We start from the raw sequence: 121,896 nt of genomic DNA, 5'->3' as shown, positions 1-121,896 counted from the left end.
TTATTAGACAAATGGTCCCTCTTGCCTTTGACATTGATTAGTCATATAGCACTCCAAAAAATGTCAATTCTTCCATTATCAATATTTTTGTTTGTCAATGTACCTTTAAAAATTAATGCTAAATATATTAAGGAAATCGACTCTATGTTTAGGGAATTTGCTTGGAACAAAATAGCGTCTAGGGTTAAACTGCCCATACTACAATTAGAGACAAATCAGGGGGGCTTAGCCCTACCAAAAATCTGCATACTATGAGGCTGCGTTATTAGATCTTACGGCATGCCTAGTGGAACCTAATGACCAGCTGGACACATATTTTTTCAAAAAAAATGATTATCGAGGCCGATGCACAAATCCCGGTATTCCTAAAAACATCTAAACTACTGAAAAAGTCCTGCTATAAGACTGTTCGTGACTATTCCAACCGACTCCAGTTGTTTAAACAGGCAAACGTCTCCGGGTTTGCCTTTTTGAAATTGGATGAAATTTAGGGGGTTTGGCCATGTTAGGAGATGGAAAGATATTGCCTTTGAGAATCTGGGCCAGTTTCTCATTGGTAATACAGTGATTCCCTGGGAAGGAGTACTATGTAGGGTAGGGAACCTAATTAAACCTATTTAAGCCAGGGTTCTTGGAATATATGCAGATTACAAACTTTATTAAAAATATATATATTCCCGTTAAGCAGGGCTCCAACTTCCCTGGCTAATGCTTTATTTAAAGTAAAATTGAAGGAAGAAGGAAATTGGTATTACTTACTTATGAAGCACAAGGCACTTCCCTTGGTTGAAGAATTTGTGGGGAAAATAACTAGGGAGACAAATTGTTCCTTAGGAAGCAAGGCCCTGAGAGCGGCTAATTTTAAAAGGATGGCCTTCTTATCATGTTGGCTGGCCTATTATACTCCGAAAAAGCTAAACAAATGTCATCCGGAAGTAGACAATAAATGCTTTCGATGTTTCTCCCAAAGCGAGGGATATTGGCTTCACATATTTTTTACATGCCCGAAGCTTGAGACCTTTTGGAAAGACATTTTTGTAGCAATGAGCCAGTCAATTAAAAAAAAGATCAATTCTGAGACAGAAGTGGCTCTCTTTGGACTCTCTAAAGTTAGGTCGGATCTGACAAAAGCTGAAGAGACGTATATATCAATCTGCTCTACAGTAGCACGCTCACTAATTCTTCAAAATTGGAGGTCAGAAAAGACTTCATCTCACCAAAAGTGGGTAAATAAAATGGCAAGAATAAGGAGATTTGAAGAAGCATATGCTAAACGGGATGGTGCAACAAAAAGGTTTGCAGTGGTTTGGAAGTTCTTTGACAATTTGGCTGTATTACAGGAATTCTAGCACTTCAGCACATTTGCACTTTAGAAAATTAAGCACTTTAATGCATTGCACTTTAAACCCCAAAGAAGGGGGGGGGGAGAAAAAATTGTTTGTACTGTAGTAAGAATGCCAACATTTTGTAAATGAAAAAAGCTACTGATGACCCAACTGATTTACTCGTATTCTTTATGATTACCCGGCAATAGTCAGTTTAGGGTAGTTTTAGATGTGGAGGGTGTAATTCATTGCTTTCTTGATGTTTATGAACATTGGGTGTTCCAGACTCTCTGTTTTATTTTTCATTCGAGGATGTGTATATCTTGGTGTGAAGGGTTCCAGTTCTTAACTGTATATATGATGTAGGTGTAAATGTATATATGATATATGTGCATCAGAATTTGGAAATATGAGTGCTGTTGCTCCCTGACGACCAATGTTATGTTATATTTTGGTTCTCTGCTCTGCTCAATAAAAACATTTTAAAAAAAGAATTGTGCAATTCGCTCTCAAAAATATATCTAGATAGGGTTTGGGCCTAATATGAAAGGATTCGTGATAACATATTTAGGCCTGAACTACTTTACAAGAGTCCGATTTAAGGTCCTCCAAGTGTAATGAATATGTAGAATACTTGGAGGAGCCTCTTTGGCATCACCTTAATGCATGGCTGTTCTTTACTGTGGGATACTCCACACCTTCCTAGCTTATGTAAAGACTATATAATACAACTATGGGCTCAATTTGGACTCATTACAGTTGAGCAATTATATGGAAATTATGTCTTCTGATACTTTTCTTCCAACAATATTTTCAGTTGCGTAATTGTTTCTTTAGAATAAAGCAGTGAACATTCAAGACTATTACAATATTTGTATTTGTAAAAATTATGTGGACTATATTAACTACAAATGGACCATGAAAATTGGTCAGGAGGCTTGCAAAGCAAAAATAATGAAAGCACTAGCGACTGGTTTTGACATACTCATCTCAGCAGCCTTATGTGAACAAAATTTTAAAATAGTATAAAATTGTTCAAATGGAAGTGTTGAATGACTTTAAATGTCTAAGAAGCAACAGGTATGATGCCGATGAATTACAGATGTTTGCGCAATGCACCAAGCCAATGGGTTCAACAAGACATAGCTGTATAACAAAATAAGGAGTACCACCAAAGACAAGGCTTGGAAACCAATATCGGTGGGATGAGACTCTAATGTAAAAAAAGAAGAAGTCCTTCTTTGTTTTTAAGGAACCCCTCACATACCGACCTGGTCGGTGACATGCTTCATCATCGGGGCCACCCTGACAGCCGAGTGCCGTCAAGGTGTGCTGCAACACCTGAGATACAGTGGAGCGGGTATGTGAGTGATGAATGTAATGAAAAAAAGTCAGTGAATTAAAAATTGTCCTGGTATGACTTATCCAAAGATTATTTATTCTAAGACTACTGGACAATGTTAAAAAAAGGTGTATGTCGATACAGTGAAGGCTTAATTAGGACCAAATGTATCTCTGGTATGTGTTAGGTCTACATGTTTCAAACCAACAAGGGGAATTTACCGGTTTTTCTTCAGGACCAAAAAATTAAATGGAGTTGGGTGGTCAGGGTACACTAACACCCTGCCATACCTGCAATCCTTTTTAGACCCAAACTAGCAATTTGCCAAGTGGGTAGAGAAAAAAGTAGCCCAGAAGTGGTTACATTTAAAATGCAAAAAACCTGTGAAGAAAGAGAGGATCATAAGTCATAAAAACTGGTTACATGCCTGCAACGTAGTGAAGTGACGTAGTCCGCTCTATCTGTGAATCATCCCACATTCAATTAATGCAAATTATCCATAGTGCAGTGTATCAGCATTGCTTCTGAGTGGAAGTTTTTTAGATTCTACCAGAACACACATATCAATATAAGTGTGAAGGTGAACACGCATAGATATATTTTTTAGCCAGTTTGTTACAAGCTAGATAGTGCGTGACTAAGTCATAACTATATATTAATAGTGCCAGGGATTACCGACGTGATAATAGTACAACTTGATCCAAAGTTACATACAATACAAGACAGACGACACATTAGACACACATTGCCAAATAATGAAAGAAGTGCTCACTCCTCAATGGGGGAATGTTGGCTGCACGGGGATTGAGGGGAGAGATCACAAAGCTCGAAACGTATTCTGTGAATTCAAAGAGAGAGGGGAGCAAATCAGTTCGCAATCCGGCAGAGAATACCGCATTGTACTCCTTCTGTTCGAAAGAAAAGGCAAGGAAACGAACGCGTTTCCTACTGTTACAATCTCTACTTACAGTTTCTGATGTTCAACATCGACCATCAACCTATGCCGCCCCTCCGCGCACCCGTGAGGAAACGAAGGCAGCGCCAAAGGTAAAGGCGGCCGCCATTGGGGGCGTGGTGGGCGTGGTTAGCGATGCGTGCTGTCGTCACGTAGTCACGTGATAGTACGGGAGCCCGTTTGGAAAAAAGGGAGGGTTGCCAAAGGAACGCAGGTAAACAAACCTCCGTTCCGCGTGAAACTACGGGCAAATCCAAATAAATATTTCACAAGACCATGCAAGGAGTATTCTACAAAAGATCTTGCAAGGAGTATTTCACAGAAGGGAAAAGGGGCCCCATTAATATAAATGACTGCTCAACCGGTATAGATCGGGGCAAGCAGTAAGAATCATGGCTAAGAACTGGAGTTGGGGTGTTTATTTAAGAGAATGGGGCGAACCCGTAAAAATAGAGGAATTCTCTATAAATCCGGGCCTTGGCAACAGACTGGAATAGGTCTAAGTGAAGAGGTGTATTAAAACTAGTGGACAAAGGGGCTGTGTCCAGAGCAGAACCCAGTGGATTCTGTACAGCATTGTAATATCATGAAGGGACTGTTTATCATTATCTAGCTGGGCAAACACAGACCATGAGGGTTGGGTGGGATGTTCAAGAAAGCACAGTTGCCCAGGGTATATTGTCATTCAGACCATGTTTGTGGGTAGATAGTCTGTATACCCATCTCTGCTCCTTCTCATATAGGCGTTTCTGTATGTTTGGTCCCGGAGTTACTTGCTCAATGATAGTCCAAAACATATCATTAGGTGTGTGGCCTTTCTCAAGAAAATGGTCAGTCAATCGGGTTCCATTTTTCTTGCAGCGTATGGTGCTGCGATGTTCACATATCCTCTGTTTGACCTTTCGAGTTGTCATCCCGATGTACCGTTTCTTACAAGTGCATTCGATCAAGTATACTACATTTTCACTGTTGCAGTTAGTATGTGAAATTTGCCTCCAGGTCTTCCCAATTTCTAAGTCCAGGGTTTTTGTATTCCTAGTTAAATGGCACACACTGCAATCTCCGCAGCGATAATGACCGGTTACATCAGGTTGACCCCAAATTTTGGGAATGGATTGTGTGGTAGGAGCCATCTTTATTTTTGGTCTGGTGTTGACAAGAGTGTCTTTTAAGCTCTGTGATTTCTTGAAAGAAAACAAAGGTTTTTCCCAGTGTAGATTGCCAGTGTTTATGATATTCCAATGTTTGTTTATACTTCTGGTCACCTGGTTTGATATTGAGTTGAACGTTGTCACACATGTTAGAGGTATTTCCTCATCGGTTCTGGTCTTTTCTTCAAGGAGTGCATCTCTGGGCTGGTTCCTGGCCCTCTTTTGGCATTTTTTCACTATCTTATTAGGATATCCACGGTTCCCTAATTTCAAAGATAGGTCCTCCGCCTGTCTTTTGTATTCAGACAGTTTGCTGCAGTTTCTGCACAGTCTTAAAAATTGCCCATATGGTAGATTCTCCCTTAGTGGTCGAGGGTGGAAACTTTCGAACCTTAAGAGATTGTTTTTTGAGGTCGGTTTGTAATGAGTTCTTGTCTCCAGATGATTGCCTTCTTTGCTTATTACTACGTCGAGAAAAACAATTTCCTCTTTGTCGTAGCAATTAGTGAACCTGAGGTTGTTGTCACAGGTGTTAATCCAAGCGATGAATTGCTCAAGGAGTTCAGTCGGTCCTTGCCAGATGGCAAGGACGTCATCAATGTAACGTCTCCAAAAAGTCAAATTTTCGCGATATGGATTTGTGTTGTTCAGAACAAATTTGCTTTCGAAGTCATACACGTACATACCAGCTATGCTGGGGGCAAAAACGCTGCCCATTGAAGTGCCCCCGGTCTGTAGAAACAGTGTTCCCTCAAATTCGAAGTAATTGCGTTTCAGGGCCAAAGTGGCACATTCCAAAATAAAGGCCCTAGGAGTGTGAAAAGGCCAGTCTGCATTCTCTAGGGTGTTGCCCAGGACTCGGATGGTATCGTCCTGGGGTATGCTTGTGTATAAGCTCTCAATATCAAAACTTAGTAACACAGTATTTTCATCAACCTCCACATTCTGTAATAGATTTAGTAAGCTCTTTGTATCTTGCAAATAGGTGGTTGATTTTTGTACAATAGTCTTAAGGAAAAAATCACAGAACCTAGAGAGAGGTTCTAACAAGGAGCCAATACCAGAAACAATAGGACGTCCGGGGGGGGGGTAATCTACCCTTATGCATCTTAGGTAAGATGTAAAAATAGGGGATTTTTCCTTCAGTAGTACATAGATATCAAACCAGGTGACCAGAAGTATAAACAAACATTGGAATATCATAAACACTGGCAATCTACACTCGGAAAAACCTTTGTTTTCTTTCAAGAAGTCACAGAGCTTAAAAGACACTCTTGTCAACACCAGACCAAAAATAAAGATGGCTCCTACCACACAATCTATTACCAAAATTTGGGGTCTACCTGATGTAACCGGTCATTATCGCTGCGGAGATTGCAGTGTGTGCCATTTAACTAGGAATACAAAAACTCTGGACTTAGAAATTGGGAAGACCTGGAGGCAAATTTCACATACTAACTGCAACAGTGAAAATGTAGTATACTTGATCGAATGCACTTGTAAGAAACGGTACATCGGGATGACAACTCGAAAGGTCAAACAGAGGATATGTGAACATCGCAGCACCATACGCTGCAAGAAAAATGCAACCCGATTGACTGACCATTTTCTTGAGAAAGGCCACACACCTAATGATATGTTTTGGACTATCATTGAGCAAGTAACTCCGGGACCAAACATACAGAAACGCCTATATGAGAAGGAGCAGAGATGGGTATACAGACTATCTACCCACAAACATGGTCTGAATGACAATATACCCTGGGCAACTGTGCTTTCTTGAACATCCCACCCAACCCTCATGGTCTGTGTTTGCCCAGCTAGATAATGATAAACAGTCCCTTCATGATATTACAATGCTGTACAGAATCCACTGGGTTCTGCTCTGGACACAGCCCCTTTGTCCACTAGTTTTAATACACCTCTTCACTTAGACCTATTCCAGTCTGTTGCCAAGGCCCGGATTATATATAGAGAATTCCTCTATTTTTACGGGTTCGCCCCATTCTCTTAAATAAACACCCCAACTCCAGTTCTTAGCCATGATTCTTACTGCTTGCCCCGATCTATACCGGTTGAGCAGTCATTTATATTAATGGGGCCCCTTTTCCCTTCTGTGAAATACTTCTTGCAAGATCTTTTGTAGAATACTCCTTGCATGGTCTTGTGAAATATTTATTTGGATTTGCCCGTAGTTTCACGCGGAACGGAGGTTTGTTTACCTGCGTTCCTTTGGCAACCCTCCCTTTTTTCCAAACGGGCTCCCGTACTACTATCACGTGACTACGTGACGACAGCACGCATCGCTAACCACGCCCACCACGCCCCCAATGGCGGCCGCCTTTACCTTTGGCGCTGCCTTCGCTTCCTCACGGGTGCGCGGAGGGGCGGCATAGGTTGATGGTTGATGTTGAACATCAGAAACTGTAAGTAGAGATTGTAACAGTAGGAAACGCGTTCGTTTCCTTGCCTTTTCTTTCGAACAGAAGGAGTACAATGTGGTATTCTCTGCCGGATTGCGAACTGATTTGCTCCCCTCTCTCTTTGAATTCACAGAATACGTTTCGAGCTTTGTGATCTCTCCCCTCAATCCCCGTGCAGCCAACATTCCCCCATTGAGGAGTGAGCACTTCTTTCATTATTTGGCAATGTGTGTCTAATGTGTCGTCTGTCTTGTATTGTATGTAACTTTGGATCAAGTTGTACTATTATCACGTCGGTAATCCCTGGCACTATTAATATATAGTTATGACTTAGTCACGCACTATCTAGCTTGTAACAAACTGGCTACAAAATATATCTATGCGTGTTCACCTTCACACTTATATTGATATGTGTGTTCTGGTAGAATCTAAAAAACTTCCACTCAGAAGCAATGCTGATACACCGCACTATGGATAATTCGCATTAATTGAATGTGGGATGATTCACAGATAGAGCGGACTACGTCACTTCACTACGTTGCAGGCATGTAACCAGTTTTTATGACTTATGATCCTCTCTTTCTTCACAGGTTTTTTGCATTTTAAATGTAACCACTTCTGGGTTACTTTTTTCTCTACCCACTTGGCAAATTGCTAGTTTGGGTCTAAAAAGGATTGCAGGTATGGCAAGGTGTTAGTGTACCCTGACCACCCAACTCCTTTTAATTTTTTGGTCCTGAAGAAAAACCGGTAAATTCCCCTTGTTGGTTTGAAACATGTAGACCTAACACATACCACAGATACATTTGGTCCTAATTAAGCCTTCACTGTATCGACATACACCTTTTTTTAACATTGTCCAGTAGTCTTAGAATAAATAATCTTTGGATAAATCATACCAGGACAATTTTTAATTCACTGACTTTTTTTCATTACATTCATCACTCACATACCCGCTCCACTGTATCTCAGGTGTTGCAGCACACCTTGACGGCACTCGGCTGTCAGGGTGGCCCCGATGATGAAGCATGTCACCGACCAGGTCGGTGAGTGAGGGGTTCCTTAAAAACAAAGAAGGACTTCTTCTTTTTTTACATTAGAGTCTCATCCCACCGATATTGGTTTCCAAGCCTTGTCTTTGGTGGTACTCCTTATTTTGTTATACAGCTACCTAACCAGGGGATCGGGAGTACCCTTCCGTCCACCTAGGTGGATAAAAATCCCTTTGCTCTCTAATTTTGTTTAGTACATTCAACAAGACATAACCATAAGCCCTAAGAAAATTATGTTTGTTATACATGATGTCATACCTCATTCAAACGTAGGTTTCCTCTTTAAAGCTGTGTCAGTGGCTAGTTTATGCAGTGCATTAGACTGGATTAATCCAAATCTCCCAAGCACAGAGAAGTGGTGGAACCTGCTATATCACACATATGAATTACATAACAACTTTCAAGGGCTGATCAAGGCAGTAGACGCTATATAAACAAATGTGGGTCACTCCCTACTTCTACTTAAGATTATTCAGGGGTGTTTTAGAAAGTGCTTTTAATTATAATGTATTGTTAATTATTATCTATACACCCTGACTGCTGGTATATGGCTCGATTACAATTGCTACATATGTATCCTCTTTTTCTTATATCCCTCTACACACAAACATACACACACGCACAAAATTGTATATATATATATATATATTTTTTTTTATATATGGTTACGAACTAAGGCACCGAGGGGCCTTAATAATGACGAAGAGATGTACACTCACTTCTGAATACAGGTTGAAAAAAAGAGAAAATATGGAGAAATCAAAAACAACACCTGAAAGGCCTTTCCAATCACTGGATACCCTGAAGAACTCTGCACATGGCACAGACTAAAAGACAAGGATACTAATCCAAGAATAAGCAGAGATAAGGACACTAATCCGATACCAGGAATAAGAAAATGAGGAGAAAATGAGGACTGATAAAAATCGGGTACTATACACATGAGTGACAACAAGTAGGATTTGCCAAAATGGGACACATAAGGATGAATACTAAATTGTATTCCTGGTGAACTCCATAGGAGCAATCAAATACCACAATGTAAATTTGATACTAATCAAAATACTTGCGGTGAACCAATTACATCACGGTATATGTTTGTAACCCATCAGCCCATTTTCACGCATACCAAGAAAATGATATGCCTGTAAAAACATGCAATGCAAAGCCGCATAGGCATTATATGTAATAATAATGTGTTGTCTGTCATTTGGAGAATGCTGTTAACAACTACAACTCCCATAATGCAATGGGGTTGTCTTTTAACAGGAAGTACTTAAATGGATGTTGAAAGTAGTGTCTCCCTACCGTGACAAAGGCCGCAAGGCCGAAACGCGTTGGTTGACAGACTGGCTCTGTTTGGTAAATAAATCTTTGAATGAAGAAGGATTGCTGTGTGCGGCTAAATTTTGTTAAAAAATGTACTTTTTGGCCCAGGGTCCGGCCCATAGCCTGCACCCGCTGCTGAGCGCTCCGGCATCTTTGACCCCATTGACTTTGCATATATATATATATATATATATATATATATATATATATATACACTAGCTTACCCGTCGCGCGTTGCTGCGATCTCCGAAGAAAGGAAATTCAAGGAAACTCGTTATGATAACATTCAATTTACATTGTGTCATCTTTATTGAAACGTATTCATTTTAATAAGGAAAACATTTCAAAGTGTCGTTTTAATTCTATTCCTTTATTCGAGTGTTTGTGGAAACACGATTTTTTGTTTTTCCGTATGGTGCATACATCAGTATTCGAAAGATTATGAGGGCCCTGGGGGCCGATATTTAAAAAATGTTTATACCAGAAACCTTCGTCGGAGTATACTCAACAACTTCCCAAAGTTTCCTGGCGATCGGATGAATGCTGTTTTAATTCTATTTATTTATTCGAGTGCTGTGGATACACGATGTTTTGTTTTTCCGTCCTGTGTGTACATCAGTATTCGAAAGATTATGAGGACCCTGGGGGGCCAATATTTAAAAAACATTTATGCCAGAAACCTTGGCGGGAGTGTACTCAACAACTTCCCAAAGTTTCATGGCGATCGAATTAATGGTGTTTTAATTCTATTTATTTATTCGAGTGCTTGTGGATACTCGATTTGTTGTTTTTCCATCTGGTGCTTATATCAGTATTCGAAAGATTATAAGGGCCCTGGGGGGCCAAAATTTAAAACAATTTTATGCCAGAAACCTTTGCGGGAGTGTACTCAACAACGCCCCAAGTTTCATGGCAATCAGATGAATGGTGTAGTAATGCATAAAGGACAAACAGACAGACAGAGAGACAGACAGACATACATTTGTTTTTATATATATAGATATATATCACGCTACCATTATACACCAGAACACCGGGTCACTCACAGGCAGGTGCTTCCACAAAGTTTTTCTCAAAACAGAAAACAGCACTTACGGGAAAGTTCATTTGTTATTTATTCAACAGAAGCGTTTCGGAAATTCCTTCGTCAGTGTCCGTGATTTGACAGGCTAAGCCAGCTGATGTTTTAGGTATGAATGGCACAGGTTTAACCAAAAAGATGTTCTAAATAGAATTGTGTAATCCATGCCAACTAATGTTCAAGGTAGGAATGGTACAGAATAGTGCAATTGCTGTCCTGGTCCCGGTAGGAATGTAATAGCCTAGGTCAACTGGTGCTGCGGGTATGAAGGCACCAATTAAGCCAACTGGTGATCTATATTGAGATGGTGCAGTCAATGCAAACTGGCATTCTAGATTAGGATGAAATTGGCTTTGCGAACTGATGTTCTAGGTAGCGAGGGTGCGGGTCAAACCAACTCATGTTCTAAGTAAGACCAATTTTAGCTTTTCACATACTCAGGATCACTTTATTTTACCAGATGGGCGTTTGTGAGGGATTCTGCAAGTGCAATTTTCTGTTTTAACGATTTCATTCTCTATTAAATTGTATATTATATTCAATAGACAGTACCATATATCTTTCCGAACATACAAATATCAGTAAATAAGTCTGTGCTCTATTTTACAACCCTTATCTATAACATTATTTAACTCAGCACATGCTATTCTACGTAGAACATCTGTTTGCTTAGATTGCACCATTCGATCTAGAATAACAGTTGACTTAATCTTTGTCATCCATACATAGAATCAGCCGCGATCCGTGCAGGTAATAGCTTTGGGGCAGTGGGGCCGGGTTAGGGGGGATTTCAAGGGACGATGATGAGGGAAAATTAAATAAATATTTAATTTTCCTTGAGCATCATCCTTCGCAATCCCCCCTAACCTGGCCCCACCACTGTTACCTGCACAGACCGCGGCTGCATAGAATATCTTTTGGCTTAGCCTGTGCCATCCTGGCATAGAACATCAATTGGCATAGCATATACCTTCACTACCTATATCATTAGTAGGATTGGCCAAAGCTACGCTTACCTAGGCTGCATCTAATTTAATAATGTATAGCAGCAATGTAAGCCAATTGATATTCGAATTAGTGATTTGCAAACAAAGCCAATGGCGTTTCAGGTAGGGATGACACAGGGTAAACGTTTTGATGGGGTGACGAGGGCTAAACCAGGTGATTTCCAGTGTAAGCAGGGCAAGTCTAAGTCCGCTGATGTTCTGAAGTAGTGAAGGTGCAGACAATACTATCTTTTGTTTTATGCAGGGATGGCACAAGCAAAATCTACTGATGTTCTAGGTACGGATGACATAGGCTAAGTCAACTGAAGCTGGAAGTGAGGATGGCACAGGCTCAGCAGACTGACTATAAGTAAATATGGTACTGATTAGGCTAACTGATGCTGTTGTTAGGGATGCAACAGGTTAAGCACCCTCATGTTCTAAGAAGGAATGGTGCTGGCTAAGTTAACTGATATTCTCTGTAGGGACAGTTTAAGCAAAGCTAACTGAGTTTCTAAAGGGATGCCACTGGATAAGCCACAAAGTGTTCTATGTAAGGATGCCACTATTTAAGGTAACTTATGTTCTAAATAAATTGAATTAAGGCAATTGGTATTCTAGGTAGGTATAGTACAAGGCGGTGGCGGATCGCATATGGTGTGCTGCAGGGTGGTGGACCGGGGGAGGGGCAGGGTGGTGGGTAGTAAACTCAGACATACGATGGAACGGAGGAGCGCAATAATTACTTTCCTCCGTTCCGTCGTATGTCCGAGTTTACTACCCCCCATCCTGCACCTCCCAGCCCCGCAGCACGCCCTATGTGAGCGGCCACTGGTACAAGGTAAGCCAAACGATTTTTGAAGTAGGGGTGGCTCTGAATAAGCCAGCTGCTGTTCTATATAGAGAGTGTAGATTCTAAGTGTATTGATATTCTAATTAAATCAAACATTTTTCCTGTAGGCAAACATAGGCCAGACTAATAAAACCAATGCTGTTAGTAGATGTTAGTAGATAATCCAACTGTAGTTATACATAATGATAGTTTGGACTAAGTCAACTGCTGTTCTAGAAATGGTGAACTCTAAGTCCTGATATGTTCTAAGAAGAATTGGTGCAACCGATGTTATTGGCAAGAATGTTGCAGACAAAATCAACTAGTGTTGTATGCAGAAATACTACAGGCTAAGCTAAATGGTGTGCTATGCATTAGTGGCACATACTAACACAACTGATGTTCAAGTAGCGTTGACACAAGCTAAAAAACTATAGTTCTATGTAGAGATGCTATAGGTTTTGTCTAAGCCTTTGACTTTTCTTCGGATATATACCCTTTTCTTAACTGGATATGGACGGTGTGGTGGCTGAGTCAGTTTCTCTCTTCTTCTGTCCTTGAGTGCTTGAGGTTTGTTTTGCAACACATGGTTTCTTTTAGAGTGCATGTCAAGGGCTGCATTATGGGCAATCGGTGGCAAAGCTTTGCCAGCTGCATCCAGCCGATCATTCAGCTCTACCAGCCTTTTCTTCAGGGCAAGCATCTCCTTTAGCAGATCATCAAGAGCTTCTGATAGCGACCCGACTCTGTAGGAAAGGAACATATCTCTGGTTTAGTAATGTTCAGTCATTGCCAGTTATACATATAGAGGTTATAAATCTCATATAGGGTGATGCGACATTGAACTGTCTCAGTCCTCAGCCCTCTCTACCTAACAAGGATGGCCGCAAGCATCCTTACCAGTTGCCAGGCCATTGGGGTGAAAATTCCAACCTTGGGTTAGTCTGGACCAGAAAACTATAGCAATGCTCTCCACTGGATGTGCCCACCTGCCCCACACTTTGGTGTGTTGACAGTGATGTAGTGATCAGACAGTACTTCTCTCAGAGGAATTAATACAATTAGCTCTGCAATTGTTTTTAATCCATTCATTTTTTAAACTCTAAAAAATTTGAAGTTTGGAATTTCTATGACAGAAATGAGGCCATTAGTTAGATGATGTTCCAGCACCAACAAACATACAATTACAATTCTGCAACTTTGGTTCTGCAGTTACACAAGCCAAACATATACCTTGCTATTGTGTGCACCCGGATTGTAAATTACCAATTCCAGTTCTTCATTTCCCCCAAGGAAATTTTGAAAAAAATGGTTCACTCTACAACACATTTCTCATTTTATATCCAATTGTGTTAGCTTTAAAGCATAGTAAATGATGCTGCAACAGTGCAGCAGAGTACCCAGTCAGACCGACAGATTTTCTTATGGCGAACACAAAAAATAAGATTTCAAGCATGAAACATTTATTTAAATATAACATACGCACGCACATTCACTGTTTAGCACAGCCAAGAGCTGAGGACACAACGAAAGACCATTAGAGGATGTTAAAATGCTCCACCCCAATTAGTGGCAGGGCAGAGCCTGCTTTAGTGCTAGTGGTTCCGGGTGTGACAATAGTTTCGGGCTCTCTCGCATGATCTCCTCCACAGATTCCTTCACTATCCCTCTCCAACAGTGCCCCTCATCTCTCCATAGCCCCTATGTCACATGTGTTTCAATTGTTTTATAGCACCACTCATACCAGCGTAAATTGTGAGAGGACTTTACATCACACACACATACAGGAGCAATGAATCACACATGTGTAAATTAGTGTCTAAAAAATGTTACATAAGACAACTGTGACAGGATTTAAATGTCATCCATACTGGTATGCAAGAGCCTTCGATCTGGAGAATCACAAACTCAGGTTTCGAATGTGTCACAGTGATTAGTGTTGGATATGGGTTGGCTTAACTAAAGATAATTTATTTCTACCCAAACAAACCCTTTTTAGCAACATTATGATAATAAATGACTGGGAAAAAACATAACTTTCCAACCTGTGTCATGCAGTTTGCATGCAGCTCTTCGATGGCAGTTCATAGGTCCCTGTGCTATGTTACAATTGTAACTTATGAACTGCACAGTAACAAGGGATCTCTGTGACAAAAGAAGTAAGCCACAGAACTATGCACATGAGATGCAGTTCTGTTATCTGTATGGGACACGTTCTTTGCAGCAGGCATGTTAACCCTCTGCGCTGCCTTAGATGAGTCAAAACTACTGCTAGACAAAACTCTGATCCTTCTCCAGCAAGAACATTAATCAGTAGTTATCGTGACATTTTTATTGTTGCCTGAAAACTGCTCAATATAAAAGCAATTCTGCAGTTGGTGCTTTTAAACCCATACCAATTTGCAAAACAGAGTGCCCAGCTCAGTGATTGGTGGGGTGGCATGTTGGGTCCATTGCCATCAACAACCTACTTTAACAATTTTAAATAATGTCAGAGGCATGCACTCAATCAGCACTTACCACAACTGGTAGTAGATGAGCTGCCTGTCGAGGGCACTAAGAAATAATGATACCAGACCAGGGCTGTTACTTAACACTAGCAGCTTCTGCCAATTGTCTCAGGTGGTAGATGGGTCCAGACTTAGCTGAGAGCCTCTGGGCCTGACTATGTGCACCAACTCTGAGCACCATGAGGTCTGAAGAGTAGAGGCTGTGTAAGAAATTGAGGGAGGGAAGAAAGGGCGCAGTCTACGGGGGCCCAACAAAATTACAAAATTACATGTACCAAGGCCTTCATGGGTAGTTCTTTTTCGTGCTACTACAGATGGCCATGTCAGAAAACACGATTTTGGAAAAGGGGGTGGTGATGGACAGAGTTTCTGAATGATGCAGAATACTCCTACCAAGTCAAGAGATCATGGTTTTAATCCATCACCGTTTTTTAGCTCACTGCACCATCCCAGCTCAGAACCTGGCTATATGCAAATTAGTTTGTTCCTGTCCCAGTGCATGATGGGAACATGGCAAACCAAACTACCAAGCCAATTCTTATACTGGGAAGGAAACAAGCTTCCGGGGACCAGGTTTCTGGCATCACAGCCTTCGTCGGCCCGGCTTGCTTGAATCCTGAATGGTGCAATGAGCAAGGGACTCACGTCTGAGTATACCCTCCCACACATAGTGTGGATAAAATCGATTTTGGAAAAGGGGGTGGTGATGGACAGAGTTTCTGAATGATGCAGAATACTCCTACCAAGTCAAGAGATCATGGTTTTAATCCATCACCGTTTTTTAGCTCACTGCACCATTCCAGCTCAGAACCTGGCTATATGCAAATTAGTCTGTTCCTGTCCCAGTGCATGATGGGAACAGGGCAAACCAAACTACCAAGCCAATTCTTATACTGGGAAGGAAACAAGCTTCCGGGGACCGGTTTCTGGCATCACAGCCTTCGTCGGCCCGGCTTGCTTGAATCCTGAATGGTGCAATGAGCAAGGGACTCACGTCTGAGTATACCCTCCCACACATAGTGAGGATAAAATCGATTTTGGAAAAGGGGGTGGTGATGGACAGAGTTTCTGAATGATGCAGAATACTCCTACCAAGTCAAGAGATCATGGTTTTAATCCATCACCGTTTTTTAGCTCACTGCACCATCCCAGCTCAGAACCTGGCTATATGCAAATTAGTCTGTTCCTTTCCCAGTGCATGATGGGAACAGGGCAAACCAAACTACCAAGCCAATTCTTATTCTGGGAAGGAAACAAGCTTCCGGGGACCGGTTTCTGGCATCACAGCCTTCGTCGGCCCGGCTTGCTTGAATCCTGAATGGTGCAATGAGCAAGGGACTCACGTCTGAGTATACCCTCCCACACATAGTGTGGATAAAATCGATTTTGGAAAAGGGGGTGGTGATGGACAGAGTTTCTGAATGATGCAGAATACTCCTACCAAGTCAAGAGATCATGGTTTTAATCCATCACCATTTTTTGTCAGAAAACACACCATTATCAGTGGTGGCTCACAGTGGGAGTGCTGCGGGTAGTGGGGCAGGGTGGGACGGGGGGAGGGGCAGGGTGGGGGGTAGTGGGCTCTGACATAGGATGGACAGGAGTAAAGTAAGTAATTAAATGAATAAAACTATTTACCTTGTGCTCGCTGCATCGCCAACCCGCTCCCTCGGCGACCGGCCACTGACCATTACGAATGGACAGTGGTCGCATGATGCACACTCAAGTGCATGTGTGGAGTGCTGGCTGACCCCCGGGAGGCTGGAAAAGAAAGTGAGTGGATTTGCTTGCTGGACGATTTTGTTACTGAGGGCCAATATTGCATCAGTGCAACAAAGCTGTCCCTTATTAACAACACCTTCCCCCACCCTTCCAGCCTCCCCGGTAAACTCCTGATGCCTGGTAGGGCGAGTCCAGCCTAGTTCTTAAATGATCATTTGAAAGATAACATGCACTCACTCCTATGTCCTCAGTAACCTTTCTTTCAAAAGAAAGAAGCCATTTTGGTGAGAAATAGCTATGTTGATTCAGAATACTCAGTGAATAATAATTCAAAATGCGGTTTCTCTGTTCTCTGTAAAGTGAGTAATGCTGAACTATGCATAAGTATAAATGCTGAGCAATTTGATGTTTTTTCTGACTAGCACTGCGCCGCTATCCACAAAAAAGTCGATCTTGTATGCTTATGTGCCAGTAGGAGCCAAATAAACAAAATTGGATTGGATGAATGGGTGACCTCACCACACTGGCAGCACTTTTACCTGCACAGTTAACAGTGAAAAATATTGGCCTTTCTAGAACATTTGTTGTCTCATTATGGGTTTTGTTTACAGCTTGCATTCGTTTTGCTGTGTTTTATACAGGGTTGTGATATGAACTTTTGTATGATCTTGATGAGTCCACATCACAAGCGGATGGATTGAGAGCAGGGATGTTGAAGTGGTAAAATTAAGGCTGGTTAAGGGTTCCAGAAGTGGCCTAGGGAAATACTCCCATTATATGGCATCAAATAATATTGCATTCACTATATCGACCTAATGATTATATTGCAAAGTAAATAGAGATACGTATAATAGATTAGTGTAATAGTTGCTTGGGATAGATAGATGATGTGGAGATAATACAAATATATACTTACCTTAACGATGTACAGACATGATTTGAATGCGCTATAATTGTAGATGTATATTATTGACTTTGATACAGTGGGCTAACGCTGAAGAAGGGAATGATGAGCACTATTATCATCACAAGGAATCGTACAAATCGACAAAATGTGGCACAATGAAGAATATGACGTAAGATAGTATTCAGCAGCAGCATGGCTAGAGGTTCAACTCATGCCAACCCCAGAAAAGGCGCACTGGAAGAAGAAAAAGTGAAGACTGCAGTTACCTGGAGTATTCCGGCAGAAGCATCTGGGGACGGTTCATCAGGATGTTCTTACACTGGAAGAAGATGTTGTTACCCCAGTTCTCCAGTGTTTGGGTGATGCTGTGCTTCCCTTGGAGGTCCACCCTTCCAGCTGGTACAGAGTAAAAAAGAAATTTAGACAAATATTTAGACACAGACCTTTCTCTGCATCAATGGGACCTGGCTCTTAAATTAATTGCTTAATATGTGGCAGTGGTTGTAGGTGGTGGGCACCGCTATTCATTTTTAGGTCTTGCCTACCTACAGCTTTTGTTGAATAATATATAGTGTTAAGTTTTGTCCAGTCCTATGCTCATGATTGGATAACTCTATTTCTTATCTGAGTTCGATGCTCCTGATTCATTGGGTTCTCTCTCTTCGTCCTGCTCCATGAGCATAGATAATTTACCAACATTTTGACTGGATGAGTAGTCTCCTTCCACTGCTGACATCACTGAACTATTTTTTCATTTGTCTCTTAGCACTCAATGGAAAGGCATGGCATTCCTCCATGTCCTTTCCATTCACCCACTGCTAGCCTGCTACCCCCCTCCCAATCCCCTCCCCCTGCTTTATTTTTTTTTAATCATCATTTTTAACAAAATGATAGCAAATGCACAGTAGCTGCAAACGGCGACAAACCCGCTTGCTTCCCTGCGTGTCCATTGCTTCCTGCCTCTTCCCGTCTGGGGTTTTCTCTTTTTTGATTTACCATCCAGAAATGTCTGTCTACCATCTTATAACATCTCAGAACAATAAATTAAACTTTCTCCAAAATGGCAGCGGAGCATCACACCACGTGTGCACATTTTCAATGCTTTTTCTTGATTATGAGAGTTATTCAAAGTTTGCAGCCCATGAATGTTCGTGCACTGTTATACAATGCCCAGCTTAGAATGGTTTTGCTCATTAAGAAAAAATATTTACAAAATGGCTGCCTGTCATCATGACACATAAGCAAGCATGTGTATGCTTCGACAGCCATCTTCGAATGTTTTTACTTTATTTGAAAAGAAACACTCCAAAATGGTCAACTATGCATGGGAATACTTTTTTACTCATGCCGTTAGATTAGCACTTGCGTTTTGAAGACGAGATCTATTAGCTTTGCCAATGATTGTTGGAGACCGGGACTCATTTTCATCATTAGATTATGACCCAGAGCATGGCAAAAAAAAGCAGAAAAGGGAAAAAAAGGGGAAAGGGAAGAAGAAGGGGAAAGGAAAGGTAGGGAAAAATTAACAAGGGAAGAAGCATTGATGAAAAAGAATCTGCAAAAGTGAGATAAAAAGACAGGAAGAGTAGGATGGTTGATGAAACAGATCTAGAAAAGGCAGATTGATGTCTGAAATCTTTGCCAGTTCAGCAATACACATAGGGGCACATGCATGAAAAATGCATTTCGCGATGACCAAATAGCGATTTTTAAGAAATCACAATTTGGTAAGCAAGCAGCAAATAGCGATTCTCTAATTGCGATTCCTTAATCCCTTTGCTGCTAGGCCTCCCCCATGCCCCCTGTGCTAAGCCTTTTTTTGGCTATTTGGGGGAGTTCGCGCTTAGGCCCCTGTAACGTTTTGACTACATAAGGTATCCACGCCAAATTTGCGTCCTTCTCTTCCAACATCATGGAGATTCTAAAGGTACCCATTGTTTGTGGATTCCCCTGGAGTGGACCCAGACATTCGCCAAAATACAGCTACATTTTTTTTTGGGGGGGGGGGGGGGGGTATCGGAAAAAAGTGTTACAAATTAAAGCGTCTGGGTTTTTCCCTGCAAATGGTATAAAAAAGGGGTTGTGTGGCTGGAATCACCATATTCCCAACTTTTAGGAAATGACACACTTTTGTCAGAAAACCAAAACATTTTCCACAGTTTTGGCATTTTTCTGGGACATAGCCTATTTTTGCTATTTTTGTGCTTTCAACCTCCTTCCAGTTAATGGTAGAAATGGGTATCAAAGCAATAATGAATTCCGGATAGCTATATATTTGTGACAAGTAGACAAAATTCTGAATTCAGCAAGGGGTCATTTGTGTAGATCCTTCAAGGTTTCCTTATAGAAACAAACAGTTAAATATATGAACAATTGAAAATTTATTTAAAAGAACAGCCATTTGTGTCAAAGTTTTCACCTGTATCTTCTAATTATGACAGCTATTTGAAAGCAATATAATGTTACATCAGCTGGGCCTTTCTGGTTGTGGCGATATATAGTACTTGTATATATATAGTAGACTTGTGTGGGTAGGCCTAGTGCCCGCGGCAGGAAATGGCGCAAAACGCAACGTGGACTCACCACATTTTCACAGTGAAAAATGACCCTTTTTTTTGTAAAGTACCTAGCTGTAGTTTTAGAACCATAGCTCTGTTGGCACCTAGGGAAACCTAGCAAACCTACACATTTGTGAAAACTAGAAACCCAGGGGAATTCAGCATGGGGTGACTTGACTGACTCTCACCAGGTTCTGTTACCCAGAATCCCTTACAAACCTAAACAACTGTCAAAAACAACACATATTCCTCACATTTGTGTGGTAAGAATTTCTGGAATCCTCGTGGATCCACACAATTCCACCTACCCCTCGTTCCCCAAAGTCTTCTGAGAAAAATGGTACCTCACTTGCGTGGATGGGTCAAGTACCCGCGACAGGCAAGGGCCCAAAACGTATTGAGGAGACATCAAAATGACCTATCACAAACCAACCTGGTTTTGCAAGGGGGGTCACCTGAGTTTTTGGCCCCGGGCTTGGCGGCCACCTTGGTAAATACCAAACCCACACATTTAAGAAAACTAGACACCCGGGGGAATCCAGCGAGGTATGGCTTGCGTGGATCCTACAACGTTTTCCTACCCAGAATGCCCTGTAAATCTCAAATATAGGTGACAAAAACACATTTTCCACATATGTCCGGGTGGAATGTCCTACCCCACAGTGTTCCCCTCAGTCTCCCGAGTAAAATGATACCTCACTTGTGTGGATGGGGCAAGGGCCTGTGACTGGGAAAAGCCCAAAACATAGGGAATAAGTGTATTGCACTGAGAATTCTAAGCGCTACATTTTTTATAAAATACGTTTTTAGCCAATTCTCCATTGGACACCCACACAAGTGAGATATCATTTTACTCGGGACACTAAGGAGAATGCTGTGGGGTAGGACATTTGTGCTGGCATGGTAATTCCAAAATGTGGAAAAATTAGATTTTTTTCCAGCTAAATTTGAGGTTTGCAGAGGATTCTGGGTAGGGAAATGTTGGGGGATTCACGCAAGCTATACCTCATTTGACTCCCCAGGGTGACTTGTTTTCAGAAATGTGTAGGTTTGATAGGCTTCCCTAGATGGTGGCGAGCCCAGTGCCAATGGACCAGATGCCCTCCCCCAAAACCAGTTAGTTTTGTTATAGGTCATTTTGAAGTCTCCACAGTACAATTGGGCCATTTCCTGTTGCAGCAACTATGCCTACCCACACAAGTGAGGTACCATTTTTATCAGGAGACCTGGGGGATTGCTGGGTGATAGGAAATTTGTGTCAGCCCGGTGATCCTACAACTTCCCCACACAGGAATGTGGGGAAAAAATATTTTGTTCAACAACATTTGAGGTTTGCAGGGGATTCTGGGAAGCCATACCTTGCTGGACTCCCCTGGGTGTCTAGTTTTCAGAAATGTGTGGGTTTGGTAGGTTTACCTAGATGGCCGCAGAGTCCGGGGCCAACAACCCAGGTGACCCCCCTTGCAAAACCAGGTTGTTTTGTGATGAGTCATTTTGATGTCTTCTCAATACGTTCTGGGCCCTTGCCTGTCGCGGGTACTTGACCCAAAAACACAAGTGAGGTACCATTTTTATCGGGAGACCTGGGTAAATGCTGTGTAGAAGGAAATTTGTGGATCCACGCAGATTCCAGAAATTTAACACACAGAAATTTGAGAAAAAAGTGATTTGTTCAGCTAAATGTGAGGTTTGCAGGGGATTCTGGGTAGGGAAATGTTGGGGACCCACGCAAGCCATACCTTGCTCGACTCCCCCGGGTGTCTAGTTTTCAGAAATGTGTGGGTTTGGTAGGTTTCCCTAGATGGCCGCCGAGCCCGGGGCCAAAATCTCATGGGACCCCTCTTGCAAAACCAGGTTGTTTTGTGATAGGTCATTTTGATGTCACCTCAATAGGTTTTGGGCCCTTGCCTGACGCCGGTACTTGATCCACCCCCACATGTGAGGTACCATTTTTCTCTGAAGAATTTGGGGAATGCGGGGTGGGTGGAATTTTGTGTGAAATCACACACATTCAAGAAATTTTCACCACAGAAATGTGATGAAAATGTGGTTTTTGGACAATTTTTGAGGTTTGCAAGAGATTCTGGGTAACAGAACCTGGTGAGAGCCAGGCAAGTCTCACCATCCTGGATTCCCCTGGGTGTCTAGTTTTTAAAAATGTATAGATTTTCTAGTTTTCCCGAAGTACCGGCAGAGCTAGGGTTCAAAATGTACAGCTAGGCATTTTTTCAAAAGAAGGGTCAGTTTTCACTGTAAAATGTGGTGTGTCCACGTTGCGTTTTGGGCCGTTTCCTGTCGCAGGCACTAGGCCTACCCACACAAGTGAGGTACCATTTGTCTCGGAAAACTTTGGGGAATGGGGGGTAGGTGGAATTTGTGGATCCATACAGATTCCAGAACTTTCGAGCACAGAAATATGAGGAAAATGTGTTTTTTTGACAATTTTTAAGTTTTGCAAGGGATTCTGGGTAACAGAACCTAGTGAAAGCCAGTCAAGTCACCCCATTCTGGATTCCCGTTGGTGTCTAGTTTAAAAAAATGTATGGGTTTGCTAGGATTCCCTAGGTGCTGGCAGATCTAGGGTTCAAAATCGACAGCTAGGCGCTTTGCCAAAAAAGGGTCAGTTTTCACTGTGAAAATGTGGAGTGTTCACGTTGCGTTTTAGGCCGTTTCCTGTCGCGGGCACTAGGCTTACCCACACATGTGAGGAACCATTTTTCTCGGAAGACTTTGGGGAACGTTAGGTGGGTGGAATTTTGTAGATCCACGCAGATTACAGAACTTTCCACCACAGATTTGGGAGTAAAATGTGTTTTTTATTTACACATTTTTAGGTTTGCATGGGATTATGGGTGACAGAACCTAGTGCGAGCCACACAAGTTACCCAATCCTGGATTTCCCTCAGTGTCTAGTTTTAAAAAATATATAGGTTTGCTATGTTTCCCTAGGTGCTGGCTGCGCTATGACCCAAAATCCACAGGTAGGCACATTCCGAAACAAATGTCAGTGCCTAGTGGTCTTTCTGCCGCCCTGGGGAGGGGGGAATTCAGGGGCTATTGCCCCGATATGCTCCAGAAGGGGGCAGAAAGACTGTGGCTATTCTTTTGGGGGGTTGGGTGTATTGGGATGCCCATTCTTGTATTGGGATGCCCATTCTGGTCAGCCCCCACCCCTGCGTATAAATAAGCCAGCATATTCACTGGCGCATAGTGGGCTATCTGCCACCTCTGGGGGGCAGATGGGGGCTAATGCCCCCATCTGCCTCCTGTGAGGGGCAGAAAGACTGGGGCATCTTTTTTGGGGTGGGTGGGGGCATTGGCATGTTCATTCTTGGCAGCGCCCACCCCGAAATTTGGAGAAAAAAATCCCTGGTGGCTAGTAGTGGGGTGCAGAAAGACCCTAGAATGTTTTATTTGGGTGGGGGTATTGACATGCCCATTCTGGGCAGCCCCCACCCCTACCTAGATAAAAAAAATCCCTGGTGCTTAGTGGGCTTTCTGCACCCGGGGGGGTCAGATCAGGGGCTATTGCCCCCATATGCCTTCTGGGAGGCATAAAGTATTTTGTTTTCTTTGGTTGATAGGGTTGGGGCATTTGCATGCCCATTCTGGGCAGCCCCCACCCCGGGCCTGTAAAAAAGAATAATCCCTGGCATCTAGGGTGCTTTCTGTCCCCCCGGGTGGGGCAGATTGGGGGCTACTGCCCCATCTGTCCCCGGGGGCAGAAAGACTGGAATGTTATGGGGGGAGGGGTGAGGGCATTGGCATGCCCATCTTGGGCAACCCCCACCCCTAAATTCATCGAAAAAAAAAACTAGTGTTTAGTGAGCTTTCCGCCCTCCCGTGGGGCAGATTGGGGGCTAATGTCCCAATCTGCCCCCAGTGGGGGCAGAAAGACTACCTTTGCAGCGGGTGGGTGGGGGCATTAGCATGCCCATATTGGGCAGCCCCCACCCCTAATTATATATTTTTTTAAATCCCTGGCATCTAGTGGGCTTTCTGCCCTCCCGGGGGGGGGGGCAGATTGGGGGTTACTGCTCCATCTGCCCCCCAGGGGGAGCAGAAAGACCGTACCTTTGCGGTGGGAGGGGTGGGGGCATTGGCATGCCCATATTGGGAAGCCCCTACCCCTAATTATAATTTACAAATAAATCCCTGGTATGTTGTGGGGGCAGATTGGGGGTTACTGCCCACATCTGCCCCCTAGCAGGTGGCAGAAAGACTGTAAATTTATGACCGGGGGTGGGGGCATTGACCCCTTGGGGGGCAGATTGGGGCTACTGCCCCATCTGCCCCCCAGGGGGGACAGAAAGATTACATTTGCCCAAATCCTTATGGGGGGAGCAAAGGCCCTTCTCCAAGGGGCCACTCCCTCCTCCCTAGTGTCTAGTGGGTAGATCCCTGCTTGGGGATCGCCAAAAAGGGAGATTCTCCCCTTTCGAATGATACCTCTCCTGTCTTTCTACATGATCAGGGGGCTGAGATAGCCCCCTGAGCACGTAGAAAGTGAAACTGAAATAAGCCTAAAGGCATTTTCGTTTCGGTTTCTGTGAAATGATGACAGTGCAATGTGCGCGCTGATCGTCATTTCACAGAAACCAGGGAGGGGGCCTCGGGAGCTGGGGAAGCTCTTCCCAAGCTTCTGAGGCTTTGGCGTAGAAAAGGAAATCCCTCTGCTGTCTGCAGCAGAGGGATTTGGTGACCCTGTCCTCATGGCAGAATAGTTCCGTCAAAAGCACAGGAGCACTGATGCTCATGGCGGAACCATTCCGTCATGAGCATCGAAGGGGTTACGAATCGCAAATGCAATTAGGGAATGGCTATTTGCAACTACGACTCCATTCTTTCTTATGGGCCTCAAGGCCATTAGGTTAGAATTGTCTTGCACTTCCTAAATTGCGATTACCTAATTGGTAATCGCCAATTAGGTAATGCAAAGGCAAGGGTGCCCGGGGGCCTAACGCCCTCCTTAGGCGCACCTAAAAAAATAAGGTGCACATGTAAGGCACACACATGCCCTAGGGGCATGTGTGCGCCACATTGTACTTTGGAAAAAATGCAGTTTTGTGCATTTTTCAAAGTATGCACATGGTTAACATCAACTTGAAGTTGATGGTAATTAGCGTTTGCTAAATGCACGGTTCGCATTTAGGAAAGGCTTCTTGCATACACATTAGGGAATCGCAAATTGCCCATCCGCCAACCTCTACATCAGAGATCTTCAAACTTTTGTAGGTTGAGCCCCCCCAGCTGAATTTTTTAAAATGTTGGGCCCCCCTCACCTGACAGACATTTCTAGAATCTGGTACACTACATAATCGACCACCACGCGCATGTCACGGGCCATATCCGGCAAATAATGTTCAACACAATATGAGTGTTTAGTAAACTGCAGGTTTGTGAGTGGTCGTGGTGAAATGACAGAGGCTTATTACACAGCTCAAAACACAATTTTCCATGATAAAATGTGCATAAATTGTTTTTACTAGGATGCTTTGTTTTACACATGACATAGATTAATAATAACACAACCAAAGTAAATTTGACGGGTGTACCGGTTTTTAGCCACAGAGACTGTCAATCTGTGGATGGATTTTTGCTACTGCCATCCTCAGATTGTGCTCCACATCCAGTCTAGAACGGTACTTAGTCTTTAATACCGCAAGTGCTGAGAACCCAATCTCACATAAATAGGACGAGCTGAAAGGCAAGGGAGTTTTGATGGCAGTTTCTCTCAAAGCTGAATAGTCTGCAGATATTTTCAGCCAAAACAGTGACCGGAAAGGAGACTGTGTAATCAAATTTTTCGAATACTCTCTAGCTCAGAGTTGGCACACGAGAAACAATTCTTCTATAGAAACCATTAACAAATGTTTTAGGCAGCATTATAATGGGATAATTGCCCACCAACCAGTTACGAATCCGAAGACAAAGGTAAAAGTCCACAGAGAGGGGCGCTGAGGGAACACCTAATTGAGAATTCCTTATTGATAAGTTGCTTATCTGAAGCAGTGGGGGTTTAGGACACGTCGGGTTTATGTTTAAAAAAAAATAGAACTGATAATAAATTAATGATGTTGTCTATTTTACTTCAGAGGAAGGTTATCTGACAGACTTTGTGGTGGCAGGGACATGTTAAGTATTTTAGTTGTCTTGGGCCAACACTATTTTGGGGGACCCCGTTCAGAACAGCTTTGAGATTAAATGATTTATTTTCAGCTCTGCCATAACCTCTTTAGCCAGGCTACTAACAGTGCACAGGTGCTATGGTCGAAATGCTAAAAGTGTTTACATCTAATATTCAGAGATAGCGATGTCTGTTTTCACTGTTGTAACAAAGCAGCAGCCCACTAATTGTACAGCGAATGATATATGTGATATCGTCCATTTTCTCATATGTGAGGACCCGTTTTGATCTAAAAAAACTTTTTTATGGTTGTTGCATGAAACAAAAACATTTCTCAGCAAATAATAATAGGCTCTCTCACATCAATCTCATTAAAAAGAAATTAAATAAAACAGTATTTTCAGGAATATGTTTAGGAATTATTCCAGGCCATCAGGGCAAAAACAGAGCTGCCTCTATCAGGCACGACATGCATGTACTTGTGTACAGGGGCGCAACTAAACCCAAACTTCGGGTGGGGGCTAACACTCCCAGCCAGGGCTGGCCCTAGCACTGGTCGCACAAAGTGCAAAGGGATGTTTTGGTACCCCCTCCCTCATTTCCTCCTCCTCTATGAATTTCCTCACTACCCCTCACCAACAATGCACCTCATCTCTCTATAGCACCTTTCGGGCAAACATTTAGTTTTTTTATAGCACTACTCATTGTTTACTCACACTCAGTTCTTTGATCTGCATGGTACACGTTCTTTGTAGCAGGCACATTAAACCTCTGCGCTGTGTGGGTGGCAAAAGTGTCCATATGAGTGCCCGGTGAGCCATGCAACAGTTTGAGAGTAGGGTAAGAGGAGTGACTGCAGGGCGCGTGAGGTGACCATATGAATTTTTGTGCGGATGTAAGTGCAGAGTGGGACGAAGGAATGTATGGTTAGTGATGCTCTTATTTGAGGGAGATTGCAGATTGAGCAGTAAGGGGGACAGGTGAGTGAAGTGTCACAAGTGCAGGGTGAGTAGTGTGCTTGTGTGACTGCATGGTGAGGTACAGGGTGAACAGTGCAAGTGCATTGTGAGTGCAGAGTGATCACTGTGAGTACAGGGTAAGCGGGTGAATGGTATGAGTGCATCCGGATCAGTGTGAGGGCATTGTGATTGCTGTGAGTGCAGGATGAGCTTCAAACTGAAGGGCGAGATTGAGGAGCGAGTTGTCTGAATGCAAGGTACATTCCCAGACAGTGAAGTAACTCAGCAGGGTATTGATGGCAACGTAGGGTTTCAGATATAAGTTAAACTATTGCTGTTATGGCATTAACCAGGGATCAGGGTGGAGGAAATAAATGTGCTGATCTTGCAACAAACTTACAGTCTTGTGATTAGGGTTGCCAGCTCATTATTTTGGTGCCCCAGGCAGTACAAAAATACAAAATAAACAGTCACATAAAGCTGTATGGTCTGTGCATACTTTGTACAGCAAATATAAATAGAGGCACTTTTAAATATGTTGTAGGGCTGCCTGAATGATCCATGACTGATAATAAAATGTAACAAAGACAGAAAAGTCACATTACAAATGTAATACATACTTCTTTATTTATAAGCATATTTAGTGTCAAGACAAGCAATTCCAGGCTGTTTAAGTAACACATGCCTGGCTGGCATTTTTCTTTTGGCAACTTGAAGCCCTGTGGGCGTTGCCTGCCTGCCTGTGTGAATTTCAAAGACACTTTGCCTCCCTTCTGCTAAAATCTAACCCTCCCAGGATGGGGTTAAACTCATAGAGCTGAAATACTTCAGCTGCAGTGGGAGGCAGGATGTCGCTGCTAAAACTGAAAGCAAGAAACAGGCAAGGAGTCTCCTCTGCTTTGAAATCGAAGTCTGTTCCTTTGCTTTCAGTTTAAGCAGGAGACTCCCTGCCTCCCACTGCAGGTGAAGCATTTCAGCTCTAAGAATTAACCCCCTCCTGTGACAGTTAACTCAGCTCTTTGCAAGACAAAAGCATGGGCACTTCATGCCTTATCTAGTTCCCCTCCCTCCACCCTCGAGCCCTATGTTACCGGAGCTCGCCAATAAAAAAATCCCAATTGAAATGGGGGAAAACTTGCTACGCGGGACAGTTAAAGACTAACAAAGGTAAGATCCTCATATGGAGAGCGCGCCCCCCCTAAGTTGGTGTCGCGCCCCCCTGGGGGGGCGCACCCCACAGATTGAAGAACTCTGATCTTCATCAGGCCAACATCTCTTATCCTGTCATACAGCAGAGGTATCACATGAAATGAGATCATGAAATTTGTCTATATAGGTAAAGAAGTAGTTATAACTGCCAGAGCACCAAGAACATTCCTTGTAGCAACAGTGCATTTTGCCATAAAATCATCAGTAAACATCCCCGTGTCAACATGGATTATTCAATTGAATATCAGTGTTTATGATTTAGAAAACGCCTTACGTTTCGTCCCAAATGCCAGCGCCCATTCAAGCAAATGAACTAGTTTAAATTCTTGGTAGCACTTCTATTTCCTTGCTGATGGCACAACCTGTTAATCCTGTACTTGATTCTACACGCCACTCTGCCAATGTGCCTACATCCTGGTCGCCAAGCCCTGGATCTTCCAGTACCAAACAGCTGCACTAATGTCCCTCAACATTACCTCCTCATTCTCCGTCCTCCTTGTACCAGGTCTAACAACATGAGGCAGCCCCGTCTCTGACGGGAAATAACATGCACACACAATAATACACCTCCACACTTCCACTTTCTGTACATAACAAGTACAATTGGAGGTAAAAGGAAAGGGTGGGAGGGTAGTGGCCTTAGACATGGAGGACTAAGAAATGGGGTAATGAAGATTACTGTAAGTAAATGAACCACTAACCAGCATCAAGCAGTTCTTTTCCTGATCCAAGAACTCCTCGCAGCTCTACCAGTGCACCTCAATCTCGACTTCTGCTTCACCACCTTTTCTAGTGCTGAAGCCTCCACAAAGCTCTGCCAGAGCACCTTATTCAAAGTGGTGATGAAACATGTTTTAGATTAGGGTTCTGGCTAACAGGGAGGATCATTCTGTCTAATAGCACAGCCACGATATTTCCAGTGGCCCACTACAATGAGTTGAGGTTTTGGTGCTGTAGGTGAATACTTTTTTTAGGTTGGGCTTACTCAGTTTGCTTATTAGGCGCAATATGATGTTGATGTGGCTTCTCTCATGAGAGTTATTGAAGGATCTATGGAGAAACCAACTGTGCGTTTTATAAACTTTTCTACTGCAGGAAGATATGCACACATGAGAATCTAAGTAAAACTAGGCCCCATTAAAGAAAAAGAAAAAACAATGCCAAATGGGGCTGAGAACAAGGTATCTATTTTGGGAATGGTCAAGAAAGAGGTTTGCATATAAAAACATAGCTAGATGGCAGGTCTCACACAGGGAACGCAATACACATATGATGAAAGAAAAGTAGATGAAGCGTGTTGCTTCAACTGTGACCAGGAATGTTTGACCCTCAGAACAAAGGGTTACCACCCAGTATGTGTGAGGCAGTTATGTACAGCATAGTGTCTGTTAGAAATGGGGTTTCTGGTTGGTTAGGGCAGGCACCTAAGTCATTTAGAATCCACCACTCTCATTCAGGGTAAGTAAGTTACACACCAAAGATAACCTGTGCTCACCCTCTGGTAGCTTGGCCCTTCTGAAACTCTACAGGGAGAGGGCCAATCCACTCATTCCTGGGGCACTGAAGAGCATGATAGCAGAGATCAGGCAGCAGGCCAGCACATAAAGGTAATTTGCAAAGTGGCAGTCTTTTCAGCTGCCTAACAGGCGGGCAGGTCAGCACAACAAAGCAAGTAGTCCCAATGATGGTTCCTCTTGGTCGCACAGCAGATCTCTGGCAATGTGCAGTTTGTAGAGCCAGTGGGGTTTGGTTATGAGTCCCATGTAGTGTCTAAAATCATGGGATCAGAGCCCCTGTACTTAAATTCCAAAACGTCTTTGTTCAAGGGGGAACTTTAAAAAAAGCTTTGAAAGTGTGCAACAATACCTTTCAACCCAGCCCTGGCTCCAGACATCAGTAGGGGAAAAAACAGCCCTTTGTTTGAGGGCAAGACACAGCCTACAATATTATTAAGTGTGAACACTCTCTTCCTCTTGTGTGTTTTGCTGTTCGCCCTATGTTGGAAGGGTATGCCCAGATGTGGGTCCCGTGCTCACTACGCCACTGGAGTCAAGCTATCCTGGCTTTTGACGGCTGATAGCCAGAAACCGGTCCTAGGATGCTTGATTCCGGTCCAGGGAAGACATGGCTTGGCAGTTCGGGTTGGACTGTTCCCATGAGGCACAGGGTCAAGACTTATTTGCATATGGCCATTTCTGAACTGGGGTGGCATGGTGAGCAAAATAGCAATGGATTAAACCCAGATCTGTGACTGGGGGGGAATGTTTTGCCAATGTGCAACATTCCATCCATCATCTTGTGTGTTTTGCTGTACTCCCTAAGTGGGAGGGGTATGCCCAGACGCGGGTCCCGTGCTCACTACGCCACTGGAGTCAAGCTATCCTGGCTGATGACGGCTGATAGCCAGAAACCGGTCCTAGGATGCTTGATTTTGGTCCAGGGAAGACATGGCTTGGCAGTTCGGCTGGACTGTTCCAATGAGGCACAGGGTCAAGACTGATTTGCATATTGCCATGTCTGAACTGGTGTGGCGTGGTGAGCAACATAACTATGGATTAAACCCAGATCTGTGACTGGGGGTGAATGTTTTGCCAATGTGCAACATTCCGTCCATCATCTTGTGTGGTTTGCTGTTCGCCCTATGTGGGAAGGGTATGCCCAGACGTGGGTCCCATACTAAATATGCCACTGGAATCAAGCTATCCTGGCTGATGATGGCTGATAGCCAGAAACCGCTCCTAGGATGCTTTATTCCGGTCCAAGGAAGACATGGCTTGGCAGTTCGGGCTGGTCTGTTCCCATGAGGCACAGGGTCAAGACCGATTTGCATATGGCCATGTCTGACCTAGGGTGGCGTGGTGAGCAAAATAACGATGGATTAAACCCAGATCTGTGACTGGGGGTGAATGTTTTGCCAATGTGCAATATTCCATCCATCATCTTGTGTGTTTCACTCTCTTCCTCTCCCAGCCCAGGAAGACCATCAGTATGCAGATGTAACCTCTGTCACACCCATCCCTTCCCGTGTTGAGTCTGTCTGAAAAGTATGTAAGTAGTATAGCTGTCAACCAGCCCTAGACGGGGATTGGAATCAGGCTACAAAGCACAAAGAGTCATAAACACAGAGAAATGCTCACTTTTTAAAAGTTGTCAGGTAAAGTGCCTACAAGGGATTTTATTTCAAAATATTTAAATCAACTTTATAGATATCATTTATGAGTATCAAAACTAATGACCTTCAACATGTGAATTTTATACATCAATTAATGACATAAAAAATAAATGAATAAATCATTTGCGGGTGTATACTTTTTTGTAGAAATGTATACTTAATTTAAAGGGGACAAAGGAAAATTCAAATATATATAAGAGTGATAGAGATTAACAAAAAAATTGAAATATCTACTGGTCGCTCACATAAATCAACCATTTCAAAGACCTATTTACAAATAGAAATTTTCATCTGTTATACAATAAAAAAGAATTCATATTTAACAATTCATTTAATAGAGAACGGGTTGAACTTGTCGATGTTACCGTCTTATTATATATAGATGATAAATGATAAATGATATCTATAAAGTTGATTAAAATATTTTGAAATAAAATACCTTGTAGGCACCTTTACCTGACAATATTTAGTTACTCAAGCCCGAAAGGGTATATTGGGTTACCCAACTAGCATAACACTTTCTAAAATGGGCATCTCTAAAATAGTAATGTAAAATCAAACTACATCAGTAAGCAGGATTTATCACTACCATTCTAAACATACCAAACATTGCAATACTACTCCTTTCAGATCAGGAATGATCAATTAAGAGTATATAAAGGAATTCCCAATACTAGTCTATGAGAGTAGTAGGCCTCACAGTAGTGAGAAACAAAGAGATTGTTTGTCATTACCAGGCCTTGCCACACAATAAAAGCACATGTCTTACCTTTCACTTACACAGCACCCTGCCCATAGGTCTACCTAGGAACTAACATAGGGATGACCTAGGTGTAATAAAAAGGGGAATAGAAGGCTTTGCAAGTAGTTTTGAATGCCATGTAAAAGTGACAGTAACTGCGCATGCAGACTCTGTAGTGGCAGACCTGTGACAGGTTTGAAAGGCTACATCTGTGGGAGGCACAAGCAGTGCTGCAGGACCAATAGTAACATTTATTTTACAGGTCATGGGTATATGGGATACCACTTTACAAGGGATTTACAAGTAAATTAAATACGGCCAACAGGTGTAAACCAATCATACAATGTTTAGAAGAAAGAGCCCATGCACTTTAGCTCTGGTTAGCAGTGGTAAAGTGCCCAGAATCCTAAAGCCAACAAAAAGTAGGTCTGAAAAATAGGCGAAGGAAGGCAAAAAGTTTGGGGATAACCCAGCAAAAAGGTCCAGGTCCAACAGTGTCTGCACTTTACGTCATACAGTGGACAAATAAAAGTGTTATTCCGTTAACAAATTTGTAAGTGACATTGGGATAATGTGTGTCTGAGCAGTACTCAAGATCCTTGAAAAATAATATTTGTATTGGAGGGAGAATCTGTGTTTTTCTGTGGAAAATGTAAGCTGTGAGGAAACTGAGGCTGGTGACTCTGAGCTATTGTAAATCTCTGGACATTATTCAAAGCAACTGAGGAACTGGAAGCCTCTGGGGGCAATCAAGGCTACTGAGGGATTGGAATGCGGGCAATTGGAATATTCTGGGGGTGATTTGAGGCTACAGTGATACTCGAACATGGGCTTTGGAAGCATCTCAGGATGCTTCAAGGCCATCAAGTTACTGGAATTAGGACTATTGGAAACGTCCGATGATGACACAAGACTGGAATGTGGGCTCCTGGAAACCTCTAGATATGATTCAAAAGTTACCAACCATCCTTATGTTGTATATGCCTGTAGCTGGCTCCATATTGCAGAACAGTGGAAGGAAGGGACCCAACCATACGAATTTCAATCTTGCACTAGACACAGTAGTGCCTCCCTTTCTGTCTCCATCTCACTGACTCTTGCAAGGGATGTTGCCTGTCTTGCAAAGCAGGGCCCTTTAAGTCCCTGAATGGAACCCCTCACAAAAGTTCTATCTGAACAAGGGCATCGCAAACATTGGAGAAAATATAAAAAAACTATAAATTTGTAGACACTCACCAGTCACTGTCACACACTTATTTATGCACACACAAACTCACTCAGACACTTACACACCCATTCAGATATCCACTCACACACTTATACATCCAGTCACCTACCCACTCAGATACTCATGAACTCACTCACATACTCATTCAGGTACTTATGCACCCAATTCAGACTTACTTGGTGAGTGACGCACCCATGTACAGACCGACTCAGAGACTCATGCACCCACTTACAGACCCACTCACATACTCACATATGTTCTCATAGTCCCAATGAGATTTCAGACACCCACTCACAGATTTACTGAGACACTCATAAAGGCACTCACACACACATACAGTTGCTCCCACACTCTGTCACAGACCGTCTCAGAGACTTATGGACTCAGTCAGTCACTCATAAACTCAGAAACTCACACACCCACTCAGAAACTCACTCAGATATACATGAACCCACTCACTAAATGAGTCAAGGCTGATGCATCCATTCACAGGCCTACCCAGACACTTGCCTTCCCATTCACAGACCCACTCAGACACTCATGCATGCACACATTCACTCACCCACTCAGAGACTTATGCTCTCACACACAGACTCCTTGAGGCACTCACATATACATACAGTCACTCACACAGCCCCAGGCAGCCACAGACAAAACCACCCAGACACTCATGCTGCCAGTCATAGACCCACTGAGAGACTCATGCACTCACTCACAGATCCACTCAGATACTCATGCACCCACTAACCCATCCATTCAGACACCCGCTTAGACACTCATATACTTACTTAAAAATTTACAAAGGCCCTACTCACAGAATGTGTAAGAGACTTATGCAATCAATCAGAGACCCATTGTGTCACTGATGCACTCACTCATAGATGTACTGAGGCAGTCACGCATTTTGTACAGAAGTATTGATAGACTGATGCATAATCTCACAGATCCCCTCAAATACGTTACAGTAAATGAGAGACTTAGTGATACAGTGATGCATGCAGTCACAGATTACACTGAAAAGGTTATTCACTGTGTTATAGAGATATTAAGGGAGTTCTACATGCTATTATATAGTTGTGTAGAATGTAATGTGTTTAGTGTGTGTGTTATAATTCATTTTGCAGTTTTAAGTTTTAAATGTGGTGGTGGCTCTTGCATGTCTGCTTTTGTTTTGTCATTCCGCAAATTATTTGTGGTGATCGTGGCTACTGATATCATTGTGGCGCCTGGCGTCTGTGCAAAAACAGAAAATCAGTTTAAATGGTTGTTTTTATGCAAAGTCCCTACAAAATATGACTTTCAACAGTGCAATGATAAACCCCTAGTGCCTAAAATACTGTAAAATGTGCATATATATGTTTTGCACCCCTTTGAAAAAGGTGTGATCTTAACGGTTACCGGAGTCATCTTGGCTCTGTGTAATCGCGAAAATGGGAAGTAAGATTCAAACACAGTTTTTTTAAAGTTACTACAAATAAATGTCAAAAAATATGTTTTTAAAGCAGTGATCTGGTTAGTCATGTGGATATTGTATTAGTTACAATGATTTTTTTAGGTTAAAGTTTTTGATTGAGGTGGTGGTCGTTAAATGTCTGCTTTTGTTTTATGATTTAGCAACATGTTCGCGATCATTGCGACATTGTCGTGGATGTAAGAAATTTTATAAAAAATAAACAGAATTTTGGCCTCTTGGGCGACTCTGATTTAAAAAAAAGTCTTTATGTGTATTTTATAGTGTGTGAAATACATCACAGATTCACCACAGTAAATGCGACAATGTTGTGCAGACTTAAAAAATTCGTAAAAATAAAACCAGTTATTAATGTACCTTCTGATAAACACATACCAAATCAAAAATTGAGTGGTATACATTATAAATATAATATACAATAAACCGATATAAAAGGGGATGATGGACGGAGCGTTTGAGCAAATCAAACACTCACCCCCAGTCAACTGATCTGGGTTTAATCCATCCCCATTCTTTAGCCCACTCAGCCACCCCAGTTCAGACATGGCCATATGCAAATCAGTCTGACCCTGTGCCTCGTGGGAACAGTCCAGCCCGAACTGCCAAGCCAATCAATCAATCAATCAGGTCATTTGTAGAGCGCACTACTCACCCGTAGGGTCTCAAGGCGCTGGGTGGGGGGGGGGTGCCATTACTGCTCGAACAGCCAGGTCTTGAGCTTCTTCCTGAAGGAGAGGTGGTCTTGGGTCAGGCGCAGATAGGTCGGAAGTGAGTTCCAGGTCTTGGCGGCCAGGTAGGAGAAGGATCTTCCTCCTGTTGTCGCTCTTCGGATGCGGGGGACGGCGGCGAGGGCGTGGTTGGTTGATCTGAGGAGGCGCTTGGGAGTGTAGAAGTTGATCCGGTTGTTGAGGTAGCTCGGGCCTTGGTCGTGTAGGGCTTTGTGCGCGTGGGTGAGGAGACGGAAGGTGATTCTCTTGTTGACCGGGAGCCAGTGCAGATCTCTCAGGTGTCCGGAGATGTGGCTGCGTCGGGGGATGTCGAGGATGAGTCTCGCCGAGGCGTTCTGGATCCGCTGGAGTCTCTTCTGGAGTTTGGCAGTGGTTCCGGCGTAGAGGGCGTTGCCGTAGTCCAGTCGGCTGGTGACGAGGGCTTGGGTGACCGTCTTCCTCGTCTCGGTGGGGATCCACCGGAAGATCTTACGTAGCATGTGCAGGATGTTGAAGCATGACGAGGAGACGGCGTTGACTTGTCTGGTCATGGAGAGGGAGGAGTCCAGGATGAAGCCCAGGTTGCGTGCGTGGTCCGTCGGTTTGGGTGCGGTGCCCAGGGCGGGGGGCCACCAGGAGTCGTCCCAGGCGGAGGGCGAGGAGCCCAGGATGAGGACCTCCGTCTTGTCCGAGTTCAGTTTCAGGCGGCTGGTCGTCATCCATTCGGCTACGTCTCTCATCCCTTCGTGCAGGTTGGCTCTGGCGGTGGCGGGGTCGTTGGTCAGGGAGTGGATCAGCTGGGTGTCGTCAGCGTAGGAGATTATGTTGAGGTTGTGTTGGCGTGCGATGGTCGCGAGGGGGCTCATGTAGACGTTGAAGAGGGTGGGGCTCAGTGAGGATCCTTGAGGGACGCCGCAGATGACTTTGGTGGCCTCTGACTTGTACGGTGGTAGGCGGACTCTCTGTGTTCTTCCGTCGAGGAAGGAGGTGATCCATTCCAGTGCCTTCTCCTGGATTCCGATGTTGCTGAGGCGCTGTACTAGGGTGCGGTGGCAGACAGTGTCGAAAGCCGCGGAGAGGTCCAGGAGGATGAGGGCCGCTGTTTCTCCGTTGTCCATCAGAGTTCGAAGGTCGTCGGTGGCGGCGATGAGGGCGGTCTCGGTGCTGTGGTTCGCTCGGAAGCCCGACTGTGAGGGGTCGAGGGATCCATTCGTCTCGAGGAAGGCGGCCAGCTGTTTGTTGACGGTCTTCTCGATGACTTTGGCCGGGAACGGGAGGAGCGAGATGGGACGGTAGTTCTTGAGGTCGGTGGGGTCTGCTGTGGGTTTCTTGAGGAGAGCGCTGAGTTCGGCGTGCTTCCAGCTCTCAGGGAAGGTGGCGGTGTCGAAGGAGGTGTTGATGATGTCCCGCAGGTGGGGTGCGAGGACAGCGTCGGCTTTGTTGAAGACGTGGTGAGGGCAGGGGTCAGTCGGAGATCCGGAATGGATGGAGTTCATGGTGCGGATGGTGTCTTCGGTGCTGATCGGGGTCCAGGTGCGGAGGGTGGTGGTGGGTGGCGTCGTTGCGGTTGTGGCTTGCGTTGGTTGGTTGTTGAAGCTGTTGTGTATGTCCGTGATCTTGTTGTGGAAGTAGGACGCGAGGGAGTTGCAGAGTTCTTGCGACGGGGTGATGTCATTGTTTCCGGCGTTGGGGTTGGATAGCTCTTTCACGATGTTGAAGAGTTCCTTGCAGTTGTGTGCGTTGTTGTCCAGCCGGTCCTTGTATGTATTTTTCTTGGTGGCGCGGATCAGTTGGTGGTGTTTCCGGGTGGCGAGCTTGAGGGTGGTCATGTTGTCCGTCGTTGGTTCCCTTCTCCAGGCTTTCTCGAGGGCTCGACAGTTCTTCTTGGAGCTCTTGAGTTCGTCGGTGAACCATGTTGTTTTTCTGCTGCAGGATCTGCTGGGTGGGGTTCTCAGAGGGGCGAGTTCGTCCGCGCAGTCGTTGATCCACTTCGTGAGGTTGTCGGCGGCCTGGCTGGGGTTCGCTGAGTTGGCGGGAGGGTGCTGGCTCAGGGAAGCGGTGAGCTGGTCGGCTGTGATCTTGTTCCAGCTTCTTCGGGCAACCTGTTGCTGGTGGTGGTGGATCGTCGTTCTTCTGAAGGAGAAGTGGACGCAGCTGTGGTCCGTCCAGTGGAGTCCTGTTGCGTGGCTGAAGGTGACGTCTTTGCTGGATGAGAAGACGGCGTCGAGTGTGTGTCCGGCGAGGTGGGTGGGGGTGGTCACCAGTTGCTTGAGTCCGAGGTTGTCGAGGTTGTCGAGCAGGCTGATGGTGTTGCGGTCGTTGTTGTTCTCCAGGTGGAAGTTGAGGTCCCCCAGGAGGATGTAGTCGGCGGAGGGGAGAGCGTGCGGGCTGACGAAGTCGGCGATGTCCTCGCTGAATCGTGTGCGTGGTCCCGGGGGTCGGTAGATCAGGGTGCCTCTGAGGGTGGTCTTCGGGTTGGTGTGGATCTGGAAGTGCAGGTGTTCAGCGGTGGTAAGGGTGTCATCGGTGTTGGTCGTGATGCGGATGGTGTCTCTGTGGATGATGGCGATGCCTCCTCCAGTCTGGTTGTCGCGGTCCCTCCGGATGATCTTGTAGCCCTCCGGGATGGCGATGGCGATGTCTGGGGCTGAGGAGGCGTTCATCCAGGTCTCGGTGAGGAAGGCAACGTCGGGGGCGGTGGTGTCGAGCAGGTTCCAGAGTTCTACGGCGTGTCTGTGGACGGAGCGGGTGTTGAGCAGGATACACTTGAGGTGGTTGCTGCTGGAGTTCGGCTTGGCGGGTGCAGGGAAGGTCCGGATGCAGGTGAACTTGCAGGCGTGGCAGCTGAAGGGTCCGTGGGTGTGCTTCGGGGCGGCTCGGTGACATCCTGGGATGTGGCCGGTGTTGAGTGCGATGAGGTCGGCGGCGCTGTAGGTTCGTCGGGTCGGCTTCCGTCGGTGGGAGCCAGGGGTCCTGGCGCTGGTCGCGATCCGGTCGCGGACGGGCGCAGACGGGCTTACCTTTGGCGCGCCTTCGGCGCACAATCGGCGCGCCCGCTGCGCGTCAACGCTGCGCGTTCGCACGGTCGCCATTTAAGGCGAAGTGCGCGGGTGGGCGGGTCAGCTGGGAGGCGGGAGCGGGGAGGGAACACAAGGAAAAAAGGGGCGGGGTCGGAAGTGGTGGCGGGAAGCGGGGGCGGCGAGGGAGGCGGGAAACAGGACAGGGGACGGCGAAATAAGCACAATTTCCAGATAAAGACGCTAAACACGGGCAAAAGACTAGGGGAGACAAAAATACAAGCACAATTTACAGGTAAAACGCTAAACACGGGCAAAAGACTAGGGGAGACAAAAATACAAGCACAATTTACAGGTAAAACGCTAAACACGGGCAAAGATAAGAGAAACCAAAGCAAGCACAAATGAAAGTCAAAACAGGCAGCGAGGCAGGGCACAGCGGAGGGGCACACGCAGCAGCTGGTGGCCGTGCGGCGCGGGGGTGTCCCACAAGTGGGTCACACTTACCTGTGTCGCACGGTCGCCATTTAAGCCATGTCTTCCCTGGACCAGAAACAAGCATCCTGGGACCAGTTTCGGATTCATAATCCTCTTCAGCCAGGCTATCTTGAATCCAGTGGCCAAGTGAGCAAGGGACTCACGTCTGAGCATACCCTGCCAACTTAGGGTGAACAAAGCGATACAAAAGGGGATGATGGACGGAGCATTTGAGCAAATCAAACACTCACCCCCAGTCAACTGATCTGTGTTTAATCCATCACCATTCTTTAGCCCACTCAGCCACCCCAGTTCAGACATGGCCATATGCAAATCAGTCTGACCCTGTGCCTCATGGGAACAGTCCAACAAAATAAGTACAATGATGCCTCTGGTATTTCTTTTAAGGAACTTTCTAGTTGAAAAACAGATACTACAAATTATCTGTCCATGGTTATTAATTTCCACAGAGGATAAGTCTATCACCTATTATTCTTTGTTCATCTAATCGCTATCAGAAATTATTATACCCACAAAATTATACACAAACACAAGAAATTGGTTTAGATTACTCGTTTTAGTCAACCAAATTTTCTTTACACTGAATTTTTTGATTTTGTTCCATTCTATACACATAAATATCCAGACGTCATATATCTATACACATTACATACACTGTGCAACAAAACATAAACATAAACGCACGGAAACCAAACCTTTATACCCTTATTCTCCCAGGTTTAACTGAAGCCCAATTTTTTACATAAGGAAATTCATGGCATAATCTTTTTAAGTCTTAATTCCTTTTTCACAATCACCATATAGTCATAGAGCTTAGGAAGCTGAAATAACGTTATGCTTCTTTTTGTCGAAAAGTTCTTGTAGGATTTTTCACAATCAATTCCACATTTGTATGGTGTCGGATTATGGTAACTGTCGACGCGTTTCGGCCTATCAAAACAGTTTAAGGCCTCCTCAGGACTTTGGGCAACAAGTACAAAATTACCTACAAAAGAAATACAAATAATAATAATAAATACATATCTATATACATATACGACTATTGCAGTCACGGACACAGGCGCCCAAAGGTGCCCCTAAAGCTCAAAGAGAGGAAAAATTCTCGAGGTCTTGGCAACATTTTTTTTTGAAAGAATGAAAAAGAAAAAGAAATGGAATAACACCACCTAAAGTGCACAAGTCCATATCATGCTAGACCCATAATCCACTACACCACAAAGTGCGAATGGTACCTACTACATAATGGTGCATCCGCAACCAAATTAAATTAAAAAATACCACAATTCAAAACAAACATACCAGCAATAAGCTGTGTTCCACCTCTTAGTACCAAAGGTACCAGTATCGTCCTCCACCTCACAAAATCGAGGTAAATCGATCTCTTGCACCTACCACTTCGGGTAGTGCTACGTTATTGCTTGACAACACTCTGCTATCCAATTTTCTAAATGCAAGAATCAAAAAAAATATATATATGAACTAAATTATTATAACTACAAACACATATATGCATTGCTTCCGCTCGGAAATGGCACAAGGAACTGTAGCGTGCCCCATTACTTACATGTCAAGATTTCTAGTTGAAGAAAAGAGATGGCGTCAGTTATTCAACTACTGTGGAGTCGCTCCAAAACCAAATACCGCCCCTTTCACTTGCCGTAATCAACTCCGTTTGTCCATCCGTTACAATGCGCCTTTCGTTTACGCTACCGGAAGAAAAGTATAACTCCGGCTATCTATATCCTGCCCTACATAGTGCGTGGAAACAAACAACAGACTATTCAACCGACTCCTATTTTTTTACTGGAAAGAGTAAACGGACTCAGTGCTTAAGATCTAAATCAGTGCCTGATCCAAGATGGTGACGAACAATCGTGTCTAAACAACTTTCAACCATCATTATCATTATTCTAAAACGTGGTGATATAAAAGTATATATTGCAATCATACACAAAAGGGATAACTAAACAATTTAAAAAAACAAAACAAACTAATTATAATATCTATCACAAATGAGTATTAAAGAAACCTTATATCCCAGTTAGTTGCCAGCGCCTCTTACAATCTAAGGTAGTTTCATATACATTACAAAATGTACCATAAGAGAATTCAATATACAAACACACAGTCACATTATCAACAGGTACAGATCAAACAATGTTATATATATTGAGAGAAACAGGGCCTCTCTACATATTACGGTCAAATTATTTACATACACGTGATCGCATACACTATTCAACTAAGTAATGACCAAACCTCATCTTTATCATTTAACCCTGTTTTAGATGTTTGGTATTTTTCAATCAGTCTCGCTTCGAGATGGTTAAGCTTAACCTCTGTTTCTCCTTTACTCAGATTCGTCACACAACACAGTACTGACCAGTACATGTCTTTAAATGAATGGTTGTGTGTGAAATAATGATTGACCAAAGGAGCCCCTATGGTCTGACACTTGATCCTGGATTTATGTTGTAAAATCCGGGTTTTCACTGCCTGAATAGTTTGTCCAATATACAATTTTTCGCATGGACACTTGATACAGTAAATCAAATTTTTCGAATTACAGTTTGAGAATGTTTTTTGAATGTGTGTATTGCCATTGATAATAATTTCTTTAGAGTCCCTCGTCTGGTCACATGCCACACAATTATGGCATTTGAAATGACCAATCACCGGAGGCAAGCCAAGAAGATCTCTAGTATCTCTCGGCATTACCTTTCCAGTGTTACTTTTGGCTCTCACTAGCTGACTTCGGATATTTTGCCCTTTCTTAAACGCAAACAGGGGTTTGGGTATATCTAGGTCACCCAACAGTTTCCAATTTTTTTTAATCACTTTTTTTACCTTGTTAACTCTTGGATCAAACGTTAGTACACACGTTAGTGGAGTATTGGTATTATCCTTATCCTTCGGTACCAACAGGGTGTCTCTTGGGGTGTACCAAGCTCTTTTGAGCGCAACTTTAATTAATCTTTTCGGGTAACCTCGTGTAATCAATTTCTCTTTCAAAATATTGGCATGAAAAAAATATTGTTGTTTATTACTGCAATTCCTCCTTATACGGAGAAATTGGCAATATGGCAGATTTTCTTTTAGGGTACGGGGATGATTACTGCTGAAGTGCAGCAGGGTATTGTGGTCTGTGGGTTTAGTGTATAAACTGACACACAATTTCCCGTCCTCATGTTCAATGTAAACATCCAAGAAATTGATTTTATGGGGGTCACTCGACACCGTAAAGTTAAATTCTTGTGTTTGGTGATTCAACCAATTGTGAAACTCAGTAAGTTCTATCACATCTCCGTTCCAGATCATAAAAATGTCATCTATATAGCGACACCAAAACTCAACCTGATGTTTAAATGGGTTGGTGTCGCTATATATCCATCTAAGCTCAAATTGGCCCATCACCAAATTGGCAATTTCCGGAGAAAAACTACAACCCATTGCCACCCCGGAGATTTGAAGGTATAATTTTTCTTTAAAGTTGAAAAGTTGGTGCCTGCCATGTTGTGCATGGAACTGCAGGGGGGTACCATAGGTAACCCCCATGTGCACCCCCCCACCCCCCAGGGCCCCCACAGTCTATTCCCACTTGCCTTTCCGCATGTTACCGCACCCGTGGTAAAATGGCTGTCGGTGTCTAACAGACACCGCCACCATATTAAACCCTTTTGCGGCAGACTGTCTTTCCATCCACCGTGGCCCCCCCGCCATAGTAATATGGCGGGGGGAAATGGGTGGTGGGGGGGGTCGGATCACGGGCGGAGCGCCACCGCCATTCGGGCGGTGGCGATCCGCCAGTGATCCTAATTGGCCCCTAAGTGTGTGAAATACAGTTCTATATCACAGGAAATGGTGCAAATCCTCAGTAGTGTTCAAGGCAGCAGGCGCCTTAGTAATAAATTGCAGGATATACTTGCTCTCCAGTTGTCTCACAAGTCTCTCCCTATTTCCCCCACGTCTAAGTGGTGGAACGCAGTCAATGACTGAGTATTGGAGGTGCTCTAGATTGTTGCCAGGCATTTGGGCTGACTTTCTCTTTTTCTCTTTTCCATCTTCCCCCTCGTCCTCTCCCTTCTCGCTCCACCTCTCCCCTTTCCCTCTCTATTTGTCTCTCTGGACATTGGACATAGTTCTTCCTTGTCTCTCTGCTATGGCTCCTTCCTCCCCTCCTTTCCTATAAATTCTCTCAACCTCGTTGTTTATTTACTGTACCTTACTACGCTATTGTAACTGATGTAATTTGTAATGCAACATTCCTCTGTTATAGTGCTCTGATACCTACGGGTCAAGCAAGTGCTTTATAATCCTTTTGATGTACCTTCTAATGCAACGTTCCCCTGGTTATGCGCTCTGATACCTCCGGGTCTAGATAGCGCTATATAACCTTCGCAAATAAAATAAACTAAAAAGTGTTTTTTTTACCTGAATGCTGAGACCTGTGCAACATGGCTGATGACTGGTGGAGCTGCTTGACAGCTAATGAGGAGATTGGCCTTGGTTTCCCACTTGACCGTCACCTACCCAGCCGGATATTGGGCATTGTTCCTCCTCGTCTCCCCGCTATTACTCCTTCCTCCCCTCCCTCCTACGAAATATTGAAACATTGTTTATGTGTAGTGTACCTCACTATGCTCTTGTATCTGATGTAACTTGTAACGCAAACATCCTAAATGTAAAGCACTCTGATACCCAAGTTCGCGCTATATAAAACTTTATAAATAAATAAATACAATGTTAAATCCATTTAGCTTTCCTAAAGATTTCCTGCAATTCCTCCTTCAAGAGATGAGTCTCCTGCAGAATAATGACTTGAGCAGGGGAATCTTTCAAATATTGTATGATCTTTGCCCTTTTAGATTTGACTCTCAGGCCATTTACATTCCAGGATAAGAATTGTGTATTATTCATGGTGGTTTATAGGGTAGGGGCTTTAGGATGCTACATCTCCTACCACTCTGTTCCCAGGATAAACACAACCAATCTGTCCTACATGATAAATATAATTTATTCGGACCACAAGACAAATGAGGATTCTTTTTTTCTTTTTTTTCCCTGAGGAGCGGGGCCACACTGCCCCCTTCAAATAAATTATAATAAAAAAAGAAGGCTGGCCAGGGTCCCCAGGCTGGTGTCCCCGGGGCCATAATTGGCCTTTGGAGGGGGACCGCGCGGCCCCCCTCCCTGAAAATGTTTTAAAAATCAAAAAGGGCTGCCAGGTCCCGGGGATGGGGTCGCCAGAACCAAAAGCGGCAGCATGCAGCCCTCCCAGAAAATAAAACAATTTGAAAAAAGAAAAAAGAAACAGGCAACTCGCCGGAGGCTCTGCTCCCTCCCTGCATGACTCTGGAAACGCACCCCGGTGCGTTTTAAGTTGGGGAATTAAGTCCCCTTGAATACTGAGGGTCCCTGGGGGCCAAGTAGCCCACCAGGTACCTCCAGTAAGTGCCACATAGCTGGATTGGAAGAGATGGTCCAAGGCACACCCCTTTTTACACCACTCTGGTAACACACATCTTGGTGCACTGCTGGTGGGATGATGAGGTCCTCTTGCATCCTGAGGACCTCAGGACACAAGTGGACTTCATCCCCCAAGCAGCAGTGTGCCAGGAGCCGCGTTTGCAGAGTGATGTAATAGGGGGGCATGGCCTCGGACCACTCTCAGCAATCCAGGTGTGTGGCACTTATTGGAGGTACCTGGTGGGCTAGTTGGCACCCAGGGACCCTCAGGAATGAAGGGGGCTTAATACCCCAACTTAGAACGTGTCAGGATGCACGTTTGCAGAGTGGTGGAGAAAGGGGGCATGGCCTGTGACCACTCTCAGCAATCCAGGTGTGTGGCGTTTATTGGCAGTACCTGGTGGGCTAGTTGGGCCCCAGGGACCCTCAGGATTGAAGGGGGCTTAATACCCCAACTTAGAACATGTCAGGAGGCACGTTTGCAGAGTGGTGGAGAAAGGGGGCATGACCTGTGTCCACCTCTCAGCAATCCCACTGTGTGGGGCTTACTGGAGGTAAGAGATAGGCTTGTTGGCCCCTAAGGACCCTTAGCAGTGAAGGGGACTTCAATCCCCATCCAAGAGCATGCCAGGGAGTGCATTTACAGAGTCGTGGGTAAAGGGGGCACGGCCTGCTATGAGAACTTAGCAATCCTGCTGTGTGGGACTTACTGGAGGTAACAGGAGGGGTAGTTGGCCCCAAGGTTGTCCTTGGGGGCCTACTACCCCTCCTATTACCTCCAGTAAGTCCCACACAGTGGGATTGCTCAGATGTCTTTGGAAGCCACGCCCTCCTTTTTCCACCACTCTGCAAATGCATCTTCTAGCAGACTACGGGATGGGGATGAAGTCCACTTTACTCCTGAGGGACTTTGAGGGCCAAGAAGCCCTCTGGGTACCTCTTGTAAGTCCTATGCAGCAGAATTCCTGAGCGCTGGGAGGAGGCCCAGCACCCTTTTCCCACTAGTCTGCAAAAGTGTCTAATAGTTAAAGAAGTGTTTGCAATGCAATAGTTTTCACATTTGCGAGAGTTAAAGCTATTGGCACTGTAAATGTAAACGTTTTTACTAATGTTTTTTGGAGCGGAGTGGATGTACGTTGTGAGTAGAGGAATTATGTGGTAAATTGTGCAGTGAAATGATATGGATAGATGGTATGTGGTAATTAGTGTGTGGAAATTATGTAGAGTGGGGTTATGTGTTATGGAGAGTAATTATGTGATATGGTAGTCTTTGTTGTGGAGTGGTAACTTCAGGTTTAGTCTTCCTCATTTCCATAGAAGCTCAACTATAAACTCAGCGAGACAAAAAAAGAAGGAATCGCTGAGGAGCACTTGTGGACCTAGTCAGAGGCATGAGCAGGGCCACTGAAATTATGAGACTGTTTGGCTGCACCGACTTTCGCACAATTATAACATTTACCGCATTAGCCACATAATCCATCAACTGTTCCCTAATCCGCAGATTTGAACAAAAAAAGCCAAACGTTACCAAAAACTGCAGTGACAAGTGTTACAATGTGGTGGAAGCCCCTTTGCAAACCTAGAACTTATTGCTAAATGTGGGTGTTAAATTGGTACTAATGGTATGCAAGCTACTCTTGCTTCCTTCTGTGCCTCTCTTGCCTCTTTCTGCATTTCTGTTGCTTCTTTCTGCACATTTCTTTCTTTTTCTGCACTTCTCTTTCCTCTTTCTGCAAATCTCTTTGACTTTCTGCACCTCTCTTGACTCTTTCTGCACCTCTGTGGCCTCTTTCTGCACCTCACGTGCTTCTTTCTGTCCCCTCTTGCCTCTTTCTGCACCATTCTTCCGTATTTCAGTACCCTTCTTGTCTCTTTCAGCATCTCTATTGCTTCTTTCAGCACTTCTCTCCCTTCTTTCTGCACCCCTCGTGCCACTTTCTGTACCCCTCTTGCCTCTTTGTGCACCTCTCCTACCTCTTTCTGCACACATCTTGCCTCTTTCTGCACCTCTGACGGTTCTTTCTGCACTGCTCTTGCTTCTTTCTGCACCTCTTTTACAAATTTCTGTATCCCTCTTGCCTCTTTTTGCACCCTTGTTCACTCTTTCTGCACCTTTCCTGCCTTTTTCTGCAACTCTCTTGCCTCTTTCTGTACCTCTGTTGCTTCTTTCTGCACTTCTGTTGCTTCTTTCTGCACTTCTGTTGCTTCCTTCTGCATCCCTCTTACCTCTTTCTGTACCCCTCTTGCCTCTTTGTGCACCTCTCGTTGCTCTGTCTGTACCTCTTTTGCTTCTTTCTGCACTTCTCTTGCCTCTTTCTGCACCTCTTTTGGTTCTTTCTGCAGTGCTCTTGCTTCTTTCTGCACCTTGTTTGCAAATTTCTTGATCCCTCTTGCCTCTTTCTGCACCCCTCTTTTTGCACCTTTCCTGCCTGTTTCTGCACTTTTTTTGCCTCTTTCTGCACCTCTGTTGCTTCTTTCAGCAATTCACTTGCCTCTTTCTGCACTTCTCTTGCTTGTTGTTGCACCTCTATTGCATTGTTTTGCACTTCAAGTCTCTCTTTCTGCACTTCTCTTGCCTCTTTCTACACTTATCTTGCCTCTTTCTATACCTCTCTTGCCTCTTTCTGTACCCAACTTGCCACTCTGCTCTTCTCTTGCCTCTTCATGAGCCTTACTCTCGTCTTTCTTCACCTCTCTTGTCTCTTTCTGTACCTCTATTGTCTCTTTTTTACAACTCTGTTGCTTCTTTCTGTACTCCACTTGCCTCATTCTGCACCCTTCTTGTCTCTTTTAGCACCTCTGTTGCTTCTTTTGGCACTTCTTTTCCTTCTTTCTGCACCCCTCTTGCCTCTTTCGGGGCCCCTCTTATCTTTTTGTGCACATCTCCTACCTCATTCTGCACCCCTCTTGCCGCTTTTTGCACCTATATTGGTTCTTTCTGCACTGCTCTTGCTTCTTTCTGCACCTCACTTGCCTCTTTCTGTACTTCTCTTGCTTCTTTCTGCCCCTCCGTTGCTTCTTTCAGCAATTCTCTTGCCTCTTTCTGTACTTCTCTTGCTTGTTTCTGCACCCCTGTTGCGTCTTTCTGCACCTCTGTTGCGTCTTCCTGCACTTCACTAGCTTCTTTCTGCACCTCGCTTGCCTCTTTTGGTACCATTGTTGCTTTTTTTTGTACTTCTCTTGCCTCTTTCTGCACCTCTGACTTAGAGATAGTCAGAGATGTCCTACCTATGTAGGCATAGTTGGAAATTAGCATTTAAAAAAACCTTTGAAATTCACTGAAAAAAACACAGGTTTCAGGGACTTTGTAGTGAGAAATTAGCAATTAAAAACCCTTAGATCTTCACTGAAAAACTACAGGTTTTAAGGACGTTATAGTTAGTTAGACATTTCACGCATACAAAGCCAGAGAAATGTGTCCGTTATATTTAGTTGAGCTAACTTTAACTCATGCCCCCACAATGCACTGCTGATGATGTCACATATTACATCATTCATGACATGGTCAGTGACATCACTGATGACATTTCAAATGACATCACTGATTACATCATCCACGTGATAATCTGTTGCACCTCCTCACACCCTAATATAACCTTTGATACACCCACTCCAGAATACAGACTACCATTTTCAAAATCATACACATACCAATACCAGTTACTACATACCCACTCACTGATTTCTAGGTGTAAACGCACATGCACTCATTCACCCATACCGTCACTCATACATGCAGTCACTCCTCAATACAGCACTATCATATGCACTCATACACCTATACAGACACTCACACACCACCACTCATCCATAAAATTACTCACACACCTAGTCAGTCATGCAAAGAATCAATCACACTCCTATTTACTCATCTATACAGTTATACACACACCACCTCACTTATTCATGCAGATACTAACACATACTTACTCTCTTATACAATCACTGATACAAGCACACACTCATCCATACAGCCAGTCTCACAATCACTCACTCTCACTTATAGTGGTTTAAATACTCCAGCACTCACATATACTGCCTTTCACATATGTAGTTACTCACAAATGTACCACTGAGACATCCATTCACTCACCAACACACCAATACACACACTCACCCACCCATACAGCCCTTCACAGATGTACTCTTGAACCCATACACCCAGTGAATCACCCACTCACACATCTATGCACAGAGTCAAACACTCCCCACCCACACAGACACTCAAGGACCAATAGAGATACTCAGACAACCAATCAATAACCCATATAGACACTCATGTAGCTCGTTACCAACCCATGGAGCCGCTTACACACCAACTGACAGACTGATATAGACATTTACACAGTTTACTCACTAACCCATGCATTCAGTGAGACACGTTTAATCACTCACTTCTACAGTCAGTCACGCACCTACTAAATCATCCATTCAGACACTTACATACCCACTCATTCTTTAACCACTTGGCTGCTATGGCTTTTCCCCTCCTGTGCTGAAAAGCTTTGAAACCCATTGTTCATGACGAGCTCACCTTGTCATGAGCACAGCTCCAGTGTGCCTCATGACGAGCTGAGCTCGTCATGAGCCTTGAAGAGGTTAATACACCTTGGCATAAATATCATATTTAAACTTCACAGAAACAGTCAATCACTGGTTGATGTCATCAGTGATGTCATTTGAGATGTCATCAGTGATGTCACTGACCATGTCATGAATCATGTAATATGTGACCCCATCAGCAGTGCATTGCGGGGGCGCGAGTTATAGTTAGCCCAACTAACTAAAAAGGCTGAATTTCTCTGGTTTTGTATGAGTGAAATGTCCAACTAACTATAACGTCCCTGAATCCTGTTTTTTTCAGTGAATATATACATATATATATATTATATATACATATATATATATTACCTACTGGCGCTCGCCAGTAGGTAGTTATAGTTAGGACCTAGTTTCCATAGGAAATCCTCAACATTCTATTTGGAATAACTTTGGCGCCGGTGAATGAATCTTCGCGAATTTCTCTAAGAAAATGGCCTGCTCCACTCTGCTCCTTCCCTGAAAGCTTGGGGGTGATTCGTCAAGTGGGGGCCGAGAAAAAAGGGGGGTCCTAAAACGTGTTTTCCCCATGCAATATTCCATAGGGACCTTTAGCCAAGGCTACAGCCCGAACGGCTGAACAGAATTACACCAAATTTGGCAGAGAGGTAGAGTTTGGTTCGCAGATTGTGCTTTTTGTTAAATGGTGTAAATCCATTCAGTAGTTCCTGAGAAAATCAAAAGTGAAATCATAGTGCTATCTAGAGACGAAGTACCGTACTCTGTACCTTCCCGAGCACGAGCTGCATGGTCATTGGCTGTCAACTGTCTGTCAACACTCCAAACCAGGAAGTGTTGACAGCCATCTTGTGCCTCTGTAGAACCGAGACTCAAGAAAGCAGTGAAACAAACGTGCAAAACATGCAAAGGGGGCAGGGTAGAAACACCCTGATCCCCTAGGCCTGCTCAGGATTGAAGAGGAATTATTTCCCCAATCTAAAACGCACCACAGGGCGTGTTTGCACACATGTTACCTCAGGCCCCACTCCCTTCCTTCACTATTGAGCAAAATATTCCTTTATAATCAGCCGAACTACGAATTCCGATTTACTCACCTGTTATCAGAAGAAACGTCAGTGCTGCATCTTTGAGCGCACTACTGATCCTGAAAAGTAATTCTAACCATACTTACAGTAACTTGAATTTCCTTCCATAGGCTAACATTAACTGGTTTCAATTGGAAATTTTTCTAAGTGTGGAGTTTTGGAACTTAAAGAAATTCCTCAAAAATCAGTCGAACTACGAATTCCAATTTACTCACCTGTTATCAGAAGAGACCTCAGTGCTGCATCTTTCAGCCCACTACTGATCCTGAAAAGTAATTCTAATCGTAGTTACAGTAACTTGAATTTCCTTCCATAGGCTAACATTGACTGGTTTCACTTGGAAATTTTTCTAAGTGTGGAGTTTTGGAACTTAAAAAAATTCCTCAAAAATCAGTCGAACTACGAATTCCAATTTACTCACCTGTTATCAGGAGATACCTCAGTGCTGCATCTTTCAGCTCACTACTATTCCTGAAAAGTTTAACTGTACTTACCAGTAACTTGAATTTCCTTCTATAGAATATCATTGCCTGCTATATAAAATATATATAAATTAAAAAAATATGAAATAAAAAAAATATTACAATTTCAATATTTTTTCAAACATTTTTTTTATTTATATTAAAAATATGTAATGTAATTTAAAAAATAAAATATCTAAAAATAAATACTTTCAAACAATGTAGTAAATTAGTATAAAAAATATAACAATTAATACATTTAAAAATTATCATTTACAAAACCTTTGAAAATCACTGAAAAAGACATAGGTTTCAGCCATGTTATAGTTAGGAATTAGCATTTAAAAAACCTTTGAAATTCACTGAAAAAATCATAGCTTTCAGCCACGTTATAGTTAGGAATTAGCATTTAAAAAACCTCGCAAATTCATTGAAAAAACCATAGGTTTCACACATGTTATAGTTAGCTGGACATTTCACTCATACAAAACCATTGAAATTCCCCCGTTATAGTTTGTTCAGCTAACTATAACTCGCGCGCCCGCAATGCACTGCTGATGATGTCACATATTACATCACTCATGACATGGTCAGTGACATCACTCAGGACATCACTCATGACATCTCAAATGACATCACTGATGACATCATCCTTGTGAAAGAGTGGCAGACCTCCTCTCACCCAAAATATAACCTTTGATACACACATTAAAAAATAGAACCTAAAATGTTCAAAAGAATTGAGATACCAATACCAGTTAGAACAACCTATTCAGTAATTCCAAAATCTACATACACATCCACTCATTCACCAATAGTTCTATATAGTCACTCATACAGGTACTCACTCATCATATGTACTCATACACCTATACATCCTTACACACCTACACGTATACATAGAGTTATTCACACATATACTCACACATGCAAATAAACTATCAAACATCCATTTACTTGCATATACTGCTCTACACACACCACTACACTTATTTCTACAGAAACGTGCACATACTTACTCTGTTAAACAATGAGTTATACAAACACATACTTATTTATACAGGATATCTTCCAATGTGTCACTGTCATATATCCTTACTTATATACATCAATACTCACATATACTAGTTTAAAACATATGTACTTACTCATAAAGACACTATTGAGGCAGTCATGCACTCACTAACACACCCATACACACACTCATCTACCCATACAGTCCTGCACACATATTGTCTTCAAAACACATACAAACAGTGAGTCAGCCATTCATGCATCTGTGCGCTAAGTAATACCCCCACCAAACCATACAGACACTCATTCTGATACTCAAAAAACAACTAATAACCCATATAGACACTCAGGTAGCTACTCACTAACCCATGCAGCCACTTACACACAAAGCGAGACACTGCTACAGATATTTACATATTTAAACATTACTCACTAATACATGTATTCACAAGTCAGTTATCCAATCAATTTTACACTAAAAAACATTTAGACACTTATTGACCGATTTATTCTTCCATCAACCTTTAGATATACATATATAAAAAATATTTATTTTTCAGAAAGACATACATTCACTGGATGATGTCATCAGTGATGTCATCAGTGATGTCATTTGAGATGGCATCAGAGATGTCATGAGTGATGTCACTGACCATGTCATGAGTGATGTAATATGTGACGTCATCAGCAGTGCATTGCGGGCGTGCGAGTTATAGTTAGCTGAACTACCTATAACGGGTGAATTTCAATGGTTTTATACGAGTGAAATGTCCCACTAACTATAACATGTGTGAAACCTATGTTTTTTCAGTGAATATGTATATATATATATATAAATATATATATATATAATATATATATATATATATATTACCTACTGGCGGTCGCCAGTAGGTATATATAGTTAGGATTTTTTCTCTATGGGATTTTTGAAAATTCTATGTCTAATAACTTTGGCGTTTGTGGACGGAATTGGCTGAAATTTTCAGGAAAATGGAACATTTTATTTCTGAGCAGCCACTGAAAATTTGGGGGGGTTCGTCAAGGGGGGGCCGAGAAAAAAGGGGGGTCCCAAAACGCGTTTTTCCCATGTTAATTTCCATAGGGCGGTTGGCCTCACTTTTAGCCCGAACGGCTGAATGGATTTGCACGAAACTTGGCAAAATTGTAGGGACTGTTAGCCCGATGTGCCTTTGCTAGGTCTCAATATATGTGCTCCAGTGGATTTTGAGAAATTAACGTTCAAAAAAAGATATATATCTGTAACAGCGCTCCGGGTAGCGCTCCGGTTCGCGTACTTGACGCGTAATGGAACTTCGCGAAGCGAAGCTGATTGGGTCTCCGGTGTCTGTCAACATTCTAAACAGTCCGGAGCGGCCGCCATCTTGTCTCTCGGTAGGATCGAGAGACAAGAGGAGGTCAAAACAAAGGGGGAAATGACCATAAGGGGGCATAGTAGATCCTCCCTGACCCCTAGGTTTGATGTGGAGGCTTTAAAAGGGCCCCGCGGGGCAAAAAAAAAAAATCGTTTTTTTTCGTGGGGTGCGCCCGGTACGCGTAACGGAAAGCGGACTGGGGAGCGTACTACAAGGAAACAAGAATGATTGACTTTTAACTTATTGTATGTTTATAGACTTTTTTTTTTTTCTGCTGAGTGACGTCTCGGAATGCAGTCCCTACCATCTCGGCGTTTAAGCCCAGGGGGACCGGTAGTGTGGGAGAGATAACGTCTGTTAACGTTCGATTCGAAGGAAATCAGGAAGTGTTGAAAAACATTGTCTGCGCCACCTTGCCTTTTTTCAAATGCCACACTTTTGTCGTGCACGGCAGCCATTTTAGATGCCTTGACCAGACCCACTCTCTGCACGCTGTCGATCCTTAGCATGGCTCCCCACCCTCGCAAGCATCTCCCCCAGGCACTGGTCACCCCGCTCTCTGTCTTATGCATGGGCAATAAACCTCCCCCCATCTGCGCTGCTCTTCCTTGAGAATCACACCCTGTGCCCGCCCGACACCTCCCTTTCGCCCTATTCACTACCGCACCCTCTGACACTCCTCTTCCTCTGTGTCCGATTGTCCAGGCCGGTCCCAGGCTATCACCTAGCCCTGCAGATGTAGTTTATGGCCCCAGCTGTAAAGAATCACCCCTCTTCAAAGGTGTTACAGTAGATCAAGGCCCCCACCCGATGAGATCCGTCACACCACACGCGTTCCTACTATCTGAAAACCATCCTGTATTGTGATTGGGGAGGGGACCGAGCCTGAAGCGGAAGATTCCAGGGATGCCTCTTTGTACATCAAAGTTTTTACAATTATGTGTCACATTAAAAATATATAGCACTCCAACAAAGTAGTAGGATTATAAAACTTTAATAACTTATAAATATATACAACGCAACAAAAACAGTAAATACATTTAAACATTTTTTTTGAAAAAAGAAGCAACAATGGTCAGTAGCTGTGTTTTGTGCGAATAGTCCCAGGGCAGCACAACGTGCTGAGTTCTGGACGGCACCCAGGTGATGTTACCTGGGTGCCGCACTGGTTTTTGGTATCCTACAATGCAGCTCCGAAAAACGGCGTGGGGCGTCCCGGGGGGTGCGGGGGGGGGGCCTCGTCAGTAGCGGTCTGTTGTGCGAATAGTCCCAAGGCAGTAGAACGCGCTGAGATGTGGATGGCACCCAGGTGATGTCCAGTAAGTTGCCGCACTGGTTTTGGTATCCTACAATGCTGCTCCGAATAACGGCGTGGGGCGCCCCGGGGGGGGGGGGTGAGGCGGCGTGAACGGGCCTCCCCAGGTGGAGGCTCGTCTGATGTAGTGGGGCGCCCCTTTACCGTTTCAGTTGCCATTCCGCCCGCTTTTGGTACACTGTGCCAAAATCCGCCATTCAGCTGAGTTGCGCCCACTCTTGCGGTGCAGCGATAGGCGGCTGCCACAGGACTCTCAAAATGGCGGCAGGCTCTTTCCTTTTTGGGCCTGGTCCACTGAAATGGCCCTGGGACACCTTGGAACTCGGACGCTTGTCTGCTAGGTCTTGGACCCCATTCTCGAAAGCGTCCCCTCAGCCTTGAAGATTCTACAAAAGTCTTGGGGGCCCCCGACTCCTGCAGGCTTCCGGTGGGGAGCGGCTGCCATGATTGCTCGCGGAATGACCACGACGGAGCCACGAGATGGTGGTGCTTTCATGCTGACGCCAGCTTCAGTCTGAAACATCCAGAAACAAGGTGGGGCTTTCATCGTTTGGGAAAAAAAAATGTTTTAATCCAATGAAAAGTGTTATTTTTAGGTCATATGATCAAGCCTTCCATCATTAGGAAACCAAAAGTAAAATGAACCAATGAAAAGTTTTATAAACAAGTCACATGACCTGTTATGCGGCATAGGACTATAAAAAGCGTAGAAAATCCGTTGGCACGTGAGGCGGCGTCAGTAGCGGACCGATGTGCGAATAGGCCGAAGGCAGCACAACGCGCCAAGCACCGAGGTGGTGTCCAGCAAGTTGCCGCACTGGTGTGGCCATCCTACAATGCTGCGCCGAAAGTCGGCGTGGGGCGCCCCGTTGGCCTGTGAGTTCGCGTCAGTCAGTGGGGGCTGTATGAGGATCTGACTGCATTGGAAAGCAATGTGATGCTGTGCGTCGCCCCCAAGATGGAGGTTCCTCGGCTGCAGTGGGGCGCCCCTTGGTGTTTCACTCGCTATGCAGCTGAGTTGCGTGTGCACTTGCGGCGAATAGGCCGAAGGCAGCACAACGCGCCGAGATCTGGATGGCACCGAGGTGGTGTCCAGCAAGTTGCCGCACTGGTGTGGCCATCCTACAATGCTGCGCCGAAAGTCGGCGTGGGGTGCCCCGTTGTCCTGTGAGGTGGCGTCAGTAGCGGACCGATGTGCGAATAGGCCGAAGGCAGCACAACGCGCCAAGATCCGGATGGCACCGAGGTGGTGTCCAGCAAGTTGCCGCACTGGTGTGGCCATCCTACAATGCTGCGCCGAAAGTCGGCGTGGGGCGCCCCGTTGGCCTGTGAGTTCGCGTCAGTCAGTGGGGGCTGTTTGAGGATCTGACTGCATTGGAAAGCAATGTGATGCTGTGCGTCGCCCCCAAGATGGAGGTTCCTCGGCTGCAGTGGGGCGCCCCTTGGTGTTTCACTCGCTATGCAGCTGAGTTGCGTGCGCACTTGCGGCGAATAGGTCGAAGGCAGCACAACGCGCCGAGATCTGGATGGCACCGAGGTGGTGTCCAGCAAGTTGCCGCACTGGTGTGGCCATCCTACAATGCTGCGCCGAAAGTCGGCGTGGGGTGCCCCGTTGGCCTGTGAGGTGGCGTCAGTAGCGGACCGATGTGTGAATAGGCCGGAACCAGCACAAGGCGCCAAGATCCGGATGGCACCGAGGTGGTGTCATAGTTGAGAGTTCTGAGCAGCGCTTGTAACACTGTCTGAAGCTTATTTGCACCTGCTGCAGCTTCACTATTGCCCTGGTGTGGCCTAAGATCGCCCATGACATAGGCGGCCGCCTCCCGGGGTCCGGCGGAACTTTTTTCCTTTTCCTTTGTGCATCTTGTCCCACAATCCGTTTGACCTGAAGACACGACCAGGTCCCTGAATGTGTGCAGGGGGACGCTATTGATTGAATCAAAATGGCGGCTTCACACAAAGCTGACTCAAGCGTTGCTGCTGATGCTATACAGACAAAAACTGGTTTTCAGTTTGTACATTCTTCAGGATTTTTCCATCCAAGGCTGGTTGAGAGTTTGTAGAACAATGGCTTCAGATTTTCAACATACTACTCTTCAACATTCTTCCTAAATGTAACAATGTGAGACTCACTAGGAGAACGGTGTAGTGAGGGCCACAAACGGCTGTTTATCTTTCCTTTCAAAATGCTGCCAACAATATTTTCGGAATGGAAGACACCACAAGGCGCTGAGATTCGGTTGGCACCGAGGTGGTGTCCAGCAAGTTGCCGCACGGGTGTGGCCGTCCTACAATGCTGCGCCGAAAGTCGGCGTGGGGTGCCCGAAGGGGGGCGGGGGGGAGGCGGCGCAAACGAGCCTCTCCCGCTTCTCCATGTGGAGGCACTTCATCTGCAGTGGGGCGCCGAGATCCGGATGGCACCGAGGTGGTGTCTAGCAAGTTGCCGCACTGGTGTGGCCATCCTACAATGCTGCGCCGAAAGACGGCGTGGGGTGCCCGAAGGGGGAGGGGGGGAGGCGGCGCAAACGAGCCTCTCCCGCCTCTCCAGGTTGAGGCACTTCATCTGCAGTGGAGCGCCGTCTAGCTGAGTTTCGCCCGCTCTTGCTGCTACAGCGACAGGCGGCTGCAACAGGACTCTCAAAATGGCGGCCTGTTCTTTGGATTTGGGCCTGGTCCACTAAAATGGCCCTGGGACACCTTAGAACTCGGACGCTCGAATTTTTTTTCCTTTCCTCTACATGCAAAAAAGGTAAATGCCCGGTACGTTACCTGCCTCATCTGCCACGATGTACTCTCCAGAGGAACCGAAAAAAAATATAGTTATGGTAATTATACCATGCATCGTCATATGGAGAGGTGGCACCGATTAATTATAGTGCTGCACAAAAGAGAGATTTGGAGGACAACCCCCGACCTGCCAGTACATTCACCAAAGAAGTGGCACTGACAGCATCAGAGGCAAGGGAAACGGTCCCAAATATTCAGAAGAACTTTGGAAAGATTAAAATGACATGTTTAGATTGTGGCAAATTAATTTCATGTGGACAGATGAGTGTTACTCTAATAAATACAGCATATGAACATCATCATAGTCGATGGTTGGTGGAGACATTTTGACTATATCCTGGACCTGCCCGTCCTCGCCCAAAATGGCGCCGGAATAAATGGGACTCGTAACTCCTTGTTGTGTACTGGTTGCACAACCTTGATATCACGAGATACGTATGCAGTTTTGAAGCACATGGCGGGCGGGGACGAGAATTGATTGAATATTTCGACATCCCTATTGAAATTAAGTTCTGATGTGTTATTGATTACTGTACTATTGAAAGTTCGAATTAACGTCACCCATGGTACTTGCCCGCAAATGTATATCTAGATAATTTTATTGTAACTGGCCCTGTCGTATTTTAATTATAAAATGTACGTCCACCGATTCCGCAACTGTTAGACACCTTAGTTCTTGCAACCTAATGGCCCGCCCGTTACGTTCCTCTACAGTGTAAATGTCTCCTCATCATATACGATTACAGTTTGCTCCGTGGCCGGCCCACGTGGTCATAGGCCCGTATTTGTATACTGACATTTTCACAATAAAGGTTTTTAAAAGAAAACATGGTAGTAGTATTTACATTGGTAAAGTTTTTAATAATAGTCACTGTTTTCGAATCAGTAAAAGGCAAGTGAAATAAAGCAGTCCAATTACATGAAGGGTAAAAGGTATAATACGCAGGAACGCAGTAAAGATAAATGGTCAAGGGCTGTTGTGTTTTCTACTCCTGCAACATAAAGTGATCGATAAGAATCTGATATTCAGGCGTATCGGCGACTAAGACAGCAGGCCGAGCCTCTTTTGCTCAACGGCTCCGTCATGGGACGAAGAAACGCCCTTTTTCTCGAAAAAGGAATATATTTTACTTGCAGGACAGTTGTAAATTTTCCGGGAAAGTACATTAGCCTGGAACATTATAACATATATGTTTAAGAAAAAATAATGTTCGAAAGTAATAAAAAGTGCAATTTTTAGGTCATATGACCAAGCCTTTCATCATTAGAATAAGAAAAGTAAAATGAACCAATGAAAAGTTTTATTAACAAGTCACATGACCTGTTATGCTTACGTTACGCGCTGCGCGCCGCGCCCCGGATCGCTTCCGGGAAGCTGCGCTTCGCGCACCGGAGCACTTCCGGATGCGCTAACGCGGCGCGTCATATGACGCATTACGCGACAACGCAGGTCCAGAATATAGTCAAAATGTCTCCTCCAACCAGCGGTCGGAACACAACCCCTTTCAGCAGGCTAAATAGTTCTGTTAAATGACAACAGAAGGGACAGGCAACAAGAACCATCAGTCAAAGAGGGGAGGGCAAGTTCTTCTCTACCGGGTCACGTTGGGGCGCTACCGGAACTGATCGTATTGGTAGTCTACAGTGTTTCTGGATGTTTCAGACTGAAGCTGGCGTCAGCATGAGAGCACCACCATCTCGTAGCTCCGTCGTGGCCATTCCACGAGCAATCATGGCAGCCGCTCCCCACCAGAAGCCTGCGGGAGTCGGGGCCCCCAAGACTTTTGTAGAATCTTCAAGGCTGAGGGGACGCTTTCGAGAATGGAGCCCAAGCCCTAGCAGACAAGCGTCCGAGTTCCAAGGTGTCGCAGGGCCATTTTAGTGGACCACGCCCAAATCTGAAGAGCCGGCCGCCATTTTGAGAGTCCTGTGGCAGCCGCCTATCGCTGCACCGCAAGAGCGGGAGCAACTCAACTACATGGTGAGCGAGACGCTGTAGTCGCAAGAGCGGGCGGTAAACAGCTGAATAGCGGAAGAGGCACAGTGTAGCAAAAGCGGGCGGAATGGCAACTGAAACGGTAAAGGGGCGCCCCACTACAGCGTGTCTTTAGGTCAAACGGATTGTGGGACAAGGTCAAGAATGGAAGAGTCACCAAAAGGCAAAAAGTTCCGCTTGACCCCGGGAGCCGGCCACCTATGTCGAGGGCGATCTCAGGCCACACCAGGGCAACACGACTTGGGGAGGGGGCCGGAGCCAAGCGCCCCCTCCGAGTCCGCGCCATCACACCGTCCCTCGGGGGCCTCCGTCAAGCGGTTCAGGGAGGCACCGCATCACATTGTTTTCAAATGCAGTCACGTCCTCAAATAGCCCCCACTTACATTGAGAATAGTGAAGCTGTAGCAGGTGCAAATAAGCTTCAGACAGTCTAACAAGCACTCCTCAAAACTTTGAACTATCAGAATGCATGAGTTTCATGCTCGATCGATTGAGCTAGCCGGATCGGGCAACAAAAAGTATAAAATAGTTATGTAAATAGTTATTTAATAAAATGTTTTACCCTGTTACTTTGCTGGTGTGTTGTATATATTTGTAATATTTTCATAGAGTTTATCGTTATTTTGGGCGGGGTGGGTGGCGGAGCCGAGCTGTCTTGCAGCCATCATGGTGTTGAGCTCAGTTCATCTCACTAGTTTCGTATTTCTCATGAGGGGTTGTTCCTAATGTTTCTATTTTAGCGAGGTCAAAAAGAGATCCCATTAGTGGCCTACTGATTTTGCTCGATTCCTTTTGTTTTTTTACACGATTTTTCACTATCTGCAAAGACTAAACAGAGTATTGCGACTCTGTGCTTGTTTGTAAATAGAGAATGAACCAAAGATAACCAATTCTAAAACAGTAAATGCTTGGATAACAATCAATCAAATGGAGAGAGAAGCAGGCACGACGGATTACAACGGGGGCAAAGGCCTGCGTTAACTACCCTTCACTATCTGCAAAGAGAGAGTACTCCTAATAGAAATGAGGGGGGGGGGGCAGCATTCAAAGCAGATCAGTGTGCATAAACACGAAAATGTTTTTACTTACCACGTACTTGACATTCGACAGCTTATGATATTTGCTATTAAAAAACCATTGAAATTCACTGAAAAAACCATAGGTTAGAGACCATATATAGTTAGGAATTAGCATTTACAAAACCTTGAAAATTCACTGAAAAAACCATAGGTTATAGACCATATATAGTTAGGAATTAGCATTTAAAAAACCTTTTTTTACTCACACAAAACCATTGAAATTCCATATATAGTTAGTAGTACTAACTATATATCGCGCACCCGCAATCCACTGCTGATCATGTCACATATTACATCATTCATGACATGGTCAGTGACATCACTGATGACATCACTGATGACATCTCAAATGACATCACTGATGACATCACTGATGACATCTCAAATGACATCACTGATGACATCACTGATGACATCTCAAATGACATCACTGATGACATCACTGATGACATCTCAAATGACATCACTGATGACATCACTGATGACATCTCATTTGACATTACTGATCACATCACTGATGACATCATTCATGTGATAATACGATGAACCTCTTCAGACTCTAATATAACCTTAGATACACTCAGTGTAAACAGACACTCACAGACTGTCACTCATCCATGGAGTTACTTACACACCTAGTCAGTCATGCAAAGAATCAATCACACCTCCATTTCCTCAACTATACAGTTATACACACCTTACTTATTCAAACATATACTAACACATATTTACTCTCTTTTACAATCCCTGATACAAGCTCACAATGATCCATACAGCCACTCACACATTCACTGGCTCTTATGCACAGTTATTTATATATGCCAACTCTCACATGTACTGTGTTTTACATATGTACTTACTTTGACATGTAGCACTGAGATATCCATTCACTCACCAATGCACTCATGCACACAGTCAACCACCCATACAGCTGTTTCCACATGCACTTTTGAACCCATACATCTAGTGAATCAACTGCTCACACATCTATGCACAGAATCATACACCTCCCAGCCACCCACACACACACTCAGTCTCCCATACAAATACTTGAGCAACCAATCAATAACCCATATACTTACTCATATAGCTACTGATCAACACATGCAGCAGTTTACAGAAAAACAAACATAATGATGCACAAATTAAGACAGTTCAGTCACTAACCCATGCACTCAGTGAGACACATTTAACCACTCACTCATACAGTCAGTCATGCACCTACTAAATCCTTCATCCAGACACTTCTACATCCACTCATTCTTCAATATGTAAGACATATTTTAACTTTACAGAAATACACAGTCACTGGATGTTGTCATCAGTGATGTCATTTGAGATGTCATCAGTGATGTCATCAGTGATGTCATTTGAGATGTCATCAGTGATGTCATCAGTGATGTCACTGACCATGTCATGAATGATGTAATATGTGACATGATCAGCAGTGGATTGCGGGTGCGCGATATATAGTTAGTACTACTAACTATATATGGAATTTCAATGGTTTTGTGTGAGTAAAAAAAGGTTTTTTAAATGCTAATTCCTAACTATATATGGTCTATAACCTATGGTTTTTTCAGTGAATATATATATATATATATATATATATATGTAACCACAATCGCCCTAGAGCTTTCCAGGACACACTCGTGTTCAGCCTGCCATCCGGCCTGTCTGGATACTTATCCCCACTTCCTCACAGATAAATTGTAGTGCCTGACGCGTTTCGGGGCCAAATGCCTCTTAATCATAGGCGGCTCTGTACGTGCACTTGAGAAACTCACTTTTATTTTGCACTTGTTTACAAGCATGCTTTTCATTGGTTCTCAGTTCTTTTTCATTTCATATTGCATGCTGGGAGATGTATTCATCCATTGCGAGTCTCAGAGTCACAAACGCGTCAGGCACTACAATTTATCTGTGAGGAAGTGGGGATAAGTATCCAGACAGGCCGGATGGCAGGCTGAACACGAGTGTGTCCTGGAAAGCTCTAGGGCGATTGTGGTTACATGTTTGCAGCGCGGGGTCCTTACCGCGTCAGGATGCACCGTCTTCTGTCACCGTCAGCGGGAAACTGACAGGAGGGGCTGCGGATTGAAATGTTTTCGTCTGCTTAAGCGTGTGAAGCCGGATCATATTGCATCTCCACAACCCACAGCATCCCACTCAGGGATTCGAACAATTGCTCAAAACCAGTATGTGACTCTGAGACTCGCAATGGATGAATACATCTCCCAGCATGCAATATGAAATGAAAAAGAACTGAGAACCAATGAAAAGCATGCTTGTAAACAAGTGCAAAATAAAAGTGAGTTTCTCAAGTGCACGTACAGAGCCGCCTATGATTAAGAGGCATTTGGCCCCGAAACGCGTCAGGCACTACAATTTATCTGTGAGGAAGTGGGGATAAGTATCCAGACAGGCCGGATGGCAGGCTGAACACGAGTGTGTCCTGGAAAGCTCTAGGGCGATTGTGGTTACATGTTTGCAGCGCGGGGTCCTTACCGCGTCAGGATGCACCGTCTTCTGTCACCGTCAGCGGGAAACTGACAGGAGGGGCTGCGGATTGAAATGTTTTCGTCTGCTTAAGCGTGTGAAGCCGGATCATATTGCATCTCCACAACCCACAGCATCCCACTCAGGGATTCGAACAATTGCTCAAAACCAGTATGTGACTCTGAGACTCGCAATGGATGAATACATCTCCCAGCATGCAATATGAAATGAAAAAGAACTGAGAACCAATGAAAAGCATGCTTGTAAACAAGTGCAAAATAAAAGTGAGTTTCTCAAGTGCACGTACAGAGCCGCCTATGATTAAGAGGCATTTGGCCCCGAAACGCGTCAGGCACTACAATTTATCTGTGAGGAAGTGGGGATAAGTATCCAGACAGGCCGGATGGCAGGCTGAACACGAGTGTGTCCTGGAAAGCTCTAGGGCGATTGTGGTTACATGTTTGCAGCGCGGGGTCCTTACCGCGTCAGGATGCACCGTCTTCTGTCACCGTCAGCGGGAAACTGACAGGAGGGGCTGCGGATTGAAATGTTTTCGTCTGCTTAAGCGTGTGAAGCCGGATCATATTGCATCTCCACAACCCACAGCATCCCACTCAGGGATTCGAACAATTGCTCAAAACCAGTATGTGACTCTGAGACTCGCAATGGATGAATACATCTCCCAGCATGCAATATGAAATGAAAAAGAACTGAGAACCAATGAAAAGCATGCTTGTAAACAAGTGCAAAATAAAAGTGAGTTTCTCAAGTGCACGTACAGAGCCGCCTATGATTAAGAGGCATTTGGCCCCGAAACGCGTCAGGCACTACAATTTATCTGTGAGGAAGTGGGGATAAGTATCCAGACAGGCCGGATGGCAGGCTGAACACGAGTGTGTCCTGGAAAGCTCTAGGGCGATTGTGGTTACATGTTTGCAGCGCGGGGTCCTTACCGCGTCAGGATGCACCGTCTTCTGTCACCGTCAGCGGGAAACTGACAGGAGGGGCTGCGGATTGAAATGTTTTCGTCTGCTTAAGCGTGTGAAGCCGGATCATATTGCATCTCCACAACCCACAGCATCCCACTCAGGGATTCGAACAATTGCTCAAAACCAGTATGTGACTCTGAGACTCGCAATGGATGAATACATCTCCCAGCATGCAATATGAAATGAAAAAGAACTGAGAACCAATGAAAAGCATGCTTGTAAACAAGTGCAAAATAAAAGTGAGTTTCTCAAGTGCACGTACAGAGCCGCCTATGATTAAGAGGCATTTGGCCCCGAAACGCGTCAGGCACTACAATTTATCTGTGAGGAAGTGGGGATAAGTATCCAGACAGGCCGGATGGCAGGCTGAACACGAGTGTGTCCTGGAAAGCTCTAGGGCGATTGTGGTTACATGTTTGCAGCGCGGGGTCCTTACCGCGTCAGGATGCACCGTCTTCTGTCACCGTCAGCGGGAAACTGACAGGAGGGGCTGCGGATTGAAATGTTTTCGTCTGCTTAAGCGTGTGAAGCCGGATCATATTGCATCTCCACAACCCACAGCATCCCACTCAGGGATTCGAACAATTGCTCAAAACCAGTATGTGACTCTGAGACTCGCAATGGATGAATACATCTCCCAGCATGCAATATGAAATGAAAAAGAACTGAGAACCAATGAAAAGCATGCTTGTAAACAAGTGCAAAATAAAAGTGAGTTTCTCAAGTGCACGTACAGAGCCGCCTATGATTAAGAGGCATTTGGCCCCGAAACGCGTCAGGCACTACAATTTATCTGTGAGGAAGTGGGGATAAGTATCCAGACAGGCCGGATGGCAGGCTGAACACGAGTGTGTCCTGGAAAGCTCTAGGGCGATTGTGGTTACATGTTTGCAGCGCGGGGTCCTTACCGCGTCAGGATGCACCGTCTTCTGTCACCGTCAGCGGGAAACTGACAGGAGGGGCTGCGGATTGAAATGTTTTCGTCTGCTTAAGCGTGTGAAGCCGGATCATATTGCATCTCCACAACCCACAGCATCCCACTCAGGGATTCGAACAATTGCTCAAAACCAGTATGTGACTCTGAGACTCGCAATGGATGAATACATCTCCCAGCATGCAATATGAAATGAAAAAGAACTGAGAACCAATGAAAAGCATGCTTGTAAACAAGTGCAAAATAAAAGTGAGTTTCTCAAGTGCACGTACAGAGCCGCCTATGATTAAGAGGCATTTGGCCCCGAAACGCGTCAGGCACTACAATTTATCTGTGAGGAAGTGGGGATAAGTATCCAGACAGGCCGGATGGCAGGCTGAACACGAGTGTGTCCTGGAAAGCTCTAGGGCGATTGTGGTTACATGTTTGCAGCGCGGGGTCCTTACCGCGTCAGGATGCACCGTCTTCTGTCACCGTCAGCGGGAAACTGACAGGAGGGGCTGCGGATTGAAATGTTTTCGTCTGCTTAAGCGTGTGAAGCCGGATCATATTGCATCTCCACAACCCACAGCATCCCACTCAGGGATTCGAACAATTGCTCAAAACCAGTATGTGACTCTGAGACTCGCAATGGATGAATACATCTCCCAGCATGCAATATGAAATGAAAAAGAACTGAGAACCAATGAAAAGCATGCTTGTAAACAAGTGCAAAATAAAAGTGAGTTTCTCAAGTGCACGTACAGAGCCGCCTATGATTAAGAGGCATTTGGCCCCGAAACGCGTCAGGCACTACAATTTATCTGTGAGGAAGTGGGGATAAGTATCCAGACAGGCCGGATGGCAGGCTGAACACGAGTGTGTCCTGGAAAGCTCTAGGGCGATTGTGGTTACATGTTTGCAGCGCGGGGTCCTTACCGCGTCAGGATGCACCGTCTTCTGTCACCGTCAGCGGGAAACTGACAGGAGGGGCTGCGGATTGAAATGTTTTCGTCTGCTTAAGCGTGTGAAGCCGGATCATATTGCATCTCCACAACCCACAGCATCCCACTCAGGGATTCGAACAATTGCTCAAAACCAGTATGTGACTCTGAGACTCGCAATGGATGAATACATCTCCCAGCATGCAATATGAAATGAAAAAGAACTGAGAACCAATGAAAAGCATGCTTGTAAACAAGTGCAAAATAAAAGTGAGTTTCTCAAGTGCACGTACAGAGCCGCCTATGATTAAGAGGCATTTGGCCCCGAAACGCGTCAGGCACTACAATTTATCTGTGAGGAAGTGGGGATAAGTATCCAGACAGGCCGGATGGCAGGCTGAACACGAGTGTGTCCTGGAAAGCTCTAGGGCGATTGTGGTTACATGTTTGCAGCGCGGGGTCCTTACCGCGTCAGGATGCACCGTCTTCTGTCACCGTCAGCGGGAAACTGACAGGAGGGGCTGCGGATTGAAATGTTTTCGTCTGCTTAAGCGTGTGAAGCCGGATCATATTGCATCTCCACAACCCACAGCATCCCACTCAGGGATTCGAACAATTGCTCAAAACCAGTATGTGACTCTGAGACTCGCAATGGATGAATACATCTCCCAGCATGCAATATGAAATGAAAAAGAACTGAGAACCAATGAAAAGCATGCTTGTAAACAAGTGCAAAATAAAAGTGAGTTTCTCAAGTGCACGTACAGAGCCGCCTATGATTAAGAGGCATTTGGCCCCGAAACGCGTCAGGCACTACAATTTATCTGTGAGGAAGTGGGGATAAGTATCCAGACAGGCCGGATGGCAGGCTGAACACGAGTGTGTCCTGGAAAGCTCTAGGGCGATTGTGGTTACATGTTTGCAGCGCGGGGTCCTTACCGCGTCAGGATGCACCGTCTTCTGTCACCGTCAGCGGGAAACTGACAGGAGGGGCTGCGGATTGAAATGTTTTCGTCTGCTTAAGCGTGTGAAGCCGGATCATATTGCATCTCCACAACCCACAGCATCCCACTCAGGGATTCGAACAATTGCTCAAAACCAGTATGTGACTCTGAGACTCGCAATGGATGAATACATCTCCCAGCATGCAATATGAAATGAAAAAGAACTGAGAACCAATGAAAAGCATGCTTGTAAACAAGTGCAAAATAAAAGTGAGTTTCTCAAGTGCACGTACAGAGCCGCCTATGATTAAGAGGCATTTGGCCCCGAAACGCGTCAGGCACTACAATTTATCTGTGAGGAAGTGGGGATAAGTATCCAGACAGGCCGGATGGCAGGCTGAACACGAGTGTGTCCTGGAAAGCTCTAGGGCGATTGTGGTTACATGTTTGCAGCGCGGGGTCCTTACCGCGTCAGGATGCACCGTCTTCTGTCACCGTCAGCGGGAAACTGACAGGAGGGGCTGCGGATTGAAATGTTTTCGTCTGCTTAAGCGTGTGAAGCCGGATCATATTGCATCTCCACAACCCACAGCATCCCACTCAGGGATTCGAACAATTGCTCAAAACCAGTATGTGACTCTGAGACTCGCAATGGATGAATACATCTCCCAGCATGCAATATGAAATGAAAAAGAACTGAGAACCAATGAAAAGCATGCTTGTAAACAAGTGCAAAATAAAAGTGAGTTTCTCAAGTGCACGTACAGAGCCGCCTATGATTAAGAGGCATTTGGCCCCGAAACGCGTCAGGCACTACAATTTATCTGTGAGGAAGTGGGGATAAGTATCCAGACAGGCCGGATGGCAGGCTGAACACGAGTGTGTCCTGGAAAGCTCTAGGGCGATTGTGGTTACATGTTTGCAGCGCGGGGTCCTTACCGCGTCAGGATGCACCGTCTTCTGTCACCGTCAGCGGGAAACTGACAGGAGGGGCTGCGGATTGAAATGTTTTCGTCTGCTTAAGCGTGTGAAGCCGGATCATATTGCATCTCCACAACCCACAGCATCCCACTCAGGGATTCGAACAATTGCTCAAAACCAGTATGTGACTCTGAGACTCGCAATGGATGAATACATCTCCCAGCATGCAATATGAAATGAAAAAGAACTGAGAACCAATGAAAAGCATGCTTGTAAACAAGTGCAAAATAAAAGTGAGTTTCTCAAGTGCACGTACAGAGCCGCCTATGATTAAGAGGCATTTGGCCCCGAAACGCGTCAGGCACTACAATTTATCTGTGAGGAAGTGGGGATAAGTATCCAGACAGGCCGGATGGCAGGCTGAACACGAGTGTGTCCTGGAAAGCTCTAGGGCGATTGTGGTTACATGTTTGCAGCGCGGGGTCCTTACCGCGTCAGGATGCACCGTCTTCTGTCACCGTCAGCGGGAAACTGACAGGAGGGGCTGCGGATTGAAATGTTTTCGTCTGCTTAAGCGTGTGAAGCCGGATCATATTGCATCTCCACAACCCACAGCATCCCACTCAGGGATTCGAACAATTGCTCAAAACCAGTATGTGACTCTGAGACTCGCAATGGATGAATACATCTCCCAGCATGCAATATGAAATGAAAAAGAACTGAGAACCAATGAAAAGCATGCTTGTAAACAAGTGCAAAATAAAAGTGAGTTTCTCAAGTGCACGTACAGAGCCGCCTATGATTAAGAGGCATTTGGCCCCGAAACGCGTCAGGCACTACAATTTATCTGTGAGGAAGTGGGGATAAGTATCCAGACAGGCCGGATGGCAGGCTGAACACGAGTGTGTCCTGGAAAGCTCTAGGGCGATTGTGGTTACATATATATATATATATATATATATATATTCACAGAAAAAACCATAGGTTATAGACCATATATAGTTAGGAATTAGCATTTACAAAACCTTGAAAATTCACTGAAAAAACCATAGGTTATAGACCATATATAGTTAGGAATTAGCATTTAGAAAACCTTATTTTACTCACACAAAACCATTGAAATTCCATATATAGTTAGTTGCACTAACTATATATCGCGCACCCGCAATCCACTGCTGATGATGTCACATATTACATCATTCATGACATGGTCAGTGACATCACTGATGACATCACTGATGACATCTCAAATGACATCACTGATGACATCACTGATGACATCTCAAATGACATCACTGATGACATCATGACACACCAATACCAGTTACTACATACGCACTCACTGATTCCTACGTCTACACACACATTCACTCATTCACCCATACAATCACTCATACATACAGTCACTCATTATTACAACACTATCATATGCACTCATACACCTATGCAGACAGTCACACACTGCCACTCATCCATGGAGTTACTCACACACCAAGTCAGTCCTGTAAAGAATCAATCACACTTCCATTTCTTCATCTATACAGTTAAACACAGAACACCATACTTCAGTGACATCACTGATGACATCACTAATGACATCTGAAATGACATCACTGATGACATCTCAAATGACATCACTGATTACATCATGACACACCAATACCAGTTACTACATACGCACTCACTGATTCGTACGTCTACACACACATTCACTCATTCACCCATACAATTACTCATACATACAGTCAGTTATTATTAGAACACTATCATATGCACTCATACACCTAGTCAGTCCTGTGAAGAATCAATCACACTTCGATTTCCTCATCTATAGTTAAACACAGAACACCATACTTTTCACACATATACTAACACATACTTACTCTCTTATACAATCACTGATACAAGTACACATTGATATGCACAGAGTCACACACCTCCCAGCCAGCCACACACACACTCAGTCTTCCATACATCCACTCATTCTTCAATATGTAAAACGTATTTAAACTTTACAAAAACACACAGACACTAGATGATGTCATCAGTGATGTCATCAGTGATGTCACTGACCATGTCATGAATGATGTAATATGTGACATCATCAGCAGTGGATTGCGGGTGCGCGATATATAGTTAGTGCAACTAACTATATATGGAATTTCAATGGTTTTGTGTGAGTAAAATAAGGTTTTCTAAATGCTAATTCCTAACTATATATGGTCTATAACCTATGGTTTTTTCAGTGAATTTTCAAGGTTTTGTAAATGCTAATTCCTAACTATATATGGTCTATAACCTATGGTTTTTTCTGTGAATTTCATTGGTTTTTTAACAGCTAATATCTGTAGCTGTAAAATGTATTCTTCTTTAAATCCAAAAATATATTTTATATGTTTATGAATAATTTTTTTTTTAAATATTTTTTTTTCTTCGTTCCCGCTTCGCGAATCGGGAAGCTTCCCGTTAGCTGACCTTGATGCCGCGAAATAGACGGCGAGCCGGTAAACGTTTCTTTACCGCAAGTGCCGCGTTAGAAAACAACATCGTGACGCCTCCCGTCCGCATGACGTTTCACGTTGTCGCGTGATACGTCATATGACGTGCTACGTTAGCGAACTGGTACGCGAAGCGAGTCGCAAAGCGCAGGTTTCTGGAAGCAAACCGGGAGGCCCTACAAAGCGCTTAACGTAAACACAGCAAGTCATGTGACTTGGTAATAACACTTTTCATTGGTTCATTTCACTTTTGGTTTCCTAATGATGTAAGACTAGGTCATATAATCTAAAATGAACACTTTTGATTGGTTGAGAACTCTTGTTTTTCCCAAATGATGAAAATCCCTCCTTCTTTCCTCACTCTGACTTTCATCATTGTGAGAGAAAGACCCTTTGTGATCACTGAGCAATGGCTTCTTTAGTAGCTTCAGCTGGTGCTTCCCCACCACCTCCACCACATCCAAGGAAGAGTGGACCACCTGCTCAAGTTATAATTCAACAAGAAGAGGAAGAAGAGGAACAGGACGACGAGCACGAAGAGAGGCAGTTTTTGCCTGAGCAGCCCAGGACGTCTCACCGGAAAGAAAACTTCATTTGGCAATTTTTTAAAATTCCCAAAGGTCAGAAAAAAGTAAATGCAAGATACGTAACTTGCCTTATATGTCAAGATAGACTGTCCAGAGGAACCGAGAAAAAATACAGTTTCGGAAACTACACAATGCATCGCCATATGACTAGGTGGCATCCTAACAACTACAGTGCTGCACAGTTTCGGAACGATCTAGATAATCTCCCTATTATGGCCAGAAGATCTGTTGTACCGGAAGTAACGGGACCAGAGGGCAGGGAGATGGTGCCAAATATACAAATGAAATTTGGTGAAGTAAAACACATCTGCGTATTTTGCGATGGATTCATTTCCTACGGAGAAAGAAGCATCACTCTGATCAACAGAGCTATTGACTATCATATGCAAGTTTGTACGAAACGCCCAAAATAATAAATACTTCTTTTTTTGTTTTGTTGCTCCTGTTGAGCCCTTTACAATGAATCGTTTTCATTGCCCCCTCCAAGAGAACCCCAAAAAAATATAAAACTGTTCAGAAAAATTCAAAAAAAGTAAAAAAATGTTCCGAAAAATAATAAAAAAAATATAAAACAACAAAAACAATAAAAAAAAAAGTTCTTTTCAGAAATACGTCCCCGTTATTAAAAAATTGGTACAATATTTGGAACTGTGCCAACCTCTATTTCTCTTAGTTCGCTTCCCAGTTCGCTCGCCGGTACGCGAACCGGAAGCGAACCAAAAACAGTAAGTATAAGGGAAGGAAACAGACACTTATGTTAAAAGAAAGACAGCTATAGGGGAGTAAACTAGAGATACTATTACCCGTAATCCACTGCTGATGATGTCACATATTACATCATTCATGACATGCTCAGTGACATCATCAGCAGAGGATTGCGGGTTTTTTGGCAACGTGCCTTATCCACGGTTTAATAACGCTGCCTTTTGCTTTATATAAGTTTTCAAATTGTATGAAATATATACCAATAGGTCGTTATGAACCTTTAGGTAGTGCTTTTCTTCATGAGGTCTGGTCGCTTCCATACACATACAGATGTTTCAAAGATGATCAAGAAGTTTATCTGAATGGAGAGGAATGCACTGAGACGCCAGATCATTCACTAATGTGTAGGCACATACAGTTACACGGTTCATGCAACAAACACCGACCAAATATGGCTTGCGTGTTGCAAGGCACGCCAGTTCCTGCTATCATCCCCACGTTCAAGTTGTTGGAAAATGGTAGTTATTTGATGCTCAATAATGAAGATTGTTCTGAGTTAATTAAAAGTATTCCTTTTATCGTAACAGTAAGTGAACGGGTTATTTGCTGCAGAAATGTTCTATTTTCTCCCACACATGAACATAGGGAGTTTTCAATCTGGCCACAAATACCAACCTTGGGACAGATTTCAACGGCATGGCAAGAATAAGAGCTCTTTTGTCTCAGAGAGAGGTGGCCTTGAGTTCGGCCCGTGAAACTTTCGTGCTTCACATAGCGAACACCCGTACAGAGGTGCAGACCCTTTTCAATTCAGATTTGCCTTTCAATTTCAGCAAGATGGTTCCGACTATCTTTAACGCATCCTCCACAAAGGCCCTGGCGCACTTTTTTAAAGTTGTTACCAGTGGTCTCGTGACTTCATTTGAGAAAATCTTTGGAGTCATCCCTGCTTCCTTTCATTCTATTTTCTCCACTCTGGTTCGTGGATTGGCATTTTTACTTGCATTACCAGCGGACGCTCTTGTGCTTTTTTACATTTTTAAATATGGATGTCCCTCCTATGCAACCTCCCACCCTGCAGCTGCTGACACTGTTCCGCAATCGCATGCTAAAATATTATGGCACAATGCCGTTGGCGATATTAAGCACGGCATATGGATTACTCCTATCATTACTCACGAGTTGGTTTGTCCTGGCGAAAGGATTATGGCTGTGGCATTGATGCATGGACTACTTGGTCCCTGGAATTTACTGGCGGCAGCACAGTCTTTCTTGGAACAGAGCTTTCTTGAAAACCCACCGAGCTGTCCTCTGATGGTGATAGAGGATCCGGTGCTGGGAGAGCACGTATGTTCTTTTCCGCTTTTAAATTGGATGGCTGAACTGTTTTCGGATGAAGACGGTGACTTCCTATTGGAGGCTGTTGCAGCTTATTTTGCATACACAGTTATGTCATAGACCTTTTTCATGTTTGATATGCTGAGTACTAGCATTTCATTGACAATTCATTGACTTATTTGTCAAGTTTTTATTATTTACCTTGCCTATTGGCTTAAGACTCGATAAAGTACTTGGCTGTTTTATTTTTCTTTAGCATTAAATTTTCCTAGTTTTTAATGCTTTACCTTGCGGACCGTCCACATATAAACTTGCAATCTGCTCTCATGAGATGGCACTTCTATTATCTTATTCAGTTCGTTTCCGGATCATGGGGAGGTGTCATCTAGGTCCTGGATATCTTTACACCGTGTTAAGTTAGCATGGGCTCATTACCGGTTTAAACGCCATTTTTCCTTTTTTGCAACTTCTGCACACGACACTTAGTTGTTGCTTTAGCTTTCCACCTAGTAGTTCATCGTGGTTTACATGAGAATAATATGTTATTGCTCTACTATCTGCTTTGCTTGTTAAACTATATCTGTACAGCGAGTGCTAAAGTTTCAAGAACAACACGATACAGAATTGTTATGAGGTCTGATCTCCACGACTTCATACTCATAACATAAGTGCAACTTCTGCCAATTCTGGGCATGAGGCGGGTTTTATATTGCTTTGCCGAACACACATACACAACAGTTGATGCGGTTCACATGAAGAGAGAGCTGGTGTATGCTGATGTGATTCCTTCAAATCTAAGACACTAAAGTATGGGCACGCCCTAAACCAACACAAAGAGACCTTCTTAGCAAATAATATAATATGTGTATTAGGGAGGGTGAGATATAAGCAGCCGCGGGCCGTGGAGGGAGTTACGGTGAGGCAGGGAGGCGGGGAGGGGGAGAAGCAGGGTGGAGCCCTCTCTACCTTGCCCCTCCCCCTCCCCGCCTCCCTGCCCCACCGTAACTCCCTCCACGGCCCGCGGCTGCTTATAAGTGTTGCTAACTCTTATTCATTTACAGCATGTTAACATACTGTCACCATTCGCTTTTTATGTACTAGTAACTATGCTGGTAATTTTGCTACTGATAATATGTGTACTTGTATTCTCCACCCTGCTTCTCCCCCTCCCCGCCTCCCTGCCTCACCGTAACTCCCTCCACGGCCCGCGGCTGCTTATAAGTGTTGCTAACTCTTATTCATTTACAGCATGTTAACATACTATCACCATTCGCTTTTTATGTACTAGTAACTATGCTGGTAATTTTGCTACTGATAATATGTGTACTTGTATTATCTAAGATACTACGCCTGAGAAGACGGCATTAGTAAATAAACATTTCAAATACACATGTGTTCTTCTTAACTCCATGTTCTGGTTTCTAAGAAATATATAACGACCGACTGTTCATGAGTTCCACGTATCCTGAGGTACTATAAGTTCATATTCTGGATTGTCTAAACATTGAGAGTTTGTTATATCCAATGTGACACTGTACCTAGCTTACTAAGGAGTTTTTGATTACTAACGTGAGTTTTGGGACACCCTAATTCGCCGAGGTTCCAATCCTCTGTCCACAGTTCTGTGTGAGAACAGAAACCCTGCGACAGGGGCACCCCCGACCCTTGCTGGAGCTTCATCACACTTGCGATACAACTCCAGCAATGCGCCACCTTTACGGCACAGATACATCACGCATCTGTGCTGTTTTTGCCCCATGATGCGCCGCATTGTAAATGCAGCACACCATAGGTGACGGAACAGCGGCACAGAATGACTAACACATCCCTGGTGATGCGCCAGTCATCATAAATGTATCCCTATGCTTCTTATCTTGTTAGAGATGAACCGCCATATGTATCATCAAAGTTTTTTGCATTTCCTAAATAGCGAACTTTAAGGAATAAATAGCGATTCTTTACCACTCCTAGTTTGCGATTAGCTATTTGCTAATTACAAATTACCCATTCATTTCCTTCATTTCCATAGGGCGGTTGGACTCACTTTTAGCTCGAACGGCTGAATGGATTTCCACGAAACTTGGCAAAATTGTAGGGACTGGTAGCCCGATGTGCCTTTGCTATGTCTTAAGATATATGCTCCAGTGGTTTTTACGAAAAGTAACTTTGAAAAATATATATTGGGCTACATTGGCCTATATATATGTTGGAGCCCAAATGTAGCCCAATGTAGCCCAATGAAGCCCAATGAAGCCCAATGTAGCCCAATGTAGCCCAAAGATGGCCGCCAGACACACAAAAAAACAAATGTAGCCCAAATATCAGCCAGATGTAGCCCAACTATAGCCCAGTGACAGAATGACCAATCAGCTTCGCAAACCTCCGTTACGCGAAGCGGAGCGCTGTTACAGATATATATCTTTTTTTGAACGTTAATTTCTCAAAATCCACTGGAGCACATATATTGAGACCTAGCAAAGGCACATCGGGCTACCAGTCCCTAATATTTTGCCAAGTTTCGTGCAAATCCATTCAGCCGTTCGATTATTATTATTATTTTTTTTTTTTGCCCCGCGGGGCCCTTTTAAAACCTCCACATCAAACCTAGGGGGTCAGCGAGGATCTACTATGCCCCCTTATAGTTATTTCCCCCTTTGTTTTGACCTCCTCTTGTCTCTCGATCCTACCGAGAGACAAGATGGCGGCCGCTACGGACTTTTTGGAATGTTGACAGACGCCGGAGAACCAATCAGCTTCGCTTCACAAAGCTCCGTTGCGCAAAAAGTACGCGTCCTGGGACGCTGCCAGGTCCGCTGTTACAGATATATATCTTTTTTTAAACGTTAATTTCTCAAAATCCACTGGAGCACATATATTGAGACCTACAAAAGGCACATCGGGCTACCAGTCCCTACAATTTTGCCAAGTTTCGTGCAAATCCATTCAGCCGTTCGGGCTAAAAGTGAGGCCAACCGCCCTATGGAAAACTCAATGTTAAAAACACGTTTTGGGACCCCCCTTTTTTCTCGGCCCCCCCTTGACGAACCCCCCCAAATTTTCAAGGGCTGCTCAGAAACAAAATGTGCCATTTTCCTGAAAATTTCAGCCAATTCCGTCCACAAACGCCAAAGTTATTAGACATAGAATTTTCAAAAATCCCATAGAGAAAAAATCCTAACTATATATACCTACTGGCGACCGCCAGTAGGTAATATATATATATATATATATATATATATATATATATATGAATGTATATATATCGTGAAGGTACATATATGTGGAGTTAAGTATTGAAAAGCTGGACTTCCTTACCTGTCGATATTTTATTTTCAATATTTTATGCTCTGTATTGTAGCCCATCCCCATTCTGGCATTGTTATTCAGAGGCAACCCCCAGTCCGACTCATTACATGTGTCACAAGATATAATGCACTTGCAATAAGGTGGGCAGGATAGCTGTCACGTTTGTAATGTTGTAACCCGTCTGTCAAACCCTAAATCAGTCCCAGAGTGTGGCATGAAGTGACATGCCTGAGCACTGAAGCTCTTTCAGTCTGCTATTTCAACCACAGTGAACCAAGAGAAAAGCACACTGGAGGCCTGGTGAGGTCTCTTAAGGTGATTCCATTTACTTCCTGCTCAAATATTGGATTAACAGCCACTCCCTACAGTGCCTTAATAATGATGGATATTTTTTACAGCATAAGTCATGAAGAACATTGATTTATTGATAATGTTTCTACGCAACAATAATAAATCTAATGATCTTGGTATCTAGGACGGGTGATTAGGCAGGGTGAACATTCTAACGTTCAATGGTTGCGGCAATCAAACTAATGGGAGATTTGTTGCCAAGGTAAATAGAGGGAACAGGCCTTTTGAAGGAAGACCATTAGTTGCACAAGTACCTACAGTTGCATTAGTTGTGTGCACAGGACAACAGATGCTCATACCCTGATAATGTGTTCTTCATAGATCACAGAGGCAAAAAAGTGTGTTTTTTACCAAAACTTGGGGGTATATTTACAAGGAGTTAATGCCACCAGAACATCACTTTTTCCGTTCTGGTAGCGTTAAGTCCTTCGCTTTATTTGCAAGGTGGTGCTAAGCCACACTAAGTGGCTTAACGCCGCCTTGCAAATGATTCCCCTATTCACTCAGCACTTAGCGTGAAAGGGGCATGCAATGGGTGTTGCAGGGGGTGTTCCTTCGCAACACCCATTGCTTTTTGATGCTGTCCTATATTCACAAGGTATTGGGAGTGGGCAGCGCCAAAAATATCGCCAGGGAATACCTGGTCATAAGCAAGCGATAAGAGGTGAAATGTTTAATTTCTCCTCGTATTTTGCTCTTTCCATGTTTGCTGCATTCTGCAGCACACACAGGAACAGAAAACTGCATGTAAAGATTTCTAATTGCAGGAAGTTGTCCCTTCCTGCACATAAACAATCACCCCTGCAGCGCAGGCACCCTTGCAACATGGCACAGGGGTGCTTGCTCTGGTGCTAGCCAACTTCTTTAGCGCCAGCGCTAGTGGAAATGCAGGGGTGTGTTGCATTCTTGTAAGTACGACGCATTCCTCGATTTGGAACCTGATGTAGCACAGCGTTACCAATTTGCCATAACACCGCGATCCACCGGTTTCTAGTAAATATGCCCCTTCGTGCTCATTACAGTTTTGAAGCAGCACGTTCTATTGCTTGTTATGTAACAAGGTACCACATTTTGTATTAGTTTCTGAAACTCACAAAGTTGTGCATGCATAAATGATCAACAAGATTTATTTGAATCTGAGGCTTGTGATGAAAAAACTGTTTTAAAAGCAATAAAATATCAACTTTCATTTAGCGGAAACCCGTTTTTATCTCCACTTCGAACAGCAATTCTCTTACACAATATAACACAGAGGAATATAGCTACTAATCTGTATGCTCCTCAATATAGCAGCCAACGTTACTGTGCTGCATTGTGTAAGAGTGAGAGAGAAGGACAGCACCATATCTATAGAGATATGGTGCTGTCCTGCTGTCTCCCCAATGCTGGTGCACAATTAGGCTGCTAGTGACATGCACATACCTTTGTACCATAGTGCATGGGTGGTGTGCCTGATGTCTAACATAGAAGGACAGAGATCCCACAGCAGGCGGGTGCCGCAAGCAATTTCACCCAACTGCAGATGGGTGTTTGGGGGAGGTTCATGGGACCCCCCTTTTCCATCTCCAGAGGACTGCCCTTGGGGGGCGACATGACTGGGCGCTATCTTTTTGTGGCACTCTGTCAGTGCACCTCCTGATGGCCTTTTTGCCTCAGACCCACATCCATAATACAGTGTTGGTTTGCATGGGGCCACATGACCATGCAAATAACAGACCATCCTTTCACAATCGTGCTGGATGCGCGTCAATGCTATTTGTGTTAAGAAGGGGATATACAAGTATCTGCAGTCCCTGTAATACTACAGTGCCCCCGGGGTGCAAAAAACAGGCGCATACGCCCATTGTGCACCCAAGGCACTGCATGTAATATGGGCTCAGATAAGTGTGTGAAAGCTTTAATGAAGCCCAAAGCATAGCACATCAAACCACAACCAGCCACACGAAGAGCCACTCCAAATTGACGCAAATAGGATCCCGTTGACAACAGAGACGTTTTAAGGCATGGGCAAAGTGGGCTCTGGCCCAGGGTCCCCAGTCTTTCAGGGGGCCTCCTGATAGAGACATTTCTGTTCTGCAGAGTCTTGCCCTGATGTCCTTAAATAACTCTTAAGCAGATTGTTTTGAATATCATTTTCCTTTCATCAATTTTTAATGAGGGTAATGTGTGTGTCTATTACGGCATTTTGCCAAGAAATGTTGGGGCAGATTTACAAGCCCCTTGCGCCCCTTTTCCGTCATTTTTCCCATGCTAAAAATGATGCACAAGTGGCGCCAGGGGCTTGTAAATCTGCCCTGTTGTTTTTACGATTCACACAACATCCATAAAAATATTCATTTAAATCAAAACAGGACCCTATATATGAGAAATGGGAGGGCATAACAGAGGTTATTTGCAGTAATATTAGTGAACAACTGTTGTATTACAATATTGAAAACACACCTTACTATTCCATAATGTTAGATGTGCAAAACATTTAGGGGCAGATTTACAAGCCCCTTGCGCCACTTTTGCGCCACTTTTCCCAAGTTAAAAGTGACACAAAAGTGGCGCAAGGGGCTTGTAAGTCTACCCCTTAGAATTGGGAGGAGTGTGTCTGTGCACTGTCAGTCACCTGGCTAAAGAGGGCATTAAAGAGGTCAAGTTGTATCTTAAATTCAAAGCTGATCTGATGAAGGGCCCCCAAAATATGTTCGGCCTAGGTCCCCCATGATCCTTAAGATTGCCCTGGTTGACAATGCGTCACAGGTGAAGCACCAAAGAATCCAATGACATATCTGGTGACCACTACAGTAACTCCTTTTCATTGTTTACAACTTCCACCTTTGCCTGGTGTATTTTTCCATCTATTTAGAAATTACTTCAGCCTTTTTTTATGAAACATTCCCACCGTATCCATTAAATTTAAAACCTATGCATGAAAAGACGAAAAATGGCGTGTTACAAAATAACAACCTCTACAGAGAAGATAAATAATGACAGAAATAACCGAAACCATCACTTAGACGAAGATTAAAACTCCTCGACAAGCCCCATAGTGCCTTAACTATAAAGTTTCCTGTTGTGGTTAGCTGGCGTGAATGTGCTTGTAGTGTTCCACAGCTCGTGCCAATATGATGTCATCACGTTCGGGATGAATGAAGTGCGGCTGTTCTTTCAACTGCAGCTTATCATGTGTTCCATTTCAACATCTGCTGTTACAGCAATAAGTGCACTCACGTGAACTCATCAAAGGTCACCATTTACTGCAGTCAGCCAACTGATAGTGCGCTGGGAAAGTGCAAGCTGAGCAGCAGTACAAAAAGTTAGTGCTAAAATAAGATAGTCAATCAATAAGCTAGCTCAACATTCACGGGCAACGATTTTAAAGCATACCCGGCAGCAGGGAACATTGTTTTATACATACTTGATATTAAACCACAAATACATAGCAGCATATCTTAATCTCCGTGATTTACATAGCAGCAGTGGCTACTACGTACAGCCTGGTGCAGACAGCTCTCTCCACCCACCTCCCTCCATCCCGGTTAACTGAGATATCAAAAGGCAGCTAAGTCAATCGAGTTCTGAGCCCCTCGGCACAACGCTGTAATATTCAGTACAGCTGAATGTAAGGCTGCATTTCTCAAACAACTGTCAACAGATATGCCTGCAAGCACCTTAAAAATATCACTCTTAAGGTCCCTCTGACTGACACAGGTCCAATCGATAAACAAAGTGCATATGAGTCACTTTCACTTAGCATGGTACATCAAACCTATTTACCCCACGAGAGTTACACAGAATATACCCGGATCGCACAGCCCAATGCCCTAAATGTGGTTACACGGACGCCCATTTCCTACACATTCTTTGGGATTGTGCTGAATTGGTATCTTACTAGAGTTTAGTGATAGACAGCTTACAAACAATTACAGGATGGCAGCTACCCCACTCCGTTAGGGAGATATTACCGGGACTCCTCCCTGCACCTAAAGGGAAAAAACACACAAGGACATTTCTGCAGTAGGTGTTAGTACTAGCAGGGGCGGTGGGTGACATTTGAAAGTGGTGAGGCGCAAAGTGATTTTCATACAGCACCGGAGCGAGCGAGCGTAGCGAGCGACCCCGAACCCCAAAAGGTGGGTTTGGGGGGATAACCCCCCCCCAGGAAAATTTTGAAAAAAAAGAAGAAAAATCGTGCATTTTCAAGCAAATTTGAGACAGCAGGAAGGTTAATAAAGCAATTGTGAAAGTGCAGTTATTACATTTATAGATGGCATAACATAAGTAGCTGCTTATTCAGTATAACCACAGAGCCTCATACATTCCGTCCTATTATGCTCAGACTGAATCCTGTCACCAGGCCAACTGGCTCACTTTCAAGAACAGGACCATAATCAAACCACTTACATGGACATACAAATCAGCAAATTACATGGCATTTCATTCAACCTACTCTCTGACACCCTACCATGCTGCACACCAACTTGGAACTTTAGATTCACCAATCACAACTTTCAAATTAGCAAATGACACGGCTCCCAACACCCTCTCTGACACTCTACCATACTACACACCAGATCAGAACCTTAGATCCACCAATCACAACCTTCAAACAACACCAAAGCCACCATGTTTGCCTCCTAGTTCTGGGACTTTTACATCTCTGTCCTTCTACACTGAAACTCCACATCACCCAATATGTGGCCCATCCAATCTCTGCAGGAATTTCAGATGGCATTGAAAAGACATGTGCTTCAAGGAAAAAGCACAGCGGCATGGCGGATGTCGACAATGGCATTTAAAGAACATGCAATACAAAATAACGTTATATGGGCAAACATTTTTGTTGTTTTCCCCAAACATTTTTTTTTAAGTAAATAGAACACTATGAGCGATCCGTACAGGAGAGCTGCATAATTGTGACCAATTGACTACAATCAACAATCAAGGGGAGAGGATGTAGCCTTACGGCTAGAGCCGTCGGCTTCGAAGCTGGGTAACCTGGTTATAGTCTCAGCAACAACACTCTACATCCTGTGATTCAGGGCAAATCACTTAATCTCCCCGTGCCTACCAATAAAAAAATGAAGGAGTTCATCTATAAAGAAACTGGTGCTCATGTAAAGCGCTCTGATACCCGATGTCTCAGGTCTAGTTCGCGCTATATAAAACTCAAAAAAGAAAAAATCTGAACTTCAAGGTCTGCTTAGCCATACAATATGACTATTCAATGATCAAATTATACAGGTCCTACACACGGTCACTGCGAGGAACCTATGAAGCAATGACTGATGACTCATATGCCTTCCCCATAGGCCTATACACCCAGGAAGCAGCACGCGACTCTTGCTGTAGCTACTCTGCGAGTCACTGTTGTGGAATGCTCAAGAGGAACTGACCCTTTTTTAAGCGGTAGAAATATCAAGAAAACCCTGTTTAAAAAACAGCAAATCGCTGATGTAAAGTTACTAGGGGTGGTCTGGGTTAGGGGGGTCTATTCTTTACCAATCTATAGGTGCTATGCGCCAGTTGGTGCCATTACACCCTGTTAGAATGAACTTTCGAACACACTTGAGTGTACCAAACAAGAAGAGATTTGTGTCTTAAAAAATAATCAATGATGATTTATTCACCTCCCAATAGGGTTACAATCTAGCATGTTATCACAATATTAAAAAATAATTAAAAAACTCATAACTCTTTCGAACACACTCAAGTGTGTTCGAAAGTTCATTCTAACAGGGTGTAATGGCACCAACTGGCGCATAGCACCTATAGATTGGTAAAGAATAGACCCCCCTAACCCAGACCACCCCTAGTAACTTTACATCAGCGATTTGCTGTTTTTTAAACAGGGTTTTCTTGATATTTCTACTGTTTAATCCCCCTCCCTGTTGCACAAACCCAGGGGTACCTCCAATTGTTTTTGCTTACCTTTTTTAAGCGGAACAGCTTTGAAAAACCGGAAAGAGAATGAGCTTTACTCTGTAATGCTAGGAGTGTTGTCTTTATATCTTTGGCACCTCACCTGTTCTCGGGCCCTCCGGTATGCATGCTTGAGCCTGGAACTTCCCATTATCAGAATAAGTGACTGGATGTGGTTGTCTGCTTGTTGGTCTCTGGTGTTTGTGGCTGTGTGCATGTGTGAGTATGGTTGAGTTTACATGTGCTGGTGTTTGTGGCTGTTTGCATGTGTGAGCAGGTTTGCGTTTACATGTGCTGGTGTTTTTGGGTGTTTGCATGTGTGAGTATGTTTGAGTTTACATGTGTTTGGGAAAAGAATTACAACCAATGCAATGAACTCCCCACTGTATTTATGTCCTGAGTAATTTGCCACAGCCTCCTGTGCACTGAGATATGTACACAACAATATTAACCTCCTCCCTGCAGCTAGGCAACATGCAGAAATGCAATTTCATAAAAACTCATACTTCCAGGCCTTGGGGATAGCATTTATACCAGAAAAAAGCCAGCCACTCTGTTTCTATTAATGTCAGATTTCTGCATCCATTATCTCTCTAGAGGAACCATGACCAAGGCTGAGAGGTAAAGTGGGCGTAAAATTAGACTTTAAATTTGCTTTTGAAGTGAGATGAAATCCAAATATTGGCAAAGCGAATGTGTTTGACTTTTATAGTCAATACAGATACACACCATCAAAGCACATATTGACTCGACATAGATGATACATGCATGTAAACATCCATGCACTCTCAAACTAACACACCTACAGTACCACATGCATACATACCATCGGGCAGACCCCCATGCCGACAGAACAACAGACCCCAGGCAAACAGAACAAGAGACCCCCCCACACACAGAACAACAGACCCCCATGCACACAGAACAACAGACCCCCCCAGGCACACAGAACAACAGACCCCCTCAGGCACACAGAACAACAGACCCCCAGGCACACAGAACAACAGACCCCCATGCACACAGAACAACAGACCCCCATGCACACAGAACAACAGACCACCCCTGGCACACAGAACAACAGACCACCCCTGGCACACAGAACAACCGGTCCCCAGGCCCCAGGCACACAGAACAACAGACCCCCATGCACACAGAACAACAGACCCCCATGCACACAGAACAACAGACCACCCCTGGCACACAGAACAACCGGCCCCCTGGCACACAGAACAACAGACCACCCCAATCACACAGAACAACCGGCCCCCAGGCACACAGAACAACAGACTGCCCCATGCACACAGAACAAGAAACCCCCAGGAACACAGAACAAGAGACCCCCAGGAACACAGAAAAGACCCCCCCACACACACAGAAAAAACACCCCCATACACACATAACAACAGACCCCCAGGCCGACAGAACAACAGACCCCCAGGCACACAGAACAACAGACCCCCATGCACACAGAACAACAGACCCCCATGCACACAGACCAACAGACCCCCAGGCACCAAGTTCCCTATTCCTATTGAGCAGCTACGCGCCTGGTTCTTTTCTGAATTAAAAGTGACGGAGTCATCTGTGGAGAAGCTGTGGCCGTGTCAAGACTATTCAAGGAATGCTCCCTCTCTGGGTGCGCACGCCTCATACCACGATACTCTGCTTCACTCTGCCAATCTCAATCTATAGACAGAAAATGTAGTTTTGTTTTTGTAAACCATATTTTTTTCCTGTTGAAAGTTTCTATCCAGGGTCCTAACGTGCCATTCCAAAGTAACTCTTAGGCCTTTAGATCTCTGGCACATCTAAGTGATGAATAGGACAACTGTAGGAGAGAGGGCGCCCAGAGAAATAAACTGGCAGTGATTTCAGAGGAACAGCAACGTTGCCTCAGGGCTGAGGAAACAATCATAAAGGCACAGAAAAGACAGTCACACGACTAATATTCCTCGGTGTGCTGTAACAAGGGAATTTCCATAACCTTTTGCACTGCCAGAAGGTGTTTTTTTACTAGAGACCTCCCCCAACAAGAATTTACAGAATACAATTCCCAACTCACTTTACTTTAGCTGCAGCATAAGAAACCGTGTGTAAAAAAAAGTCATTTTTTCTCACTTTAAAGATCGGTTGTCATGGCGATTCCTATTTTTCGTGCAATGCTGTTTTTTTCTCTGGCAGTTCAAGATCAAACAAGCGACTGACTGCAAAACATGCATAATATTTCTAACACTAGCATTTCACTAGTCCGCCCCTAATAATAGCTCCTCATACACAGAAAGTACTGTTCATGCACATCTTGCATATTCCCGAGCAAAAAATTAATTTGTGCCTCCTCCACCTTTCAACCAAAATGACTTCACATGCCAACCGAGGTTTCGATTACGTTTCAAACGTGGCTAAGTGGCAAAATTAGGCATTTTAGTGCACTGTGCAAATACGCCTTTCCTGGACCTGCACTGGACCCCCTCCCCCCCTCTGACATAGCTGCCGGCTCTGCAGGATGCCAGTGGTCCCTGCAAGGGACCCCATAGGAGGGCAGGCCCGTAGTATCACTGAGGGAAGCCGGGCAGCACATCCTTGGGGGGCGGCACGAGCGAGCGGCTGGGGAGGGGGCGGGGCTATGAGCATATAGGGGTGGCTCCTCCTCCCCTGCTCTCTCTTTGCTGCTGCCCCTCTCCAGCCAGGTCACGTCACAGGTTGCTCCCAGGCCTCTTCAGCCGCTCCGGCTGTTAGGTAGCCCCCCTCCCCTCTTCATGACCCTTAGATCACCTTACCAGCATTTTGGTAGCCCTCCTTTCCCAAAGATCGAACGTCGTGCAAGGTAAGGCGGACGCTCTCTCACCTCCCCCCGGGCCCCGTCCTTGGGCTAAACCCAAGTTGCACAGGGGCTCCGTGGTCGGATACCACGGGGAGGTGGAGGTGTCCAGGAAGGGGGGACGATGCGTATGAGGCGTGTGAGAAAGGAGTACGAGGTTACCCTCGCATGCGGGTGTCGCATGCGAGGGGCCCCATCGAGCCTCGTTCCGGCCGTCGCGAGGCGGTTTAGGCTGTTAGAGCGGACCTGTCCTTATGGGCATGATGGGGTTACTGGGCGTGGGGGGGTCTTTGGCCTGCTCGGTACAGGGAGGGCCCTTTGTTTTAAAAACAAATGGTATCCTGGCCCGCCCCTACGTCCCCATCCCGTGTGCAAACGCGGTGCCCCACGTCGCATATACAGAGCTCCCGGGCAGGCAGGATGCATAGGTCCGGTGTTATGGCCCCTGTGCGCAGATTCCTCCCCACCGGGGAGGGGTGGGGGGGTGGTGCTGGTTATCACTGGTCACAGGGACATTGCCGAGAGGGGATGGGAGCTCAGGGCCGCGCTGCCAGTTGGTGAGCAGCCCTGGCTGAGAGGAAGACAGGACATCACCCCGCCGCATCGTTCAACGATCCTCGGAGGGCCGGGGCAGCCCCTGGATACGCCGAGGCAAGGAATAAAGGCCAATCGCACAAACGGCGTTAAAAGGTTGCGGCAGGCAGCGGGCCCGCATTAGGCCGCAGTAGTTTTGGGCCTTATAGTGGCAGTTGGATGGCAGCCACGCGGCAGGGCCTCTGTAAGACAGAGGAACAGCCCGCATTGTTGAAGCGTGGGCGAGGCGGCTTGAATCAATCAGCTTTGGGGCTTTGTGGCCGGGCTACAATGACGTGGCATGGTTAGGTTAGAGGTCCTGCACCCGAGCTATTTAGAAGAAGGGACGGGAGCGGTCTGAAGCTAATTCAGCTTTAGGGGCATTATGGCAGGGCCACAATGACCGTGGTTGTGCTCCTGCCTCCAACGATGGCAGCGTGGCATGGCGACCTTAGGGCGGAGGACCTGCCACATCAGTTGTGAAGCCGGGGTGTAGGCGACAAAATTGTATACACATTGGGGCATTATGGCAGTGCAGCAATGGCCGCGGTTGGTTTCCGCCCTCCCCCCCCATCCCCCCGACGATGGCTGCCACGCGGCCGTCCAACTTTGGGGCAGAGGACATGCCTGCTTTCTTTATTAACAGCAGTCGGGGGCAGGCCCCCCTGGTTTTTTTCAGCGGGGGCCGCAATGCAGGTCCTTATCAAGATGTCGTACCGTAGGGCCCCACCGTGATGCGGCGGTATACGAGGAGTGTAAATAGTTTGCCCAAGGTCTCTGAATGTTCAGCTGTTGCCCAGACTCGAAGCGAGTATCCGCAGCTATGAAGTTAATAGCAGAGAGTCGTACGTATGTGCTTTTGAAGATCTTGTTTGATTGGGTGAGAGTTAACATCCAGATTGTCAGTTTCAGAGATAGAGAGGAGCTTGGTGCTGGTTTTCGATACAGCGATTCTTTACAGGTTCAAGTAAGTCTGCTATAGCCATTGTTGACAAATCAGAAACAGTTTACATATGCTGCTGGACTCACTACTGATATGTTTATTAATGTGGCTTCTGATACACGAGCAGATAACAGGGCTAGGCTTTGAGAAATAGTTACTTCCTGTTGGACTTGGCCTTTCTGCACGGTCATCTCAAACATTTTGCCTTCACTCCTACTAATTTTGCTGAATTTGTTCTTATTGGTAGAGGGCGGAGTGGGTGGACGATAGGTTCACCGGTGGGAGGAGTAGATGCTCCAAGGGGTGCTTCTTGGGAACTTGGAGTACGACGGCGCCCCGTTAGTCCTTAGGGCGGTTGTAAACCTGAGCAACCGGGGGCTTGCCATATAGCGCTCCGCCCGGCTGGGGAAGGTGTGAGTTAACTCTCCCTTGTTCAGAGGGCGGAGTGGGTGGACGATAGGTTCACCGGTGGGAGGAGTAGATCCTCCCAGGTACAACACCGGGCTATGGCCGCTGGTGGTTCTTTGGCTAAACTTCAGGTACCCTGCAACGAGGGGTTGTGGGGCGGACGGGGTCGCCTGTAAGATAACCCACCTTTTATTTGTATATCAAATAAACCTGCAGCTCCTTTTTCCAACTAACACTGTGTCTGTGTATTATTGTGTGAATATTGTGGGATGCTGTGGGTGGCGGCATACCGATAGAGGTACTATGCGTTGAAAGCGCCAGGAGACTTCTTTTATTAGTGAGACTTTAGGTTTGCGCAGCAGTCCAGGGATGCTGAAATAGCTGCTGTCTCTTAAGAAAGCTGGCGCAGCCTTCTAATAAGAGTCATTTCTGCCACTTCACCTTGAGCCCGACATTGGCTGTCAGCCGGAGACCATATTATTTCAGGCTCAGTAGACCCTCCCAAGAGACTGCCTTTACTCGGCTCACATTTGTGTCACACACAGCTTTAGTGCATGTCTATTGTGTGTTTTTCATCTCTCTGATACCGACATTAAAAGGGAAGGAAAGGGCTTCATTTGAGTAGATGGTATCGTATCTGTGGTGTAGAATAACGGCTCTGAGCTGGGTTGAAAGCCAAGCGCCGCTGGCATCATCTTCTCAGCGCTATATCCTGACTCGAATAAACGCAGGAGTGTCTCGGCGAAGAGAAGGTACAGCCGTTGTATCCAAAAGCTGCAAAGGGTGGCATGGTGCCTTCAGACCCAGGGTTGTGCCTTAGACAGACTAGCTGGTACCCACAAACGTAGCCAGGACAGAGGGTACAGTGCATCATAGATGTTGCTTTGAGCACAGTTCAAACGTAAGAGACAGCTTAACATAAGCAGTTGGAGGAGTGGTGTGTGCTTGTGCTGATATTTTTTGCAGAGCGCGGAGCCTGCAGATGTATAAGTTGTTGTGAGTGGAAGGATCTGGGCCAGGCATTTCCTGGCTAACCCATGCCAGCCATGCTGGTGTGCCTAGATGACGTGGGCTTGTGACGTGTTGTGAAGGTGGCCAATGACTCTCCATGCTGGAGCATCTGATTGGAATTGTGGGAGGCGGGGAGGGGGAGGGGCAGGGTGGAGGGACCTAAAAACTGGCATATGGATAATTGCAGGTAAGTACACAATTTAATTAATAAAACGAAATTCATAGCGCGCACAGGATCGCATTTTAGGTCCCTTCACCCTGCCCCTCCCCCTCCCCGCCTCCCTGCCCCACCGTAACTCCCTCCACGGCCCGCGGCTGATTATGGGACACAGAAAAATAGAAAGAAAAATAGCTCAACTGGACGAGGTGCTTGTGAATGGAATCTTGAAACACTTGGTCACCAACATGTGCTTGTAAGCAGAGGCCTCAAGTCTTCAGCTTCCATGAGTGAGCAACTCATCAAGTCCAGGACTTTCCATTGAATTGTGGGACTTGTAGTCCAGGTTGTTTAATTGTTTGAACAGGACAGCAAATCCCAGTATGCATTGAAATAATTTTGGCATGGATGACCATATCATGGCCAGGCCGGAGTAACTTGAGTGTTCTGCTGTACCCATGTCCACTATCATTATGCAATTCTGTGTCTGCCACATCTTTTGCATAATTATGGATTTGCCGCTTTTGCCACATTATCCATCACCTGCATAATTTGCATTTTGCAACGAAAAAAACAGTTTTTAGCTCAAATGGCTCACACGTATTAAAATGAGACCACACATGTTGCCGCCCAGGAGCAGGCCCTTCATAAAGGTTGAGTGGTCATCTTTCTTTTGGCTGTGGCTGTATTTGGGTATTAGGCCCGGTGGTAAAAGTGGGTGGCATCTGAGGGGCAGGACGTGCCCATGTTGCACACATTGTCCAGTATGCTCAGCTGCCAGTTTTCCAGATCCATGGGTGATGACCTGCTCCAGTCCAGGTTTTTAGCCGCAGTTTTAAAGTGGAATAGAGATTAAAGGAAGAAAACTGGACCAGAGCGGCTCATCACACATGGACCTGGGGAACTAGGCAGGAGTGACTGCCCCAGAGTCACTAGAAGGAGGTACATACATTGCCAGGGCTTCCAGCGCGAGCCTGGCTCGAGCTTTCAGCTGCTCACCGGGAGAGGTTGTCCACTGTCACACCTGCCTGTGCCTTCACCGGGAAGTTTAAAAACCCAGTGCCTGCCACTTTATTCTAACTGCCCCACCCCTAACAAATTGTGCAGCAGCATCATGAAAATAATGTCATTAATCATGATGCGCTGCGTGTCGGGTAAATATTAAGAGGCCGGGCGTGCGCACCATTTAATTCTTGGTGAAGAGGCTAGCTGTCACTGAGGGGGGCCGGGGCCCCTGTGGCGTGGGGGCCCCCCCGCATCGCGGGGGCTGCGTGGGCTTGTGTTACGCCCCTGGAGAGATGAAAAGTTGGAAGATGATATGATGTCTTGGAATGTTATTATATCAGATATCCCCACTGGAATGCCCCCCCGCAGGGGACCGAAGGGGCACAGGTGGATCACGTTGATTCAGGGGAGGCAACAATACATGGGAATCATTAGGAGTACGGAAATGTAGGGGAGTCGTAGCACTTGTGAGAAGTAGTCCGACCTATGGTATCTTGCATGGAAGGGGTATACCTTTACCGACCTGAGAGGGAGGGTAGGGGGGTAGTTTAAAAGTTATGACTTATACTTTTAGGATACTGTTGTTTATTTACGGGGTCAGTAATGTACTCCATACATGCATGCTACTCTTGAGAATACATCTTATTTTTGAACGGAATGTACAGATACTATTGTCGGGGCTCCTGTGATGTATAACTGTTGACATGATCTTACTGTGAATCTGGAGATTGATAAATACAATAAATATGTATTGGGGAAAACAAATCAGTCAATTTCACTAGCCCACTCGGGTCCAATGGCATAGCCGGGTTGCTATGGTCCTTAATGCAAGCTGAAAAAACATCAACCCCAACAACCAGTTGCACCTTAACCTCTCTGTCAGCCCTGCCAGCATGACTCCTATATCCTGTCCTCATTCCTGGGGCTTGTGCTTTTAGATGTCCCACTATAGGTATGGGCCAATAAGTATCAGTGTGCAAAGAGTGACTTGTTAAGAGGCCATGACTCACTGAAGGTAACACACCTGACTTTAAGAACACTATGCAACTCTGGCAACCATTGACTGCCTACCTTCTTCTTCCTAACATTTTGACTTGACCCGCAGAAGGGAGGGGATGGACCAGAAGGGGCATAATTCCTCATGCCCCACACCTATTAAAGGCCTGCATTTGTGCTTCCAAATGATGTCCTGACCACCTTGCCTATCTGACATGCCCACACCCCCATCTTGGGTGACGGTAACCTCCCTGACAACACAAGCTCAAAAAAGGCACAGCATCATCAACCTCAATGACACATAAATGTGGTAATGCATGACATAAACCAACACACTCCAAAGGCCATATCCTGGATGTTGTCTTCTCAACATCACCAACAATCCAGTGCAAGCCACCCATACCCCTGGACTGTATCAACCACGTCAACATTCCTATATCACTGCTCTGAATCCTACCATGAAAACTAAGGTTCACCCTAAAAGAAGACCAAACCCACAGATCCTTCAACTGCTTCTCCTAAGACAACTTATGCTTGAACTCACCTCTCATCCTATCAACTCCAATGTCAATAGCCCTCTAAACAACTTCAACATATTTTGGCAAGCTATATGAACAGCCACATCCCAATTAAAATGCACAGTGCAAATCAAAATCTTCAGTACCCTGATACTCCAAAGACCTTGCTGACAATAAATGATCCATCCACAGACAGGACAGAAAATGGAAGAAAAATAGAGCTCATGATGACCCCATATACTGAAACCCCTTTGCACAACCTGCAGACAGATCATCACATCAGCTAAATAAATCAAAGTACTAAACCAATACCATCATTGAAGCAACCAACAGAACCAGAACACTTTTTAATACACTCATCCATTGCATTAAGCTACTACCAGTCCCAACTACTGCTCACTCATCAGAAAATGGCAATGTCTGAAACCTCTTCTTCAGTGCAAGGATACAGAAAATCTAATAACACATCAACAACACTAACCCACTACATATCTCTTTGCCCAACAATTCCCACAGAATCCCTTAATGGACATTCTCGCAGGCTCTATCTCTTGCTGATCTCACAAACACACTCAGCTCCTAAAAGTCCCTTCTGATGAAGGTGATGTCTTACTCTCGTCCTTCATCAAAGCTCTCTCTGGGAATACATGCTCTCTCACTCTTACTCACCCCTGACAATGCTTCCCTCACTCAAGGAATCTTCCCAGAAGTGCTCCAGACAGGCCAGATCCTTACAATTCTAAAGAAACCTACAATAGACCCCTATTGGCTTGTCGACTATTGACCCATTAAATCACCTACATTCCTCAGCAAGATCATAGAAGAGGCAGTCTAAGCCCAACTCCCAAATCATATTAATACTAACCAGTCACAGCAAAACTACCAATCTGACTTCAGATCATACTGCAGCACAGAGACTGCTACCTTCCACATCATACATGATGCTCTACTGACCACAAAAGAAGATGCTTCCTTGCCTTCTGCTATTGCTGGAACTCTCAGCTGCCTTTGACACAGTCTACCATCTCACTCTTATATACGCATCATTGAGTCTAATATGGAATTTCAAAGCAATGTCCTTGACTGGTTCTCCTCCTACCTTTCCAACCAATACCAGGGTTTTCACATATTCACTTCCAGGTCCCAAAAGATTTTTATCACCTGGAAAGCTCCCCACTGTACCACACTGTCCCCTGGCATCTTCTGTCTCTACATGGAACCGCTTGGTGATCTTCTCACAGTAAAACCACCAAGTTTCACCAAAACGCTGATGATACACAACTCAAACATTGCCTAAATTATCACAGAGACCTGGATGTTCACATCCTACCTGAAGCTCAACACAACCAAGACAGAATACTTGGGATAAGCCTAGAAAGACAAACAAGAAAAAGTACAAACCTGGCACAATTATATGAAGCTTTAGGGCTTTGAACCAAATCTTTCACTCAATGCCAACTCACTTAGATTCACCCAGGACATCAATCTCACCCTGATGGAATGCATTACCAAACAAAACCCCAAAATGGTCTCTCTCTTTTAAAGAAAGTAACTGTGACTTTAGAACTTCTGTTTAAGCCCTCTATCTCTCACATCTGGATGGTGGTAACAGTGGGAATACGAAACTTGAGGGGGCACCCCTCCAAAGTTCATATAGGGGGCACCCCCTCACTCAGGACCCTGTCAGGAGCATCGAAGCCAGAGGCCTGGCACCCGTGCACAGTGTTGCGGGGTTCTGGAACTCGGGCCCCCCAAAACAATGGTGCTATTGTTACGCCACTGGGTGGTAAAATTCAATTACATGGCCTCCCTGACTCCACACTGGCGCTCCTTAAGCACATCCTACATGACACAGCACATCTCATCCAGGGCCTCAGAAATATGATCACTTTACCCTCATTCAGATGGAACTTCATTGCCTCCCCTAACCAGCAAGCATAATTTTCAAAAACCACATGCATTACTTACAATCCTATTCACAACCAGCACTCCCACTTATCTTGCAGACATGTTTTTGTTTTATATAGCGTGACCTTGACCCAAAGGTATCAGAGCCCTTTACATGAGCACCAGTTGCTTTACAGATGGACACAGAAATTTTTTTAGGCACAGAGAAAATATGTGATTAGCCCAGAATCACAGGATATTGAGCTGTCACTGCCGAGACTTGCACCCAGCTCCCCAGCTGTGAGGCTGCCAGCTCTAGCCGTTAAGCCACATTTCCCCCCATCTATGGTGGTTTTGGCACACCTGCAGCAAGGACACAGTTAGCCCGCACAACAAGAAGTGTTAAAGAAAAATCAAAGCAGGAGGTCTTATTCATCTGTGCACCCGGGATCTGGAACAACATCCCTGTATCCATTGGGACTACCTAAAAGCTGCCCCATCTTAGGGAAGAGTCAAAGTCTCACATCTTTACAAAAAAACACTACATGACAGTGCATTTCCATCACAAAAACCAGCCCCCTCTCCTATTACTCATTGACTTTAGACTGGACTTTTACCATCAGAAGCTCTCCAGCTAGGTTTGCACTATAGAAATACCACACATACATATCCATATTCATGGGTTTTGAAACCAACCTGCTTTGTGTGTTATTGGTGAGGCAGCTGTTTACCTCCAGACTCCAGGTTGCAGGAAAAATAGAGACAAATATTTAAATTTTTGTCTTTTATTTGGCTCTCCCAATGCTTGACATTTATTGCCTTTTTTTACACTAAATTTGCTACACTGAGTGGTTGTTTGCCACACTATTAGAAACATTAAGCTCCTGCTTCCTTCTAGAGATGATTCCCAAGTTTGGAACCCAGTTGTCTGTTTTCCTCATTGACAGTCTGGCATCCTCTTTCAGAGTTGCTACTTCAAATGTCATTGATATCTCTCTTGATGAAGGCCCAATGAGTTACCCTGTAATGGGCTCAAAACGTGGATACTATCATTTTTATGTCTCGCCTGAGCTGCAAGACTTCTTGTAAGGGGGCTTAATAAAGCTGACCACACGCTTGTGCATGTGTGGCCTATTGCTTGCGGTTACCCGCACGGGCGCCATATGTTTTGAATTATCGTGCCCAGACACGGGCGCGATAATTCAAAACATATGGCCTGGTGCTCGCTCTCTCACACACAGGCTTGTTTTAATTAACAGCGGGGAGCGTGCATGTTGCCATGTGTTCCAGATCAGGTTTCAGCTTTCACTTTTGCGTCTTACAGCACGCGCACCACTTGTTTAGTTACAGTACTTGCTTAATCAAAAACTCCACCCTTTTCCACGGTTAAAAAGGTTAATCAAGGCAAGTGTTGATGCAAGATTTTTTTTTTATAAACAGAAGTGATATTGCATAATACAGGAATAGCAGCAAAACAAAAGATCTAAACCCTGGGCGCCGCCGTGCCACTACAGCACTCGACCACACAAGAATGTAACTTTAGCACCACAACAAAATCAAATAGTTAGAGCAAAGATACATCCATTACATAATGCAAGGGTCGGGCAACATAAAATGTATTGGTTATTTAACACTCCGAAGACACTCTGCAAACCTAGCATTGGGTTTAAGCCGCACTTGGACCAAAACATGGGTTTCCTAGTGTCTACAGGAGCCCACCCCACAACAGGCTGCACACTGGTTGCTACGAGAATCACAGGGCCCACAAGAAAAACATACTTTAAAATCCTTTAGGCAGTGGATTACATATAAACAAGGATGGTAATTCTTCAACCTGCCTGCTAGCAGGACTCAAGTGATTAACGAGCGAAAATGTTTGCACATTACATAAACTGTGAGGTGCTACACAGTATTTTAGATGACATGTTTTCACTTCTTCACCTTGAGCGTTTTTGTCATGAGTAAAAACACAAAAGGAGAAGTGGAGCGCCCTGGACTTTCCACATTTCTGGATAGTAGGCGGGGCTTCCCAACGTCAGTACAAAGCTGTGAATCCAATGGACGCGTTTCCATCATCATTTCACCACCGTGAGATGACATTTTAGAGGTACCATAATGAAACCCCACATTGCTTGTGATTGAAAAAGGGGTGGGTGTGGCGTCTAAACATTAATAATCAATGCTATGTTAACAAGCATTGGCATAGCCAATAGGTCTCGCCTTAAGAACCTTATACGTATTTAGTTATAAAGTACAATATCCTTCGTGCAACAACATCAACTGTTGCATGGCTAAACACTTATAAGGTCTCAAAGGCGAGACCTATTGGCTTTGCCAATGATTGTTGGAGGTTTGTTGTCACTTAAAAAGTTCTTAACATTTGATACCCAATTGATTCACGGTTCTTGCTTAACTCATAAGGAGAAAGCCATTATTTTTCTCTTGATCTTAGTGTAACTATTTTCCACATTACTGTTGCACGTTTGATCTTTATGCTATAGCAACCAGTCATCTGCCATTTTCTTTATTACCTTGTGCATACAAGAAAAATATTAATTATGTAATATAATTGCATTTATTATTTTTGGCCCATACTTGTGCTAGTGTATGTGCAACGCTTTATTTACTTCTTTGTCAGTGCCAAGAGACCTCCAAATAATACAGTGCTCTAGTTCCTTGTCTCAAGGCCATGGCAGGACTAGGGAACAAAAGCAGGCCTGTCAAATTTTGTCAGACCTGCCCTCATAATGCGCGTAGCGAGGGCTTACATGAGAGCACTGTTAAATACACCGGTTTTAGGGTGTGCACTGCACAAAAACAAAAGACGGTAATTCCATCAATTGAAACACTCTAGGCCATACAAATGGGGCGAAATGACAACTGACTTTCTTCTTGGTTTGCTGATCACATTGTCATTAGAGCAGTGGTGTTGGGTGCATGAATGTTTCTAAATTCATGATTACAATAACATCTCACGATTGCCATTCACTATATTGATACAATTATATATACTAAACTAAAAGGCGTTGCAGTAGCCACTTCATAAAAAAATACACTGCTTGGAATTCTGAAGTGTCCTCATCATGTATTTCTGGACTCTCTGAGCCATGCATCAGCAGGCCCCTCACCTACCCTCCCCATGAATTTCAGCGCTACTCTTGGCAACCCTGAAGCAATAGGAACCAAACACCTGCATAACCAAATGATTTTAAAGCAAGTATTGTTATGAAATCATTTATTTAACCCTATCCATGCTGATGACGGAACCACTCCATCATCAGCCGCGGTGGCGCTGTGCGGATGACGGAGCGGTTCCGTCATGACCCGCTCGCCACGCCTGCGCGGATTCCGCGCCTGCGCTCGGCATTCCATTGAGCGGGCGGGGCCATGACAGAACCGCTCCGTCATGAGCACAGCTCAACCGCGGCTGGTGACGGAGCGGTTCCGTCACCAGCATGCGCCTGCCGCACGGCCCCCCGCCCCCTTAGCGCTGCGGCGGAATAGCCGCCGCAGCGATGTGGTTAACATTGCTTATTTGCAGTCGCGGCTCCTCGAGAGGGTGCTGCGGGGCGGTGGGGGGTAGTAAACTCCGGCATACGGCCGAACCGAGTTGAGTACATAAATAAATAAATAAAACAAATTACATTGCTCACGCTGCACCGCCGATTGGGTTGCAGCACACTCAATGTAATTTGTTTTATTTATTCATTTCGGTCCTTAACTCGGTTCGGCCGTATGCCAGAGTTTATATTTCTCAACTATTAAAGTCACCTATGAATTACAATCAAGAACCAATACAGGCCGGGGAACCTTTGGTCTGCAAATCTCAGTAACATATATTGACCCTGATTTACTAAGGCGCACAGCTAGCAGTAGCACAAAGCGGAGTGACGCAAAACGCACAACAGCACATGTTGCATACTATTCAGCATGATGCAAACTGTTGCAAAAAAAACATACTGTATACTATTCAGCACAAAGGTGTTTTGCTCTGGAACGGTGAACTTTTCGAAGCACATAAGCTTCTTTGTGTCAAAGGTGCATTACTGGGGCTGATCTACACAAGCACCTATAAATTGTGAAGCAAAGCCCAAACAGTGGTTCCCAATCTGTGCGCCGCGGCGCCCTAGTGCGCCCTCCAGAGTAGCCAGGGGCGCCGCGCTTCAAAGGTTTCACATTTTCCCATTCGTCATAAATTGAAGGTAACAAACATCTTTACAATGCAGTTATTTAGCAAAAGCATAAAACCTCTGTCCACCAGATAACCCAACCAGGCTTTGTGTCAGACACTAATACCAACTTCAAGAAGGCACAAACATGGGAAATATGTTATATTCACAAAAAATAAACTCACGTTGAATGTATACGGAATAACTCAGCAAACAACCAGGGCCAGTTTGACCATTCTTTCATGCAAAGCAGAGCAAGGCAGCCAGGCAACTTGCTGTGCTGAGCTACTTTAAAGGGAGAGAATAGAAATGCACCCTTTCTCTTAAGATAAGCAGCACTTCCGCTCTCCCCTAGCACTGGTGCACTGGCTGCTGCCCAACGCCAAAGCAAACAGCCTTATACCATGCTGCAAGGGTGCCTGCGTTACAGACAGGATTGCTTTTGTGCAGGGCGGGATAACTTCCTGCACAAAAATAATCTTTAGTGGCACATTCTTCGTTTCAAGTGTGCTGCAGAATGCACCATACATGGAAAGAGACAGTAACAAGGATAAATAAAGACATTTTTCCTTGTTACTCTCTGTAGGGTAAGCGTATCATTTTGGCGCAAAGTAATGTAATGAAGTGTCATGTGCCTCATTGCGCTACTTTCTATTTACTAAACCATGCAAATCCAGGCAAATTAACTATGCATGGCTCAGTAAATGGCAAAAATGGTTTTGCATCAGGGTTGACACACAAAAGTGCCCCAACCCAGGCACAAAATCTTAGCAAATCTGGGCCCCAATGCCTACGATCATTCTTAGTTTGCCTACATATACGAATTTGTCCTGGAATGGTATGCTTTAAGTACAAATCTTTTACTATACAGCGCACAAACGCCTCTGCACCACTGTGCAACACTGTGCAGCACACAAGGTCGTCTAGTCAGAGTGCCAAAACAGGGAATGCACCAGCAGCATTCCAGTCTTTCCATATAAATAGCTGATCTGTGTTTCCCCCTTTACACAATGCAGCACAGACAAATTGGATGCTGAGCTGCATGTAAAATTACTAAATCTAAACCATTGGTTCTTGTTTATATACAGCATTAAGGTCACTGATTTGTTGTTTTCCCTTTTCCATTATTTCGTTATGTACTTTCTAGATGCATTTCCATCCTTCTATTTGTATTATTAAGAGCCTAAGTACTCCACACCACCAATATACTCAGCACAAAAAGCTAAACCCCTCTATTTTCCCAGTGATTGCTATTAGTCAAGAATGCGTATTTTTTGCTTTAAAATTTCCAATTGATGAATAACAATGTGGGTAAAATGGGTACTGTGAATAGTAATTAAACATTGGAAATAAATAGCAAACTGGTGGTTTTATAATGGCTTCCCCTCAGTATAATGGCACCTAAACATGGCTGACATTTTGCACCAGTGAAGGGAACAAGCTACATCCTCTATTTTAAAAAGTGGAACTCATGTTTTGATGTGCTGAAGAAGCTAATATAAGTTATTTTTCTCTAAATCGAAATGAACTTGGAGAACCCAACTGTCGGTCATATGCCTTCTACTCAAAACGCTAGGTAAGTCCATCTACATTTACAGAATGGGAGGTGGACACAGTGATTTATTGTGAGATGTCCAAATACTACTTATTAGTGCAAACAAAAGCAATACAACAAACGTCAAAGATGATTCTGCTGCTGTGACGTGATGGGGTGAGTGTTTACAGATGTATTTTCTTCAGAAAAACAGAAAATCACCTGTTGGCCAAGATTCTTAATGGTAATGGCAATTACTGTGCAAAGCGCTCACAGACACATTCTACAGTAAACAAGAGATTATATCTTGCTAACTCTCACATCTGGTGTGCACCCCTTCATTACCTCCTTCCCTGTAGTTCCATTTCTGAGATGGGACCTCGAGTTCATTGTGTGAATGGGCAGTCGGCAGGAGAAGCATAAATATGACCGCTGGAGTCACGTGGCAAGTGACGGAGTTCATCGCCAAGAAAGACACCTGCAGTGAGGCAAACAGAGAGGAGATTGAACGTTAATGTTAATGTTAAAATTACTTGTAAAGCGCACTTACACCAAGCGGTTTTATGGCGCTGAGAGCGGGATGACGGTAGTAACAGGATAACGGAAGCTTTACTCATTTGCTTGTGTGAACAGAAGTTTTTTAAGACATGTTCTGAATTGGGTATAGCTGGTTACAGATCTAAGTTCAGTCGGAAGGGAGTTCTAAAAATGGGGAGCCAGGAAGGAGAAACTGAGGCCACCATGTTTTTACTTTTAAAGGTGGGGATTGTAAGCAAATTGAGGTGGGAGGAGCGGAGTTTACATACAGAGGCATAGCGATGGATCCGAGAAGAAATGAAAGCTGGGCCCTAGCCAGCGAGGGCTTTGAAGATGGTGCAACCCAATTTAAATACACAACGATTGGCCACCGGAAGCCAGTGAAGGCTCTTCATCAGAGGACTGACATGTTGATTCTTAGGTTGATGGAAGATGAGCCTGGCTGCTTGGTTTTGTACCAGCTGTAAACGGCGAAGTTGGTATGTTGGAATGCCAACATAGAGTGAGTTCGCATAATCAATTCGAGAGATGACCACAGCCAGAATGACAAGAGTGAGGGCCTAGGTGGTCAGAAATCTGCAGATCTTCCGAATTCTGCGAAGGTGAAAGAAACAGGAGGATATCACTGCATTTATTTGGGGTTTCAAGGACAGGTCATTGCAGATTATGACCCTAAGGCTTTTTACAGTATCCACTGGGCAAGGGGAGTTGCCCAGGAGTGGGGGCCAGACGCTGGAATCCCAGGGGTTGGCGGCAACTCCAGTCAGGATCAGCTCCGTTTTATCAGGATTAAGTTTTAATTGATTGGTGTACATCCATTCGCTAATGGAGGTCATGGTAGACTGGAAGTTGGTGACTGATGTGTTGGAGGAGTCGATGTCGAACACCAACTGGAGGTCGTCGGCGTAATTGAAGGTTATGGCTCGGCTGTTGCGTAAGGACACAATCAAGCGTTGCATGTATAAATTAAACAAAAGGGGCTAAAAAGAGAAACCCTGGGGGACCCCACAGGTCAACCTGTTTTCTTTGGCCGAAAAGTTAGCCAGGCGAGCTGCCTGGAATCGCTTATGTAAAAAGGAGGAAATCCATCTGAGGGCCAGACCCTGGATGCCAGCGTTGCTGACACGGTCGATCAGGAGATCATGATCGACCGTGTCAAACGCAGCTGACAGATCTAAAAGCACCTGGGCCTGGGTGGTGTTTTTGTCGGCTCCTCTCCTAAGCTCGTCCATAACTGCCAGGATGACAGGCTCTGTGGAGTGAGCTGGTCTAAATCCCGCCTGCCGAGGGTCGAGAAACTGAGAATGCTCAATAAATGAGCTGAGGCAGTTCGTAGCGTGGGCTTCTAGTATCCTACTAAGGTAGGGGAGCAGGGAGATTGTGCGGAAGTTACTCAGTACCGCCGGATCGGCGTTTGGTTTTTTCAGGATCGGGACAATCAAAGCATGTTTAAAGGTATCGGGAACGATACCTAGTTTGAGGGAGTTGTTAAGGAGTGAAAGGGGTGAGTCGGGGCATGTAAGGAAGGCCTGTCCATTAAAGAGATCCACCCCTTTTGTGGAATATTTATATTCACAGTGACGCAGTTCTCTCACACTCAAAGGAATGCTAACATTTCACAATATCAAAGCAAGGAACACAAAACGTAGATAATAATAAATGTGTCTTACTGTCATTATATGTAACATTTTAGTTTTGTCAGTGGAGATGTTTCTTCTTGTAAATAGTTTCACTTTTCAATATATCAGAAGGATGTCTTATCCCTGGGTATCTCACCTTCTGAGAAAGTAATGATGATTTTGGGCCCCATTTCCCTTTGCACATCCAGATGAGTAAAGTGCTGAGCCTTAGGTTGTCAGGTGGTACTAAGTGACACACTCTTTTTCTGTCCCACCCAGGGACCAGGTTTGGGCCTGGCCTGTCACCATCTTGAAGGCCTTCTCTGCAGCTTGTTTGGTACTGCGAACTGGGCTTACTCAAGCCGGGCTGGTGTTCATGCACCTCTTCTTGAATGTCATGAGGGCAGTCAGAGACCAGACTAGCTGGGTGAATTTAACCCTCTTTGATCCCTACAGAGCCATCTAGCAATTTGCTAACACAACCACCAGGTTACAACAAGGCCACCACACCTTGCCACAGCCAACCAGACTTTATTATGTCATCTAGAGATGCATGGTGAGGTTTGCAGCTAGGTTTGTGTTCAGCCTGGCACTAAGCACCAGACCAAGGGTCCGGATTGTAAATGGTAGGGGTATGCCTGGGGGGTGAACATATACCCTCAGGAATGATGAGACCTCTGACCACAGCTCATGGCTAGGAATGACAGTCATTCAAAGGGGGTTGGGGGCTATAGGAAAACTCTGATGGCACCAAAACTCATTTGAAGGGATTTAGAGTGGGCAGGAACAGGTGCAGGGTTACTTTTGTTAGGTAAGTGTTCATGAGTGCACTTCGTTAGAGGCTGTCTCGTGAAGCTGTGGAATATCGCCCACAGTGCAACCCTTCAGCTTCTTTTAGTCTAACCTACTTAGTGCATGTTCTTCATCATCATCAAGGAGCCTTTTGTATAGCTTTCAAAATCCATGGGCAAGCTAGTGCATGATATAACTGGAGAGAGCCAACACACTCTCATAGAAGAACAAGTTTGTCTTTGTGTCCTTACGAAAGACTGACAACTGGCGATTTAGACACCAGTGCTTTCATAGGCTGGTCCATAACTTAGAGACCCTGAATTAAAAGGCCCAATCTCTTGCCCTGCTTTGTAGGCCGCACTAGCAATTGCTTCCCACTTGTATGTAAGGCTGTGGTTTTCTGGGCCCTAGGCCTGCAAACCAGAAAAATGACACAAACACAGCATGGTAAGGTACTAAACTGGCCCTGGGCTCGAGCGCCCAGTTTCTTATATTAGCAGACATCACGTCACTCGTGACGCCTGTGTTAGATGAGTATGGGTGAGTTAAAGGCCAGCCCTCAAGGAGTGACAGGAAACACGTACGTGTCTAGCAGGATACTACATTCCTCCCAGACTTTGCCTAAAAAAAAGCAAGCAACAACACACAGGGGATGCTAAGGGTCTGGAGATGACTACAAAACACTATACACTCAAATGTAGTGTGAAGGGGTAGCCACTGTGAAGGAGAGAAAAGAACAACCATGTGGAAGATGAGTAGAATAGGAGAAAAATGAGAAAAACACCCATCAGCCCACCCAATGGCGGAATCTCATCATCTGGGTTTTTGTTGGAAACTGGTATCTACTAGGTGCCTCTCTGAACATGTATAGAGGAATACTAGTATTTGATCCACCAGTGAGAGAGACAGCCAGCAGGATATGTTGGTAGGCTGAAGGGGAAAGAGTTGCAGTACTCAAAAAGTGTGTAATAGTGAAAAAAGTGATATTTAAAATTGCCTGTTATGGTGCCAAAGATACGACTTTATTAGGGGGGGTCAACATAATGGCAAGATTAAAAGCAGAGTGATGATAGTGTGTCAAACAAATACTACTATCAGTTGTGGAAACTAAATGGTCGACATGTTTCAGCCTGACAAGGCTTTCTTCAGGACCTGTAAATATGACACTACTGCAACAGTGAAAAAGAAATAATAATGTAGACCTACCGGTAATGGATTACTATATGGTAGTCTCATATCATTGTGAAAAGATCTCTCCCATATATTGTATGGAGATAGCCTCACCTCGCCTGGCACTCGCTCAGGTCAAAGAGGCCCCGCTCTGTCCGTCGTTGCCTCGGTCTGCCTTCTGAGCCATGGTAAATTAGTTAACCACTTGTTGTTTCTATACCCCTTAACAACCTCTTTGAGCTAGGGAAGGCTTTATGGAGAACAAATAAGAGATCCCAAGTTAAGCTCCTAGTGGGCCACTAGCAGAGATAAAGAGGACGCTTTAGTGGGATGAAAACCCACTGAGATCACAAGACAATGGGAACAATGTTTGGCACAATATGACACCACAAACACCTTTCAGCCTCCCTTGGCTTCAGGCTAGGATGGACAGAATACACCCTCTAAAATTAGTGAGGTGACACCACACTCCCTTTTCCACCCCTGGCTTGTACCAGGGTGACAGGGTCCAATCACCTCTATGAATATAATCATATGCGCAAACAACAGCCAGTCAGAATTCTACAGGGAGCAGCAAATAGAGCAGGCAGGCAACTCTTCTGCACCCATCTGATATAGGAGAATAATCTAGTGTTCAGTGAGCTTCCGGTACAGAATGGAGATGGATCCTGCAGACAGCACCCAAGCCTACTCCTAAGGACTGACCCAGGGGATCTGCTGGTGCTGAGAGGCAACAAGGAGACCCTATCACATTCCCTTAATTCTGAAATCTGCCCGCTGATGAAACGTTAAAGTGCCGGGGAGAAGGATTTGGGGAGAAGTGCAGATGAAAGAATTTAGGAGAGATATGATGTCTGCACTGTGCATGAAGCCTCCCTCAGAAGCTGCAGCAAATTTGGTGGAAGGTAGGTGAACTAGGTAGTACATCATGGGTTTGGCTTTTTGGATGTGTGGTATATAAATAAATAATACCGGATCTATTTTTGTCTAGGCATAGCAATAACAGATAGCTCAATAAATAAGAGTCAAGATTCGAGGTAGTAGGAGTTTCGCAGGTTTATTACAGCATAAAGGACAGGAACAGGACAACCTGCATAGGAATAGGATGGCAGGGCCCGGCAGGGGGGCCGGATTGGACTAGCGTGGCCCGGCAGCTGCCGGGGCTGGATCTGGGATGAGCGCGCTCGGGAGAAAGGACTGGCGTAACATTTAATAACAATACACAGGCATATATATATGAAAACAGTTGCATTACAGTACATATGATAGGCGGAGCAGTGGGTGGAGCAAAGGGTGTGACGCGTAGCAGTCGCGAAAGATAAGGGTGAAAGTAGGTGTAACAGGGCGTATACATAGACATGTGATGCAAACGTAACAGAATATGTCATAAATGGGGCGGAAACATGGAGGGGGCTACCTAAGGAGCCGGGACCTCTAACCTGATGGTGCGCGCAAACTGGCAATGACGTGTTACTAGGAGAAGCTGGGGGCTACGAACTCTGTGCTAGGAGCAGAGACTGAAGTCTGGAGAGTCAGGGCGACATGTACCTAAGCAGTATCTAGTATCTGATGTTTAGAGAACATGTTGATATAAACTAGAAGTCAGGAGGGGAAAAGCTAACAGACTCTAAGACTGGTGCATGCATTATTCTACATGTAGTGCGTGATGAAGAATATTAAATGACCATTAATACAGTATTTCTCTTACATGGAGACGTAAAGGCTAGACTATGACGGAAACTATTGATGCGGTTCAGTAGCTTTAGGAATGCAGAGAAGGAGGACTGAACTGATAACTAGAATCATAACATACTTTTGGCAGACTCAGAGGCAGAGCCAGGCTGAACCGGGCACTGTGAGGCAGGAAGTGAGTGAAGGGTCAGGGATACAGGTGGGGGCTGTATCGCTCCTCAGCGAAGGCTCAGGAGACAGGAGCTGAATCTGGGGTCCGGGCCCTTTTGAGGCCTAGGAACGGGGACTTTACAATGAAATAACGTGCACACTGAGAAATGTGGCAACGTAACTTTACATAGACCTGGTATTCGTAGTTTTCACGAGAACTTGAAACTGGCATACTAGAGGTGGACACAACTATAATTGCGTCTTTAATCGAACATGGGGAATACATATGCATATTAATCATGCACACATAACATATGATGGAGGACGCGTAGGGACACAGAACATGGCAGAATTTACTTTTCCACATTCCCTCCTTGTCACTACGTTTCCATCAGGAAACATCAATATTCATGATACCATCTATCATTTCATGCAGTATCATTTGCTCGTCTCGAATTGTCTTGGAACGGGATTTAGAACGGGACTTGGGACTAGGAATACAAGAGGTAGCACAAATGCCGCAAATCGCAGGGCCACATTGTATACAGAGGCAGCAACTGAATATGATCGCTACTGCAATACCTAGAAAGGACAAGACTTTCCACCCCCAGGCGGAAATTATATTCCAGAACCAACCGGACCATGTCCAGGTGCCTGGATCTTGGTGTATCAGATGGGCAATTTTATGGAGTCTGGTTATAGCTGAATAAACAGACGGCGCGTTATTTGGAATGAAAATGCAGCAACTAGATCCGATGACTCTACAGGCCCCGCCCCTATCGGCCAGTATGACGTCAAGGACGAGACGATTTTGCAAAACGACAAATCTCATAGCAGATTGCTCTTCGGTTAAGTTACCTAGAGCAGAGGCAGTCTCATTCACTACTGCTTCAAGGGTTCTTGTTAACCTACGGATTAGCTTACTATTCTGGATAGGTCCTATAAAGAAGAAGAAACCTCTATTGAAATCTGTATACTGTTCTAGAGCAGTTTCAGTATAATCGACAATTGGGGACTCGATCTCCCTTCTATGTCTAATGTGTACTAGATGTGTATTTCTATGATAATCGGATGGGGCTAGGAAAACAGGTGGCAGTAGAAAGGCAATGTAACAGGTTCCCTCCCAATCGAGGGGCAGACGAACATATGCGGTTTGACCACAAATAAAATAAGAATGACGTGAAGCTTTAAAAATAGATTTCCTACTGTCACTATACTTGACAATAGTAGTACAATCGCTATGTCCTACATGTACGGAACCATTATTTCGGACACATAATTCGCCTTTGACTGGTAGTACTGATATAGCAGGTAAGTCTGGAGTAGTATCAGACTGAACATTCAGGACCATGAAATTCGAAGAATAATTTCCTAAATTGTAAACTTCATTCTCTAGATCTAAACCTGTTCTGTGGGGAAGACCTTGCTTGTCTGGGAAACATGTACTGTTAAGAAAAGACATATCTGTTAAGGATGACGTTAACGTGGACCATGCTCCACACGAACCATTATGGGAAAATGGATAAGGAAAGAGTGGCAGAACTCCCTTCGGTGTCTGGAAAGGGGGGAGTCGACCACACACCCAACAATTAGTGGCATTGCTGGTCTGGTGTGAATAATGTAACATGCGGATAAAAGAATTGTTACGCATAGCGAGGCGGTAAGAAAGTTCATGAGGAGGCAGATCACTAAACGTGTGCTCTACTGTAACATTAGAAGACTTATTTACATGAGAAACTGGAAAATACAGATAAAATGCATAACTGGTGCAGGAAATCATAATGCTGAGAAATAATATGAAACTTAGAAAAACGATACATCGGATTGAGTTTTGACTAACTCTCTCACTATGGGGGTCTATTTTATACATGTCAGAAACCGGTCTAACCGTTTCACCTAGGGGAGGACTTAGACAATCAAACTGGCTGACTTATTTTACTAGACCTTAACTTTTTCTTATACTCCTGTTGCGGAGTTGTCTCTAACAGGGAGGGTGCAGTAACATTGTCTTTTGCGGGACAGTCCTTAAGAATAGTACTTTGGCAGTCCTTTAAATCCTCGGAAATGTTCTTTGAAACTGGTTTCAATCCATAAAACTTCTTGATGTGCGATAGATGCACCCAGCCTTTGCGTCCCTCCAACTTCACGGCTGTACGGGTGGCCAGGAGGACCTGTCGGGGCTCCTTCCAGCGAGGCTCCAGCGGACTTGAACGATCGAAATTTCGCACTAGGACCATGGATCCGGGAACGATTTCATGCGGTGCCACCTCGGTATTGTCTGGAAATGCGGCGGCAACCTGTGAACGACAAGAGTTGAGGGCAGACATCAAGGAAGCTAGGTAATCTGTCAGCATATTACTTGAAACATCGGTAATACTTCGGGGTCTAGGAGTACCCCACATGTTAGGGGGACGGCCGAAAACGACCTCGTACGGGGACAGACCTGATCTGGAATGTGCGACCATGCGCATATAAAACAAAGCAACTGGCAGAGCTACTAGCCAGTCTACACCTTTCTCTTGACAAACTTTTGCAATGCGGATTTTCAGGGTCTGATTATGTCTCTCTACGAGACCGGCTGCCTCAGGATGGCGTACACAATGGAACTTCCACTGGTACCCTAACAACAGGGAAACATGTTTCATCAACTCAGATGAGAATGGCTGGCCGTTATCAGAATATACGACTCTAGGGAGTCCGTAACGTGGGAAGAACTCACGAACCAACTGCTTGGCAGTGGTCGTGGCTGTGTAATCTGGGACTGGATATGCCTCTGTCCACCTGGACAGAGCGCATACAACTACAAGGACATACTTGAAACCTCGACATCGCTCCATCTGAATGTAATCCATCTGGAGGACTTCAAAAGGGTGGTCAGGGGGCTGGAATCCACCTTGTTCCACGGGACACTTTTACCTGGATTGAACTGACAACATATCATACAGGTACGGACTTTCTGCTTGGCTGCAGCTCGTAAATGCTTGTTGAACCAAATGTTCTGGATACTGTCTAACATTGCTTTTTCTCCTAAATGTGCTGGACTATGTGCGGTATTAATAATGACTTGAACCATAGAGTCGGGGAGAAACCATGTGGTTTTACCCTTCGTTACCCATCCCTGATCTGTCTGGACCCCTCCTTGTTCGGACCATTTCTTGATTTCATCGGGAGTAGCATGTAACTGGATATCTATGACATCTTGAGTAGGGTCCTTAACTGTCATACATGTAGTCGGATCTGGAGTAAGTGTCTGTGTTGGCTTAACTGAAATGTCTGGAGCCTGTGCTGTAAGCTTGGCTGTGCGATCTGCTAGATCATTACCTTGGGAAATAGTGTCAGTAACCTTCGTATGTGCTTTGCATTTCATGATAGCAATGGATGTCGGTAAATGTATTGCATCTAACAGAGCTTGAATAAGGAGACCATGCTGAATCTTGGTTCCATGAGAAGTCATGAAACCTCTCTCCTGCCAGAGCACTCCGAAGTCGTGTACAACCCCAAATGCGTAACGTGAATCTGTGTAAACATTAACTTTCAGGTTCTTGGCGTGTATGCAGGCTTGAGTCAGAGCAACTAGCTCTGCTGCTTGAGCAGACAGGGTGTCAATACGGTGTGTTTCAATAACTTCAGTGTCGGTAGTCACTGCATACGCGGCTACTAGTTCTCCTGTACTTGTTCTCATGCATGAACCATCCACATAAAGTGTCAGGTCGGGATCTGGTAATGGAATATCTGTCAGATCTTGTCTTGGCTTTGTCGTAATATTAACTACATCCACACAGTCGTGTGTGGCAGGATTTGGATTAACTGATGGTAACAGTGTAGCAAGATTTAAAACGTTGCAGCGTCTGATTTCTATGTGTGGCTGGAACAGTGTCAATTCATAACCTGTTAAACGTGCAATTGTCAAGTGCTGAGTTTGTGTTCGGTTTAAAAGAACTTCCACAGAGTGTGGAACTTGTACTGTCAGGGAGTGTCCTAAGACTATGGAATCACTTTGTCTGATAGCTAGTGCTGTGGCTGCAACTGACTTGAGGCACGCAGGCAGAGCCTGGGCTACAGGATCTAATGTGCTCGAAAAATAAGCACAGGGCTTGTATTGTCCTGCTTGATCTTGTGTGAGAACAGATAATGCTGTACCTTCACGTTCTGTGACGAAAAGTGTAAAAGGCTTACTGTAGTTCGGTGTTGCTAGAACTGGAGCTTGACATAGGGCTTTCTTTAACTCATTGAAACTAAGTGTATGTTCAGATGTCCAAGGGAGGACAGTCGATACGGCTGCCTCCTGTGTCGTTAACTGTATCAGTGGTTTGGCTAGAAATGCATACTGAGGAATCCATTGTCTGCAATAAGAAGTAAGGCCGATAAAAGCACGTACCTCCTTCTGGGTCTTGGGCTGAGGAAGACTCGCTATTAACTGGATACGATCTGGTGTCAACTGCCTACCCCACTTGGACAGCAAGTGGCCTAAGTAGATTACTTGCTGGACACAGAATTGAAGCTTCGAAGGGGACACCTTGTGCCCCATCTCGGCTAGGAAATACAAGACTGTAAGTGATGCTCGTTCGCAAGCACGTTCAGAACGGGCTGTGATCAGTAGATCATCGACATACTGGAGCAGGGCAGTGTCAGTTGGCATGTGAATATTGTCTAGTTGTCTCTTGAGTGCTTGACTGTAAATACTAGGACTTTCTGTGAAACCTTGAGGAGCTCGTGTGAACATATAGCTCCTTCCATTTAAACAAAATCCGAAAAGAAACTGGCTGTCTGGATGAATGGGGACACTGAAAAACGCGTTCTTGAGGTCTATGACAGTGAAAAATGAGGCTTCGGAATCAATGGCTGTCAATAGGGAAGAGATATCTGGGACAACTGGGTACTGGGGAATAATACATTTATTAAGTTCTCGAAGATCAATCACTAATCGATATACTGGAGGTGCATTTGGATCAGTACGTTTCATGACTGGAATGATCGGAGAATTACATATGTTGGAGTCAGTTTCTACAACTACTCCTTGAGCCATGAGCTCGTCAATAATTTTGGATAAGGCTGCTACAGCCTCAGGTGGCAATCTGTACTGTCTGATTCGTGGTAACACTACACCTGGCTTAAGAGTCACACGATGGGGTGTGATTTGCATATAGCCAACATCAGTTGGACCTTGCGCCCATAGATGCTGCGGAACATTAGACAATCTGGGATCAAAATCTCGTAATACATAGTGACCCTTGAAGTCACGTAGGAACAATCGTATTCCCTCTGGGGAACAGCATATAACTGCACCTAACTCTTTCAGTGTCTTAATGCCTAATAGGTTTTCTGGACATGACTTAGTAAGTAACAAATCAGTAGTGCGGGACAATGGACCTACTTCTAGAGTAACTGGCTTTGAAATTTCATTTACAATAGGTTTTCCTGAAAATCCAAGGGAAACATTTCTAGAGCCTGAGAGTGGAGCCCCTGGAACTTCGGCGTGGCTGATGGTGGTCCTACTTGCCCCTGTATCAATCAGAAACTTTCTGTCTTTCCCTAATACTTGACTGTGAACATAGGGACCTTCTTGATCTACAGGTATCTCGATGAGAGGCAAGCCTACCTCCCTCTCTAGGCTGTTTCATGAATACGGTTGATACTCTGGATACTCGGACTGAGCATACTGGTACATCTGCTGTGTAACATGCTGTGTTGCAGCAATAGGCTGTGGTACTGGAACTGTCTGTGGTGCATTCTGTGGCTGAGAAGGCTGTGAAACTTGCTCTTGTCTAGGCGGACGTGGTCTTTCTTTAGTTTTACCGGTGGCTATGTTGTGTTTCAGAACTGCACACTCGTTTATAAAATGACCTGGCTGTTTACAATAATTGCATGTCCCTTTAACGGGAGCTGCAGGGTGACTGGCTTGATTCGGACCCCTCTTCTGACTGTCTTGAGGAACAGATTGTGCAACTAGTACTTTCATTTCGTGTCTTTCATACGCTTTCTCTCGTGTTCTTGCTCTTCTCTGATTCTATTCTGGTGATATTGAAGCATCTGTAACATCTGGGACGGGGTATTAGCTTGCCAGGTACTTTCGACTTTCAAAACTCGATTTTTAACTTGTGGACTTGAATTCTCGACTAGTTTAGTAACAAAAAGATGAGGGTATGACTCACTACTTGTCTTGAGGCCACTGTTGATGCTAAAACATTTCTCAAATCTGGAATAAAAATCACTAATGTCTTCGTCTTGTTTCTGTTTACAGGCTGAGATTGCATCCCAGTCTTCTTTTCTAGTTGTCAATAATCTAGGCAAAACTTGAATCAATAATTCTGGTAATTCTTTACATTTGTCTCCAAGACCGGTACCTGGTACTCGTATCTTATCTTCAGCTTCTAGAACTGCCCAATCGATCTTTTTCTCTCCCACCTCCCATTCTTTTTCTTTGAGTTTCTCATATACCCCTGCGGGCAACAGGACTTTTAACATTTTAATTATATCTGGATACGTGTATTCTCCCATACGGAGCATGTCCTTTAATTCTCGGTGGAACCCTGCTGGATCTTTGTCATGACAGGGAATTAACTTTTTCATCTCTAAGAGTTCCATCTTTGTGATCGGGGTGTAAACAAACACTCGTTGCATTTCACCATCTGTTGTCCTAACTGGGTGTACTTCTCGTAACGGATTCTGTCTGTCTATGTAAAAGGGTTTACTTTCTGGGGGTGGGACATGAACAAAATGCGGGTTCAGAAACATACTATATTTGTGGCGCTGTTCTAGAATGACACTAATCAAATCGGTACCTAAACCTTTCCATCTATACTGGAGTAACTCGTTCAGGACATCATGTAACGGACCTGGATCAGAATGTTGACCCTCATACAATGTGATGAGGTGCTGAATCATATACATACCCACCAGTCGTTGCTCGGCTGGGGGCAATTTCAGAAACATTTGTGCCACTATTTCGTCTGGAAAAGTGGTAGAATCAGTAATCCATCGGACTGCTGATCGGACTAGTTCTTGTTCATGCATGGTACTTAATTCGCTATAACCGATTCGTGATTTCAGAATGTGGTCGGTAGCTTGAAATACTTGTTCTAGAGAACCTTGTTCTGGTGCTGGGTGATGGAAAGTTGACTTGTGTTCTAGGCGTAAATGGCGATCTGGAAATCTAGATTTTCCTACATACGCTATTCTGGCGGGATTCTCGTCCTCTACCTCTTCCGCAGAGTCATTTTCTTTCTCGCTTACTTGTGCTGCCTTACGTTGATCATGTAACCTTATTATTTCCTTACGAATTTTCTTGTACATACTCTCTATACTGCTGATGGTCTTATGCTTACCCTCGGCTATATTATCACTCCACTTTGTCAGGGTTCTCATTTCGGCTTGATCTTTGGTCGGATAATCTTGTTCTCTTATTAGACAATTAATCAGGAACTTTAATAGCATGAGCTGGACTTCAACTTTTCTTTGGGACATGACGTCACTAATACTTTCTGGATCATCCCCTGTACGGATGAAACGATATATTCTGTCTAGATCTCCTTTCATATCTGGTAGGGTGACTAGATACTCGGTCACCTTTCTTACGCGTAATGAATATAAAACCATATTATCCTCGCCTGGGACTGGATCATAGCCACATTCGTTAAGGGCTTTTCTTATTTCTGCAACAGACTGATATCTGGGCGTACGCTGTGACGCTTGTGCATGTAATTCGGCTAACGTTAAACGCTTGTGTGGCGGCGGGGTTCCTGGAGGACCTCCTCCTGCGGCCCCTAAACTAGAATCATCGACTGATGCTCTTCGTACTAGCGCGGCGGGAAATTGAAATGCAGGCTGGACTTGTATGGCGGGCTGGACCGGGGGTACCGTAACAGGTACTCCGGTGTCTGGAGGAGCGGGAAGTGCCTGATTTACAGGGACTGGCGGAGCAGGAACAGGATTTGCATATTCCGGGACTGTGTCGTCCAAATAGGACGAAATGAAAATATCAGCTGCGGTCGGTTTGTGACGTAGCTTGGTCGGAACTAAGGGTGGCGGAAAATTACTGGATGCCTCCGGGGTCGCTTTTGGCAAGCCCTCGGCAAGAAGAGGATACATTCCCTTAATAAGGGCATGCCTCTGTCTGTCTGACTGTTCGGTTTTAACTCGTTCACCTATCTCGATTAATTCTTTTTCTTGTGCTCGCTCTAAGGATTCTCTACTTAATTCAGACTTTCTGATTTCTTTTTCGGTTCTTTTATGAGATTCTTTACGCCATAACTCGATGGCATCTTTCTGTGACTGTCTGGCTTTCTTTTTCCATAATGCTTCTTCTAATCTCATGATGCACTCTGCATCCCATGTACCTGATACGGGCCATCTATACTTTTCCTCTAACTGTTTGGTATACTCTACCCATAAATCTAGATACAATATGGCGCTTATGCCATGTTTCTGATACATAAAATGACCTGGACTGTCCCTAGGCGGGACAGGAACTGCTGCTTCTAGCAGACCTTTTCTGGTTTTTAACTGACGCAGTTTTGAAAATAGCGGCATGACTGAACTATAATCTGGACACAATACAATACACAATAAACACGATAATTACTTCACACTCATACCACAACATTAAAATACATGAAGAACATTTAAAATAATAGTTCGAACAGAATACTACCTGGAATACGGAACACAGAATACATGAATTTTCTCGAGAACAGAACTGACTAGAACAGAAACTAGATGCACTGCTGAAACAGTACGAAACTCACCGGTCTCATAAAGAGACACGTCAGGACCCGCATCCACCGAAGTGGACACTTCGTTTTGTGGGTCTGTGTACCACCAACCCACGGACCAGAGTCAATTAGATTGACCCTGTCTAGATACTACCCCAGTAATGGTACTCACCGGGCAGCAAGAACGGAAGGCCTCAGACTGGACGGAACTGCTTCGACGCCGGACGGACGAACTTCGGACTTCTGTTACGGGTGGGCCTCCGGATACCTCGGACCTTGGACTCTCGGCTTGGGCTCTGGTCGGGACTCGCCGCGTTCCTCCACCGCCTCGTCTGGATGCTGGACCGCCACCTCCGTCTCCTCCGTGGGCCTGAGGGATACTTGAAGCAGAAATATCTGCACGTGCACGGTATAGTTCCGTCACAGCTGCAGAGGGTCAGGGGGCCGGCGTGGCTTCACCGGCGTGTGGGGAAAGGGCAAGTCCCTGTTCGGGCGCCATTATGTGGTATATAAATAAATAATACCGGATCTATTTTTGTCTAGGCATAGCAATAACAGATAGCTCAATAAATAAGAGTCAAGATTCGAGGTAGTAGGAGTTTCGCAGGTTTATTACAGCATAAAGGACAGGAACAGGACAACCTGCATAGGAATAGGATGGCAGGGCACGGCAGGGGGGCCGGATTGGACTAGCGTGGCCCGGCAGCTGCCGGGGCTGGATCTGGGATGAGCGCGCTCGGGAGAAAGGACTGGCGTAACATTTAATAACAATACACAGGCATATATATATGAAAACAGTTGCATTACAGTACATATGATAGGCGGAGCAGTGGGTGGAGCAAAGGGTGTGACGCGTAGCAGTCGCGAAAGATAAGGGTGAAAGTAGGTGTAACAGGGCGTATACATAGACATGTGATGCAAACGTAACAGAATATGTCATAAATGGGGCGGAAACATGGAGGGGGCTACCTAAGGAGCCGGGACCTCTAACCTGATGGTGCGCGCAAACTGGCAATGACGTGTTACTAGGAGAAGCTGGGGGCTACGAACTCTGTGCTAGGAGCAGAGACTGAAGTCTGGAGAGTCAGGGCGACATGTACCTAAGCAGTATCTAGTATCTGATGTTTAGAGAACATGTTGATATAAACTAGAAGTCAGGAGGGGAAAAGCTAACAGACTCTAAGACTGGTGCATGCATTATTCTACATGTAGTGCGTGATGAAGAATATTAAATGACCATTAATACAGTATTTCTCTTACATGGAGACGTAAAGGCTAGACTATGACGGAAACTATTGATGCGGTTCAGTAGCTTTAGGAATGCAGAGAAGGAGGACTGAACTGATAACTAGAATCATAACATACTTTTGGCAGACTCAGAGGCAGAGCCAGGCTGAACCGGGCACTGTGAGGCAGGAAGTGAGTGAAGGGTCAGGGATACAGGTGGGGGCTGTATCGCTCCTCAGCGAAGGCTCAGGAGACAGGAGCTGAATCTGGGGTCCGGGCCCTTTTGAGGCCTAGGAACGGGGACTTTACAATGAAATAACGTGCACACTGAGAAATGTGGCAACGTAACTTTACATAGACCTGGTATTCGTAGTTTTCACGAGAACTTGAAACTGGCATACTAGAGGTGGACACAACTATAATTGCGTCTTTAATCGAACATGGGGAATACATATGCATATTAATCATGCACACATAACATATGATGGAGGACGCGTAGGGACACAGAACATGGCAGAATTTACTTTTCCACAGATGAGGAGAGTGAAACGGGAACTGGGATTTACAGAGGGTCACTATAGATACATTGAAATCAGACTGACAAGTATCTTATTTCATGTTATAAATATGTCTAAGGCACCCAATACTGCAAAATTGGCAACTAAACACTTTAACGTGTACCCTTTTGGACTCCTGCCTATTTAGTAGCTGGTTGTAACAACTGCATCAGACTCTTAAGGTGTCCTTAAAAACACTCACGTATTTACTGCCATCTAATGTGGTTTGTGTAATTGTATTTTGTATCTCACAGAGCTTTGAAGTCAAGCTGAGGCATGGAGGCACCATGTTTATGCTCTAAAACTGCCTACAAAGTGACATGAGCGTGTTATAAATGCCCAATGTATGTATTATGAAATTATAGCTGCCTGTAAAGTACAATGTCGATGGAAAGATTTATACCAACAGAATTTCTCACAAGAGTGCAATGGAGAAGGAAAGCTGCAACTGCACTATACTACCAACAGAGATCCTCATAGAAAAATATAATGGAGATGTAAAGCTGCAGTTACACTATACTACCAACCGAGGCCCCTACAGAAGAGTTCAAGAGTACAATGTCAATGGATAACCTTTTTTGCTCCTCTTCCAAACAACAGACATATTTTAAAAAAGAGTGCAATAGTGATGTAAATCTGCAGTTGTGCCATAATACCAATGAGGTCCTTACAGTAGAGTACAATTGAGATGGAAATATTGGTGCAATCTACTACATAGATAAGTCCTCATGGAGGTTAAGATGGAAATGGAAAGCTGCAGTTGCGTTATGTTACCAACAGAGGTCCTCCCAGAAGAATGCATTGACATCATAGCCCATCCTGGGTGTATACACTTTGAATGAGCAAATTACACAAAAGACATCCTTGACAACATACAGCCAGCACTGCTTTGCATCTAAGTCCACACTTCCCTCAAACAAGTGCAATAAACAAATATATTAACTTCTGCAGGATCACATTTGTCATGGACTGACTTCCACCATCAAACTTTTCTTATTGTTTTAGGGAATTTGATTTGCACCCCAATGGAGAATGGAAACAGCATAACTATTCCCAGATAACTGTAACATCCTGTATTGTTTTGCACACAATGAATACATGTAAGTGCAAAACCAGTGCAAGTGCAAAACCGGTGCAAGGGCTCCTACGGGTGCCGCTCGTAGACGCGAGGAGGAGGAAGGAAATTGGACTCTCTTGTGCCCTGTATAATGGAAGGTTGCAGCGGGGATACCAACATCAGCACCGGCATACCAGCGGGACTGCGAGTCCCAGGCTTCCAAGCGTCTGAGTAAACGCCGCACCTGGAGACTCTTCCCGGCTGGACATGCCCCACCGCCCTGAGCTGCCAAAACCGCGACTCGCGGCCCCCGCTTCGCGGGAGCCGCTCGTAGACGCGAGGAGGAGGAAGGAAATTGGACTCTCTTGTGCCCTGTATAGTGGAAGGTTGCAGCGGGGATACCAACATCAGCACCGGCATACCAGCGGGACTGCGAGTCCCAGGCTTCCAAGCGGGTGAGTAAACGCCGCACCTAGAGACTCTTCCCGGCTGGACACGCCCCACCGCCCTGAGCTGCTACAAAACCACTCCCACAGACGCGCATCGCGGGACGCGCGCGGGCCAAGCCCGGGCAAAGGGCGGGCCGTTTTAGGCCGTTAGAGGCCGGTAGAGACCGGACCGGGCCACCCCTCTGACGCCCTGCCCCTTCACTTCTCTTCTCCCCCTGCCTGGGGTTCACGTTCTGAAGGCGCCCTACACAAAAATATATTTAAAAAAAAAAATGGCCTCCAGAGAATCCAGAAGCAAGGTTGCCCATTTGGTCTCTGGGACTATGGATAAATTTCTCTCCAAGGCTAACGCTGTGGTCAACAAAGGACTCACTGTGCTGGAAAGACAAATTGAGGAGGATGCAGATAATCTGTCCTTGGCTTCGCCGGGTTCCTCAATTAATGCCAGTACACCTCTACTGCTTGATGCCACCCATCTGTCGCTTATGGACAGTATTGACCAGACCATTGAGTCAGTCCTACAACAACTAAGGACACCTTCAACTTTGCATAGGGATAGAGACTCATTACGCCTGTCCGGGGTTGTAGAGCCCTCCCCCAATGCCGACTTTGTAGAGTCTGAGGCACAGGAGGGGGGACTGGAAGCTGCTTTAATAGAACACAAGAGTAGCAGAGGGGATCACGCGTCCAAAAGGAAGAGGTCAAGGAAGCCGAAAGGCGCCAAAAGGGCTAAAGTTGACTTAATAATGCCTACTCATGATGACAATACAGACATTGGGGCCTCTCCTGGGCTATCACCCACGAGGAATAGGACGGAACCCTTCAGCCCCCCACTTCCCTCATCCTTATCTGTGTGCACTGGGCCATTTATTTTTGGTGGGGTCCCTTCCAACACTGCAGATCTGCTCACTAGCTCACTAACGGATATCATCAGAAATCTCCTGAATCCCATGTCCGTTAAATTGGACTCTATAGAGGCCAGATTGACGGTCATAGAAAAATTCTATACTAACAATGGTGCTGATTCTGGGTTGGGAGTAAATTCACATAGGGCCTCTAGGTCTAGTGCTGGAACTAGTCATTCATCCCCCGTTCCAACCACCCAGGTCCCAAATCCTTCGATAGCCCCGTCGGGGGAAGCCCCCAATAACAGTACTGTATTAGTCCCCCAACCGGATCCATTAGCGCCCCAAATGATGAGGCCCCCGGTACCTGCTCCCAGAAGGTCAAAACAACCCGCTCCGTCACATCAACCTAGACAGGAGAGACCAGTTAATGGGCAAACTGGCTGCCCTTCTAGCACTAACACCAGGCGTAGGACAGTTAACTTACCCCCTGAGGCAGTAGCCTATACCGCGATCCTGGTGGGAGTACCAGAGCTTACCGGTGGCGCAACGGAACCGCAGGATTCCCTACGCAATAAGGTAATCAGTTGGTTAAATATCCATAGGCCACTCCCACCCAATTTAAAAGGAGATGTTCTTATGGTTAGAAGGGTCCCATGGATTGGGTTTACTTCTAAGAAATACGTGGGGGATTGTATAATTGTCAGCTTTAAAAGTCCACAGGTTGCCCCATACATTTGTAACTGGCTTGGCACTGTGGGCAATACCTCCATCGAATTGGTCCCTCTCTCATATTTCTATCCAAATGCATGCAATTCAGCTATGAGGAGGGACGAGGGCTGGACCAGAGTGGGCTTTGCAGTGGATGGCTCACGATATAGGCCCAAGCATAATGCTCTCCCTATTCATGGTAACTTTATCCACCCAAACAGATTCTCCTACCTTGATCAGGTTGATTGACCACAAAAGGGTGATACCCCACAGGTTCCCCTAAAAATTGTCATCGGGGATGTAAGTATGGGGGTGGCGAGAGCTGCTTGTGAGACTAACAGCCGGGTGCAGGAATCCCCTGTAAGGAGAAGTTTATCACTTGGAAGCCCCAGGGGCCAAGTAATCAATTCACCAAAGAGTTTGACGGGCACTAATTTGATCTCGGTAGCCGTGTGTGCCCCGTCCTCCACACCAGTTGCCCTAGTTGTCCCGGAAATTCTTGACCCTCCCATAGCCACTGCATCAAATACATCTGATGGGGTAGGATCTAGGGCATGCATCCAATGTATGAAGGTCCTTTCATGGAATGTGGCGGGGATTGTAAATAAGGTGCACACAACTGACTGGGATCTCCTGATAGATGGCAGTGATGTCTGCCTCTTTCAGGAGACGTGGGCGAGGGAACCCCTGAGTAGAACGGGCTACAACATTTTTGAAATTCCGGCCAAGTGGAGTGGCAAAGGGAGGCCCTCGGGGGGCCTGGCGATCTGGGTAGCCAGTCACATTGGATGCCAGGCGGAAAATATGCCTACGCTCTCGCAGGACATCCAGTGTGTGCTGCTCAGATGGCCTGGCCCAATAACTTTGGCAATTATTAACGTATACTCGCGCCCAGTTGCTATGGCCATGGAATCATCTACTCTCGATGATCTGTCATCCTTTCTGGGTCAATTGTCAGGAGACTATAAGATAGTGATGGGTGGGAACTTCAATTGCCACTTTGAACCCTTAGAAGGATTAAAGGAGGGCGCCCTCACTACTGAGGACGATTTTTGGGGAGTTCCACCATGTTCATCCCCCCATCGCCAAACCTGGTCCCAGCTTGCAGTACAGATCATGTCCCTTACTTTAAATTTTGCAATAAGGGCCTGCAATGGGCGTACTCCGTCCGATACCCCCTCATTGTGCACCTTCAATAGGAAGGACCATGAGTCGAGGCTAGATTATATTTTTACAGACATTAGCATGTGGCCCAAAGTCCAGGATTTCAGGGTGATACCTAGAATAGACAGTGACCACAATGCGCTCCTACTGGAGATGCAACACCCCGCACCTGTAGCTGGGTCTTCAACTTCCACTACTAGCGACGACCCTGGGAACTTGGTTCTCACCACAAATAGGCGTCGTGTAAAATGGGGGAAGCTGTTAAATGCGGAGGGTAGCATGAATAAACTATATGAAATAGCACTCCCCATGTTTAAAGAAGTGGATGATCTTATAGATCAACTGAGACCCATAGATTATAATAAGAAACTAGCTCAAATTCATGCGGAATTAGTGAGTGGTCTTGCTGAGGTCTTCTATCCAGTGGTACCATCACGTAGGAAAAAGACTCGAACCCCGACCTGGTACAATTCTTCTTGTAAGAAGATTAAGACCGAGCTAATTGCTACTATAAAAGCTGGCTTCAATAAGGGTAAGGTTGCAGAACTTAGAAGGGATTACAAAGCGGCAATGAAAACTGCCAGGGCTGAGTGGGATTGGGACCGTTGGCATGACCTATCCGATGCCTTAGATGCTAAAGACTCTAGGAAATTCTGGTCCCTGGTGAATACTGGGACAGGGGAACCCAAATCAGCAGTGGAGCCTAATATTGCCTCCTCTGTCTGGGAGGCCCATTTCGGGACACTCTATCAAGACATTACCCTATTGTCTGATGTTGAGCCCTTTGAGGTCTCTGCTTCTTCTGAAGCGGGCCTGGAACTCACCCTTGGCAAGGTGGTGAGTGCAATGGAGAGATTGGCGATGGGGAAGGCCCCTGGTTTAGATAGACTACCTGGTGATCTCTTCAGACACCATCCTGAGATCTGGGGCCCATACCTCCTTATCCTCTTTAATGCCATCCTAGGAGGTATGGCGATCCCCTGTTCTTGGCTGGGGGCAAAGATTGTCCCTATATATAAGAAGGGCTCTCCTCTGCTCCCAGCCAACTACAGGCCGATCAGCCTTATAGATGTCCCCCAAAAGCTATTTGCTCGCCTTATTCTGAACCACCTGCTAGACTGGGTGGAGGCCAACGATATCTTGAGTCCCCTCCAGGCTGGCTTCAGGAAAAATACGTCCACCATTGATCAGATTTTCCGCCTCGTCCTGCTTTACTGGAAGACGGTAAGGATAGAGGGGGGAAGGCTGTACATGGTGTTCGTGGACCTGAGGTCAGCCTTTGACCTAGTCCCACGTAAGAAACTGTGGGAGGTCTTGAAAAAGTTAGGGGTACCCGCTCAGATACTAAACATTATAATTAGGCTCCACGACAACAACTATGCGCAGGTCAGGTGTGGGAGGGATGGTAGCCTGTCATCAAGGTTTCCTGTTCGCAGAGGGGTGAGGCAGGGTTGCGTATTGGCGCCAACCCTGTTGTGCCTCTTTATTAACAATGTTATATCCCATCTGGAAAATGTTAAGGACAATGATGCCCCACGTCTGGCAGGCAGGAGGGTGCCGGCAATTATGTTTGCCGACGACACCCTCCTGCTGTCCAAATCCCCGATGGGGATTCAGAGGATTCTGGATGGATTTGGTCTTTTCTGCAGACAACATGGTCTAGAGATCAACACAGAAAAGACTAAATTCATGATATTTAATCCACCTAAAAAAGCCAGACCTAATCCCACTTTGGGTACTGCCAGCCTTGAGCGGGTAACAACTTTTTTGTATCTGGGAGTAACGTTACAGGAAAATCTATCCTGGGACCCCCAGATAGTAAGATCACGGCTCAAGCTGTCTCAGCTGTCGGGCGCAATCTTGAAGGTGGTAAACACTTCAACCTACAAGCCTATCAGTCCGGCGCTTGAAATGTACCAAACCCAAGCCAAGGCGGCCGCAACTTATGGGAGTGAACTATGGGGGCACAAAGCAGGCAAAGACTTAGCAAGAGTGGAAAATAACTTTCTTAGACGCCTCCTGGCCCTTCCTCGAGGCACACCACTCTTGCCACTGAGATTAGACATGGGCTTCCCTTCCATTGCTGAGGAGTTAGAGTCAAAGCCGGTGAGGTTCTGGCATAGGCTCTGGTCCACCAATGAACTTGTTCATTACAGGCAGGACCTTATTCATGTCATGAACCTGAATCAACGTGATAAAATCCCCTGGCTCGCTTTTGTAAAAAAAGAACTCTACTCCATGAATTTATCCGAGCTATGGGAGGACCCCGAAGAAGGCTGTCGTAGGATTTCGCGCAAAAGTTTGGTTCAAATTTATAAAGATAATAGACTAGTACTCCTGTTGAACGCACAAAATAGCGGCACTCTTACAGACCGGTTTCTGGAATCCAAAAATTCCTATGTATTTGAAAGTTTTATGGATTTTATTTTTCCCATACTTGCGAGGAAACTATTTGTACAATGGAGGCTAGGTACTCTGCCCACTAGAACATTCACTAGCAAATGGCTAAAGGGTATTGATAAAATTTGTCCATGCTGTAACATTCACGAGGAAGATGAACTTCACATTATGTTTGTCTGCCCTGCCTATAGCAAATCTAGAAAATATTGGTTAGCGCCTCTTTGCAGAAACTTGGGGTTTAGTAATTATTTACATGCATACAAAGTAATGAAAACCAGCACTCTCGCCCATATTGTGTTTGCGGTGGCCAAATTTCTAATGGCAGTTTGGCAGATTAGGAAGAAAAAAATCCTCTAATGTGTGGACATTGTTATGACCTGTTTTTAACCTCTTTTTGCCTTGATTAGGTGGGAAATCAGCTGTAAGAACTGTATGAAATGTGTTTTTAA

At 44.9% G+C, this 121,896-nt stretch overlaps 1 protein-coding gene across 1 annotated transcript; it reads right to left on the bottom strand.

Annotated features, from left to right (window-relative positions):
* Nucleotides 1–12,416: 12,416 nt before the first annotated feature.
* On the bottom strand, nt 12,417–98,839 carry LOC144775068 (uncharacterized). The gene is made up of 3 exons (XM_078659209.1): nt 98,712–98,839; nt 17,882–18,011; nt 12,417–13,222 (listed from the first exon to the last, which is right to left on the bottom strand). Exons 1-3 carry the CDS (start codon nt 98,827–98,829, stop codon nt 12,916–12,918), a joined length of 555 nt encoding a protein of 184 aa, XP_078515335.1. The 5' UTR covers nt 98,830–98,839; the 3' UTR covers nt 12,417–12,915.
* Nucleotides 98,840–121,896: the final 23,057 nt, after the last annotated feature.

The sequence above is a fragment of the Lissotriton helveticus genome, chromosome 1_1, assembly GCF_964261635.1.
Source record: "Lissotriton helveticus chromosome 1_1, aLisHel1.1, whole genome shotgun sequence".
NCBI classification, from domain to species: Eukaryota; Metazoa; Chordata; class Amphibia; order Caudata; family Salamandridae; genus Lissotriton; species Lissotriton helveticus.
This window is presented reverse-complemented; position numbering and strand designations above follow the sequence as displayed.

Bases quoted from the DNA above. Each gene is read 5' to 3' on its own strand.
- LOC144775068 (XM_078659209.1), bottom strand. From the start codon at position 98,829: ATGAACTCCGTCACTTGCCACGTGACTCCAGCGGTCATATTTATGCTT. The intron at 18,012-98,711 runs GTAATGAAGGGG...ACTCTGTACCAG, and splicing joins ATGGAACTACAGGGAAGGAG to CTGGAAGGGTGGACCTCCAA. The intron at 13,223-17,881 runs GTAACTGCAGTC...CCTTTCCTACAG, and splicing joins CTTCTGCCGGAATACTCCAG to AGTCGGGTCGCTATCAGAAG.